General features: G+C 50.3%; 5 protein-coding genes across 7 annotated transcripts; 2 read left to right on the top strand and 3 right to left on the bottom strand.

The window, feature by feature from the left end:
* Positions 1-8,845: 8,845 nt before the first annotated feature.
* Positions 8,846-19,122, top strand: SHISA8 (shisa family member 8). Its single transcript, XM_074901384.1, has 4 exons — positions 8,846-9,497; positions 17,418-17,542; positions 17,642-17,782; positions 18,299-19,122. Exons 1-4 carry the CDS (start codon positions 8,950-8,952, stop codon positions 18,619-18,621), a joined length of 1,137 nt encoding a protein of 378 aa, XP_074757485.1. The 5' UTR covers positions 8,846-8,949; the 3' UTR covers positions 18,622-19,122.
* Positions 19,123-19,734: 612 nt separating this feature from the next.
* SREBF2 (sterol regulatory element binding transcription factor 2) lies at positions 19,735-45,936 on the bottom strand. Of its 2 annotated transcripts, none has more exons than XM_074902587.1 (19): positions 45,719-45,936; positions 40,733-41,119; positions 39,667-39,848; positions 38,308-38,453; positions 36,206-36,428; positions 34,955-35,069; positions 34,570-34,751; positions 33,595-33,787; positions 32,419-32,600; positions 31,463-31,736; positions 30,398-30,567; positions 30,013-30,181; positions 29,322-29,442; positions 27,449-27,558; positions 26,006-26,138; positions 25,281-25,449; positions 23,904-24,089; positions 22,888-22,999; positions 19,735-22,218 (listed from the first exon to the last, which is right to left on the bottom strand). In XM_074902587.1, the coding sequence occupies exons 1-19, from the start codon at positions 45,798-45,800 to the stop codon at positions 21,998-22,000; spliced, it is 3,357 nt and encodes a 1,118-aa protein (XP_074758688.1). In that variant the 5' UTR covers positions 45,801-45,936; the 3' UTR covers positions 19,735-21,997. The 2 variants fall into 2 exon arrangements, with proteins under 2 accessions (XP_074758688.1, XP_074758687.1); XM_074902586.1 differs by having other exon boundaries at positions 36,206-36,427; positions 38,313-38,453.
* A 465-nt stretch (positions 45,937-46,401) lies between these two features.
* Positions 46,402-54,583, bottom strand: CCDC134 (coiled-coil domain containing 134). 2 transcript variants are annotated; one of them, XM_074901382.1, is made up of 7 exons: positions 54,494-54,583; positions 50,221-50,338; positions 49,248-49,369; positions 48,943-49,027; positions 48,482-48,663; positions 48,169-48,240; positions 46,402-47,762 (listed from the first exon to the last, which is right to left on the bottom strand). In XM_074901382.1, the coding sequence occupies exons 2-7, from the start codon at positions 50,321-50,323 to the stop codon at positions 47,637-47,639; spliced, it is 690 nt and encodes a 229-aa protein (XP_074757483.1). In that variant the 5' UTR covers positions 50,324-50,338; positions 54,494-54,583; the 3' UTR covers positions 46,402-47,636. The 2 variants fall into 2 exon arrangements, with proteins under 2 accessions (XP_074757483.1, XP_074757484.1); XM_074901383.1 differs by having other exon boundaries at positions 48,494-48,663.
* A 544-nt stretch (positions 54,584-55,127) lies between these two features.
* Positions 55,128-94,376, bottom strand: MEI1 (meiotic double-stranded break formation protein 1). The gene is made up of 31 exons (XM_074901173.1): positions 94,260-94,376; positions 93,505-93,628; positions 91,027-91,077; positions 89,058-89,131; positions 88,285-88,390; positions 87,526-87,729; positions 86,220-86,350; positions 85,612-85,726; positions 84,689-84,805; positions 84,064-84,163; positions 81,436-81,570; positions 80,803-80,917; positions 79,153-79,271; positions 77,962-78,103; positions 76,441-76,552; positions 75,741-75,801; positions 74,456-74,553; positions 73,510-73,684; positions 73,252-73,399; positions 72,411-72,683; positions 69,136-69,301; positions 66,621-66,725; positions 64,833-64,943; positions 64,067-64,248; positions 61,629-61,710; positions 60,972-61,177; positions 60,159-60,240; positions 58,064-58,170; positions 57,088-57,219; positions 56,621-56,730; positions 55,128-55,310 (listed from the first exon to the last, which is right to left on the bottom strand). The coding sequence occupies exons 1-31, from the start codon at positions 94,374-94,376 to the stop codon at positions 55,265-55,267; spliced, it is 3,846 nt and encodes a 1,281-aa protein (XP_074757274.1). The 3' UTR covers positions 55,128-55,264.
* Positions 94,377-96,440: 2,064 nt separating this feature from the next.
* On the top strand, positions 96,441-100,416 carry SNU13 (small nuclear ribonucleoprotein 13). Its single transcript, XM_074901381.1, has 3 exons — positions 96,441-96,551; positions 97,419-97,539; positions 98,516-100,416. The coding sequence occupies exons 1-3, from the start codon at positions 96,549-96,551 to the stop codon at positions 98,776-98,778; spliced, it is 387 nt and encodes a 128-aa protein (XP_074757482.1). The 5' UTR covers positions 96,441-96,548; the 3' UTR covers positions 98,779-100,416.
* The last annotated feature ends 2,863 nt before the right edge of the window (positions 100,417-103,279 follow it).

Raw genomic sequence — 103,279 nt, 5'->3', positions numbered from 1 at the left:
CTCCATCCCTGCTAGATGCTCCATCCTTAAAAAGGATGGCAGTTGGGAATTTTTACACATATTTCAGACCTGGCCCAAGACTGCTGGTCTCTCCGTGCTCCTGGCAGTAGAGGGGAAACACATTGCTGGTAGATGCCAAGTGCTTATTTTTCTTCTTGCATTTGCAATTACCTCTGCTGGTTGTGACAAAAATTGGCAAGCTTTAAAAATTATCAAGGCAGCCACAACCCTGCATTTAAGCCTATCACCAGACAGGGCACAAGCATCATTACCTCTGCCCGTGAAAGGCTGATGGCGCATCCTGAAACACAGCACAGGAGGCAGAAAACAAAGAGCGAGGCCAACGACAACACCAGTGGGTGACTGCACAGGGTGTCCATGGCATCTCGTCATAAGATTAATGTCCATCGGTGAGAGCCCCATTTGGGGGAACATCAGGGACAGCTCTTTCTTCAGCAACTATTAGACTGCAAACTAGTCCTCCAAGATGATGGGTGAGGATTAACACCCCCCCTGCACAGGGCCTGCGTGGCTCCAATGCAGCTCTCCCTGACAGGTTGCACGCCTTCCCTGCCCGCAGTAGTGAGGCGGCACATGGGAGGCTCCACCGTCCCCTCCACCCGCACCCCATCGGCAGGATCCCACATGTCCAGGCACGTGCCCTGGCTGCCTCAGCTGCTGCTGCACTCAGGTGGTTGCAGAAGTGAGAGCAGATCTGTCACATCCTCCACTCCGAGCCTGCTCTCCTGCTCTGGCACATTTTTAATGATGATCCTATAGCCACATACATCTCGCTGTCTGGATTTTCAGGTTTTCTCCTGTTCTTCTGAACTTAGTCCTATTCCTCCCATTGCACATTTGTCCTCTTACCCTGTCCTTCGTGGAGCTGCAGGTAGTTACTGAGCCCCTTGTCTGGCCTTGGCATTTCGCAAACCTCACTTAGATCTTCAGAAATTATTTGTTGGGAGTCAGTATCTTGCTTTCTTTTCCCCAAGATTTTCTACAGATCCTCCTGCATTTCTGGTCATGGGAGTTTCTGCTGTCATCCATCCCCCAGTCCCTTGCCTCCCCTGCGTGCGTGCACCCGCCTGATGACCTTCTGTTTGCCTCTTCAAAGCCGCTTCCTAATTTGCTCTCCTCTCATCTCTAGACTGCACTGAGCCATGCCAGCCTTCCCCCTTCCTCACATTATTTTATCCCCAGAAATATTTGCTTAAACTGAATCTCACCCTGCCCACTTGCAATAGCCTTATGCTTTATGTAGTGGCTCACACGTGTCAAGGGACAGTCCCTCTCTGCCTGGTGAGACAGGGATGCAGGAGGGTTGTGGGATCTCCAAGATGTGGGGACAACGCAGCCCCAATGCCAAGGCTCTTCTGCTGTCGTTAGAAATGGTGGCAACACTGGCAGCAAGCAAATTGCATTTTAAAATTAGTTTTGGGAAGATACAGTGAATATTTTGCATTTTCCTGGGCTGCAGTAATGAGGAGTATGTCAGAGGGGGTGGCTGAGGCTTGGCAGCAGAGACTTTACACCCCTGGCTATCACAGGTGATGAGTACTTACATGGGTTCAAGGGAAGCCCAGCCAAGCTCAGGAAGAAGAACCCTTTGAGAAGTACCGAAACAAGAAACAACACTTGGGTCAGGAGTCTTCCAGCCCCAGGCTTGCTCTCCTACTATCTCCTTGGCATCTTCCTTTGGTCGCTGTCAAAGACGCTTCCCAGGGCTGGACAACCCCCTTGGTCTGACCCTCTGTGCTATTAATCTTCCTTCTGAGGGACTCAAAGCCACGATGGCTTCAGCTGACATCCCTGGGTGACAAACACAGGACTTGTTTCACCTAGAGAGCTCTGCTGCTGGTGGCATCTGTCCTGTCCCTGAGCTGGGATTCAGGATTCAGAAGGAAAAAGCCGTATCCAGTGGATGCACCAAGGTGACTCCTGATTGTCGCAGCAAGGCTCCTGCCAGTATGGCACAGGGATGATTCCTATGGGAGGAAAGTGGCACACTTGATTTTTGATCTCCCAAAAGACTGAGGTTTACTGCACAGCAAAATGTCATTGGGTTAATGACAGGAGACCTGAGGCATATCCCTGACGCTAATAGGATTGGGCCATCTTCAGCAGGTCTCACTCACAAAGGCGGATCACGCCAAAATGAAGCTGGCTCAAGAGCCTGTAGGCTCCCAGTGGGCAAGGGAGATCTACCCACAGCCAGCCCTCAGATAAAGAAGCTTTTCCCCTCCTCTCTAATCCAGGGAAAAGAAACATCAAAGAGTGAGTGCATCTGCCCTGGGACTGCTCTCAGGAAGCCAAGGGCAAACAGAGCCTTCAGGCTGCCGATGGAGAGAAGAGCTCAGCACATGCTTGGGGAAGGGCAGCCAGAGGAAGGTGATGGTTCCAAAGGTGTCATGCTGCTCCGTGCAGAGCCGATGAGACGGGGAAGTATGTTCGCACCTCCATGTTTTCTTTAGCTTCTTGCTCACCCTCGTCCTCTGCCATGTGAAAAGCAAACCTGATCTGCTGCCCCACCCTCTTCCCTTTCCTGGTATTAGTTAAGGTCCTTTCCTGCACAGTTCTGCTTATGAGCCTTCCGTGATGGCTGCCCAAAGCCCCTCTTTCTCAGGACACATCCCTGATTGCTTTTTCACCCCTTTGCACCTCAAGCAAGGGCAGGAGTGGGGAGTCTGGGGCCAGCCTTTGCTGGAAAAGGATTATTGTAAGAGGAGGGAGGTGCCGAGCCCCTCCACATCACCCCTGGAAGAGCCTGTGCCCTGATACAGGGCAGAGCAGGCAGAGGAGGAGGTAGATGTGTTCCTGCTGCCAATGTCCCACTAACAAGCCTCTGTTTCCATGTTGAAACATTGTGTTTGTAGAAGAAAAGGAGATTTCACACACTTGTTGGGATGTTTGCAGGCACCAGGCAGCCCTGCTCAGATGCCAGGCGGCTGCTCTGGCCAGCCTGCCCTGTGTGCGGGCTGTAGTGGTGGATTGGCTGCTCTGGCTGCTCCAGCCACCTCATTCTCCAGGGCTCCCCTGGTCACGGCATGTCCACCCAACCTCTCCCTGAGATGGCCACCAACACAGGGCCACGCATCACATGCCTGCGCCCCTCCGCCATGCACTGACACACACACATGCACCACTCCACCAGGCACTTATATGTATGCATGTGCCCACATGTGTGCAGCCCCTCACCATGCATTTACACACATACACATGCACATATGTGCACCTTCCCACATGCATGTGCACCCACATCCCTCACCACCCACTCAGATGTGCACCACCCCCCCCCCAACATTTACATGTCTGCATCCCCTCCCATGGCCCCTATTCGGCCCCTATTGCCTGTGCCCGCCCCAGCTCATTGGCGCTTACACCCTGCGACAACCACACACACGGTTACACCCACCTGGCTCAAACCCATCCTGGGCAGGAGTGACGAGTTCCCACACTTCCCCTGGTGCCTGGGGATGAGGAGGGGCAGTTGGTTGGCATGGAGGAGTCCCACTGCGCCGGCTGTGCCGTGACGCCCTGCGGGGTCCAAGCCTCCCATGGCACCTGAGCGTACCTGGCAGCAGGCTGGTGCCTGTGCCAGAGCCTGCGCTTGGCACGGCCACCCTTCCCGAGGAGCGGCTCTGCCTGCTGCTGCCGGTCTGCCGCCGGGACAGCATGCTGCATGCTGCTCCCAGCCATATGGCCTCCTCCTACCAACCCTGCCTCAGCCGCCGGAACAGGGGCCCTAAATCCCCCCTCCCAGCAAATGCCAACAGCTTGCCCTGCCGCCACTGCGTTGGGTCTTAAAGCACAGGGGGAAAGCGTTGGGTCCCTTTTTCTGCCACCGACTGGTTTTTATTGCTTCACAGTTGGCAAAAGAGCCGGGAGCTGGCCCCACTGCCTCCCACCCACTCTGCAAAGGACCCCCCTTCACACACAGCAGTCCCCCTCAGCCCCAGGGGTGCCCCACATGGCAATGTCTGCTCTCATCCCTTCTCCATTTGGGTGTGTTTTGCCCTAAATAATTGCAGTTTGAATGAGCGCCTTGAATAAGGGATGGTCAGGGGTGAGAGCAGCCAGGGGAGGGGGAGCACAGTCAGCGGTGCTGCGGCACTGCCAGGGAAGCTGAGCTGTGCACCACCACCTCCAGGTGTGTTTATATGGCCTTACAATGCTTGAAAAGGCTGGTGGAAACTTCCTTTAAACAAGAAAGCAAAGCGTGCATAGGGTCACCCCCCCTGACAGTGGCAGGGACCAGCCACACAGCCCAGCATGGGAGGGAGCTTTGGGGCTTGGCTGTTCCGGCTCTGCTCACAGGCACTAGCGAGAGGATGGGTTTGGGTCCAATGTCCCACTGGCCTCCCAGAAGCTCAGATGAATGTAAGTGGGTTGCAAAGAACCCACAACAATCCACAGCATGACCTCCAGGCCCAGCCGGCAAAGCCCCTGGGGCCAGCAATTTGCTGGGTACCGAGTGGCTGTGCAGTGGGAGCATTTACTTGTGTGACCCCTGCCACCAGCACAGTCTCCAGGATTAATCCTAAATGCAAAGTCCATAACCAGCCAGCCCCACCAGGACCCTGGAGGCTACAGCCAATAGTTGGGGCCCTCTGTGGCTGTATGTGGGGGCATGGCTGCCCTCTAATAGCAGCAGCTGGGAGAGCTCAGGCTGCCAGCCCAGATCCTGCTTGCCCATACCACAGCATAAATGAAAAATAAGCCCTTGCTTTGAGCTGGTTTTCTCCTGATTCCTCTGGATGTCATTTGGGTTCGAATCCAGCCACCTTGGGAAGCTGGGAGCTTGCAAATCTCAACTTTTGAATGTTTGCAATTACGATCATAATGGTAAAGGCACATATGCTTCTGCATTCTCTATAAGCCGTTACGAGGCACAGTTGCTCTTTTACAGCCATTTTACAGCCAACGCATCAAGCACAGGCAGGGGAATAAAATCCTTATGCATGCTGGTCTGGAAATAGGGTGGCTGGGGGTCACTCTGGGGTCTGCCACCACATCCTTGTGCCCCCCCTCCCGCACATTTAACTTCCCCCTGCTTTAGCTTTCCATCACTGACACCAGAAGTCCAAGATCTCCTTTAAGTTCCCTCATCAACTCAGCCCATGAGAACATGTGGAGGGGAACAGCATCTTACTGCACGTTAGCCCAGCACCTGACACCAGGGATCCTTTATTGCAGTCCTAGACAGCAGGCCCAAGAAAACTCAGGGCTTCCCAACGGGGTGCTGATGGCCAAAGAAATTTCCCCCATAGTGAAAACAAATACAATGACAGCCTCTTCTCCAGCTCTATCCCTGGCTGGAACAGCATCAAAGTTTTGGAGGGGAGGAGAGGTTTCTCCAGGGTGTCCTGGGGGATGACAGGAGGTGTGGGAAAGCCTGCTTGCCCTGGCACAGCCCTTCAGCATGGGGCATCCATGCCACAGCAGAATCCTTTCCTCCATTCACCCCTCAGCCCTGGGGCCAGCTTAGTCCTGCATGGCAAAAGTAACTTTTGGGGGCAAATGTCTGATTCCCTGGCTCTAGGTGGGCTCCCTGGGTAGCTCTGGGGCTCTGACTACCCACCACTGGCTTTCCCTAGAAGCTGATTGCACCCTAAAGGGAGGCTCCCGTGGCTTTGCTTTGCATTGGTGATGGCGCCCTCCTCCTCCTTCTCCTTGGGCAGGGGCCTTGCAGCTCTGCCTGGCTCATACCCCTCTATCAGCGGGGATCTGGGTCTGTCAGGCTCTCTGGCCGCAACAGAGAGGATCTCCTCCAGATCACCATGCCCTGCCAGAAACAATCTGTTTATAGTGTCAGTGCTTGGCGTATCCCTCCCCGCTCAGCGTTGAACCACCCGTATCCTATTTCTGCAGGTGCAGAGACACCCTTCTGTAGTCTGGGTGGTGTTGTCACTGCAGGGGATATTTCTGTGACATCCTCCAAGGCTAGTGGCCAAAGGCTTCTGGAGCTCTTCTCCCAAATCCACATCTACAGAAGTGTCCACAGGTGTTGCAAGCACATCCTTCGCTTTTTCTCCAGACGTCCCTGCTGACCTGAATTTTCCTACAGGTCCTGCCGCTGATTCCAGGGTGTCAGGCTATAGTCTTTCCCTCCTGCCGCTCCCTCCCTTTAGGGATGCAGCTAGTGGCCAGGTCTTTTATTTGACAAAGATGAGCTGATGTCTCCGTGGGGCTGCAGGCTGCATCCCCCAGTGCCAGCGCTCCATGCTGCCAGCCCCTGCTGGGTCTTGCCCTGTGCACCAGGGACATGCCAGGGGGTGGTGGTCCTCTACACCATGCCTTTGGGTTTGGTTTCCTTCTGTATCGACACACACAGCTAACACCTTCGAGCAGCTCTCCCTCCCTCTCTACCTCCCTCTCGCTCCCAGAGACCCTTTAAATCCACTGCTTCGCACTCAGTGAACATCCTCTCCCCTTAAAACCGTTCCCTTTCTCCCAGGTTGCACCAGGCAAACATTTTCAGCGAACTCCCTGATTTTGGACAGTTTTTTGCTTAGCCTGCTAAAGCCTCCAGGCCCCCAGGGCAGCTCTGCTCACACGCATGATATCGGAATGATCGCTCAGTGCCTGAGAAATGATTGCTGGCATTACCTGGGCAGCCAGCAAACTTTGCTTGCATAGCTCCTCTCAAGGCCAACGCTGCTGTTGGCTATTAGCGCTAACAACCCCACAGCTGCAACTTCCAGTCGATGGGGCCTTTCATTAGAGCCCCTGTGAGATTTGGGGAAAGCATGGCTTTTGGAGATGCATGGTTTTCTTCCACCTCACTGGCTTTTTATCTCTTTTGGGAAGCTCTGGAGGCTACAAGCTACCTTACCTAATGGATCTCTATTAGGTTGCGGCACTGGGGGCCGATCGGACGTGTCCCGGCCTCCAGCTGCTCTCCTTATCCATGTTTTCAACATATTTGGCTTTTGTCAGCCTCCAAATGGGAAGCAGCCGGGGGCTGGGTGACCAAGGAGAGGATATTTTATCCCCTAAATCCCTCCTGCAGCAAAACACAGCAGCATTTCACCCTTGCTGGGGTGAAGTTGTTTGTGCAGAGCTCTGGCCCGAAACAGCGCTTTGCTGTGATCCGCAGGGAGGATGATGACAGTGCGTTTCATCCCCCTGTGTGGCATGTGGCACAGCACTCTTCCACCTGAGCAGCTCGCGATGGCCAGCTCTGGCCCTGCATGCCTGCAGGAGGCTGCCCAAGTCCCCAGCCAGGGCAGTTTGTCCCTGCAGGAGCTCCACATCAGTGTGAGACCCACAGCCTAGCTCCCATGGTGGTGCAGATAAGGGGATGGGTCCTGGGGACAGGCTGGTCCACGGGGCTTCAGCACTGGCTCGAAGGAGGCACCTGTTGGAAGGAGCTGAGCCTCATCGACCTCTTCAATCCCACCTCCATCCATCCTTACAATGTCTTTTTGCATCACCGCTTGCTTGCGGACTGGGGTCTCTGGGCACCGTGCAGCCCAGAGGCAGTCCCATCCCCCAAATTAGGATGCTGACAGGGCAAGGCAGGATAAGGCAGTATCCAGCCTCTCCCTCCTGGAGCACAGGGGGAATGGTTTGCCCAAAGAGACAGTGCTTTGCTGCCCTTCCCTAGGGCAGGATGAAGGACTGTCCAGAGAGGCAGAGGCTGCAGCCACAGCTCCCACATATCGCTGCCCCTTGCCCCGTCACCCTTGTCCCGGGCTGCACAATGTGCCAGTGCTGGGCGAGGGGCTTGATGGTGCCTCAGTTTGACCCACCCTGCTCTTGCCACAACAGCCCCAGAGCAGGGAAAGCAAATCCCACTCTTCTGGGTAGAGGACCTGGCAGTGAGGATTCATACCCTCTTTATGGGCAGCACAAGCCAGCGAGCAGAGAGCAGTGTGTGCACATCATCCAGAGAGGTCCAGCCTTTGAAGTTCAGACAAGGGGCCAGCCAGTGGCTTGCTACAAACCATCGTGGAGAGGATGCGTTTCTGGGGGTGTCCCAGTAACCCCCCATTTCACCCATCCTGCAGCCCCGCTGTGCACAGCCCCCCCTTGGGGGATGCTCTGATGTTCACACGGGGTGGGGCTGCTGCTCTCCCTGCTTCCCCGCGTGGCCCCAGCTGTGGGGCTGCAGGAGGGCACCCCACCGCCCCGGGGGCTGCGTGTCCCCCCAGTATACACCCGTCCTCCACCTCAAAGTGCCAGCCTGCCGCCCCGCAGCTTCCGCTCGGGAGCGGGGGTGTCTCGCTGCGGGGCTGCGGGAGTTGTTTAGGGGGCAGGCGGGCGGCGTGGGGCGGGTACCACGCGTGCCCGGCCGCTCGCGGCGGCAACCCGACGGGGAGGGCGGGCGTCCTGCCGCCCGGTGGCGGCGGGGAGCCTGGCAGAGGACTCGGTGAAGGACCTTCTCCGGTTTCCTCGGGAGGCTGTCAGGCGGCGGGGGAGCCAGCCCCACGCGCCTCGCTGGCCGCGCCGGCTCCCTCCCTCCCTGCCTGCCTCCCTCCCTCCCCCCGCCCTCCTCCTCCTCCCGCTCCTCCCGCCCTGGTGCGAAGGGCTTTTGCTGCTTTTCCCTTTCCTTTCCTCCCCTCTCTCCTCCGCGGAGCGCGGTGCCGGGGGGCGCGGGCAGAGGCGCGGGGATGGGGCGGCCGCCGACCCCCAGCCCTCTCGCCCGCTCCCGCCGCCCGCCGCCGCGACCCCTCCCCGGCCGGCGGGAGGCGGCGGCTCTCCCCCGCCGCCCGCCTCGCCTCCCGCTCTGAATTTCTGCCCGTCGGCCCATCTGAGGAGAGGCGGGGAGGGGGTACGTCCCCTCGCATTTCTTTTTCCCCCCACTTCTTGCCCCCCCCCCCCCCCCTTTTTTTGACAGACCCCCATCACCCACCAGACGCCCAGCTCGTTTCTCCTCCACGGGGACTCTTCGCCGGCCATGCGGCGGGTCCCGGGCGAGGGGCTCTAACTCGCCCCTTCGCCCGGATGGCCGCCCGGAGCCGCGGGCGGATGGAGCCGAGCTACGTCGTGGGTATCTGCTGCCTGGTGCTGCTGGAGCCGGGCCGGGTGTGGAGCGGCGAGCCCAGCACCGGGGGTCCCGGCGAGAGCGGGAACGGCAGCCAGGCACCGGCGGCGGAGAGCACGGCCCCCGCGCCCACCGGGGCAGCACCACCGGGGGGGGACCGCTGCCGCGGTTACTACGACGTGATGGGGCAGTGGGACCCGCCGTTCAACTGCAACGCCGGCATCTACCAGTACTGCTGCGGGACCTGCGGATACCGCTTCTGCTGCCAGTTCAAGCCCGGGCGGCTGGACCAGAGCGGCTGCTCCAACTACGACACCCCCAATTGGGTCAACACGGGCCAGCCGCCCGCCCGGGTGGATGAGACCCCTGAGGATCCCACTCGTGACAAGACCAACATGATCGTCTACATCATCTGCGGCGTGGTGGCCATCATGGTGCTAGTGGGCATCTTCACCAAGCTGGGCCTGGAGAAGGCACAGGGTCCCCAGACAGAGATGACCGTCTCCAGGTAAAGGGCTCTGGTCCCCCCACCCACGCCACTTGATCCCACTATGGGTGGTATCCTACGTCCACAGCCCCTTGCATAGGGTGAGCCCTGGCTTCATGCTGAAGCTGCCAAGAGGATGAGGTGATCCCCAAAACCCCTTGTCCTGGCATGCTGAGACACTGGGGAGGTGGCTTGGCTGCAGCCCCCCAACCTGTCCCAGCAGGAACGGCTGCCAGCCAGGACAGCCTCCATGAGAAGGGGTGATTGTACACTTGTCCCCTCTCAAACTGACCTGCTCCATCCCCTGAGGAGGCCTGTCCTTGGCTCAGGAGAGCCATCTCCACTGGCCAGTGGGATGGGTGACGTGAGCTATAGGACATGGCTTCCCCCCCCAACCCAAAGCTGTGGTTCCCAATGTGCAGGGTAGACGAGACTGGGTCCAACTGTGCGTGGGGTGACCTGGGACCGCAGTCCCCTTGGGCTCAGCCTTGCCGGTGGGGGGGGAAGGGGGGGGGTGCAGAGAGGAGATGGCAAAGGTATCTCCGCCATGGTTGTTGCGCCTCCTCGGTGTGCGTGTGCATGCATGTGCACAAGTGTGGGTGTGCATGTGTGTGCACGGGTGCCTGCCTCTGTGCACCAGGGTGGTCACCCAGGGTGACCAGGCTGCACAATCCCTGGGGCTCAGCCTCCAGTGGAAAGTTGGGCAGCCTCCCCCAAGCCCCTGTGCCCTGTAGCTCCAGCCCCCGGCTTTTCAGCCCACTCCTAGGGCTGGGCATGGGGCTGGCGAGCGTGAAGGTCAGGGTGTCAGGCACACTTCGGTATTGGGGACCCCCTCTGTGCCTTCCCCCAGCTCCCATCCGGCTCCTGTGGCCACTGGTGTATCTTTCCTTCTCCTCACAAACCAGTCCTGGCTCCAGATACATGTTTCTTGCCCCATTTCAACACACTTCCCCTGCCCCTTGCCGCACAGCCTCCCCCTTGCTCCCAGCACTGAGGTGCCATGAGTGGTCCAACCTCAGCCCTGCAGGGTGCACCGCCAGCTTTCCTGGGGGCAGTGGGGTCATGTACCTGACACTGGGGCACATGGGGACAGGCAGGAGGAGCAAGTGACCCCCCTGGCCTGGGGTGGGGAGGGCCAGGGCCAGGCAGGGTGGGGCAGGGCAAGGCAGGACATGCAGGCAAAGGCCAGGCGAGGAAGGGCAGGGCTGGTGGCCCCAACACCAGCCATGGCTCTGCTGCCTCACTTTCCCCTTGGTGTCATGTTGTACAGCTCCTCCGCTTAGGTAGGCTTTTCTTCTCCCTCCTTTTTTTTTTTTTTTTTTTTTGTTACCGATCACATTCGATGAGTTTAACACTCCGGAGAGGGTGCCGACAGCTCCAGCCTTCCCAGCGCAGCTCTGCCCCTGCAGCTCTGACTCAGATCTGTCCCCCCCTCAGCCTCCCCCCAGCACACATGCGATGCACTTGTATGCACAAGTGTGCACACACACACAAAGGAGAGGAGCTGGGGCAGGTTCACCAAGGTGGTCGTGCCATGGGTGCCCCAAATCGAAGGGGGAGGTATGGAGAGGGGACCCAGAGAGGGCTGCAGGGGCAGAGAGAGGGGCCAGGGGCTGAGCCGAATCCAGCACCTTGCTGAGCAGTGGGGTGCAGGCTCTACTTTGTGCCTTCCCAGTGAGGACATCAAGCCTGGCGATAAACCCATTTTTATGTGATTTTGTTCAGGGATTTAGCTTTAAAAAGAAAAAAAAAGGCTGAAGGAAATGATTTCACTGGGACAATTAGGGAGCAGCCCAGGTTGCACCCCCCAGTACAGACACCCTCTCTCCTTCCCCTGGGGCACCTCCCTCCACCTGCCTGCTTAAGGCTTGTGCAGCCACTGGGTGCTGTACCCCAACTCCAGACCTGCTGCACCCCAGACCCACCCCACTCCTTGCACCCACCCAGGGGACTAGAGGCTGAACCCGCTTCTTGGAGGAGGGTTATATCTGGGCATGGATGGGGGTCGCAGGGCCCTTCTGAGCCATGCAAGGCAGTGCCGGGGGGATCTGTGCTGCAGCCCCCCCTTGATGAGGAGTCTGGCTGGGTGCTCCTGCAAGCCCGCGCCTTCCCCCCGCATCGCCTGAGGAAGTGCTGGCATCTTGACAGGATCAATACGGCCTCTGCCAGCCTCCCTGCCTCCTGCCTCCTCTTCCACTTGCCTGCCACCGCATCTTTTTTTGGTCTCCCCCCACACCCCCTGAGAAGGAGATACTGTGCGTGGGGAGGGGTTGGCCCCCAGGACAACTGGACCCGGGTCTTTATTCCCTGCCAGCAGGTCTTGCCTTCTCCCATCACCAGCCACCGGCAGGACTGCTGCCACTCACCAGGGGCTGTTTTCTTTGGGTAGCTTCAATTTTGCTGCCGTTGGACCCATGTGTTTCCCCATGTCCCCCCTCCTTCTCGCTCATGCAAGGCCAAACTTTCCAAATGCGTTTGGGGAGATCAGTGCCTTTTCTCCCCAAAGCCACAGATCTTTTGGGCTCTGGCACAAGGACTGGATGAGGCACAAGGTGAGTTTTCCTCGCCTGCCTTTGTGGGACAAAATCAGAAGGTCACCTCCATCACTGCAGTCAGGAGAGGTCTCGCCATCTCCCATACCCCATATCCTTCTGCGTAAGCCACAAGTGGCTCCAGTTCCAGGGGGACAGTGACCAGCAAGCCACGGCAGGGTGAGAGTCAGGTGCAGAGCCCCAGGCACCAGGCAAGGTACCAGGCTGACACAGCCTCCTGGATACTGAGCTGATGAAGACAGTGCCAGGGTACATGGCACAGGCATCCAGAAAGGGACACTGTCGCCTCCATCTTGCTGTACACCTGGTCAGCTTGGGCAATATATTCTGTCTCGACACCTCCGAGAGAGTGGGGCTATTTCTAGCTGCCTTGCCTCCATATCCATGCAGAGCCCAAGGCATGGGCAGTGCCACCTTGTCTCCCTCCTGGTCCCTCAGGTAGGAGCTTCTCATTTGCTCCTCGGGCACCGCATCGTGGCGTCAGGCCAGGTCCCTGTTGCACGGCCGGCTTGGTTTCCATTCCCATCCCTCTCTCCTGCTGGGGTTTTTCCGCTACTGGGAGGTGCTGCCTGTGGCCCAGGACAGCTCCCACCTCCAGTGCTTGCAGGCTTCCCATGTCAGGGGGGAGTTCAACCACATCTGCACCTCCAGATGTTGTTTGTCATGATCCTGGTCCTGGTCCAAGCCCAGGAAGAGCAACCAGATGCAGAAAGCCCACTAGCTTCTCCCGGATGGAGACACCTGAGCCCCTGTACCTTGGCCGCCTCCGACAGCTTCTCCTCCCGGATTTGGCTGCTGGTCCACCCAGGGGAGCAGGCACCCAAGTGGCTGCAGCTACCTGGTGTGTGTCTCCTTCCCCATCCGCCTTCCTCCCGCAGGGCCTTACGGCAGCTCCGCAAACCCTTCTCCTTCCTGCTCAGCTCATGCTTGGCACCCGTCCCCAGCACTCGCTCAGCCTGGCCAAACCGTGCGTTGAGTCAGGAACACCTGCCCGTGTTTTTCTTCAGGCTCTGGGGACACTGGGTCCCTGGGGGGACACTGGGATCTGTCTGTGCCCATTGCACAAAAGCAGGCACACACCCTGGACCTCTCCCCAAAACTTCCTGGGAGGGGATTGAAGGTTATGGCTGGAGTGAACATCCCTATGGGAAGAGCTGGGTGAGGAGCAGCCACCTGGGGGGCAGCAGGGATGTTGAAGAGGGGCAAAACAGCTGGTGGGAGCAGATGCCCTGGCAGCAGCAGTAGCTGAGACACTGATGCTGGCTTTTCATTCTCTGGGTCCCCCTATGCTATTTGGGGTCCCAAAACTTGGCCCCACTGTGCATCTGACTTCCCCGGGTGTTTCTCTGGCAGTGCTCCAGTCTGCAGCCATGCCTGTGGTTGATGCCCACAGTAGCATGTGGTGGTGAAGACTTAGAAAATGTGTTTGCAGGCAGCATGGAGAGTCATCATGTGCTGCCCCAACTCCCCGGGGCACGAGAGAGGAGACCCAGCTCCGGCAGGGAGTGAGACCTGGACCCCCTGTCCCTGTACTGATCACAATGGCCACCCAAGTGGGCTCACTCCCACTGCCCAATGCTTTGTTCAAGCTCCGTTTCTGCCTGCTGCAACTCCAGTTTTGCAAAGGCACCTTGCTACCCTCCAAGCCTTCCTGAGCATCCCTGAGTGTCCCAGCCATGCTGGGCAGGTGTCTTGTCATGCCCACACTGCTCAGTTGTACAGATGGGCACCCTCTGCCCCAAGCAGATGCTCTGTAAGCCATGGGAAATGTCCCTCCTGGGAGGTGAAGGTGATGCTCTTGGTGGACACAGAGGTGGCATGGTTGGCCAGGGTGGCAGCCCACCCACAGCTGCAATGTGCCATGTGTCTCCACCACCATGCCCCTGCTCCAAACCCTCACTAACCTACTCAGCCAGCGACTGTCACCTTCTGCATTCCCTCCAAGAGTTCACTCCAGCTCGGGGCAATGTCACTTCACCCATCACTCTGTCATCTCTCCTCTCCTCTGGAGGCTGCACTCCTGTCTCCTCCCATCTCTGCCTGTCCCTTTGCTCAGGACTTGCAGCAGCTCTCCTGTCGGGCTTGCCATGGATGTGGGGCTTGGGCCTCCCAAAAGTGGGTTGGCCCTTGGGCTGGAGTGCTCTGCCAGGCCCTGGGTCCTGCTCTCATACAGGCATCTCCATTTCATGTGCATGTGGCTCCCCCAGGGATGGCTTGAGAGAACCAAGTGCTGCATGCCAGCTTCTGCTACGGAGCTGTCTTGGCCTCTGTCATCACTGCCCCTGAATATGCCTCCTCCTCTTTGCTTGGTCTCAGGTCTCACACCAGGCTGATGTGGGGGACCTTGACTGGACCTGTTGGCACAGCCATGCTTGCCAAGGAGGTGGCTGCATGACCGCGCGGGTGAGACTACTCAGGCAAGCTGGGTGGCAAGTGACCTTCACACATGGTCTTATGTGCTTGGCATCCGTGGCCACAGGGGTGGCTGGCCTCAGTGGAGCCACTCAGTCTTTTGTTGCAGACAAGCAGTGCAGGTTTAAAGCCACATCTGCCCTGTGTTCCCTTCCCCACCTCCCTCTGCACTCTGGAGCTCTCTTGGTGCCACAGACCGCAGGTGACCTAAGGAGATGTGGCCTGACCTTCACCAAGCCCCCCAGACACATGACCAGGCTAGGACTCATAAAACCCCGCAAAACACATATGGTGAGACAGCAGCTCTTCAGCACGATGTCACCCTCCAGGTCTGCCTCCCCTGCACCACACCACCTGGGGACAGGGACGGGGGGAGTGCAGCCCCTGGGGGCCCATGGCTCATGGTGCAAGGTGGGGGGTGAGTCAGGGTGTTGCTGGTGCTGAGGTCTCATGCTTCTCACCTTAGCAAAATAGCTCGTTAATAGACTGTGCCATTATTGTTAACTGTTATCGTCCACACACCTCAGGTGGCCTGTGGGGAGGGCAGTCTTATGAGAAAGAGCACTGATAGATTTATCTGGAGAGGGAGTCACAGAGAAAGCTCAAGCTTCATAAATAGACCCAAGGAAAAAAAAAATTAAAATAGGTCAAACTGCATTGAACTTCCTGGTGAAACAAGCCTGTTTGAGCACTGGGCCCCAGGGACAGGCAAGTGCAGGCAGCAGCCAGTGGTGAGGGGGCCAGTGAGCAGCGCACCCTGGGGAAGGTGGCAGCTGATGGGCAGGAGCTCCCCAGCTTGACAGCACACAGCCTCAGGGGGACCTGCCTCCGCACTGCCCTGCCTGGGCACAGCCTGCAGCCCACCCGGGCTTGTGCCCAGAGCTTCTCTGGGTGCAGCACCCATGACCAAAGGAGCCTGGCTAGGTCCAGTGCTGGGGTCAGTCAGGTGCAGGAGGGCTCCTGAGGAAGTGCAGGGGTTTGCATAGCTGCAGGATGGAGGTGCCACAGCCTCCCTGGGCAGTCTGATAAAGCATTTGACTACCCTTGCAGGCAAAAAGGTTGTTTCTTCTGTTTAAACAGAATTCCCTGTATTTTCATTTGCACCCATCGCCTCTTGTCAGCCCGATGCTGTCCTTGTTGCAACCTCCTTTCAGATATTCACACACATTAATACATATTATTCCCCTGAGCCTTCTCTTCTCCAGGCTGAATAGTCCCAGCTTTCCCAGCCTCTCCTGACAAGAGAGATGCTTCAGTCCCTCCATCATCTTTGTGGCCCTTTGCTGGACTCTCTCCACTATGTCCATGTCTCTGTGGTGCTGGGGACCCCAGAGCTGGAGCCAGCACTCCAGGTGTGGCCTCACCAGTGCTGAGCAGAGGGGAAGGATAAGGATCACCTCCCTCGGGCCTGCTGGCAACCCTTTGCCTAATGCAGCCTTTGCCCCAAGGACACATTGCTGGCTCATGGTCAGCTTGGTGTTCACCATGATCCCCAGGTCCTTCTCTGCCAAGCTGCCTTCCAGCTGGTAAACCCATAGTATATACTGGTGCCAGGGATTTTTCCTCCCTCATTTCAATTTTGTTTGCTCCATGAGGGTCTGTTGGCCCATTTGGAGGTTAAGTGATCCTAGAGGGGTTGTTACCCAAAGCTCCCCAAGAATTATGTGAATTGAACCCAAAGGACAAGCAACCTTCGCTTGTAGCTTTGCTCTTGCCATTGCCCTGTGATTTGACCGGATCCAAACTGGGAGGGAAAATGTCCCCAGAACAGTGCTCAGGGCCTCCTGAGCATCTGCATCCCCAGGCATAATGCATTGCTTTCCCCGTTGTTCTCTCTGCCTTCCCTGGCAATTCCCTGCACAAGGTTCACTGGGCTTTTGAGCGCTCTGGAGCCATGAGCTGATACATCCATCAAGACAGGATTATTCCCCGCTTCCTCTCCAATTTGCATTTATCCATGTTGAGTTTAATCTGCTGTTTTATCATCCAGCCAGTTACTAACTGTGAGCTCCTGCTGCAGCTCCCAGTGTGTGTCTATGAGCCAGGAAGAGCCTTCGAGGTGCGAGGTGTGCTGACAGTGAGCCAGGGATTAGGGAGCCAAAAAAAGCCCTGAGTGGACATCCCTAAGCCCTTGCAGTCACGCAGGGCCGGTCTCTGTAGGGGGGAATGGTGGGTGTCCTCCTCATGGAGACCAACGCCAGCAGGAACATCCCATCCTGCCCTGGGACTCCCTGCCAAAGGCTGCAACACTGTGTGGGCATACCCTGCTCCAGCACTGCTGTGTGCCCCGCTCCGGCATTGCTGGTGTGTCCTGCTCTGGCACTGCCCGCATGCCCAGCTCCGGCACTGCCAGTGTGCCACAGTGGGACTGCATCATCTCTGTCCATGAATGTTAAACAAAATAGGGCTTCATCTTATGTAATGGTGTTTAATGTTTAATGCTGTTGCTTATAAGGACGGTGTTACGCAGGGACAGCGTGTGCGCTGCTAGTTTATCCTCATCCCCAAAGGGGCACAAGTGGTCTCTCTAATCCCTTCCTCAGGGTCTTCTCAGCTTTGAAGGGACTCGAGTGGAGGTTTCACCCCCTCTCCCCTCTCTCCACCAGGCTTTTGTTCTAAGGGAACATTCCCGAAGTGTCGCTCCAGCCGCCGTCAGTTCGGGTCCCTTCGGCTCAGTTTGTCATACCCTCGCAGCCTGCTCCGAGCCATGCATTTCCTTTGCCGGCCTCAACTGCTGATGCTCCCGGCCCTGGGAGGTCTCAGCTCCAGCCAGACCCTAATTCACTGTTGAGGGGGCTCGGTAGCCCCCCCTGAAAAAGATGGGTTGGAAGCCTGGGTGCACTCCTTGCTCCCAGTGGCCATTTGCTAGCCTCCGCTGCCCAGCTCTGCTTCCAGAGGGCGGGGTTCAGGGCTGGGGTGCATAGGCAGGGCTGGAGGAGTCGGGTATCACCCTAACAGCCCTTCACCTCCTTCCCAGGACACTGACGGACCTGCTGAAGCAGCCGGGCCACGGCCCCTCTGAGCATGTGGATGGCCTCATGGGGGACGTGCAGGTCCCACTGGGTGAGGGGCTGGCCCGGGGGCCCCCCAGGACCGGCACAGGTAAGGTACTGGTGCAGTGGGGAAAAATAAGCTCCCTTGGTGAATAAAGGCAGCAGGAGGGTGCTGCCCATGGCTGAGCGCCTGTCTCTGCTCCTCCAGACAAGCCACCCTTGAACAATGCGGTGGCCATTGCACCCCCGCTGGGGCGGCCCCACGGCCACGGCAAGCGTCTGCCACTGGCCAGCAGCCTGGCCTTGCCGCCCCCCGCCTACGCTGCCTACGCCACGCTCAAGGCTGGAGGTGAGTGCTGCTGTCGCATGGGCCGGGATGGTGGCCGGGTGGGGGGAGTGTGCCCTCTGGACCCTGCAGACGGGTGTGGAGGGGCAGGAGGCTTGCAGAGAGGCACGGGCAGGACAGGCACCCCAGTTCCCCCAGGCTCCCGGGGTGGCTGCACATGGCAGAGGGTCTGCAGCTCCCCCACTGCGCCACTGACCTGCTGCCCCGCCAGTCGGAGCTCGGGGTCCCCCACGGACCCACCGCAGTCCCCGGCCCGTCGGTGCCCAGGGTCCCACGCAGATTGCAGCGCTGCCCACCCAATCAGAGCCCAGGATCCCCCATAGACACACTGCCCAGCCAATCGGTACCCTGGATCTCCCCGGACTCCACAGCGCTCCCCAGCCAATCCACAGCCAAGATCCCCCCCACTCCCCAGCCAATCAGCACCCAGGACCCCTCCCGCAGCGCCCCCCCCCGGTGCCCTTGTGCCAGCAGAGGGGGTGTCCCTGCGGGGGTGACACCGCACCTCTGTCCCCACAGAGAGCGCCCCCGAGGACTTCTACAGGCGGTTCGGGGGGCCGGAGGCATCCCCCACCGGCACCCTGCCCTTCCCGCCCACTGAGGGCCCCACGCTGTCCGAGGGCTGCCCTCCGCTTGCAGCCAAGGCCAAGGGCCCCAAGCTGCTGGGGGGCCCGGCCTTCCCAGGGGGCTGGGAGGGGGCCCCCCCCCGCGGCACCCGCCGGCCTGGCCTGGCTGCCCTGCACCCCGAGGGGCCACCTGAGGCCTTTGGCCCCGCCACCCTGCTGTACGGCCAGCCCCCCCGGCACCTCACCACCAACAGCAAGACCGAGGTCACCGTCTGACGGCCAGTGCCACTGGGGGCTGGTCCTGGGGCTGCTCCCTTGCCTGAGCGTCGCTGACAGCCTCCCCCAGGGGCGGCCTGCTGGAGCAAAGCATCGTAGGTCCTACATAAACCACAACAGTTGGCCATGGCAGGAGATGTGCCGTCCTTCCTCTCCCGCAGCTGGGCTGTGCTTCACCATCAAGGAGGCACCGTGGGCCAGGCTGTCCCTCTCATGTGGGTAACAAGTTCCAGCCATTCTCAGCCCACCCTACGAAGAGGCTGAACTGGGGCCACATTGACAGAGTGGTGTGCAGCTCAGGGGATGGTGGCTGATGCTGGACAGACCACAGCACCCAGGGATGGGGGGACTCATCCTGCTGGTGCCAGGCATCCCCACCTAGCCCCTGTGAGCAGGTGTAGGAAGAGCAACGGACTCAAAGCACAATCCTGTGCTGCCAGCAGAGCCCAAGCGGCCTCTTTTCCTCTCCAGCCTACTCTTCTCCCCTGCCCCAGCCTCCACCTTGTCAATAAATAATACATTAAACTGTATTGCCTTGGTATGGATTGGCTGGGGGACCCCATGCTGCTCCCAAAATGCCAGCCCCTTCCCCACAGGCAGCAGGGTGCAAAGCCCCCTCCCCCAGGGAACCCCCCCAATGAGGGATGTGGTGGGAACAGCTTCCTGGGCCAACTGCAAAATGCTTTGAGCAGCTACGTGAAAAGCAAACAGATCTCTGTCTGAAGTTTAATGGTTCTGACAGTTTTACCAGGGGGAAGCAGAGAAATGAAGAGATGGAGCAAAAGGACATTGTTCCAAGCAAGGTCAGGTAAAAGCTTTCCTCCTATATAGATGCTCCTAAAATTGCAGGCTTCTGGCTCGAGCTCTGCCTCGTTTGGCTCTGCTCAAGCCCTCAGCCTCTTGGGTTGCTTCCAAAGGAGCACAGAGACACCACACTTGCTCCACCAAGGGATCATCTCATTGCAAGCCATACAGCTCCATTTTCCAGACAAAGGAGTGACAGCTTCCCAAGGCACTTGTGCAGTTGGATGTCTCTGTTTCAGGCTCACCTATGCTTACAGGCAACTGCTGGGTGGGATGAAAAAGGCCAAGAGAAAGAGGGCAAGCGGGAGGTGGTGGTAACGTTCGCCTTTATTAAGTAACAGATGCTCAGGAGCCCTGGAACAGGGTTTTCAGACAGCAGATATGTTCCCTGGGGAACCTCCCCACCACCAGTTGCACCTCGTTTCACAAAGCATCCCTACTCCGAACTCCATGTGGATAAATAGACTTTCTTCAAATAATCCATAAAACAATTTCCTCCCACCCGCAAACAAAGTTACAGTATATATACACACATATAAAAAAAGTTGTACGGACAGATGGGCAGCAAATTATGAACAGTATAGAAAAAACAGGGCAAAGATCCCTTGGCCTGGAGGGGAGAGAACTACTAGCAGGTGCTAAGACTCTCCATGGATCATGCCATTAGCTACCAGGGTTTCAGCCCAGCAGCCTCCCATCCCCAGCCCAGCCCAGCCAGTACTCCCTGCAGCCCACCCCCCAGGACTCAGTCCACCTCCACTGACAAAGTGAAGCCACAGCATCTCAGTGTTCCAGAAGTCTCGCTTCCTCTTACTAAAGCACAAAACTTCCCACATGCTGGACGCAAATCTGGGAAAATGTGAAGTAACTCTGAGGTTGCCACAGGTAAGGGGCTTCTGTATTTTAGGAAACACAGTGTGAGAGCCACTTAAGAGAAGAAAAAGTAGGACAAGGTGATCCACCCTCCAAAATAGGATCACTAAATAGGCTAGGAAGCTTCAAACAGGCATCAAAACCCACCCAAACCCGAGTTGTTCTGCACACTTAGGATACCAGCTCAAAGCAGAAATGTCTGCCAGAGAAACCCCTACACTGATTGGAAACACAACCTCCCTGATGCCAGAAGACCCCATGCAAACTGAGACAAGCCCCCATCTTTTTCCCCTCATTCTGGAAGCAGCTCAAGCTCTCATGCCCCTCTGCAGAAGCTGGATACATGTAGAAGCTTCTTGCAAGACAGCTCAAGTTCTGATTTTGCAGGACGAATCGGGCTGTACGGGCCTGACTGGGACAGGATGAGGTTGGGCTGCTGCCCTGTTTAAGTGCCTCCAGCCAGTGACACTGAGCACACACTGGTGCAAACAGTGATGCCCGTCTGTCAATGGCTGGTTTCCACATTTGCACATGTGAGAGGGAAACCACATTGCACTTCTTTGGAGAGATGCAACAAGAAAGGCAGAGAGAAAGAGGGCAAACCGTTCCCTCCCTGTCCCCAGTCCGTCTTCCCCTCCTGAAAAGTGACATGTGATTCAACACCTGCAAGACAAACTGCTCTGAAGAGCAATTGTAACAGAGCTGGGAGACACACCCTGAACCAGTGCCTCCCAGTCCCTGCAGGACTTCAGCAGCTGTTGAGCAGTTTAACAGAAGGAGAAACACCTGAAGTTCTAGGATTGGGAGTTCAGTAAAATTAAAAAAACCTCTGTTTCTAAAAATTGTTTCTGCATCAACAAAAAGGCACCAGAGCAGCATTCACTCTTCACGCCGAATGCAGGGCGCTGCACGTCCAACTCTGCTGCCACCCAGCACCAGAAGACTAGGGATGCCCCAGACTTCTACAAGGCTCTGCCTGTTGCAGACTGCCACAAACCCAGCCTCCTGCCAAAAAACAGAGGCAGCTATCACAGGAAGGAGACACGTGAAGCAGAGAAGGGAAATCTGCTGCATCATTCCCTATGTTTTTGTAAAGCCACAAACACTCCTATAAAAAAAACCTGTATAAAAACTGTAGAGAAATTTGTCAGGCAGTACTGGCCCCAAGTGATACTTCCAGAGCACCTCTGTAAGTTGGGTCTAAGGGGCTTCAGTTTCCTGACACACAGCTCAAGGAAAGTTGGTGCCTTCCCCCTCTCTCTCAGAACAGCCCCAGAAACCAGCAGCCCCGCGGGGTTCCTCTACCCTCCCCAAAGGTTTCTTTCCACTGAAGTGTTCAGGAAGGGAACAAGATGCCCCTGAGGACAGACACAGGATGTGCCACTTCTCTATCCCTTGGGCTTGTGGGCTCCTGCCCTGGGTTGGGGCAGCGCTTCCCAACGGCCCCAGGCATGGTCGTGAAAACCACAACTAGACAGATTCCTGCTGCAGTGCCTGAGAACAAGCAAGGGGGCTAATAAAACTAAACCTGGGGCAAAGTAAAAAACAAACCAAAACAAAACCCTCCCTCCCTTTCCCACCCATCACGATCCCATCGGCACAGCCCTAACCTAGCACTTTTTTATTTTAAGCTCCAGAAAGGAAGTCCACGCTGACAGTCGACCAGGCTGTCTTCGCGCAAGGTGGCCCCATGCCAGCGTTAGGAGGCAGCGATGGCCGTGCCCCCGCTCAGCTTGACGATCATCTGCTGGCAGTCGTTGCAGGAGCGCTTGTCCCCCACCTTCTCCAGGGTGCGGGCGGCCTCAGCCAGCAGGACCGCTCGCTGGCCTGGGGAGGAGAGGAAGGAGAGGGGGAGGTGGCGGCAGGCCAACAGGATGGCTGTGGCTCGCTCCCTCTGGCCTGGCAGCGTGTCCAGTTCACCTACAGGTAAAGAGAAAGAAAGCTCACGATGGAGCTTCCACCTGCGTGACAAAACCCTGCCATGCAGGCTCTTGACTGGCACCAGTGAGCACCGGCATTACTGGCTGGCATCTCACATCTGGGAGGGTGCCCTGTGGGGGACACCCTGTGGACACCGAAGCAGCTGCTTTAGGCTAGCAGAGAACAGTCTGAGCTGGAGTCAGGCAGGGACTGGCAATCCTGTCTTCTACAAAGACAGTCCCTTTCACTTCACTTCCTAGGGCTCATCCCAGCACACACATCTTGCCCAGTTCCTTAAACACCCAAGAGATTTTATAACCAGCACCACATCTCTTGGCACTCCCCTTCAGGATTCCTGGCATTCTTCTGCACCGACCACCCCAAACTCCAGCCTGCCAAGTTTTGTGCACGCGTGGCTGCATCAAGGCAAATGTTTTCCAGCCTGTTTGCCAACACCTCCAGCCCAGGTCTGGCAGCTCACGTTAGCCAGCTTGTAGAGAGCGTGGCAGAAGCATCACTGTGAGCCATAGGCTGACAGGAGCTTGTTATCCTGAGCCTCAGACATGGGGAAGAGGCTGCAGGTTGCTGCTACGCCCCCCCACCTTGCCCAAGCACTGCCCCTCCCCAGCCCCACAGGTAGTGGGTTGCTGCCTGGGCCCCAGGGCTGACCTTGCTTGCTGCTCTGGGGTGTGCGTCGTCTCAAACTGTGCTCTAGCAGCTGGTGGGTGCGGGTAGGGCTGGCACCTGCCATCAGGCGCACGGTGGCCTCATGGAGGAAGACCTGGAAGGGAAGGCAGGATTGTTGGGGGGGAGGATGAGAGGCAGGCTGCCATAGGGGTGATGCTGCAGCTGAACTCACATCATCCCTCAGCCACCACATTTTGAGAGCGGAGTGCTGACACCTTGACAAGAAGAGACCCACTTCCCCACAGCTCCCTGATCTTCCCACCTGTCTCTGGGAAATTCGCAGGTCAGGGCAACCGTGAAGAGAGGGGGAAAAAGCTTTTGACACATAACTGAGTGGCCTGGAAAGGGAGAGGAACAAGAGCAACGAACAGGGTAGAAAATGGGAGAACAAGCCCTAGCACTGTGGCCTAGGCAGGCATCTCACCCCAGGCTGCTAGGGCAGTGCTCTGATAACAGCATCAGACTTTGAAATCGAGAGCTGGACAATACCAAGACAACTCTCTTGTCCAAGTCTAAGACTACATCTCCTCTATAGAGACTTAGAACTAGACAGACTAAACAACAGAATGAGGGGAAAACCCCCAGAGAAGCAGCTGGTGCTCTACAGGTGCAGAAGGCATCTGACACCGCAGCTACCCACAGGGCCAACATGGCCCTCCTTGCACACTACCTGGAGGGACTGATGAGGTCTGAAGCCATGTTAAGGGACAGGATGCCATGGTATTTGCTTGGCAATACCACCGTGCTGATGGTTTTCTAGGTAAGAAACTAAGGTGGACACCTCCCCACATGCACCAGACTCCCATGGGAGGCCCTTTATCACCCACCAAATAAAAGTACGGAGGCTGCTGGTGGCAGACCACCCTACCCCAGGTGTCCAAACTGCTCAAGTCCACACACCCTCCACATTTCCAAGTGCTGCAGCTTTCCCATCATCCCCCCAGGAAAGACTACAGCTAAGCTGGAAGGCAGAGCAGACAGGGAAAGCAAGCCGTCACCTTGCGATAGGCAGGCCTGAAGCCGTGGGCCAGCTTGCGCAGACTGCCGAGGTCACGCTGGAAGCCCGTCAGCTCAGGGGCTGAGGCGTGGTAGGTCTCACCCAGGGCCTGGCTGGCGTTCGCCTGCTTCTGCCACAGGCTGGTGCGGAGAGAGAGCAGCAAGTCACAGGCCAGCAGCTGGATCATCTGCAAGAGCCAGGGTATCCGGGCACACGTGCTTATTAACACAAGCCATCAGATGGGTGCCATTTGCTACACAGTTGCTGATACAGCCCATGGGAAGGTGGCCGCAGCACCTCCTGACCCCTGGGGGAGTTCCCCAGCCCTCCCAGCCAAGTCATCCTACCACAATGCACCAAAGGGAGCAGGACTCTGCCTTCTGCCCAAGTGCCAGGCTGTGCCCAAGGAGCTGCTGTCCCCTCCAGGAGGGCCAACACCTCTGGCAAGGCTGACCCCAACCCCACTTCAGACAAGATGTGCCATGGGGATATTCCACCAGCAATGCCCCAGCCTTCTGCAAAGGCTTTTCTGCCCAAATGGTGATACTAACTAGAGGGAAACAGCAAACACAGCCTTGCTACCTGGAGAGACAACAAAGGCAGTCTTGACACAGCCCACAGTGGCTGCTCAAATCCCTTTTCCCCATCTGCTGCTGCCCCCTAGCATCACTCGCTGTCCCGGTTGCTCTCAGGGGACTCTTATCTGCACTGTCAAAGTGGAGAGTGCCTCTGTACTGCACTGCAGAAACATTGCACAGTTACTGCCACAACATGCAATGCAACTACAATGCACTACAGCTGCCACCCAGGAGCGACAGAAGGGATCAGAACTGTGTCCCATATGCCACGAAGAGAAGATCCAGCTTTAGGTAAACCTGGAAAGAAGAGAAGCAAACCCCACACAAACTAAGGAATAGCATGGCACAGTCCCACTTTTGCGGAGGAGGGTTCAAACACTCGTGAGTGCTGCCTGAAACAGAGTATATTTGACTTAATGAGGTCCTGCTTTACAGGTGTCAGCAACTTCATTTGGAGGAAAGGAGATGGATGCTTCCCACGGGCCAAATCCAAAGCGGTCAAAGCACCAGAAAGGGGTGACATCTACTGGCAGGAGAAGAGCGAGAGCTCGGCTATCTGAGACCATGCCCAGGGAGACAACGTTGTACTTGCAGCTCTGCTCCTCCATAAAGCAGAGGCAAAAAGATGTCAGTGCCCTCTGCAAGGAAAGGGAGGAAGTTTCCCCTCTACTCCCATGAGACACAGGATGGATATAGAGAACGCAGATACAACAGTGTAACACAGAAGTGATACACTTGCAGCAAGACCAACCTTACAACCAAGACAGACCATGTATTATCCAGGGGCTTATAACTCTTACGTTGTTGAGGATGGTGCTAGAGCCGCCACTGCTCATGTTGAGGCTGTTCCATAAATGACTGCTGGCCCTCTCACAGTGACCCAGGGAGCTCTGCTGTCCATCTGCCTTCCCAGACAATGAGGCCTGCATGGCTTTACACACATAGAAGGTGGCTTTCACCAGGGCATTCCTGAAAGAGAAAGAGCACACTGCTTTCAAGTGGTACCATGTCATGCTGTCACAGGGCAGCCCCAGGAGCTGAGCTCAAGCAGCAACCAGCATCAGCTTTCACCCTCCCATCCTTGCGAGCAGAGATATCATCATCTCTTAGACAGAAGATGGAAATTGTTTCTCACCTACACAGACTGCACAGAGAAATGGAAGGAAACTGGCAAAGGTGCTTTAGTGCAAAAGAACCAAGATGGGGACACCAGCCTTTCCATCAGTGTGTGAGTTTTGTTGTTTGACTTTGGCAGGCAGGAAGCTGTGCAATTAGAACAAAGCCAAAAGACAACCCTGAAGAAGTAATTCTGATACCTCCAGTCCACAGTTCTAATACCAGTCTTCAAGCCCTGACCTACACATGAACTGCTGAGCACATTCTCATGTTGTGTTACTGCGTCCCAGAGCACAAGAGGCATGCAACTCCAGAGCACAGGTAGGGGTAGCCCTACAGAACAGCATCAGGGGAAGAGCCACCTTGTTTAGAAGGAGCAGGGTCTGAAAGTTGTGCGAGGTCTACGTACTCTGACATCTCCAGGGATTTTGGCATGCGCTCCACTTCTGCAAAATGAGACCTCACAGCTGCATCGTTCCCTCTGAGCCAACCGATTGCCATAGCCACTGCTGCTGACCACCATCTGCACACCACGTCGGGGCCTGTGAAACAGAATCATAAGCTGCAGCCCAGGAGAGGATACCCGGCTCCTTACCACTTGTGGAGAAGCAGGCAGGGGTCACATGCCCTTGCCAGTGCCTTCCCCCAAGAGAGATGCTAATGAGCCCAAACTGATCCCACTGGAATGCAGCCATCTGGGTAAACACTGAAATGTGCTGCAAGAACATAAAGGAACTTAGTAGCAGGCAAACAGTCTAATCTGATTCCAAGCAGAGTTCTGGATGTAGTTTATATCTCATCAACAAGAATTTACTCCGTCTACCTGTCTAGAAACCTGTTGACTTCCTTCCCAACAAGGATCTCCACTCACCACCCCAAAACAACAACTCCATTCCTATATACCATGCCTTGGCACTAATCACCATCAAGCCAGTAATTCAGGTTCCCTATATAATAACCCCCATTATTTAACATCCCCCCAAAAACTTCCCAAAGCCTACCTAGGACCAAAGGACATATGCTCTGCTACTCTGACCTGCTTTGAAATTTCATGACAATGTTGACCCAAACACTGACTTCCCTTCATACCAGAAAAATTTCCTAGAAAAAGAAATATCTAGTTTTCCTTCTGTGTTTGCTCTACACATTTTAGGTACAGCACAGTTAAATCTGTGTCTAAAGCTCCAGCAGCATCCCAGTGAGCCAGGTGCTAACTGTACCAACAGCAAGACAAATACTCCAGCAGCCTACTACCAGCCAAGCCGATGAGCACACCGCTCGGGGGAGTCTACAGCTCTCATCGTCATACTAAATATACACCAAGGTATCAAACCAAGCACCTCCCAATGCATGCTCAAAGCTTGCCTACAGCAGGGACTGCAGGTCTCTGGAGATTGAGGAATATACATGACAGCTGCTGTGAAAGTGAAGTCAACCTGTATTTGGTCCAATAGGTAATTAAATGGAAAAAAACCCTTCCTGTACCTCAACTGCAACACTGCTATGTTTGTTTATATGTTACACCCTTCCTCTCACTTTGCATTGCCAGGAGAAAGCTTTCAGTGAGGGCACGGGATTCAGCTTGGAACATAGCCAGTAATACAAACATCAGCAGTCCCACCTGGGCACCCAGTGGTACAGCAACACAGCCAAACGTACAAGCCTTCCCAATCACCCTCTTCCAGTCTGAGCTGCCACACCACATTGCAGTGTGCTGCTCCTCAGCAACCAAGTCCCACTCCCAGGACTGCATTTCTCCTTGCCTGGAGTTTGACAGGTAGCGGGGCAGAGGGGGAAGACATGTCAGCAGTAGTTCCTGCAGCTGGGAGAGCTTCAGTTCTGTTGGACTTACCCAGGGCAGACTTGAGCACGGAACTGCTGGCAAAGGGTGGGGCTCCACTTCCCATTGAGTCCAAGAAAGAGTTGAGCAATTTCAGGTACTCCATGGCACCGGAGAACTCGCTGAAACGAGAAGCAAGGCAGACCTTTGCTATGCTGTCAAACAGGAGATACCAAAGCCTGAAGGTGTTTCTCATCAGTCACAAGGCAGTTTTAAACAGTGTTGACCCACTAAGCCTGCAAAAAGTTCAAGCTCTGTAAGTAACACAACACTGAAGAGACCTCCCTAAAGATAGCGAGAAGTAGCCTTACATTTCCCTGTGCAAGGAGAGCAGCGCAGAAGTGGAGTCAACCCCAGGGCTCTCACCTCAGCTACAGAGATGCTGGAACTTACTGTGGACTGTGTGCCATGGACATTTGCTCTTCAGTTAAGGGACAGGGGAGCAGGCTGTACTCAAGTCCTTAAAGGTGGTATCACTCTCATGGAAGGGACTAAGAAGCAGCTTAAAGCATGTAATACATATTTGAAGTGAGAGAGGATCTGTATCAGCAACCCAAATCCTACAAATACTAAACAGAAGCCACCAGCACCCCCTCCAGTGTCCTGAATCTGCTGACAGACATGACATATGTTACGAGTTGATTACAGGCTCCTTTTCAATCACTGCCTCCAAGACAGGCTGAACTACACTTCTGAAAGTGACTGTTTGCATATATGTAAATATGAATGCAAGTGACAACATCTTCATAGCACTGGTCAGAGAAAGTAGCATATGGATCAACAGTCTAATTTCCTGGAACATGCCACAGAGGAAGATCTTGAGCTCCTACCCCTAGAGGGGGACAAAAAGGCTTGCTGATTCAATAAAGCTAGGTCTTCCTAAAAGGAGACAAGACTCCTGCAAGTATACTGACAATCCACCTCACTTATACCAATCCTGCTTCCTTCTTTCATCATCAACAGCAGCCTCTGGTTACAAGCGTTTGTATTGTGCAAGCAGACTGAAATGCTGCTTGTTCTCTGCAACAATGCTAGAAAACAGATATAAGATTGGAAAAAAAAGCTAAATGTGCAATATTTTCCCTACAAAGGTAGGGAAAACCAGGTTATCTTCTCATTTCAGCTTTTACCCACACTTTTTGGGGACAGGATCTTTACCGAGCTTCCCACATATTTACATAGCATTTGCCTGGCACCAGCATTTCTGGAGACCAGCTAGAAACAGTGCAGAATCACTGGCAAAGGCTGAGGCTCCACTTCCCATGGAGCCCAGGAAAGAGCTGGACATGTTCCAGTAGAAAAAGCTGCTCCGATTCTCACCTATTGGTCCCTTTCATTTGGTCAGAGAGCTTAGAAGCAATGACAATTTCAGCCAACATCATCTCTCCCTCTCTGACCACATGTCAGTTTGATTTTTCACTGCTGGTAAATGTGGCACTTCAGTTAGGAGAACACTCATGCATAATGTAGCAGGCTGGTGGGGTCACTGACATGCCAGACTTTCACACTCGTAGAGCCCTGGACATATGTTCTGGTGTATACAAGTGGTAGACGCACACTAATTTTAGTGCTCCTGAACATTAAACTTTGCCACAGCAGAGGAAGTGCCATCCATCCCGTCCAGGAATCAACCAGTACTATGTGAGCCAATACCAGAAATCCTTACCACGCCCGGGTTCACCTTTGATTTCGGAGGTTTTAAGACAAAAGGGCAGAGCTCACCCTTTTAATAAGCTGTGGTGGTCAGACTTACATGGCCATTTCAAGTCTTTAATTAGGACTAACCACTCAATTTTCCCCAGAGTGCTCAATCAACTGCTAATGAGCTCTGCCTCAGAGCCTGCAGCTGCGGTAAGCAGTCCCCAGCATGGCACTCAAAACTTACCATGGCTCCTCCTCCTCTTGTCCTGATATCTCTTTCCTAGTCTGAGGCTTCACAAGTGAATCCACTGCTCGCTCTAGCAGGTTCTCACAAAACGCCTGATGAACTTGTGCAATAGGATCCGCTAGAGAAGAATAAAAAAACCCCAAACTGTTTCACTTGCATATGGTGATAGCCACCTCCTGATACAAAAAGCATCAAAATGTAGGTGCAAAAGGAAGAGCAGTAGAGGGAAACTCTTGAGGAATTCATGCTAAGATTTCTAAAGACTAAGTTTTCAGGGTCTTTTTAAGCCTTTAATCCATTTCCATTTATAAAGCTGCAGCCCTTGGCCAAACATCTCTCTGGCACTTCAGCCACTCAGCAAAAGAGTGATGACACTGCTCTGCAGAGGATAAACCTTGGTCACACCAAAGTCACCCCCCAGGCATTCAGGGCCACATCCAGGTTGTGTGCCAGCACGTGAAGGACACAAGCGGGATGACAGAACACAGTATACAAAGGGAAGAAAGCCAGCTCCTGCAGGTGGAGGAAACATGTCTCAGCTCCACAGCTCCTCTTGCCCATCAAGACCACATGCAGTCATACAAGAGCACATTCTCAAACAAGACACCCACTTTTGTCCCAGAGCTGGAGAGACTCCCATGCTTGAAGCAGTGGGAGGCCATGCACTCAGGACACCAGTGGCTCTCACCAGGATTCCTTTGGGTGCAGTACAGGCTCTCCTTTGCAGCAGACTTCACCGTCCAGCTGCGCTCCACAAAAAACTTCTGTCCTAGGGGATGGCACAGCCAACGCAACGAGTCAGGAATGGCACTCCTCTCTGAGCTGCACAGGCTTTGAGCCTGGCTTAGAAAGTAGCTCTGAGGAAAGAAGAGGCTAAGATTAAGAACAGCATCCAGGGAAAGAGACACACCACCGAGAACAAATGTCATACCATAATTACAGTTCATATCACAATTGCAGGCTATATTTTAATTGTAGTGCTACCAGATGCCCTGAGCTACAGCAATGTCAGCTTGCAGGCCTTCCCAGAGCTCTGCTTGGAGGTGTGAAGGGAGAGGAGACAACGAACTCACCGCTAGGAAGCCAAGTTTTCCTCCACAGCGGGTTTTCAAGCCAACTGCAGCTGTGAGGTGGATTTCTGCCATTGTGCTGGGTGGGATCTTTTCTTCTGCGCACTCGGCCAGATTCACAGCACACAGGGCCATGTGCAAGCCTGAGTAAGCTGAGCTGGAGGGAAGTTTACCTGCAGCAGAAGGGAAAGGAAAAGTGTTAACTTTTAATGCAGTAGTACCAGCTACTAAATACTACCATGACTTGCAGGGCCTACTTTGCCAGGCAACAGTACAACCATAACCAAATCTTTCCTCCACAGACACCAAGGTTGGCATGCACAGTTTTGCTTCTGCAAGAAAGCTGTGAATAGCTAAACAAGTTAGAATAAAATCAGCAGCAAATTTTGTCTCACTCTATTAATCACTATCTTAAACTGAACTCATTTGCAGTCCACACCTGTACCTACACTTATGCCTATCTGCATGTCTGCAATTCACACAGCATGATTAGGCAGAAGGAAGTTCAGCTTGGATTTCTGATGTGCTGGGAGCCTATTAATATTGAAAATCGGTTTGCCAAGGAAATGGCAAAAACAACCATTCACAAGGAACATTCAAGCACTTCCTTAGTACATGCGCACACACCCAGGTTTTGAAAGAATATCAACACCAACTGGCAATCTGCACTCTACACAGCTCTGGAAATTTATATTCTTCCAGCAATTACCCCCAGTCTTGGCTGCCACATCAAGTTCCCAAGTGGCAGAGATGAAACAAGCCCTTAATAGCAGCAAAAAGTGACTGGACTCAATGAACTGCTGCTTGGGAAAGATTCTCAGCCACCTCTGCAGACTCAGGAACATATAACTTGAGATACTGCTGTTGCTTTGGCCATTCTTACAGAGCTCTCCTATTGCATGAGCCTGTGTTTCAGTAAGTGGCTTCTGAAATCTGCTGAGCTGATTTCCAGCAGCAGCCCTCCCAGAGGAAGGAGGCTGTAGTGCTCTCTCTGTGTCCCCCAGGATCAGATCTGAGCCACCTCATTTGGCAAAACAAGCACAGCAGATCTGCCACCTCTGCTCCTACCTGTTATGTGGAGCTGATGGAGCTTGTGATATGCTAGAGCTGCATCCCGAGCACTGGTCTTGGCCTCATCCTCAAAGCCTGCAGTAGCCTCCCTGGCCCGCCACTGATGAGAAGTCCTCTTCAGTAGCCACCGCACCAGCGCCAGTTTCTGCAGGCTATAGCGGATCACGTTCCAGGACAGGCTGCAGGCCAAGTCCAGGCGGGAAGCTGGCAGTGCTCGGCCAAGTACCGACAGGCAAGTCTGCAGGTTTGATGCAGCTGCAGCAAAATCCCCCTGCAAGTAACAGGACAAAAAGTTCAACAACTGGAAGCACCATCAGAGAGACACTTCGGGACCTCCTCGGCATCGAGCAAGACAAACTGATGCGCAAGCTAAGACAAGATCTTTAGCTGAGGGAAGTCAACACAGTCCTAGTAAACACGAAGGCAATTTACACCAGCTTCAAATCTGGCCCTACACATATCTTTCCACACATGGCTCTGATCCAGCACTGCCTGCAAAACACATTGGCACTAGGTGAAAGAAGGTTCCTGCCTTCTAAAACCACATGGAAGTTTCAGGGTCCCCATATCAAAAGTCAAATGCTGCCTCAACAATTCAGAAGAATTCCAAGAGGCTGGAGGACAGTAGACAAACACACACAGCAGAGGACAGATTCTGGACAAAAACCAAGACCTTGCCGCCAAAGATTGCTACAAGATGCAGCAGCAAGGAACAAGAGCAGAAGTTAGGAGCCTCTTTCAATGCTGATGTCTATGTCTTGCTAGTTTAGACTGAGGGAGGATGGCAATCCACCCAAGACAACCTAGCACCAGCTCCTCTGAAACCAGACAGAATAATCCACTCAAGGAACACCATGCTCTTGCAAGTGCCAAGCCACTGCCTCACTAGGCCACATTTACCCACATCCCTTCCTAGAAGATGTGTTTGGCGCAAAACAACAAGTCAACTTTACCCGTGCCAAATCCAGGTCTGCTTGCTTACGATGCCTCCAGAATGTGACCGATGACCTTGAGTGCAGCCGGGTCACTGGCTCTCCATGCACAAGGAGCTTTATGAACACGCTCAGTACAATCACTCCATTCACGAGCCACAGGATCAGCGTGGGCATCATCCAGCCAAACCAACCACCTGCATCTGCAATGGACATCCCAAAAGGAAAGTTAAAAGTTAATCTGGACACTGAAAGCCTAGCAACAGGATGAGCACAGACCCAGAAGGATGTCCTGCTATGCTTGCCACATGTGGTATCAATTTTTGCAGACTGCATTTAATCAGGAAACACCTGTATCAACAGCCCTTCATCCAAACTCCAAGCCACAACATTCCCAACTAAACAAAAATAGTTATTTTTACAAGACTGGTTCATAAAAAAACTGAGTCAGCACTTAGTTTTCCTGGAGTACCTTGTATTCTGATTTTTCTATCAGACACACCCATGGGTACTCAATACTTCAGTGTCATTTTCTAGTTTTAATTAAGTTTACAAAGCGACACCGAGGAAGTGTATTTACCAGTCAGGGAAATGACAGCATGCCAAGAGAATCCTCTGCCCTCCCCTAAGCTGCTGTACTCTAAACTATGAATATTATGGAATAAGCGTATTGAACAAGACAGTTGCAAGACCATACAGCAACAGTGTTTGTGAAGTAATTCTTTGCCTACAACTTTATTATTAAGTTACAAAAATCAGTCCGTTACCTTAAAAACAAATATAAGATGAACATGCCTCAAAGACTGGGGAGGACAGGAGGACGCCCTTTACCCTGAACTACTTTTCAAGGGTCTATCTGGAGAGCCCAGGCTGCTGGGCAACAAACAGGTGCCCCATCTGCCTCACCACACTGAGGAACAGTTGGTTTTGTGCAAGAAGAACACTGGATACAAATGCAAACTGGAACCATGTCCAAGCGCTCTTGGCTGGCTCTCCTCCCATGCCCAGCCCTGCAGTTATCACCCCTCCCCAAGCATTAAACAAAGGTCATACAACTCCCTGAATACACAAAACACCCTACTGAATCACACCGACAGTCCACCTCGTGACCTACAGCCGCCACAGCTGGAGATGGTCTTTAAGGAGACCATGTAAGCCTGGCCACTTTCTGTGATCCAAACTATTCTAGTTTGTTACCTGACTCAATGGTCAGCACATTCCTGCCAGAGCCGTGGCGCACCAGGCTGTCAGACTCTGCAGCTCCTCGGGCGTCCAGGAGGGATGTCAGAGGATTGAAGGAAAGGCAAAGGAATGTGAGAGCACAGAGGAGTATTCGAGAGCGATCCACCATACCAAGGGCTACAGGAGGAGAGTCAGGCTCATCTTTAACCTTCAAAGGAATAGGAGTGGAGAGAAAACTAAGAGAAGGAAAAAACTGCTTTCCATTCTGTGGAACAAAAAATGCTTATTCCAAGGGAGGGGTAGGTAAGAAGGAGAAACAGAACATGTTTTAACACTTGCTTTTAAGATCACGATCAGAAAGAACTCCAGTGAAGGCTCCCCTAGCTTAATAAGATAAGGCTGAAGTATTTGAGTGCCTTCACCTTCCTTCTGCTCCCAGTCATCTCAGTTATCATTAACTGGATCTCTGGTTTAGGCTAGGATTAACCTTTGCTGCCCTTACTCTTTTGGGGATCTCCCAGAAGACCCACCACTTCTGTGATATCCACAAAACAAACCTGTCAGTCAAAGACAGCTAACCACTTTCTGTTACTGTGGTTACTTAGAGTCTCATTAACCACAACTGATGTCATCATCCATTTCCAAGTTCTGCTTTATTCACTGGACATATATATCCCTGGAAAGCCATGGGCTCTTTGGGTCATGCACTGTCAGTCCACAGAGACTCTACAGGGGCTGAAGGCTAAGTACAGTTCTAGCAGCTAAGGTATAGCTCCAATAATACAGCTCAGGGAGTAGTCTCAGTCATTTAAGAAAAGATAAAACACACCCATGCACCTTCCTCATCCTTACAGAGGATCTCTGACCCCTACAGATCTGCTTGCCAGGTGTCTGCTGGTTCCACTCTTGAGAATTAGGAGAATTTAAGTTCTGGCCCTTATACACCCCTTAAGTATGTGCCTTGAATTTGACAGCTGAAGACACAAATACCTTGGCATCATCAAGGAGTGGGCTTCCGGGCTCTGAATCAATGGAATATGGAGAGAAGCCAGCCTGGGATCCTGAGTCAGAGGCTGGAGGAGACATCAGCAGCACATTCTGGTTGAAGTCGTCTATCTTCAGATCCACATCATTGTCAACCAGACTGCTTAGGTCAATGCCCTTCAACAGCTCTGCAAGAATCAGAGTGCATTATGTACACATTTCTGTACCCTGTCAGTGTTGCTCAGATTGGCTCTGTCACCTGGAGTAACACTGGCCACTACCAATGCAACACGCATGTTATCTGACAAGGATAAGAAAACTGCAAGAGGCATCCTACATTCATGCTGACTGTCCCTCACACACACCCCACCCCCACCCCCCCCCAACTTACTGTTTTTTTGGTTAGCCAGCTTCAGAACCATGTTCTCCTGTCTCAACTTATGGTTGGCCTGCTGTAGGTACTTAATGTAATCAATGGCTTTTCTCAAGACTCCAGACTTGTGCATCTGCCAGGAATTAAGACATACAGGAAGCAGTTTAGATGAAGAGTGTCAAAGGGTCACCCTTGCTTGTAGGGATACCACCACACTTGGCATCATGCGGTGACAGAAAGAAAAGGGTGTAAAGGACCACTCAGCAGCTGCAAAGAAACTAATAGCAGGGCACAGTTTGTGGGCAAGGTATCAGACTTTGAAAGACACACAAGGGCTGAGGTGTCTCAAAGATCTTATAAAAATAGTACAATGGAAACAGATTAACATCCAAATCACAATAGACTTCACATCTAGGTTTCAGCCAGAAAAAGTCCTTTGAAAGTACCATAATTTTGAAATGAAGTGGCTCTCTTCTGGGATGAAACAAGCTGCTGTCAACCATTGTTCACTGTTTAATTCTGAGACAAGTGGTTGTCTCCTTGTCTCACTCCCTTGGCCATCCCCATGAAAATACTTGCTTCCAGCAGCAGTGGACAAATTTAGCTTGTAAACACAAGCCCAAAGTACTATGAAGCCATTGCACATTACCAACATTTTAAAACATAAGCTTCCAATTCCACCCAGGAACAGGAGGTGACTTCATTAGCGCACGTATTTGTACAGAGACCACGCAAGGTATCAAGACTACTACTCTGTGCTCTGTCAACATGCAGTAAAGTGAACAGACATTTCTTGCACATGGTGCAAGAAAGCTTCTAATATTTGAGGAATCAGGAGTTTTTACAACTCTATCTGAAGGAAACAAATTCCAAAGCTCTGTAAACTCTCATCCCTGCTGCAGTCACACAGAAAAGCAAGCTTAATTTAAAGCAAGCTCTGGTTTGGCAGAGTTATCAAAACATCTACTTAGATATTCTACCTAGAGGGCCCATTTAAGTTAGACCTAATGTAAGAACAAACACATAAGGTATAGCTTATTTCAAGAAACAGTACCACTAGCATAGTGAAATAAACATTTTACAGGTGACCGTTCCTGAATACAATTATCAACCCTTCCATCGCCAAGTGTTTCTCACCAGTCTTACCCCAATACATGTGTGCGTGCTACTAACAGTCATATGTACCCAACTGCTTCATTTGGTAGAGCAACAAGCATGTGAAGACAAAGTATTTATGACACTAGATTTGCTCTTATTCCACATCTTTACCTTGGCATCTGTCCCCATGACAAGGTCCTTCAGCTCAATGATCTTGTCATTTATGGATGACCGGTACCGCTTTTCAATAATGTTGTGAGTTGTTCTCCTCTCTCCTTCTTTAGGTGGCTCTGGTTGCTTGACACCCCCAGGAACTTGTTTTATAGGCACCTTTTCTTGTCCCACCATCACTGGCATTGTTGTCAAAATGGTCCCATTGCTCCCAACGAGAGTCTAAAAAGACCATGCGTAACAAGTGTCATGAGCAATCGGCCAATTCAGTAATGTTTATAATGGTAAAAGAAAAAGGATTAAAGAAAAGAAGAATCAGGAAAAGTTTGTACAGCTCAGAAAAGAAGAGATACGACAACTTCCTCACATCTTCTGAGCTGGCACGAACATGGGCACAGCAGCACAGGAAAAATCTGCCACTCTGCCTGCAACACTGGTCACTGTGGAGTAAGAACATCTCTTGTTCTCCAAGGGCATCAACGCTGTTCCACCAGTACCATCTCTTGTTCTCCAAGGGCATCAACGCTGTTCCACCAGTACCATGCTCTGTTCATCCACTAAATAGAGAAAGAGACCAAGGCTCCTCCTTGCTTCTGTAATTCTTACACCCCAAATGTCCACATCCATCTTTTATGTGGGCAAATAAAGTCATCAAATCAGCAACAGGCAATGCTACTTCCAAACTGGTAACAGCAGTGGCAGAAAGGACCTGACTTTGAAAAAATAAACCTTGGCTTGAGCAATGAAGTTGATGTGAATTTGATTAAATTGAAAAAAATAGATCCATAAGCTACAAAAAAAGGCCTTAAGATGAGGAACTAAGGCAATGAGTGGCATACACTGGCATGAAAAGCTCAAACTTGGACATCTAGATGTAGTACAGACCATCTACACCAAACAAAAGCAGTATGTACTCTGCAATAAAAGATGATGAATCCCACCAGAACAGTTGCACAGAGGGGCTTCTAGGACAGTTGGAGTAAGGAAAATTTAGGCTGCTTAACCCAGCAAAACAAGACTGAGAAGGGTACATGTGTTCTCTAAAGTACACCAAGGATCGGGGAAGTGGTTATGGAGAGGAAGAGTTATTTCTGTCAAAAGACAGACTAACACAAACGAGAATAATCTAGCCACGAGCAACTTCAGGAACAATTTCAACTCTGAAATACATCTTCTACCTGGGATATTAGAAATGAACCTCGTTTCATTTCAAGCTGGAACTTGACAAATAAGTGAACTTAAGTCCTACATTTTTCCTTGGCTAATTTCCACAAAATTTGAATGTGTTCAAAATGCTTTACAGATTTTTTCTCAGACAGACACAATCATGTAAGCCTCATCTCAGTATGAAAATGTCATCTAAAAGCAATCAGGTTGAAGATTTTAGCTTGGCTGTTAACAAGTATATAAGAAGCTTACTGTCCTGTGCAAAAGAAGTCAAATTAAGTCTAGACTTGCAAGTTTATCTCCCCCAGTAAGTATTTGAACAGAGATCTGTTTGGAACCAAATCTACCACTAAACCATGTCTCTAAGTGCCATGTCTACAGATGTCTGTTCAGAAAGTAAGAGATCATAATAAATGCGTCTTTGGGGGCAAAAGTTTCTCAGAGTTGATAAGAAGTGGAGGCCATGAAGCACAGCTGCCATCTCCAATGATTATACTGAATCCTCACTGCAAATGCCCTCTGAAAAGTAACTTAATTAGTTTTCACATTCAACATACTGCTATTAGACATTACGGGGAGGGAAAAGACAGTTCCACAGGTATTGGGACTGAGTTTGATTTCAGTTTCAAGTATCTTTTAGAGGTTAAAAACTGGTTGGAATTTTTAGGTCATACTCCTCTCCTTGTAACGCCAGAAAAAGGTAAACAGAAACGTGCCCTTGGTCTTTGCTTACTAGCCATGTGGGAGGCTGCCAAAAAAGTAAAATCTGTGTGCTTAGCCTTGGCAGAAGTAGAGTATTACTCACTCTGGACGTGTTTAGGGCAGCCCTCAAAAACCCTCCTGTTTGCACCACTGCAAAATACTAAGGCCCAAATCTCTTCCTTGCATAATGGGGAAAGGACATCAGTGAGGACAGAGAAGGAGAACATCCACATGGTACCTGCAGAGCTGTGGTCTGAATGGGAGCAGTGAGTGCTGTCAGCGCTGGGTTCTGTACTGCAGCCATAACGGGATTACCATCTGCTTTCAGGGTTGTCAAGACAAGGGAGTCCGTTTTTATGATCTGAGGTTGGACCAGAACCTAGGTTGAAAAGAGTTATGGGTGAAGGGAGAGTAGGCACATATTTCTCTGCTGATCTCAGTAGCCAGAAATCAAGCGATGCAGAGTTGTAACTTTTTATCTCAGTGGTTGGCAGAAACAAGGGCAAGTATTTCTTTCACCTTGCACCCTGCATCAGCTGGATGTTTTTTGTTGGCCCCTGATGCAAACTCTGACCATGAGACAGTCTGAACAACTCTGGAGGGAGGGGAGCGAAGGGAACACCAAGACATTGGTTTTCAAACCAGTCACCAGAAGTAAATGAGCATGTAAAAACACAAAAGAGCTGATGGAAAAGCTCCCTTCTGCTCTCCAGCTACATCTATAATTAGCTCTCTACAATAACTGGTTGAGTACTCAGAGTCTAACATGGCTAGGACAGCCTGCTTTGGCAAACACCTGTAGTAGCTTCCCTCCCCTCCAATTTCACTGAAAGAAATATGAATATCCATGAATAATACAAATAACCATGAATATCAAACAGACTAACACCAACTGTAAGTTATTTTGCCATAACACAGCTTGCTCTTATTTTTTCAAATACCTTGTTGACTCTCAAATGCAGAGAACACCATAGATGGCACAGTACAACTGTACCAGAGCAACTCTGTCATATTGAGACAGTCCCCTAGCCATAAACACTTTTATCTAATACAAAGACACAAGATCTTTTCACTCTTGTGTAGGTTTTAAAATCACGTGACTTCGTAGCAGCAAAAAGATCGAAGGAACTATAGCAGAACAGTTGGAAAAAAAAAAATCTGGTATCACACAGCCCTCATAAGACATGGTAGAGGTGGTGGACTTGCAAGGAAGCAGGCAAAAGTCAAAGAATGCTTGTTCAAGTAAGGTTTCCCATCCGGTTTGGCAGCACTAAATTAAAAATAATATTTCAGACCAACTTTAGTTATGCGGGTGTTTTAGTGAAAACGGTTTCTGAACGTTGCCCACTACTTGAAGTCACATCACAGCTCGCAACAGTGACTCTCACTCATGACACGCATAAAGTGATTCTGGAACACAGGCTGGCTAGAAATACCTCTCGCACAAAAGAAGTCTGTGCAAAAGCAACCGTAGCCAGGACCACCAGCCCTACAAGCTTTGCCACCTTTTCCCTAGCAAGCCAGGGGATCAGACCTGCAAAAGCAATTTCTTCTTCTGCTGGATCCCTGCATCACTCTGCATTTTTACTTACTGGAACTTGCTGGACCTGTGGTGCAGCAACCGTCTGGACCGTAGCTGGCGTTAACGTCTGGATGGTGCCGTTGGCAGCCTGCGTTAGCACTCGCTGGGCCTGCACAGTCTGCACTTGCTGCTGGATGGTAACTGGCTGAACCTGGGAGGATGTAACCAGGCTCTGGACTTGAGGCTGGAGAACTGAAAAGCAGAAGAGATGTCAGGAACAGTCCAGAGACACAGATCTCTGTTCTGGAGCCTGCAAATGCTCCTAGCTTCACTCCTCTTCTTTCCAGAGCTCCTTGGTAGGCAGCATTCATTTAACACATCCCACACATTGGGAAGCTTCCAGCTCCTTTGGTGCCTCTTCAAAGAGGACACTGCACCTAGAATAGCAGCTTTCCAGGAGGCACAGAGGATCAGCTAAGAGAAAATAAAATCAAAAACCTTTGGTCTGATAGCACCGGTCATTACTTCAGTAACATTATGCAGTACATCCAACCAGCACTTGCCCACTCCTACTGATCTTGGTGAACCATAGGATACTATTTATCACATAAAGAATCAACGCCTGCTGAAGAGGATCAAGACAACTGGCATCCACAAAGGATGATCCGGTCATTCCTAAATATCCCTACAAGCGTCTCTGCTCAATGCAAGTACTGCACTATAGAGTTTGGTAGTTAAAATGTGCCTTCATTTCAGACTGTCACATGAGGCAGACCTGAGCTTCAGGACTGGATCTGCCTACTGTCCCTAGTAAGTGGGACGACAGGCTTGCCAACAACCATTTTTTAGACATACTTTTCTCAGGCCTCCCAAGAGCCACAGGAGAGAAGTCCATGACAGAGCAGCAAGAAGATAACTATCTCAAGAGTTCGCACAAGGTCTCATTTGTGACAGTTTCTCATGCTCTCCCAACTCCAAAGCCACATAGGCAGGAGAAGGGATGCCCCACAGGCAGCACCGCAAGCAAAAGATCATCAGGCTTGTCATGGCCGAGGATGCTTTTGGAGTCTGAACACTGACACCGCTTACTGTGAGTGCACCAGGCACACCCATAGCCTGAGCACCTCAACCGGTACCTTGGAAACTCGTAGCCGCGTTCTGGTAGATCACCGGCTGCTGGATAATCCTGGTCTGGGGAGCAGAGCTGAACGTCGGTGTAATCATCACGGCCTGCTGCTGGAGCTGAGGCTGGAGTGGGGGGCGGCGCTGTAGGAGAGGGGCCGACCGCGGAGGGGCCGGAGGTGTTGCCTGCGCCGCTTTGACCGGCAGGCTCTGGAGCTGAGGGGAGGCAGGGGGTGGCGGGAAAGGCTGGAGCTGCACCTGGCTGTACGGCCGCTGCAACTGCGGCTCCAGGGTCCCACCACTGCTGCCACTGCTGCCGCTGCCCTGGAAGTTGCCACACAAATGATCTGAAAACAGATCTGGAAAGTCCCCAGCCTGGTTACTGACAAACTGCAGCATCTCTGTAAAACAGAAGAAAATGCGTTAGGGTCAACTTAGCGCTGAGGGATATGGTGTAGTTGGGAACTGTTTAATGTTGGGTTGATGGTTGGACTGGATGATCTTCAAAGTCTTTTCCAACCTAGACGATTCTGTGATCCAGTGCTATTTTATTGCCCATGCACTTTGACATTTGCCATTATGTCAGGATTTGAATGCTGGTGTGCATGCACAGAAGGGAGCTCAGGGTTCTTCAAAACCTCCAGAGAACATATTGCACCAACCTAACATCTCCACAGAGAAACAAAGAGGTGGCCAGCAGCAAGGCACTGCTGCCGCTGTGCAGCGGGAAAGGCAGGACTCTCCTACGACACTTTTCCAGACTACAGGATCCAAGCACAGACTAGAATTTAGTCTAATATATCTAAAATATTATGAGTCTTATTCTGTCACTGCTCCTGTCAAATCCTTGCAAAAGGAAGAAACCAACACCTCCGCAATTCCAGCACACTATCCTACACGCTCTCCCACTTAACTTTTAAGGTGCTTTTAAGGCCCCTATTCCTCATGCCCCACTGAGTATCTGGAAAACGAAGAAATGGAATAAGAAGTCATCTTAACTTTGTTTTACTTTCAATCATGCGAGAAATTGGGAAAAAAAAACACTAAAGGAAACAACACTTTATAGAACTGTAGCAGGAGAAATCAATGCATGTGTTTAAACCACCAGAATAACTTCTTCTGTTTTGTTTTGGGGTTTTTTTTCCTAGTTTTCCCCTGCCTGCAATCACTGCACAGCAATTTCTCTCCATCCCACCTTCTCCAGGATTTTATCAGCCCACATCAAGAGGCTCCTACTGCAATGCTATAGCTCTCCCCCACAGAGGAAAAAAATTTCACAACCAAGAGATCACTGTTCTTAAGTAAAGCTCCCTCTTCACTCCGTCTAATACCATTTAATTCAATTACACACCTTAAGCTACCTGAATGCTTCCCCCGATCTGTGTGTGGGTGGTGGCGTGAGGAGTCACATATCCTTCCCCACCCCAGGATCTGCCCATGCTGCACTGGCTCTTCCACAACTTTCTGAAAGTCGGGGGTTTTTTTTTTTTTTGGAAGTAGGAAAAAAGGGAGGGGACCCACAAACATAACAGAGGTTTTATAACTAAATAATACATTCAGGTTAGAAAGTAGAAAATAGATTTCTGATTCATAGGAAAAAATATGACAAAGGGGTCCTTACACCAGGAGCTTTCTCATCCACAAATCCAAAGGACATTGCTGCTCTGGTTTATGAAGGGGGTTCGAAGAAGCCACCTTTTCACAAAATGTTTCCGTGGAAGTTGTCCCAGCAGTAAGAGGGCTATTAATTTCCTTCTCTGAAATGCCACCCACATGTTATCCAATTAATTTGTCTGACACTCCTGGGACAGAGCAAAGGGATCATCCTCCAAGCTTCTTGCTTCCTCAAAAAACATATTTGGTCATATTTCTAAGATACTACTCTTCTTCCCTTCTGACAGCAATCTCTCCACACCCTCACACACATTTAAGCATTCATCACGACCATTGCTCTTAAGAATTCAAGTCTGTTGAATGTAGGAGCTTGGGAGATGTATCCTCCTGACCTATTTATAACCTGACGTGAAGTGTGGATGCATGGTTCCCCCCAGCATGGAGCAGTGGCCACCGTCAGAGACCAGCCGGACCAAACCTTTGTCTCTGCTTTTAACTAGATGAATGAAAGATATTTTTTTTAATGCAATGCCTCAGTAAACTTTCACAAAACATTACCAGAGCAAGGAGAGCTGTTTAAAGATTAACACTTCTGCATAACATCTAGATGGATATTAATCAGCTTTTCACCCTCCAACTGACTGCAGCTAATACCATCCCAAATAACCACCAACACTATAAACTTGATAATCCCAACTACATGCTCCTCTAGCTCTTCATTTGATGGCACTGCTATTTCACTATCAGACAGCACTAATGCAAATGGGGAATAAACATAAATCTGACAAGATTTGCTCTGGAAGAGCCATATTTCACATACTGTATTTTAAAGAACACAGATTTAATATCTTATTAAAAAAATACTCTTGCTCTCACAAGTTAAATCACATCTTTATCATAGACTTAACTTTCAATAAATGCAGAAAGTCTAATGATTGATTTTTCAAAATTAGACTGCCAGGAGATCAAACCCGTCTCTTCTAAAGTGCCTAAAAGCTTTCCTAACAGCCACATGAGGAAAATAAAAAAAGCAGTAGAAACAGCAACATCCAAAATCCAAATCCCTCCCTTTTAAAACACCTTCGCCTACACAGAGAACAGAGTGAGTGTCTACACTGACTGTTAGAAGGCTTGGGTGCTTTTGGAGGACAGCTTGCAGTGATAAACCCATCGTCACCAGATCACCCAGTGCCGAAGAGGTCTGTCTCTAACACAAGGTGAGATGTTTTTGCAGAAAACTATCTCAGCCCAGCCCAAGGCTAAAAAAAGTCAACAAGTTATTATGAAACCAAGCCCACTGAGGACTTCTGCTGCTTGTATTAGCCCAGCGCCTGAGTCCCTGGCAGAAAGGCAAGGGCTGGTCTCTAGCTGCCTCTCCCTGGTGACGGCTCAGAGCCTGCAAAGGGGCTGCTCTCCCTCACACTCCTGGAGATGCTGTGGTTTGAGAAACAGAAAGTGGCGGAGATCCCACCTCGACAGAAACACCCCCTCTGCCCCAAACCCAGGCATGGTTCACACCCACGACCAGCTCAGACCTCGCTCTCCTGCGTTACCTGGTGCTGCCATGCCAGCAAGGGAGGTGTCTGCGGCTGGCAGAGGAGCTCACGCTGGGGCAGGAGGTAGAGCCACATGCTTTTAGCTCAGCACCGGGAACCCCCAACCTGGAGCAAGACCCCGGTGAGCACTGGCATCCCAGAGCAATCAGTGCATCTGCCTGACGGACCAGTGTCCTTCCTTCTCTACTACAGAAAATCCAAAGCCATGCAGCAGGCCATGGGGGTCCCTCAGCCTAAAGAGGAGAGAACCACCGAGATCCGCTGACAAGGAGCCTTACAGACCAAATCAAAACCCTTGCAGAATTTCAAATCCCAAGATGAATCCATGTCAGAGCACAAAAAAGCAGGATTGTTATATACCTCCCCCCATTCTACCCTGGAAAATCCACCCTGGGAGCCGGGGAGGAAGCTGAAGCTCTTTCTCCTAAGTTACTCATCGCTCTGAATCACACCTACCCAGGCACACCACAGTTCAGAGCTGGCTCTGGGTTCATTGGAATTAGTCCCTGTTTCCATATGGATTCCGAGAAATCACTACTTAATGGTTTCTTAATGGTGCTTAAACAAGAGCAAACACCACCTTCCATTTGCACCATCAACTTTTCAAGTGATAACTAAGCCCCTTATATCCTCATAAGGTACGTTCTTCTTTTACATATAATAAAGAAAAAAAGAGGGGTATATATTTTGCCCCTACCTACACTGCAAATCAATCACAATTATAAAATTATACAAGTGCTTTTAAGTTTATGTCCTAACCGCTAAACAAGGACGCTTTAGACATCATCCCCCCCAAAACCGAGCTCTGTTTGGGATTACAGCTGAACAGAGCAAGGAAGCTGAGCCAGGGCCCTATCTCCAGCCTACAGCAGAGAGCTCATCGAGAAATTACATTTTAAATATATTTTTAATTGGTGTTCAGGAGCTGTTTGACTAAATAAGGTATTGATACGCAGACGCTTCATTTTGCTGCACTTCGGTGGAAAATGGGGATTGATTTTCTCGTGGGTCTGAGTTCTGCCGCTGATGCGGTGAAGTTTTAAGATGACACGGGGGGGAAAAAAGGGGGATTTAAGCAGTTACACCTGTTTCAGTGAAAGAGGGTGAGGAGGCACAGCCCTCTCCCACAGGCACTCATGGCGGCACAGCTCTGGCAGTCACTCAGCACAGACTTTAAGAGAGCTGCGAACAAACACGAGGGGAACCCCGGGCAGCACCGTTTACCCCGTGGGTCTCAGGCAGGAGGGGGGCGGCAAGGTGATTTCTCCAACCCTCTCCCGTGCCGGCAGCGGCCACAGGTGGGAGGAAAGGCGCGGGGGCTCGGACCCCCACACTTCCCCACTACTTTTTGCGATTACTTCCTCGAGGCCCTCCGGCGTGGGTCAACCCCATGAAAGTGGCTCAAAAGCGCTCGCCAGGCGGAGCTGGCCATCGGCTGCCCGCGCCTCGCGAGGGGACACGCGTGGCCGCTCGCCAGGCGAGCGCTGCCCGGTGGACGCGCCCCGCACCCCCGCCTCTACCCACCTGGCACGGGGGATTCCCCGCTCGCACACACATGCGTCCCGCTGGAAGCCCACACCGCGTGGGAAGCGCACCCCACGCAGCTAAGCCAAGCCGGGGCGGCCGCCCCGCGCTTCCACTTTCCACTCGGGGTGTGTGGCTGGGGGGGGGGCGCAACACCCCACGCAGCGAGATCCAAGATCCCCCCCCATCCCCTTGGGCGGCACCAGCAACCCCGGACCGCCGCGGAGGTACGAGAGCTCCCCCCACCCCGCGTGGGAGAGCCCACGCGCGCCGCCTCCCCACACCTTCCCTTCCCGCGGCGCCCACCGTCGATGTCGCCTAGGGTGAGCTCGTCGCCCAGCTCGGTCAGGCTCTCCATGTTCTCCACGCCCAGCTCGCCGCCCTCCATCGCGCAGGGGCCCGCCGTGGCCGGGCGCACCGGCGCATGAACCCCCGCCGCCACCGCCCCGGGCGCTCAAGCGGAGGGTGCCGGCGAGCGCCGCCGACCCCGCGCCATCTTGGGCCGCCCCGGACCGGCCGGTGGCCCCGCCCCCACCTGCCCGCCGCCCCGGCAGAGGAGCGCGCGCCCCCCGCGGTTTGTTGTCAATGAGACCAGGTCGCCGCCGGCCAATCGGCGGCCGCGGCGGCGCGTGGTGTGATGGCGCGTCAGCGATCAGCAGCTGCGATTAGCATAGGCCGCCCCGCCCTCCTCAATAGAGTATTCATGAGGGGGGCGGGGCGGGCGGGGCGCGAGCTGCGCAGCGCCGAGCGCGGCGGCCGACCGACCCGCGTGGGACTGACTGCGGCGATCGCTGCCCACAGAAGACACGGCAGAGGCAGAGCTGGCACCGCCGGGCCCCCCCGCCCGGCTGAGGCGGGGGGAAGGCCGGGTGGGAGGCGGCGGTGGAGGTCAGAGGAAGGTGTTTGTCCTCCCCCCGTTTCGCATCTCCACCCCTCCGCAGCTCCCCACGGACCTTCACCTACTGAGGGGGTCAGACTCGATGCCTGCTCCCACTAGGAACCGGAGCAACAGCCAGGCTTTTTTTACTTAAAAAAAAAAAAAAAAAAAAGTAAATTTTATTCAAGAAAAACAAAAGACACACCACCCTCCCCACCGGATGGACCTGGCTCCACAGTTAAAAATTCAGGGCCTTTTCCTTCACAGGTCACAGTGCCCCCAGCCCAGCACAGAGCACCCGTGTCTCAGGGACAGTCCCCCTGCAAGCGCTTCCTCTGGTGCAAGTTCATCAACGACCATGGGAAAATGCGGAGTTGCTGTGCTGGGTCCCAGGGCCAGCCCCTCAGCCCTGCTCCCGCTGCAGCCCCGATAACCCTGTGGACAGTCGCAGCCTCCTGGCTGGCTCCCTCCCTGCATCAGCCCTGCTGTCTCCACATGCCTGTAGCTGGTTGTCCTCAGAGGGATGGTGGCAGGACAAGCATACAGGGGTTCAGGGTGCACCTTCAGCATCAGCTGTGCTTGCACTAGGGGCACGCATCAGCTGCAAAGAGGGCCAAGAGCTGAAATCCCTCCTTCCCAAAGATTCACTGCATGTTTGCCTCCCTGGAGGGATGCCCTGCAGTAGCAGCCCAGGAGAGTGGGATGCCATCGAGCTGGGAAACAGTGCCACGGGCCTTTTCAACCATGGCTGGCCCATGAAACACATGTTGCTTGCTTAAACAGCTGCTGGAAAGAGGGGAGAGCTGATCCCGCAGAGGTAGCAGCCAGGCAGAGACCAGGTATAACTGGGTGGGTGGGGTGCCAATGAGATCACCGTCTTAAAAAAAAAAAAAAAAACAAAACAAAAACCCCAAAACTGAGAGAAGCAGCATTGCTCATGAGGCTGTTTGGCATGATGCGCTCCCCAGCCCACCCATGGTGGAGGAGGCACGTTCAGCAGCACAGCGGGGAGGGCTCCCTGGGCTCAGCTGCAGCATGTCCCCCTCACCCTACCCCACCACAGGTGGCAGCACCCTGACCAGCCCAGGGAATGGCCCCGCTGCCTTCCTGTCTGTGCTTTGGTTCTGGAGAAGGGGTACCCCACTTCAGCTCCTCCCAGCCCCACTGGGGCAACCTACCAGCACCACCACCCAACCCTGCCGAACGAAAGGGAAAGGCAACAAAACAAAACCCACAGCACAAATGGAAAGGGGACCACCGGGCACCAGCCCAAGGCCACCAAGAGCAAGGGAGCTGCTCCACATCCTGGCAGCATTGCCCCTGCCACGAGGAGCAATCCCCCCCATGCTACAGCTCCGACTGCGAGCGGGAGATGCGCGGGCCCTTGCGAATCTCCTTCCGCTTCTCTTCCTTCTTCCTCCGTTTCTCCTCCTCCCGCAGTGCCTTCTGGAAGGTGTCGGCACTGGGGAAAAACTGCGGGGTGACAGCAGGGGGTCAGTATAGGGGGCCCCTGCAGCCTCCCAGAAGCACAACCCCCTCAAACCCACCAAGAGTGACACAAAAGCCCTGCAGTTTCAGGGGTCTCGAGGTCAGTTGCAGCACAAGGCGAAGGGGCCCCAACATTCCCATGGGGCAGGTGGACACAGGAAGGGGTGGGGGAGATGGCACTGGGTGCCCAAAGCCAACCGCAGCTCATCTGGGGAATTCAACATGCGTGTTTCAGCCATGCTTCCTCTGTGCTGGGGTTTTTTTGCCCGTTCCCCACCAAGCCACCCACTCCCTTCCCCAGCTGGCCACCTGGAGCTGTGACAGAAAGAGGGAGAGAGGGAGGGAGGGAGGGAGGGGGAACCAGGGCAAGCTGCTGGCTTTGCCATCTTACCTCAGAGTGGTCCGTTTTAAAGGGATTGCGGTAATCGGGCGATTTCTCGCTGATTCCCAGCTCCTGAGCCATCTGCAGAGCAAAGCAGAGACCGCGTCGGAGAGCGGTGCCTCCCACCCACATCCCCCCTGCAACCAGGGTCCCATCCTCCCCACCAGCCCCCTCTACACTCTTCCCCTATCCCTCAGCCCAAGGATAACACAGACATGGGGTATGCCCCCCCTTCCCCCCTTTTACCCCAAAAACCTCACCCCAAGCCCCAGCAGCAGAGAAAGGATGGGGTGAGGGGGACAGGGGGAACCAGGAGCCGTACCAGCCCCAGGACCTGGGAGTGGGGTCCCTGCTCAAACACGCCCGTCAGGTTGCAGAAGCCAATGCCCCAGCGGATGAGGCTGTTCCAGTTGGAGTTGCGGTCGAAGTAGTGGTGCACGATCTTGGGGAAGCGCAGGACGACATCTCCGAAGAAGGCAGTGTTCTCCACCACATGGGAGTACGCTGTGGGGACAGCCATCAGCCCCATCGGCACACACGTCCCATTCCACTAGCACCTACATCCCCACCAGGAGGTGGGGAGGCTGAAGGCAAACTGGAAGGCTCTCCAGTATGAACTGGTCAGAGGCAGCAATAGGGTCTCTGACAGACAAGGCACCAGTCCACGTCTGGTCTGGGTACAGAGGGGTTTTGTACCTACCCTGGCACCAAGCCCAGGAGAAATGTTGGTGATGCACCAGAGTACTAGAAAAGGGAGGGGGATAAGGACCGGATAGGACCTACCATCCTTTATCTTCTCGTCCTGAGGGAAAGGCCCGTCAGGAGGCACATCAGCAGCGATGAGCACAGCCCGGGAGTCCTCCAGCACCTGCCAGAGCCCTTGGTTACTGCCCCATCCTGCTGGCCCTTCCCTGTACCCCAGGGGTGATGTCCCACCCGCTCTGCTTTGCCGCTCCACAGCATCCTCCCTTCAGGTCCTACAACCCACCTGCCCACCCAGCTCTTCTCTTTGACCTCTTGGCCCTCCCTGCTTCTGCCCACCCTCCCCAGACCCATGGCACACCGAGCTGGCCCATGCTATGGCTCACTTTGAAGAGTCCCTTAAGCATGATGTCAATGATTTTGTACTGCTGGTTGACATCATTGAGCTCGATCAGGTTCTTCAGTGCGTTCATCTGGTCCTTGCGCTTCACCTCAAACAGCTTCTTATCTGCACTGCCATCAAGGGTACCACCAGCATGCTCCTACCATGCTCCCACTTTCTCCCTCCACCAGCCATCCCACACTATCCCTGTCCCCTCAGTTCTCCACAGGGTGCCTGAGGGCTGGGTAGGAGTGTCTAAGCCAGGATGAAATGTGGGTTTCCAACCCAGACTTTGCCAGACACCCCAGCAGGGCACTTAACAATGCTGAGCACTCATGGAGAGCTTTCTACTTGCCAGCCCCTGCTCCGGCTGACGGGCTGGAGGATGAAAGTGAACTCCCACCTTCCTCATACAAGTCTCCACGAGCACATGTATTAAATATCTTTTCATAATTTGCCTGTTTGCCAGGGGATGCTGCTGTGTGCTGGGAAGGGCCTGCATTAGCCCTTCCTAGCACACAATACACACCCATGATGCAGAGTGAGTGCTGCAAGCCCAGGAGCCCTCTCCCATCATCCCAGCTGGTGACCCCAAAGCACCAAGACCCACAGGCATGCTCTGCCATCTGGCTGGCTATGCCACTCCTGAGAGTGGACCTGATACATGCTTGGCACCCAGCATGCTGGAGCAGAAAGGAAAAGCACCATGCTTGGGAGAACACTAGACACCGCCAGAAAACCCACCTCTGCTCCTGCACCGAGCCGGGCACTTGGTTAGCAAACCCACGAGCTCGGCTAAAGCCCTTCTACAAGAGACCAAAGAGATAACTGCCCAGTGGTTCTGGGTCTTCTCTCTTCAACCCCCCTGTGACCCTTTCTGTGGTCTCTGACCCTTTCCCTGCATGTGAGCTCCCTCCAGCCTCAGCAGGTGTGAGGGTGAACTCAGGGCATGAGAGGCAGGCCACAAAGAAGGATACAGATTTCCAAGCCAGAGTCCACCCTCTGTTTTTCCAGGTCTGCAAAGCTACCCGGGGACAGCAGCAGAGCCAGCAGAAAGTGGCAGATGAAGAGAAAATCCATGTCAGCCACCGCAGCCTGGAACAAAATGGACCAACAAAACCAATGACAATGGCTTACCAAAGACAGAAGTCACGTGAGCCTCTCAAGACTGAAGGCACATCACCCTCGGCACCAGGGTTCTTGCCCATCTCTCCCTTGTCCCCACAAGGGGTTTGAAGGAGACAGTGGTCAGAGCAGGGCCATGGGGTGATGTTGCAGCCAGCCTGCTCTCCCCTGTGAGGAAAACCCTGCTCTCCCCCTCCCCTCTACCTGCCTCCACTGCTGGCTGGGCACCAGCTAGGCCCTGGCTGGGCCCCCAGGGATCTGTCTGAGCACTGACCCAGCAAAAAAATTAAGTCCTACCCCTTTTCCCGAAAATAACAGCCAGCATTTTGCTGGATTTGCATGTTAGAGCAGCCCAGCAACCTAAGCAGCAGGGCCGAAGGGAGAAGAAGGTGGATTGCTGAAGGGCTGAAGTATACCTCTCCTTCAAGCACCAGGCTTGACCATCTCACTTCACCTCTTGGGATGCTGGTACCTGGGCACTTCCCTTCTTTACAAGCTGGGTACCAGCTGTGAGCCACATATCAAAAAGAAGCAGTTGAGTGACCTGGTGGTAACTCCCCCCTTGCCCCAAGCACATCCCTCCCCAGGTGGAGCCTGAGACTCTGCAGGGACGTGGTTGAGCAGAGCTGCTTCAGGCCACGAGGATCCCTCAGACAGAGTCAAGGTGCAGAGGAGAGGCTAGAACCAAGGACCCTGGTCCCTGAGCAGCCTAGACCTCAAAAAGGAGAGCATTACCTCAGACTCAAGACAGCAGGATACAAGGCAGCCTGTCCACAGGGAGGAGGTGTCTGCAGAGCCAAGCAGCAGCCACCCGAAATTACAGAAGCAGCAGCAGCTCCTTCAAAGACATTCCCTGAGCCACCTCTTGCTCCCAAACTGTCCTTGCGCTGCCACCCCGCTCCCCTCCTGAGCCTGAACTCACCTGCCTGGCTGAGCCTCTCTATGATGTCCTAGCACTGGAACAGAAACAAATCCCTTCTTCACACCAAAGCTAGGGGGTTTTTTCTTGGATTTTTTTTTTTTTTTTTTTTTTTTTTTTTTACAAATACAATTTGTTCAACCTCAGGTCCATGAACAAGACAGAGCAGGCAGCACCAGCAGCTCTCCCAGCCCTGTGAGGAGGAGGAGCAGCAGCTCCCGCTCCCACCATGCACCTCCTGCCACCAAGGCTGAGCCCAGCACCCTCACACCCCCAGCATGGGCAGGGAAACAGCGTCAGGCAAACACAAGAAACCTTCTGCATTATCTTGCTGTTGTGCTTTGCAGAAGGCAGTGCCCCTGGAAGGGAACGAATGAGAGTAATGACAATCAACATTACAGAGGAAGACATGGCTGCCCCCAGTGCTCAGCATCAGGTTTCGGACACAATGCAAAGCCAGGACAGCAGTACAAGCCTCCCACACCAGGTCCAGGGTCTGCCCCCTCTGTCCACTGAGGTGTGAGGCTTAAGGCATATTCCAGTCACCCTGAAAGCTGCAAAGCACACTGACATGCTGAGGATGTAAGGAGAAATTCTCCAGCTCGGGCAAGCAGATGCTCTGCTGGACCCACCAGCCTGACCAGCTTCCAAGAGACTTCACCCTGCCAAAAACCATGACCCAAAGACCTGAGGCCTGGCTCAGCAAATGGGTGCATTTGCTGCAGAGCCTGCCACAGCTGCTCGCTCCCTCCCCAACTCTTGGGGAGGAGGAAGGACAGCAACTCAAAAGCAAACTGTGACTGCCCTGGGACCCAGGCTCCTGTTTGCCACTCGGATGGGACACACGGCTGTAAGGACCAGGCTACCTATTTGCCATGCTCATGGAGAATCAGAGAGAGACCTTGGAGGCAGTTGGTGGCCTCCAGACCAGGCTGAAAGGCAAACAGTAGAAATGCTGCCCACAACAGCTCCACCATGCTGCCCACAGCAGTCCCAGCATGCCCCGTCAGGGCAGGGGCTCCCACATCCCCCACTTCCGAGACAGGACCCGGGTGGCTGGGGCATGCCCTGTGGCTGCTCTGAGGAAGACGTTGAGCTGCAAAAAAACCTGCTCAGGTGGCAGCAGAGCAAAACATGGCTCTCAGCAAAAGCAGTTGCCGGCCAGCTGGTTGCTGCAGCAGAAAGCTCACCAGCCTGCCTGGCTGCCCCCAAGTCTCAGAATAAAGATGGGCTTTTCCAGAGACACAACAGCAGATGCTGTGGTAGAGATGGTTAGTGTTTTCAATGAAAATGGTTTTAATGACTTCACAAATACTCCTGCAGCAGCCCTACAGATTGTGCCATACGACAAGGTCATAAAAAGAGGACTGGAGAACCATGCCATACCAGAAGCCCATCACCTTTTCATCTGACCCCTTCCTTGCTGACACTCATTCCCACATCGAAGCTACTGACCACTGTTGTCCATCAGGGCTGAAACACCCCAGTGCAAATGAAAAAGGAGCTAGTTGTTGCCCTTGCCCATAGGGAAAGTGAGGCTGCTGGTGCCACATGGGACCAGCTTGCACTTATTTCCCTTTACTGCCCTGGCCTTTTCACCCCATCTTAATAGCAGAGGACATTTCCTCCTCTCCAGGCTGGACTGTGTAAGCGCAGGGATGCCAAAGCTTCTTGCAGATGTTCCTCCATGCTTTCCCCATGAAACCTCCCTTGTGTCTTCACACCCGCTGAGGAACGAGATGAGACAGAAACACCGCAGAGCTGCTCCTCTCTTTGCTCCCTGCTCCGCAGTGCTCCCAGAGCAGTCTGGGGAGCCAGGGCCTGGCCTGATGCTGCAGACGGGAAGGAGTTTCCACCAATATTCCCTCGCAGCCCTGGCCAGCTGGTCGCTTCAGCAGAAAACCCACCAGTCTGTCTGGCTGTCTCCCATCCTCTTAATTTAGACGTTTTTCCAAAGGCATGACAACAGATGCTATGTTATTGATGGTTAGTACTTCCCATTAAAACATTTTTAATGACTTTATAAATTTTCCTGCAGGAGCCCCATCTGAACTGAGCTTCCCCAGGATTTATTCACTTAATGAGCTGGCAAGGCAGAGCCATGCTACCACACTTCAGTTCTCAGGAGGGACTTTCACAGGACTTCCTTCCCCTCCACAGGGCACTGAAACACAGAGGGGAGAGCTTGCCCCAGGAGCACACCGTGGCAAAACAAGGAATGAAAACTCTGTCCCATGAATACATCCCCAGCCACTCCTCCAACAACCAGATGAGGATTAATCTCTTGTCACAGCTGAACCAAAAGCTTCAGAAGTGAAACCCGGGCTGCTCAGACTTCTGCTAGGACATTTCTATAAAGGGCTCAGAGGATCAGCTGCTTCAATCAAACAACAACGGCCGTTGACATCTGCTTGCCTCCAAAGTCCCTTAACCACCAGAACCAGAGTTCCCGGACCATGGCGACAGCCACCAGGCGGGGTTAGGCAGCCCTGACCAAAACCAGCGAGCTGCTGTGATTCCCACCAGGGACGGGTCCGTCGGAGCCCCCCTCCGTCCCTCTCGTCCTGCTGGGGGGGTCGGCGGCACCCCGAGGGGCTGGGGCGGCCGCGGGCACGGGGATTCTCTTTCAAGCACTACTGAAAGGAAAGGCAATCGCACGGGGACAGAGGCGTGGAAAGCGGATTAGTCGAGACTACCCCGCTGGGAAACCCACCCAGAGCCGTGTCAAGTGGACGCCGCAGGCAGCACGCGAGGGGACGAAAACCCACGGGCGGGAGGGCTGTCTCCCGTGCCGCCGGCGGGCTGCTCCTCACCCAGCTCCGACACGGGGCTCCGGCAAGGGCGAGAAGGAGGAGGAGGAGGAGGAGGAGGAGGAAGGAAAGCCGGCGGCGATGGCAGAGCCCTTCGGAGAAGGGTAAAGCCGTTTAGCCAAAGGTCCAGCGAGGCACCCGCGGGGCCGCACTGCCCCCCCCGCTCACCGGCCACCCCGGCTCCACGGGCGGGCTTCCTTCCCTCCCGGGTCTCACTCCGGCAGCGGCCGGCGGGAAGGAGGCAGCGGCCACCCCCGTCCTGCCCCCGTCTCCACCCTCCCCTCCTGCCCCGCCACGGCCGGGCGGTCGCCGCCGGCCCCGCTGAGACCCCCGGGAAGGGGAGGGCGCCCGGCTGCCCCCCGCAGGCTGCCTCGCCGGGGCCGGGCCCCCCCTCACCTGCGGGCCGGGTACCGGGGCCGGGATCGGCGCTCACGCCCGCCGCGCTGCCATGCCGCCGCCGCCGCCGCTTCCCCGCCCCGCCTCGCCGTGTCACTTCCTGAGCTCCCGCCCCGCCCCGGCCCCGGCCCCGGCCCCGGCGGGGCTCCCGCGGGCGGTGCGGGGTCAGGAGAATCCGGCAGCCGGGCTCCGCTCCCTCGCCCGGCGGGGCCGCTCCCGCCGCTCTACCCCGTGGCGGGAGGGTTCGCCCGGGCTCTGCAGGGAAGTGGCCTCGTTAGTAACAGCCCCGACGGGAAGGCGGGCGGGGGCTGGAGCCTAAGGGATCGCCCGTGACCTGGAAGAAGTCTCCTCTTCCCCGCGGGACAGGCAGCACGTCTCCTTCCCCAGGGATGCTGGCTGAGCCCCCCAACACCCCGCTAGCCCTGAGGAAAGGGGCCATTCCGCATCACCGCCAGCCGAGGCAGGAGAGCCCAGCGCCTCTTGCAGAGCACCTGCCACCCGCACACGACATGCTTTTCACCAGGCAGTTCTGTATTTTGATAACTGACGAGCATTAATCAAGCTTCAGCCCACACAGAAAAGGAAAGCAGGCCATTTCAGTAACCAGGCTTTATAAACGGTCTTCAACAGATCTTTTTTTCTGAAAACGGGCTACAGATTATTTCCTTCATCCATCTTCTCTCTATTGCTCACTGGGAATAAAAGGCAGGATGGAGTCTCCTGTTCCATTCTTGCCTTGCTCCTCTGCTGCGTGCACCGTATCTTCTCATTTCAGTCTCCAATGTGCGACAGGGACACTGCCACACTGCCCAGAAATCTGTCATTGACAGCATGAGTGGAAACTGAACAGAAGGCACGGCTGAAACTCCAGCATGCTATGGGAATTCCCCTATTTGACACATCGCTGACAGGAGGTTTTCATTTCTAAACCAACCCTCCACCAGGCCATGGACATCCCCCCCCAACACATGTGAGAAACACCACTGGAGATGAACCAGAAGAAAGTTCTTTCTCAAAAACTGATGTCAAAGCTTATGTCCTCTGAGGACATCATGTCTTCCATGTTCGTGACTATCTTACTCAGGTAGCCACCGCTGCTGCACCTCCCTAACAACCAAGATTTGAACGCTTCTTTGTATGTGGGAAAAGCCAGAAGTGAGAAGCAACTTTAGCAATGTAACAAGACCTCCTGTCCACCTTCCCTCACCCCTGTGCAGACAAGCAAAGGCAGCAAAGAGGAACTTCACAGGGCTGGATGGTCTCTTCCTGGACAACTTGCGCTCTGAGCGTCCCACCACAGAGCAGTAGTATCACATTGGGGGTAACCTCAAGGACAAGGTACTCCTCACAGGTAACAAACACCTCATATACCCTGCACATGGCTGATGTCAGTGTCCCACAATGAAGGAAGTCCCCACCCCAACAGGAAATCACTGCTGGGGCCACTTCCATCACTGCTACCTGTCTGAAGCAATGTAGCACGATGAAAACAGGAAGGCAAAAGCAGACAGTTTGAGAAATAAACAGCTACTACATCAGATGCCCTCTTTCTCCACACCTAATCTAGGAGTGGCCCCTGTCTCCATCCCCAGAGGAGGATTCATCTCTCAGCAGGGGACTCTAAGGCCAAGCAGAACAAAATTTAGTAACTCCACTCAGCAATTCCAAATGCTTACTGTACTTTGAAAGTGCTTGAGTCATCTCTGGGTTTTCACGACTTCATGGGCATACTGGTGCTAGTTAGCACACAGACAGAGGTTAAGGGATTGTTCATCCTCCAGGGAAATCAATAGAAGGATCGATACTGCTTTGAAGTTACAGACTCCCCAGCCTGCTCCCCTTTCATCAGATCACCTCTGCCATATAGATGAATGCAATCCCAGCACAGAGACCCATCCTTCATCCCAAATGTCTCCTCATTTTCCCAAATGTCTTCTCAAATTTGAGGATGATGAAGTCTTTCATCCCAAAGTTAGGCAAGTGTAGCAACCATTCAGAGTTTTTTCCAATTCTGTTTGCCTTCAGCTGGAACAAGGGAAGAAGCAGCAGATTAAGTATCCCTCCCACCTCTGTTACACCTACTACTCTCACATCACCTATCAAAGGCATCTGCCCAGCAAAGGATACACAATGTCCTGATGTTTTACACTTGTGGTCCTCTGTCCCAGGAGGCGCTCCAGCAAGGTCTGAATGGTCCCTGACTGCTCTGGCTCCACCTGGCAATGGCTGCTCTGAACCTGAGCAGTCAGAAGAAAGAATGATTTCCAGACCAACAGGAAACTGTTGGGCTTGTTCCTTCACACCTCCTCCCCTCATCTCCACACAGAGCAATGAGACCTTCAAACTTTGAACCAGGGGAGGGGGGAATCAGGGGGTCACCCAATATGATGACACAGTTTAGGTAGCCACTGGCATCACTCCGTTTCCGATTTCACTGTATGCCCCTCATGGCAGTAGGCCAAGATAGCAGCCGCAGGATTCCTCTTCATCTTGCTACAACCTCCTCAAAGGAAGTTTATGGCTCCCCTACAAAGGCTAAAGCAAACCCCCAGGGATTCCCTTCTCCTTTTTCTAGACAGTCACTGCCCTCTTACCTGACAAAGGAAGAGGTGAAGAGCATGAGACGTGGCCTCAGGCAGCTCTGCTAAATTGGCTTCTGCTGCCTCCTGGAGAATCTGACTAATTTCTTTTTGAGAAATAATATTGATGCTCTGATATCTCAGAAACTTGAGCAAAGAGAAAAATAGAGGCATTAAATAGCGAAAGACCCACAGACTCCAACAGTGACCCATGTCCTGGAAAGACCTCTTCTATAATGGGATGCTGCAGCACCTTAACCACAGACCTGATTTTTACACCACTTCTGACAGAATCAGTGCAAATATTTGTGTTGATGGTGCGCTGATTGATAACCAGACTTATTTTGGTTTAGGCCAGGAAGGAACTAAAACCAACCAGGTAACCTTTTAAAAGTGAAATAAGAATAGCAAGTATTCACAGACCCATCTTGTATTTGGAGGGGGAAGGTTCACATTAATAACCCCTTCCTCTCATCCACTGCCATGAGGGCTTTATCTTCAGTATTTCTGCTGGGTAGGACCACATTCCTTCTCTTGCTTGCGGGCCCCACATACAGCAGGGTAGTAGATAACGGTAACTCCCTGCCCTGAAAACTCAGGTCTGTAAGGTCAAAGACAGGGAGACCAGCTGTGAGGCCAAGCAGAGCTCTGCTCTCCAGAGAGCCCCAGCATGCTCCCTCACTGGTAACAGCAGTTGCATGTTCTCTGTAGGTTTCCTCTCTCCTCCCAGGGGTCCTAGATGATATAAATAAATGCTACCAAGACCAGAAGAACAGGACGTGCTCACTAACAGCGGTCAGTTTCTACAGGGTGTGGAAGGGAAGTTCACTTGAAAGTATTATTATTATAGGGCACAAATATAGTGCCAGACAAAGCCACAGCAATCTCTGAGATTGCATGTGTACAGGGGGTAAGTTCTAACAACCAACCCACACACACTGTACCAACATACTGGAAAAAATGGAGAACAGCCTGCCCTTCCCCTGCTCACCAAAGTCATCAGCCTGAGAACTTCCGGCTGCAGAAAGGACTTCTGGCCCCCGCTGAGTAGTGTGAAGAGCAGGAATCGGTGCCAGGGCTGCGAAGCAACATGCAGAGCTGGGAGAGAAGGAGACGCCAATCAAAGACAGCTTTAAAATCGGCCAAGTGACACTCATAAGGACAGTCTTCAATACTGACCCCACATTTTCTCTTCTAGACCCCACGCTGTGAAACACTAAGGGGATATTTTGCTCTGTCCTTACTTGCTTTCTAATCTGGGCAAGAGTTTAGTCATAAGGACAAAAGCTTAATAGCTTCTTAAAACAGGAAATACCTTTTGCCCATCTTTGTACTGGTACAGAAAGAGAAACCTTCTCCTGGGGTGCATGTCATAAAATAGTAAGGGGATATCTTTAGCCCAGGGTTTTAAATACCCTCTGGTTTCAATATGAGGACAAGCTTCCTGACCATGGGTTTTATTTAGCTGCAGAATACCCTTTGGGGAATAAAGAAAGCCGTATAACATAAGCTGCACAAACTGAGTTTGGGTCTGCATCAGAGAGCATCCTATAAGGACCAGCCAGGCTGATAGCAGCAATGCAAACAATCAGTAGAGAAAATATTCTTAATAAGGAACATATATGACAAACAGCAGTAAGGCTCAAGGTCACCATCTGTGACAGCATAAAGTCTCTCACCGAATGCTAAAGTGTTATTACCTTGTATTTACTGCAGGTTGGGAGCATGGGATGTACAACTACAACAGGTCAGCTGATGTGAGTTGTCATACCATGGCAATTCACCAGTGTTTTAGAAAGGTCCCTCTTCCACTGGCAGTCATGTAACCTCCCTATTGCTACTACAATAATATTTTCTATAGGAAAACAACACTCAAAAATCATGTAAAAATGTTTGGAGGGTATATTTTTGCTCGTAGAAATGAGAAGGTACCAGCACTGTGTACTGAGCCTGCTCTGCACATCTGGAAAAAACTGGACCAAGAGATGATTTTTAGGAAGCTTCAAATGAGGCAACTCCTAGAGGCAAAGTCCAAGCAACATTCTTTGCAGTGTTCTCACATCTTTCAGTCAAACATAGCCATGACCCTCATTCTGCTTGGAACAAGGAGACTCCCGTTATCACTGTTGTGAACTTCTGCACCACAGCAAGAATTTAGGCAGCCAAAGTGACAGGTTCAGCTGTTGCTGAAGCAGCATTTCATTAGCTTAATCCCAAATCAGCAGAACCTCCTCATAACATGCCACCTTTATTTTTTTTTTTTAACCCAGCCTTTTAATAGCCTCTCTTCAGCTAATGGCTGCCATTCACCTGCAGTATTACATCTTCATTCAACCTCTTCCTCTCTCCCACCAGAGTCCCTTTTGTCTGGTGTTCATTCACTCCATCCCCTTCTCTCTTAGTGCTTAAATGACTGAAGAGGTCAGGGTACAGAGAACTTTGTTTTAAGATCAGAGCCAGTACCTGGACTTTGTGCCAGGAGGCTGACAACAAGTAGAAGAGTCAGTTCTTCCCCTCCACTGTACAATGCTGTCATCTGACGTTATATTGCCGACATGGTATACATTAGGTCTGACATGGACTCTGAAAACCAAGGTCTGCATATGCCCCTGGATATCTAGAATTTCCAGCTTCCATTCCCTAAGGCTGCCTAGTACCCTGTTCTCCCTTCCCCTCCCTCAGGGCCAAACTGTGACCAACGCCGTCCGTGTGGAAGACACATCATATTCAGATCTTGCCTCCCCTATATTTATGGTCTAAAGGTTTGCTACAATTGGCCTGGAAGTGAAAGACTATTCCTATACTTCTTCCATTCCTAAACCTTTCACTTTACCATATTGGGGGGTGGGGAGTGATTTTTTCCATCCTGAAAAGCATCTTGGTGTCAAAGAGCCAAAGTGAGGGCTCATGCCTCCAGGAGAGCCAGGCACTGTGATTTCATCCCACAAAGCACATAATTAACTTTAGGCATACAAATAATTTTTCTTATTGGGCATAAACTCATTAAGCATATGCATGGAGACCAAAGAGCTCAAAAATCACTGCACAAGGGAAACTCAAGAGGAGAAAGAATAGGAAGACTTTACCAACATCCTGGTTCTTCACATACAGGTATTCCACTAAAGTTTCCAGACAGGCAACCACAGCTTGAGAGAGTACAAAGTCTTTCTGGAACACCAAGAGGGGGAAAAAAAGAAGAAAAACCCCCCACCAGTCAACAGATATTGCAAGATGAAAATTCATAAAGTGGCAGGATCTGAAGAGCATGCAGCACAGGAAAAAACCACACTTCATCTCCTTCATGGGATGCAACATGCTGCAAATTATCTGTCACATCAAAGAGTCAGACAAAGGCATGACTACTTATTCTAAGACTAAAAAAAAATTAAGAAACAGCCTCCAAATAATGAAGATGGGAGCCCAACATCGCTTGAGAGCATTAAATGTAAACCAATGTACTACTCCTGGAACCCAACATCACTTGAGCAAGTTAAATGTACAGTGATGTACTACTCCCCAAAAGCACCTTACCAGGGACATGGGAAAGGGGCTGGGATTTGTTACACTCTTCCCACCTCTGTCCCTATGGGTATGGTGTCCCTGAAGAGCAGGAGATGGAAAAACAGATCGTCATCAGTACACAGAATTTCAGCTATCCAGTTCAGCAGCAGGGAGTCCTGCATAGCTGATTTACCTTCTTTCTCACTGCACCATGCTGCAGCATGAGCATTCTCCCTCCTCATCATCACATGTCTGTAAGGGGTGGAAAATGCAGCCAAAAAAAAAAAAAAAAAAAAAGGCAGCTCCTTGGGTTTTGCAACAGGGTAGTTTCTCCTCAGGTTAGTGCACCTGCTTGAAGCCCAACACTAGTGTTGTTCCAAAAGTTGTATTTTCTATACCTGTAACTGGACATGCACCAAAAGGTTCTGCAGACTGACAACAAGCGAGAAGACCTGATGCATGGCAAGGGGGTGCAAGGCAGCATCCTGCAGTGAAGGCAGCTGTGGTTGCGTAGCATCTTCGGCTGTGTTTTCACCAACAATCACCAGCAGAGAGGAGGAAAAGTTCTGTTGCAGGACAGCTCTCAGGAACTGCATGATGCTCACTAGACAGGAAGCTTCTTATTAGTGTGTGTCAGTGTTTTCCTCCCCCTGTCCTGTGTGTTGGTGCCTGTGCAACAGCGCGGGAGAGGGTGAGGAGAGAAAATTTGGGCTTAAGGGCCCACTGGCACTGCCCAGCAGCTGCTGACAGCTGCACACAGGAATGACACCAAGAGTCCCCTTATTTGTCTCCTCCCTGTTAGACACTATCTCAGTTCATGCTTAGTTCCAGATGTTACCACCAACCTCCAAGACAGATTTGACCAAACACAGCAGAACTCCAGAGAGTTCCCTTTTGCCCTTTCTCACCACCAGTTACATACTCCCATAGCCAAATGGACCAAAGCTTCCAGATTCCCACCAGCACCTCCACCATCCCATTCCATAGTCACCAGTTCTCCCTTGCTGCCTGTAATATGGTACTAGCAGCTGCTTCCAGTCACAGATGCGAAATACCTAACAGCAGGATTGGCTTCTTCTTTCTGAAGATGACTGCATTCAGGACTTCTCTTACATCTAGAGAGAGTGTCTGGTGAACCTAGAGGAGAATGAAATAGAAAAGAAAAAACAGTGCTTGTTTGGACTAGGTAAAAAGCTCCCTTACATACGTTCAGTCCTTAGACACTACCCCACAATGACCACTGCAAAACAAGGGAACAGCAACAGGGGTCTACCAGTCTGACCCAGAAGGGAGAGTCACATCACTGGATCTTCAAGTTTCACTCACCACCAGTTGCCAGTCCTGCACAGCTTCCAAACTACAGTGCAACTTGTTTACCTGTCTGAGTTTCACTACTCCCTGCAGGCCCTCTGGCACATGGCTGCCAAGCAGATGGAGCAGCAGGAACAGCCACCACCAAACATGGCTCTACCTTAGCCACACAGCCAGGCAGCAAGACTGAGGAGCCAGGCAGCCAAAAGCCAGCAGTGACGAGAATCTCTCCTTGCTTGCTCGAGCTGGGAAGCCTGGAGAGAGCCCAGGGCTAGGAAGTACATTATGGGTGAAGGAGGCAGAGGAGGTTAAGGACTTGGGAACTAAAGGAAACAGGAAAGATAGGCTTGAGAGGGCAGTCTGGAATACACTGTTTCCCTCACAGAGCAGCCATCCATCAGTGATGGCATGAAGCCTCACAGAGCCCCAGAAGGGTTCAAGCTCTTCAGTGAGGCAGAGCTGGCATGGGAGGGCAGGCATAAGGACCACAGGGCTGATTCCTTCAAACTGTCTTCTGAAGAGAGAAACATTCAACAGGAGAGCTAGAGGTACCTCCAGCAACAGAGTGGCAGTGGTTACTTGTGTAAGAACTGACAAGCCAAAGCCTTTAACAGCCTACCATCCACGACCCATGTTTATCCACTGGCTTCTGCTAAAGCCAGTAGCAGTAACACAGTTAAGACACAAGCTTGCTATGGCCAGACAAGTCCTCACTATTAACATCAGCCTGAGATGAATGTGGCCATTTCTCAGAGACATTGTTCCCCTCTAAAAAACTGCAGGCTTGGGGAGACAACCTGGCATCAGCTCAGATTCACAGCCACAAAGGACAAAGGCTCTCTTACATGGACCTCCAGGATGCTTTGTGCAGCTTCAGCTATACTGAGCAGCAGCAAGCAGCATGAGAAGTGAGTCTTCCTCTCCTTCCACGTCAGCAGAAGATTAGGAACACTGAAGCAGCCCTGAACCGCTTCCATTTGCCACCTGTATCTGTAGTTGCTTTCCCCATCTCTCATACAAGGAGGATTCTGGACTGCACAATCATAGCACATCAAGCCAGTAAGGTATTGAAGAAGCCAGACAACAAGTTTATAAGCCACTATATGATTGCACTTCAAGGATTAATATGAGCTGAGAGTCACACCCAGAAGATGCAGCTCAACACTAGCCACTAGAATTGAATCCCTTTTGGGGATTTTGGGATTCCAGACGCAACCCTGATTTGGAACCTGAGAAGATAAATTGTGCTTAGCAGTTAATAAAACAGGGACAGGCAGGTCTTGCTATGTGTTCACACAGCTGACAGTCCATACAAGTGCCATGCTGTAAGACCTAAGCAGAGGCAGCACATCCGTGAAGTAACAGGTGCAGACTTGGTCTGGGTTGGCCTTTTGGAAAAACCTTCCCTCAGCATTAGAAAACAAACTCTTGCCCCTCCGTGCAGAGGCATGCGTGTCCTTCATGTGATTTCATCATCTGTGAATAGGTGCACACAACATACTCTGCTGGGCAGAACTGCAAGAGCAGAGCTCCAACTCATGACATGCTGTTTAACCATATCAAGAGAGGGAGAGGCGCCTTGGTAAATACTTCTAAAGGAAACATTATCCCCTTGTGTTGGCATTAGAAAGCGCTTCCCTCAAAGTTGTAATTCCAATATCAGCTGACAACTCCAGCTTAGCTCTCTTGTCAGACTGCAAAGCATCAAATACAATGACAGCTGCCCACATTCAAAAGAGCTTGCTAATACTGAACACTTACTTGCCAATAATAGGTTTGGATTGTGACTGTTCCACTATTGATCATTTTAATAGCAAAAAAAAGCAGTTTATAATATGTGAGCTGTGTCTCCCACTCCCAGTCTTCCCTTGAGAAAGGCCTTAAAATGTAGTTTGCTCTGTCCTGAAGAGGAAAGTGACTTGGATCAGTAGGGCTGGGTATGCACTTTTTCCCCCAGGATTTCTGCCCCTAACTCTCCAGTGATTTAGGTCTCAGCCTTCCGCAACATTCTAGCTTCCAGTCCTGCTGGAGAAGTGCAGCAGGGAATAACCTACAGACAATAACAAAAGAGCAACGAAGGCAAGCAGATTCCAGGCCAAAGCAAATCACTTTCCTCTGCTAATGAAGAGGGTTTTTTGAAGTTTAGCCATTCCCTAGATCTGAACACTAGGGTGGTTCTAACCTCAGTATTGTAGCGATGCTGATACAGTAAGAGGGATGCAACCAACAGCCATCCAGAGCACAGCAAGGCATCCTCAGATGACAGGTAAACAGGTTCAGAGTGAAGAGACCGAAACCAGGTGTGTTCCAAAACCTTCTGCAGGATCTGTAGCAAGGACACGTTGGAGAGCAGCACAGCCACTGCTGTGTGGGAGAAACATAATCAGAGAGGCTGATGGGATGGCGCAGATTAAACCAGCTTGACAAGCAATAGAGAGGTGCAGAGCACACCCCTGCTGCAGTGAGGCAGCCCCAGCTGCCATGGCTCATCAGACTAAAGCTGTCCATCTACACTGGTATTCATCTCCCACAGCACAAGCGACCACTTGGCCAGCTAATAAAATAACCAGCCTTCAGCTAACTCAGCTAGAAGGCTGGTTAGAGCTGTTCTCTATTACTGTTCAATTTTTTGAAACATGTCAATGCCAAGACATTTCAAACAAGGCACCAAAGCCCCACTGCTGTGTTTTATGAGCAAGAAAAATACAGTGGCTCTCTCAGCAGCCAATTCCTGAATCAACAGAAGGCAGCAAAACCAAACCAAACAAAACCTTCAACCTAAAAAACCTCATCCCAAATACAAAATGGTCTTTGTTAACTGTAATGATGCATCTGAAAGGGGAAAAATCCATCTTACCTGCTGAGACAGTTAGCATACAGTCTCTGATGGCCAAGCTACAACCTCACTGAGATTAACTTGATTGCTAATCAATACAATCTTGCCTCACCTCTCTGTTGACTACAAGGTGTTGTCTGATGAAGGCTCCAGTACAGAAAATTCAAGGATGGCTGCAGGAGGTCAGTGTCCATTGGCCTGCATCTCCCACAGAGATTACTGACTGGAAACAAAAGAATGTACATAACACAGACACATAACACATAACAGAGCACCTCAGCACAAGGAAGAAGTCACTCAGTGGGGAGAGAATTCCAAAAAGAGAGACACAACCTGAAGTGAAAATAAACAGAGCATGATACAGACAAAGCAACAGGCACCTGCCCTAGAGTGTTTACCTTAGGCCGGACAGTGCAGTGGACTATGATAACAGGCAGAGGGGAATAGAAAAGGGTGTACTGAAGGGCATATATCACATTGGGCCATAATGAATCCAAAAGCAAAAGACTGTAAGTTACCTGTTTTCACAGAGTGAGTTTGACCCCAATATTAGGTCAACCATAAACAGCCACATGCCTGTCTCACATGGTACCAGACTGGGGAATGGGATGGAGAGCTGTGCTCCTCCACTCTCACCAACTCTGCTCAGACTAGGAATAAATGTGCCATGTTTGTTGTAAGCACCAAACACTTAAGAACAATGTTTAGCAAGAGTTTGGGAGGGAAATCCAGGACTGCAGGGCTCAGCAAAACTGTCATAGGAGATCTTTTGAAGAGCTTCATCAGAATAAGCAATTCTCAAAAAAGACACTTCCCCACACTCCTTCCATCTATGAGCTAATTTCACATAGGCCTCATCAGAGGAGAGTGCCCTGCACACCCGCCCCTAAAGAATATAGCCTGGGGAGCCAAGCAGGGAATGAAGGGGTGGCTGGGTCAGGGAAAGAGTTGTGCTGAAAAATACAGAGCAGAAAGCAAGAGCAAAAGGATCTTGTGACTCCTGGGAGCAGCTGAGCTGTGCTCTGAAACCACAGCAGCTAAAAAGCCTGGTATAAAGAGGACATGCTTCTTCCACACCCCCAGTTCCCTTGGCTAATGAATGTCTGAGAAACACTGCTTCTTTACAAGGGCAACACAGGCAGCCCTGAGACATAGAACATTACAAATTGAAGGGGATAGTCCTTCAAAGTCTGCTGGAGAGATCAATTTTTCAGAGCAGGGAAGAGATGAGAGCATGCATCAGCTGAACGTCCTCCTAGTATCTATTCTTTTTTCACAGCCTGCATGAACCTCCAATAGCCAAGTTAGAAGGGAGAAGTCACCAACTAAGGATCATCAGACAAGAGAGCAGGTGTGGTATGATGAGTAAACAAACATAGCCTTATGTCTCTGGGGTGGAGTGGGCAAGTCCTGCAGCAGTTGGGACCCATATACTCTGGATTCACACTCCAGGGAAAGCCCAGGTTCACTAGGCTGCTGCTGCTTGACAGCTGGTTCAAAGGACACCCCTGTGGCCTGAACTGCACAGAAGTGTGTTAGCAAGTGTGGACAGAGGATGGCTCAGGAAGTATAGCAGCAATACTGTCATGTGCCAAGTCAACAACAGTCACAGACCCTGAAATCATGTCATGGCCAGGGGAATACTTTGGCCACCTTGTGAGGTTTCAGACAACAAATGCATTGTAAAAGCAAAAGGAAAAGAGCCTTGGTTTTGTTGACTGAACTGGTAAGCAGGGTTCTTTACAATACTGTGGCTATGAAAGTATCTCAAAGCAACCGTAACTGTAATGCAAAGTACACCTTCTCTCAAAGGACAAAGAGCCAGCCCCTGACCATCTTATGGAACAATTAAAAAACACAGATCAAAAACCCCTCAGAGAAGATGGACTCACAGACTCACCCTGGTGAAGCAGCTTGAAGTCTGTGCTGTCCAGCTCCCGCACACCCTTGCTCCGCAACTGCACCAGGAAAAGGAGGCTCAGCAAAACAGGCAGGTTTCTGTTAGCTAAGAAGGGCACAGACAGCTTAGATTATCAGTGAATTCTAAACTGTTGTACCTTAAAGCATGTCAAGAATTAATTTGCTGTCTCAAGAATAAGGGTGGGTTAAGGGAGGAAGTATTTCCGCTTTACACACACACTGACACACCCACACAGATACACAGTCCCCTCTGGATCAGGCCACCTTTCTGCCATTGTGGGTTGGCCTGAGTTGCACACTGGATTCTGCCAACACCATTCTAGGAAAAACTAGAAAAGGGGGGGGGGGGCGGGAAGGAGGGTAGAGTCATCTAGACCCTTAGTGAACCATGTAAGGGGCATGGTCACAACACACTCAGATTGATAGCTCTAATAAGCTAGAAGTGATTAGCCCTTCCTAGACTGCCCTTGTCTCCTCTACTTGACCATCGCTGGCAGCCTGTGCTTTGACAGCAGCCCAGCACCTCAGAGCGCTCAGCTGCACAGCATTTGTTCTCCTCCACCTTGTGAGGCTAGAAAATGCTGTCCATCCTACGCCACAAGGCAGAGCAAACACAGTAGAGGTGAGAGCCCTGCACGGCAGGTCTGTATATGGGGACAATGGAGCTGCTCAGACCACCAACTCCCCAGGGTAAACCCCTCCCTAGTATATTCACTCTTCTTCAGCGCTGTAAACAGGTAGTATTGTATATAGCCATACCTACAGCAAGCACCTATCTCCTCCAGAAAATGTCTTCAAAAAAGCTCACGAATTTTCAGTTTTGAGTAGAAAACATCTACAGGTGTCTTTATTGTTAGCATCTTCTTGATGGAGTCCCACTGTTGGGCCTTCTTGTTGCCTAAGAGCAGGGTACTGTTTGAAGAGGGATGCAGATCCCCTGGACTTATCTGCCCCAGACCTCACAGAGAGCTGCCTGTGTGCTTGCAGACAAGGAAGCTGTGTCTCCAGAGTTCATCTGGTGTTTGAATTTCTGGACATGGCTGCCAGGAAATCAGCTAACGAGCTCAAGATGCAGTATGAAGAGGAACTGGGGATATTAGTGGTAGCAGAAGTGCCTGAATCTTGCAAAAGCCCTTCTAATCCAGTGCTCTATCTCCATCACCAGCAATATGGAGGAATAGGTCTGACTCCCACAACAGGAAACAGACAATCTGCCTCCGTGCAGCCCCTGGCACCCCTAGATCAGTGACTGAGGTCCACAAGTCCCAAATGTGCACAATTCCAAACAAGATCAGATCTGGCAGATGCCAACATTGCCTTCTTTATCCATAACCTTGTAGCCTCATGCTCCACCATGTTTCCGCTTTCAACCCTCCTTCTTCTCCAGCCTACTGATGTTGTTGGAGGTAAGGCAAAAACACTTCCCCCCTTGTTGTTTCCATCTCAGCTGCTGCACAGCAACACACCCCAAACAGAGCAGGGCTGTTACAAGTGTCAGTGACCCCCTCAGGAACAAGTAAAAACTGTGCTGGGCCCCTATCCCAGGGAAGTCAAGGACACCCTAGCACTGCTCCCTTTTTCAGTTCAAGCTCACAGACTGCTTTGCACAGCACCATTCACAATGGGACAACAGTCCCAACTCCACAGACAGGGTTAGTAAGGAAAACAGAGGGATTTCCCCCAGTCACAACCCTGCTAAATCTTTGACAGATCTAACAGAACTATGAGATCTGGTGATACCACAGAGTCTGTTTGGAGATCAATATCATGAATGATTCAAACAATCTCTGCTCCCAGTCCCTGTGCCCTGGGAACCGAGCATACTCAGGCACGTCAAGCTGTTTTGCACAGAGAAGAGGCAAAAAAAGAGGATGTCTTTCAATCACTGGTTGAGCCCCTGTTTAAGCTGGGAGATTTACCAGCTCAGCTCCCCACTTGAACACTTAACAACAGTATAAGAAAACCTTGCCTTGGTTTAACAATCACAGTTTGAAGCCAGAATAACCTAAATCAGAAAAAGACTCTCACTTCAAAACAAGAATCTCTGAAGAAGGAAACTAAATCAGCACAGTTCTGTCTGTAAATTTTCTCATGCAGACAAGTACTGAAGCTACATCGGGAGTTTAAAACCACTTTATCCCAGACTTCATCCCTTCAGCCATCTACCCTGATAGTTGGTCTTACAGCAAGACCAAGTCACAGAGGAAAGTCACCTTCACAGAATCAATCAACTAGGTTGGAAAGGACCTTGAAGATCATCTAGTTTAACTGTTAACCTAGCACTGACAGTTCCCAACTACACCAGATCCCTCAGTGCTTAGTTGACCCTACTCTTAAACACCTCCAGGGATGGGACTCCACCACCCCGCTGGGCAGCCCATTCCAACGCCCAACAACCCGTTCTGGAAAGAAATGCTTCCTGACATCTAGTCTAAACTTTCCCTGGTGCAACTTGAGGCCATTCCCTCTTGTCCTGTCACTTACTACTTGGTTACCTTGTAAGGAGGCTGAGCTGCTCTCTACCAGCAACTGCTGCAGAATCTGTAGGAACTGACTCCGGAGGAGGTCACAGACAAGGACATCCTCATTTGTTTCCAGGAAGGTCCTTAGAGTCATTAACACCTTCCAAGCCACCTCCACAGAGCTTGAGCAGACGAGGTCCTACAAGGGAAGAAGCATACGTATTACCTTTCTGCCCTGATTAGGCAGAAGTCACTGCTATTTAATACCATTATGCTAATCTGGTGCCTTGGGAAACAGCCTAATAAAGCACCATTCAGATTAAGTACGTCCTGATTAAACAGAGAACTGGAAAAAAGCAGATGGACTCTTTTTTGATAGCCACCTCTGAATAATATCCAGTTTAAAGAATGCATTTGGCTATGTAACTCCCATCCAGCACACAAGGGTAGGGGTAACATACGTTTAAGATCAAGGTTTTAGACAAGTGAGATCCTAGAGACAGGGCCCTGTTTCCAAGAGCACAGAGTCTCTGGCACTTCTGCTCTCCTTGCTGCTTTGGAAAATCAGGTTGCATATTAAAGATGCTTACCTAAAATCAAGCTTATGAGTCAGTCCATAGTTACTCATTTTCAAAAAGCTGACAGCCTGGTATCTGCAGTAGCAACATAACAGCTAAACTGCATGAAACGTACATAAACCAGACAAGCAATCAGTCATGGAAAATAGAAGAGTCGTGTACACAGCATTCAGCCCACAAACCTGCTTCCTGACTAGAGAGCTCTGTCTGGAGTCTCTGATCTGAATCCCACAGCCAGTAGCCTTAATTTGGGTATACTTTTGTCGTTAAGGTGTTTAACATTAAATTCATCTGCACAGCATGTACAGATGCAGTTCCATAAAGATCAGGCAGAAAATGCCTGGTAGTGCTGACATAATATGATCATCTCAACATTTATTATGTCAGCACTACCTCTTCTCTCCTCCCCCAGTAGTCCTGGCTACTGCATTGCAAATTGTACAGCTGAAAGAGGTAAACAGAAAACTGGTCTCAGCAACCAAGCCTACAGCCTGCCAGGACAGCCTACTGCCTTTTCCAGCTGCCTTGCCCTATCACACAGTAGTCATGCAGCCAGATGGGGATGATGGAGAGGAAATGGCTGTGGGACCCCATACCCAAGGAAAGCAGTTAAGGTAAGAACAGGTTGCCTGTGCCAGAAAAACCTCTGTAGTTCTGAGACTGATTCCTGCCTGTATCCAAAACCTTCAGGAATAAGGGGCAGGGAGCTGCCTGCACAATCAGCTCCGCCGACATGTATGTGTGCCATATGACATTCAGAAATGTAATCTAACGTCAGTCAGCCTATCTCTGTTCTCTGAGAGAGCAGCTCAGATCTGGAGCGTAGAGAAGACAAGTGAGACAGTGTATGATCACGACCACATTCACCCCCAGATGAACACACACAGCACAAAATGGCGCTAACCAAGGGCCACAGCCTTCCTGGTCCTGTTCAATGCATCACTGTGTTAACATCTTCCTTCCTACTCAGGAGCTCAAGGTCTCAGATGAAGCCACTAACCATCTGTTCTATCTAATCCAGACAATTATTAAAAGCAGATAAACAAATAAATCATCCTTGGAAGAACATTAATATTTGTTTCACTGTACCATGCAGAGGCCTTTCCATTTTACTAGTGCATTCTTAGGCTGAGGTTATTCACCTCATAAGTTTTGTTTACATCTGACAGTATATTTATCCCAGGATATTGCACTGTTTTATTAGCCCATCTAAATTCAGATTGATTATGCTCTTTCCCAACTGAAAGGTGAATTGTCAAAGCCTATGATTTATTACAACCCACTGTAAGGACTGGGACAGAGCTAAATTAATTTATTTCTGCAAGATCACATAGCAAGACAGAAAAGAGAGCAGGAATTCTGTTCCATTCAGAGGAGGAGCCACTGTTCTCTTTTGCTTACTGATAGACCTGTGACATATACATGTGTTTTAGTTTATGGACTGATAGGTTCCAGAACTACTGCCACAGGTAACACCACAGGTTAAGTCTCATGGGAAACTTCTCCTCCTTAATTTGTAGTGATATGTCAACTCATTGATCACTTTCACTAATGCTCTGCAATGGTATCATACACCTGGATGTTGCTACCTACCCTGCAGTATCACCCTAACTGTGAAAGAACTGCCCTATGCAAAAGCCCTCCTGTCAGTCATTTCAGTAACCCGGGATATTAAAATTTACTTCACAGCCTCTTTGATCTCAAATACATGCCAGTCTGTAATGCCTGATGGGTGACCACTCAGAATCAAACTTTGCTTTTTCATTGTCTGCTGATGTGGGGTTTTATTCTCAATGATACATAGTTTTAATTCCTCTAACAGGCTCGACAAGAAACATCGCAGCTCTTAGCTTTTGCACTTACACACAAGTCTCATGTTCTTGTGTGGAAATGTTAGCAAGTGTTTACTATCTGACTGGCTGATCAGTCATGGGACAAGTGGCTGCTGATGGGGAGGGGTGACAGGGCAGGTGGGAGAGGTAGAATTGAGAGAACACCTCTGAGCAGCCATCAGAACCTGGATTCTGTCATGATTACGTATGTTAACAGAGTTCATTACACCAGCTAAAGGCAAATACACTAGTGCTGCTACTTCCAGGGCCCCTTTCTCCCCTGCACTGATTAATTTTCTTCGTCCCGAGATTTTTATTTTCTCTTTTAAGAGCAATAAAATGTGCTATTTGCAGTCCTGAAAACTCAAGAGCACTGCAAAAATCTCTGAAAAGACTCTTCAGTTAAAAACAAACAAAATTAAAACCCCAAGCAAACAGAAAGTTGTGCCCTCACGACCTGTGTCTGCATGCTGCTTTTTCAAAGTTCTTTGTTCCTTATACCAGTCTCATCTATCAGTAGTAAATCACTGCTTCCAAATTAGCAAAACAGCTTCTTGAAAGGCTGCCACGGAAGAATCTGGAGTACCCAGCTGTGTATCTGGACAGAAAAAGGAATGGGGTTTTTCATGGCACACATCAGCAGCGCCCTTCAGATCCCTTCCTAGCCAAGTCTCAAAAGATCCGTTTCTATCACAGTGGATCGATGACAGAGAAAGAGCTAACATACATAAGCAGTCCCATTTTCCGTATCAGGCTTCCCTGGGAGGTGGAAGTCTGTGTATACTTGGGCTCTTCTAGCAGAATCCTTGGCCTTATAACAGCACTGAGAGCTTTAAGAACCAAAAAGCCCCCTAAATCAGGGCCAGGGTAGCAGCCTGTCTTCGTGAAAGTCACGTACCAGTAAAATAAGTAAAATGCTGGAATTGCTCTTCAGAATGAGAAGTAATGGGTTAGCACTGTTCGGCTGATCAGACACACCAAAACCAGCTTCTTCAATCTCAGTATTCTTGCAGTCTCCCCAGGAAAACCAGAGTTGGAGGACTTGGTGTCCAAATCTTCCCATAAGTTCAGGGTAGTGCAGGAAAAATTTCAGCAGGAGAGGACAATGGATGTAGACCAAGCTCAGATCTGGAAGACTATCCAGGATCCTCTTTATGGTACACAACGATCTCTGGTAAGTGTGTGGGAGGGAAAGGGGGAGGGGGAGAGAGAACAAAATAATCACTAGATACTGAATATCAAAAAGCTAAGTGATGAGAGTTTACTGTGAGAAACAGTCACACTGTCTTTTAAGTAGACAATCAAATATATCAGTTAAACATCATTTTGTGAAGCCCATTTGCATCACAAAGGCAAAGAAACTTGTAGGCTTTATACAGTACTCAAAGCTGTGCAGCAGCAAAGAGCCATATGGGAACACTAGAAAGCCTGCTGCAGAGGCTGTAGATGTGTTCAGGAGACTGAAGCTATGAAATTTATTATATTCCATACGTGAATTCACAGCCTATCCAATGCATTTACACTTCCCACACATACACAAGTTTATTCAGTCAAATCTACATCCCCTGGTGGCTTTTCACAGTTAACTTCCCAGAGTGCAGATGCACTGCACACTCTTCACTCATTCACCACTCACCACCTATGTCAAAATACTTTCTGCAAGAGGGTTGATGGGAGTGGGGAGAAACCTCAGTTTCAACAAAAAGGGTCCAAGAGGTAGGAAAGAAATCTTCTTTTACCAAGTCCAGGGTTTTGCCTTTGTCCTGACAGACAGCAAGGAGGTAAAGTGCAGCTCTGAGTACGTATGCAGGGGGACAGTCTCCATGGTCCTGTGCTGATAGGAGGAAATTTCTTATAGCTAAAAATAATTCTGCTTCTGGAACAAACCTACATTCAAGGAAATTGGAGTGGAAACAATAACATTAGACATCCCTTACCCACCAATACACGGTATGTAATGGCCACAAAACCAATTACCTTGTATACTCCTGGCTCACCTGTCCCCATGGGTGTAGGCAAAGTATAAGAGTAGTATGAAGCAGTGTTGGTGGCTGCAAAGAGACTGATCCAAAGAGAAAGGCTCGGGGGTTTCAGCCAGGAGGAGAAGGCTTTCAGCAATGGTGTAGTTTAATTGAGGCAGACCCTTCTGCAAGAGCTCAGACATCTCTTGCTCTAGAAATAAAACTAATATGAGCAGGCAGGCAGTGATGAGGAATGTCTATGACAAAGCAGAGTGGAACAGGGGGGATGAAAGCATCTGCCTGCCCTAACTCAAGCACATTAGATTAGGGAAGCTCCCAAGGTAAGAAATATCAAGGCCAACATACCACCCCCCAGTCTGCATACAGCAAGCACACCTCTATGATTTGGCATGAATAAAGGTGTGAGACCTGATTTAATGGAGCTGGCTTTGAGGATGAAAAGACACTTCTCTTTTGAGGTTCCTAGCTCTTTGTTGATGCTGCCTGTATGGTGACCAACCACCGCCAGTGGGAAAAGTGGCTTTTGTGATGTGGAAACTTTCATCTCATTTATTTGTGACTTTCCTGTTATGGAAAGTTACAGTAGAGACAGAAAAGATTTAGAGAGTATGCCAGAGGGAAGAATTACCTCAATCTGCAGATATGGGTGACTATGTGGCAAGTAAAATTGTTTCAATCAAGCCAGGTACAGTTGTGCTAATAAATGCCACCATGTAAACAAAACCATAGGCAGATGAAACACATTCTTTCAGGTAGTATTCCTAACTCTTCAAAATGAGTGTCATCTCCTTGCTGGACCAACTTAAAAAAAAAGCTGAGGAAAAGAAATCTCTAAATAGAGTTCCCTTCCCTTCTGCTTTGTCTTTTTCTTTTTAATCATTATTTTTTCATGTATTGCCTAAATAGAGGGTGGCAGGGCCTCAAACTAAACAAAGCAACTTGTCTCTTTCCCCCAACTTGCCCTCCTGAGAAGAAGTTCTCTCCTTCTCTGTGGCAGAGTAAAGGCTCAGGCACAAGCTGCAGAGGAAGCTGGAACAGGCCTGATTCAAGGCAGGATTACTGTGGAGAAGAGCAGAAAGATACAGTGAGGAAGGCTAGAAACATCCTCTTCATACTTCTAATATCCATGCTGTCTACCAGAACCTCAGTTTACTGAATGATTACATACAAGCACCTGCCCTGTCACAAGAAGACTCCAGGAGCCAACCTGGGCTTCCAGGAAAACTGGGAGTTCCCAAAGGAGTCAGCTCACAGATGTGGCAGGTGTGTGCAGTGACATCAGTGAACGTGTTCACATACCTTGGGACAATATGAATACAGTGCGGTATTCTCACAATCATCATACCTGGTATACAAAGGGAGTCCTGTAAGGGCAGGTCCTCTAACACTGCAGAGAATGGGAGGTGTTTGAGGGTGGTTCCTGATACCTGATTCCATTTTGTAGCAATGGCATTTCCAGGGATGGACAATGAAGAATGCCAAAATGTTAACTAAAAGGGTGAGAACAGCTCTATTTCCAGGTACTTCTCTCTCCAATTACTTCCTTGCAGAATAGGACATAACCAAACATCTCTGCACTATAACATACCATCCTTGGTGCCCCACACTACTGTATTCAGAGGCCTAGATCACCCCCCACACACACCACTCACATGCACAAACATCCCCACTCTAAGTTCCACAGCAGTAACCTGGACTAGGGGTGCTGTGTATTTTGTTTACTATTTTAATGAAAGGCAGTCACAGGGAAGAGGAGGTAAAACATCTCTGCAGACCCACAGAGAGTCTCCCCAAGTGCTCCTCAACCTAGAAATCATAACCTCTGCTACAGAAGACCCTTGGCAATGTCTGCTGTTGAAGTCTTTCTCCTTCCTCCTATTTCTTATACATTATCACACCACAAGGAAGCCAGAGCTGAGATGGAACTGATGCTACTGTTACTTCTTTTCAGAACACCCACTGATTTGACTACTCCAAAGTCAGGCTGCTTTATCTCTATCTGTGCAGCTCACGACAGAGCACAGAATTCTCACACGCTGTGTAAATCCATCCACCCCCTACTCGACTGCTTCTCCTTTCTTCCACATCCAGCTTTCCCATTGTCAGTAACCATTTATATTTTGCGATACAACCACTCTTGAGTCTTTCAGCCTCCCATCTTGCCTAATCAGGTGCATTAGATAAGGCTCGATCTGCTTTCCCATCTGGCAATTTTTGACTTGCTTGCAATACACACATCACAATACCTTTGTACAGAGCAAAATCTGGCCTTCAGCTCCAGTGTCAGTTGGATGAAGGAGGAGGATGCTAGACAGAAAGCAAGACAAAAATGTTGAAGCAGCACAGAACTTGTGCAATAAGGGAAAAGAGTAGGCAGATTTCATAACCATCCCCACACATCTCCATGCAAACCCGGTGAACAGGGCAGGCCATCTCAGTAAGAACACATTTGTTAGGTTTTCTCACCCAAAGTAAACTACTCTGAGTTTGGTTTGGGGGAGAGTATCCAAGATTCATTTGTTTTCTCAGGAGGAGAAGGGAAGATTTGCCAGCTTCACATGTTTAGAATAGAGGAATTCTCTACATCACCTCTCTGATGTGCAAGAGTAAGGAACACAGGATTTCTACATAGTAAAATCCCACCAACAATTCCAGCATAATCCCTGTCTACAGGAATAGCCAATTCTGAATATTCCAGAGGAAAGGGTAAAGCTGACACAACTTACTTATCTAAAATAAAATCTGTCCCATCATCATTGCTAGACCAAATAACTTTTTCATTCTGCTGAACATGACTGCGCACTCTATTCTTACTCATATAAACATGTAATATAATCCTCCACATAATGTCTCATTAAGCTCATTGCCTCAATAATATGCAGTAGCAGCAAGTTCCATCAGTTAAGTTAAAAGCACAGAGAACATGATCCCACACTACCCCCATACCCAGCTTTTTGGAGAACTTATTCCGCATGTTTGGCACCACTGTAAAGAGGGTATTAAGCGTTGAGATGAAAACTTCCATCACTGATGGGCTGACAGACCTTTCCAGGTAGTTCTGTGGAAAGAAGAAAAGATCAGGTGCATGACACCCAATAAACACTGAAAGCAGAAGCTTTCTTCCAGCCTTCTGCCTGCCCAGAAAGTTAGATTTCTAAATCCAAACAAATGAAGTAACAGTTTTTCTACCAAAATGTCTGGCAGCAAGTACACAGGCTTACAGAGCACTTTGAAAACAACTAACACTCCCCTCTGCCAACATTATGAGCTGTGCTGCTAACTCTGCAAGACATTACACCAGACAAGAAACTTCTTCCTGATTCCAGCTGCCAATCAGTCCAGCCTTAATGCACAGCGACTAACATTACTGCCCATGTTGCCCTGGAAGTAACTGCTCTTACAGGTCAGATGGCTAATTCTCCAGTCCGGCATACAACACATGATACAGGCTTACATGCAGCTAACATGAGTCACACTTAACACCTGTGCTTCAGTGTTTTATTGAGTAGTGGCAAACACAGGCATTTAAACTCTCTACAGAGTCCAGCCCTAAACTGTTTAGAACAGAACAACTCAACTCACTCTTCTGGAAGGTCACTGGACAATTTAGTCACAGTCCATTAATTTTTACTCAAGTTCAATGGGCAAGAAACAGTACACTGACTCCAGCTTTGCCAAACTGGACACACACTACACCCTCCCTTCAGGGAGAACAGCAATGCCACTGCAGCTGCCTACCAAGAGATTGGTTAAAAAAAAAAATACAAACCAAAACATCTCCAAGCTCCCAACTGAAAGAATCCATACAGCTGAACCTGTACAAAGTACAAGCAAAATTTACTCAACATCTGAAACCACAACCAGAGTCCCATCGTTTTGACAATTCTGCTCAAAGTGTCTTAGTGACAGGTCCAATATGGAACACTACAGCACACGTGACTCTCCACAGCTGCTTTTAAAACCATGTCCCTGGCCTTGCTGAGGCACAATGCTTAGTACTGCCCTTGCTGTGTAGACTGGCCAGCTGCCTCAACACCTTCTCGAAAGAAGCGTGAAAATGAAATTGCAGACACAAAATACAGCTACTTTTCAGGACACAGACAAGTTTTGAAACAGTGGCAGAAGGGGAAACAACAGTTCAGGTACTCTTCATTTTCTGCAACATCCAGAGCTGCCATGGATTAGACAGCATGACATAGGTTATAGGGACTGCACAGTCTGAAGAAAGACACTGCCACCTACATGGAAGCTTTATGAATTTCTCCACCCTCTGAGACCATACACTCCCATTTCGGATGAACTGTATAATGCCACATTTGGCTCTGGAGAGGTGGCAAATGCCACAGCTCTTCTTGGTTTATTCTACATGCTCTCTTCCCAAAACAACACATATGCAACCCACTCAGTGCTTGAAAGCACCTTTCCAGAGGTACCCAAGGAATAGACGAAGTTCAAAAGAAACCTTACCATGACCATGGGGATGCAGAGACTGTCACAAATCCTCAACAGGAACTTAGAGAAGTTGTTCAGCGTGTCCTTGCTCTCAGAGTTGGGAGCAGTGAAAGGATTTTCCTGGGCCATGGGGTCACTCTGGAATTCCACTGCTAACCTACAAACACACAGCAGATACCAGAGAAGAGAGGAATCCTCCTCACTCTGTAAAGGAAGTCAGGAAATATGACATTTCCATCACAACTTTCATGATTAAGGACCCCACAAATACCAAATACAGGAATCTGGCAATCACAGAGTTACCTCTTGAGCGAAGCTATTCAAAGTCAGCAACATTGCACGACAGTACAAGTTGGGAAAGGAAGACCCAGCTTCTGTGAAGAAAGTATCTGCTGTGGGAATCCCTACTGTGGCAAGACTAAAGTTCTCAGCTAGGCCAGAGAGCCTGGAGCACAGTACAGAAAAACTTGTGAAAATCAGCAGGAAACCATTCAGCTGATTTAAAAACCATGACAGAACCCAAGCCCTCTAACACCACCCCAAGACACTGGGTCAGTGCAGACAGGAACATCTGCTTCTGACTGAATTATCTCAGCCAAGCCAAAAGCAAGTGATGCAAAGCAAAATAACTAAGTTGGCCAGAATTTTCTAACAACAGATCTGGATTGACGCACAAACTTATCTACAACTGTCTGCTGTGCAGCTAAGGATGACAGATAGCTCTCGTCCAGCAAAACAGGAAAAGCTGGTGCTTATAAACCCACTTTCATTAATGGGTTTACAGACATGAGCAAATCCAAGGCAGCATCTGGAGCAGATACACATTTGTTAAATGGTTAATCCCCTCTGGCAGTGAGACCACATACCCCAGGGCACAGGAATATGGTTTCACCCATACCTTCCAATAGTTCTTACACTGTCAGTAGTTTTGGCTAATTTTCAAGTAGTTCTTCAAAGGCCAAAGACATGAAATAAACTGGTAGATGCCAGTCAAATTTCTTGGGAGACACATAGAGGTGTCACAAAATTTTCATTATCAGTACATATCGCTCCTTCTGTTGTTTCACTGACAAGTGCCATGCACTGAACCGACCTGTGATATTTCAGTGGTGGGGCTGGGTAGAGGAACTCAGTTACAAGGACAGAAGGATGGATGGACATGGACACACACGCCACCCACCCACACATGCCCTGACTTTTTCTCACCTGCAAGCATTTCTGAAACTTTCCAGGGTGTTAAGCAAGAACTGGGCCTGTCTCTGAGGAACTCTGTTAAGATTTCTGTTTGCTTGGTGACTCTGAGACACTGAGAATAGGACATCATCCTGTTAAAGGACAGAAGTCTTCAAAATCTCCTGTTCACTGTCAGAAAAAATAACTTTCTTATCTGATACCAGCAGCAGGAGGAACAACAGATTTCCCTTCACTCATTTATTTCACACAGCTGTTTTTTTACTATTGTGCTTTCCACAGGAGGAGCAGAGTTAGACAGGTTCTGTGCTCTTCTAGGGAAGGCAGAGTTACAGAGCTACTAGTTCTGCACTGCCCTGTCTTTACAGTCTGCATTGCCATGATTTGGTCTAATTTGAGTTTTAAACAGTTCAGGTAATGAAGCTTCAAACCCTTCTGGGAAAATTTGATATTTTTAAAAAATTTTGTTTCTTCCCATTACTTTCCAGACAATACTGAACAGTTCCTCTCCCTGCTCAGCACCGAAATCTTAGTTCTCTACTCTGGCTCAGATTTGTAAGCAACTATCCATGTGCTAGCTCTTGTTCCCACACAGCATTCTACTGAGTTCAGCCAGGAGCCAACTGCAGCATCAGAGCTAATCATTTGCCCAAAATGGGAACCACCTGGAACTCTAAATCTACTTTTAAGCCTTAACCCATTGTGGTGGTCTTCATATACTACCAGAGGAGGGCATGGTGACACATTGGTGCCTGGCAGTTCAGAACTCCTCCTTCTCCATTTGATGCTGAGATACCTTAGTACAGGTACAATCATTTCGCCTTTCCTCCCTTTAAAGACAGCCTGGATGCCCTCACTATCTGCCTAATTTCCTTCTGGTAAAGCTCCTTATTCTGAATGGAACACCAGGCTCTGTATGTGTGTAAACAGACTGATCAACTGCCTGTTGGACAAAGAGCAGTTCTGCCTTCTCCAGGCAGAGAAGACAAACATCTGGTACCACAGAACTTGGGCCTAAAGATAGTTCATCAGGCATCTGGGACTCTGGTACTCCAGCATGATGCTCTTGCCACTACAGACGTGTGATTTAAACCTACATGTCTCTAAGCCTAGAGCACGAAGGCTCAGCCCTTGTCTTTTCACTAGTCATCTGTAATGCTCTCCTCGGAAGTGCAAAGGTCCCAGCAGCACATTACACTAACTACATATTCCAGGAACAGGAAAGAATTTGCAAGTTCAAAGAGTGGCTAACAAACAGCTCTCTTGCTAAGGGATCACAGCGCATATATGATGGTCTGAAGGCAAGCAAGACATGTTCATTGCCAAAAAAACAGACTGACCAATGCAGCTTACAAGGTGGGGGCCTGAAGAAGGGGAAGTTCAAATTACTTTGGAAGACTGGACACATAAAGAGAGCAGTGTGCTCAAGTGGTGCCCCACAAATCTTCACGAATTTAGAAAGACAACATTCACCAGCATTCATCTTCTGCTACTTCAGAGACAAAGTTTGGTAGCATCTCAAGGCATGAGGATCAAAAGAAACACCAGAGAACCCAACAACCATAGGGCAAGAGAATGAGCATATATACAACATCCACATAGTGTGCTAGAAGGGTCGTTCCTATCCTGGTTGGTCCTATCAACAAGCAACAACTTTTGACTTACTGCGTGCCTCTTACTACTCTGTGGTGGAGAAACGTCAGCACATCGCTTCAGCACTGCCTCCACCAGCTTCTGCAGCTCTTCATATGGGACTGGAGGGGAGCTCAGATGGTCCTTCCTAAACAAGTGGAGAGAAAGACAGCATGGACACTCCCTGCTGGGGACATTCCACCTGGGAAGGCAACACCAGCAGAAATAACTGCTATTCTGACAGCAATATGCCATTGCCACTTCTCTCCAGTACAGCATACAATATCTGAACGGTGCCTTCATCTGCATGTGCGCCCAAACACACCCTCACTGCATTCACTGTCTGCTCTCACTACAGTCAGAAGGCATATGACTGTCTCATGCCTGCTCTTATCTATCCAGATGGGGCACGGAGTGACAAAGCCACAGTAACCACAGTATAAGGCTGCCTGGGACACTAGGTCCTTGCTGCAGCAACTTGCTGCCTATCACAGCTTCATTGCCCTGGCAGCCTTTTGAGGTAGGTGGGAAGCTAACTCTGCTGCACCCACACCTGTCTCCGCCAGAAGTCCCACTGCAGAGCACTCATCCACATAGCCACAGGGGAGCCACAGAGACCAACATGGTATCAACTGAGGAAAAGCCTGCAAATATCTTCCTGCCTACCTCAGAAAAGCTGCCACAGCTCTCACAGCCTCCAATACCACCTCCAACACTGGGCAGTTCACTGTCTCCATCAAAAGATCAATGGCTTCTACACATACACCTCGGTTTGTGAATAATTTGATTTCCACTGGTTGCCTGCGAATAGGAAACAGAGTAAGCAAGGAGAATATTGTCAGAGTTAAGTAACTGTAGGGCTCTCTCCTCATTTCACCAAATGGACAGTTGAGCCGTGTGGTTCCAGCCATGCTTTTCAGTATTCAGAACCAGCTGCTCTCAAGGAGATAGTCTCAGACTTGAGTAGGTGGAGTGTTTGCTACAAAGAGTGAACTTCAGGAGGTCTGGAGCCCTACTATGATGAAAAAAGCCCACAGCCTGGATAACTGTGTGACTGCACCAGTGAACACTGACATGAAACACAAGAAAAACAGGCTTTGCAAAAATACATTGATCTCTCTGCCTAGGACTTTATGCTGAGGCCACCTGCTCTGGCATTTGCAGATTCATCTGGCAATTCATATTTCTGAGTAAACAAGCAAAAACCACCATCCTAGAACAAGGACAATGCCATGAGAATAGCTTCTCTCACAGTCCTATAGCACTTCTAATGCCAGATGCTGCCAGAAGGACAGGGACTTTCATGAACTTGAAAAGTAATTAGGAAAATAAACACAATCCAACTGTTTTGACAATTCTTCTTGATAGCAAGCATTTCAGTCATCTGATCACCTTGTGGCCCAACACCTCTGAGCATTCAGCATGAGAGCATGGAGGGATGACAAGCCATTATTCTCATCATTGGACAGAGCTGTGTAAATGGCAGACTGTGTTCATTTGGCTCCTGGCAAGTCAGGTACTGTCAGGAAGGCGGAGGGAAGACAGGCAGCTACATGCAGACAAGAGGCATTAACAACTGCCAGAGGACCTTGCCGAAGTAAAGCAAGAAAAGCAGCACAGCACAACAGGAGCCAGACTTGGGAGCCAAAAGTATTCCCTGTTATTCAGTTTTCACAGATATGCCTGACTAAAGCAAGCCAGGAGCACATGCTCACACGGGAGAGGAGCATGAATTTCAGTATAAATTACACTAGTAGCCCAGCTACAGGGCAAAAATTGAGCAGAGGTAGAACCACTCTTTTCAGTCACTCAGTGGGATGAAACCCAGCTTGGCAGTCACCTCACATTCGGCTGTGAGAAAAAGCTGAGGTGGACAAGGCAAGGAAAACACCTTGTGGAACTCAGGTACCAGGAGCAGCCTCTGGCCCAAGTCATGAGTGATGTGCTGAACTTCCAAATTGTTTCTACCTATACTGTAACTCTATTAATCCTCTGTATTTCCTTCCTTCAATCGCTGACCTTCTGAAGTAAAACACATCAGGAAAAAAAAAAAGTCTTCACTGACTCATGCAGGGAGGAAGGGATGGAGGAGTATTGCTGACTCATACCAGAGGTACAAACCCACTTGCAATATGGTGCACTATGATGTCTTCAGGGCCTGAGAGAAAAGTGTGAAGGACAACACTCTTGCAGTTTCCTGAAGCCTCTTGTCTTTGGGCCCCAGACTGTGCCTGACACTCTGGCTGTGCCAGGAGCGACAAGGCTCTCCAGGGATTGCTACCCACCATTCCTGACATACTGCCAAGGGGACCAGTATGTCCTGCTTGGACAACTCCACACTGTGGGTCTCACTTACACAAGAGACTCCAGCTGCAAGCAAAAACCAAGAGGAGAGGTTCCAGGATAAGACCCCTTTCTGCACTATGAGGTAGCTTTAAATAAAACATCATTTCTGAGGCAAAGCTCAGAGAAACAGAATGCGTGTGCTAGAAAATGGGAGTAATTGCACAGAGCGTACTCTTTGTTTTACAAGCACAAACGCTGTAATTAGTGTTTCCCGCATCCTGGTTTCTCTTTTTGACAGATCCCACACTGGCATCATCACACTGTTCTAGCACTGCTGCTTTTCATTCTCCTTTTTATCCTGCCACTTGCTACAAAAATGACTATGACATTTCCAAAATTCAGCTCAAGGGCTCTCTTGGGGGAACTAAGTGGCAAAAACAAGACTGTCACTCGCATGACAGGACGGGAACAAGATCATAGAGGCAAGAACAGGAAGCACAGAAGAAAAACAGGCCAGGGTATGTTATTCCTTAGTCGAAAACAAGACAAAAAGAGTGACAGAAGACATTAATATTTCAGCCTTGATTTTGGTTTTGCTGTTTGAATTTAGCTCAGATGATGATACAAGACTAGAAGCTATGGAACTTGCATGCTCTGTTTTGTCACAGAGGCACAGCTAGCAGGAGTTAGCCTGCTCACATACACCTGGACCCAGGACTCCTAAGCTTCCCTCCTGCTCTATCTACAGCTGAAAGGAGATTTCACCTCCCAGATTGACAAGGAAGCAGGAAGAGACCAATACAATGGTGGATGCGTGTGCAAAGACAACTAGCTGGGAGGTTCAGAAATAACCATCAGACCCTTCTTCACAAGGGAGATGCATTTGTTCAGCAACATCTTTCAAACATAGACTCTAGGTGTGTAGATATTTGGTCTCAGACAAAAACTTTAAAAAGCAAAAGCACCACAGCCTCCATTTTGGGGCCCCAAACTCTTACTGAAACTTACCGTTTCAGTATTTCAGTGAAGAGCAGGAGCCCTTGTTTGTGCAGCTCCACGTTGCTCAGCTGCAGGACACCATGGAGACTCCTCACCAGAGATTCAATGCCTGCACATGTTCAAGAGAAGTCACAGAGAGGGCTTTTAACACCACAAACTCCAGGATGGAAACGAAAATAATTTTAGGAAGGAAGATTTGAACAATTATTTTTCTGAGTCATTGACAGAAACAACTACCCAAAACTGCTGAGTGTTCATTCAAGCTCCCTGATAATAAGCCCCAACCTCCGCTGCTAGAGGTAAGTTCAGAAGAACAGAAACAATTTAGCCTTTCTTCCTAAATCCGCTCTTTACATGTCCACAGAAACATCTAATACTAACTTAGGTAGTGTCAGTCACAATAACTGGTTATTATAATGAATGCATGCTCACCAGGAACTCATTAGGACAGTGGCACTATAAATTCAGGCTATGTTGGATATCACAAACATGTCTGGTAGGTATTCATTTGCAGTCCTTTATCCACCCTGACTGGAAATTGTGACTGTGTGTAAAGTGTTGAAATTCAGCCAGAGGCACAAAAAATGCCCACAGTATTACTGCAGTCACTCTGTCAGAAAGGTTGATGACTCACCGTAGACCATGTGACACTTGGAGAAGAAAAGGCGCTCTTCGGTTAGGAGGAGCAGGCAGCAGTACACTGACCAGATGAGAATTTCACTGTTGCACGAGAGACATTCAAACAGGAATTCTGCAAACACACAAAAATAAGGTCACCCTGATAAAAGGCAGCCTGCTCACAGCATGGCACAGCTGCCCCTAGAACAGAGCAGAGGAAGGAGGAGGAAACACGGAAGCATAGCAACAGCCACGGGGAGAACGGTTGTTATAATGAAATGGCAGGAATGGAGAATGGCATGGATGCTTGCGGGTATGCTAGTCTTCAAAACAAGGTGACTGGAGAGCAGAGTCCTGCAGGCAGGCATCTTCCCAGCAGAAACTCAGCTGGCAGGAGCTGAATTGTGGCTCTAGCCTTTGGCACAAATGAAAAGCCACAAAGCAAGATTTACCACGGATGCAGTGATCTTTTTTTCCCCTCAGAACTTTTACATTTCCCAAAGAATTTGTAAAATGAAACCATTTCTGTCTTTTGGGATTCAAGAAAAATAATAAACCATCTCCCACAGCCACATTCTAAAGCTAAATACTAAACCAAATCCTGTGCAAACTTACAATATTTAGTGGGATAAGGTGGAACCCCAGTCAGTTTAAGCTTTTATCTAAGGTCCTGCAAGAAGGACCTGGACCTCCAGGACTTGTCCAAATTCTTGCTGTGAAAACTCCATTCTGCCTCTTGACAGCTGCTTTTATACTTTCAGTTGAAAACTTATTCTCCCATTCTATTCCTAAAATCACAGTAGCCATTTTTACTGGTATAAAATGGTTACTGCACACATTATGCCATCAGTGGATTTCATGGAGCCAGACTAAAACAAACCTCCAGAGAGTACTCTGATATTGGGAGATAAACAGTAAGATGCTACTGCATTTCTTCACCTGGAACATCCGCATGGATAAAAGCAGGAGCATATCTGCTGGGGGAGTGAACTAACACTGCAGCCAAACAGTGAGAACTTGCTGCCTGTAACATCTCATCTCTGGTCAACAAAAGCTGTTGGGCAACAAAAGTCAAAATGAGAGAGGAATTCAACTACACAGATATGAGCAGGGAACAGTTTACATTTTTAAATTTAAAACATAAATGAAGATGTCTCTTTTGGCATGTATTTCACAGATTAAACTTGCTAAGATAAGATAAAACACTGGACCAAATACACTAAAAAAATGCAAAATGAGAATCACAACAGAGAAGATTATGAGTACAAATAGCTCTGCCCCCATGCTTAGTCATGCTGGCACTACAAGTGCTGTATCAGACCTCAAGTGTGAGTGAGTAGAATCAGCTGAGGCCAGGAGTAAAATTTCCCCCCCTCCAGGATGCAGGAATGAACAATGAGGTAATCTGTGGGGGTGACCCCATTTCCCACTGCAGCGTCTATTGCTGGTGATGGCAGCAGTATACTGAAGTGCACCAGGTAAAGATTCAACACAGGCCAGCAAATTTTTTACATCTGCTGACAATTCACTACTACTTCAGCAATCACCTTTTTGAGAACAAGTGGCAGTGGGTTTTCCCCTTCTAAAAAGTCAGCCTTCTCAAACTCCTCCTCTGGCTTTGAATTATTCATAAGAATGGATACAAAATGGTCAGATTTCAGCAGCTCCTTTAGCAAGCCTGCAAAAAGGGGAGCAAGAGTGAGCACCATATTGGGCATAGCAATGATTATATTAATATAGGAGTATTTACAGCCTAAGACTTGTTGTCAAATTCCTCCCCTCTCTTGAATTCCCAACAATAGCCCTCACCTCCAGTCTAGGGAGCTTCTTCTCTGTGTCCCCAGGTACTGCCACGATCCCCATATCTTGCAAGCCCTTGTTGCTGATGCTTTCTGCTGGGTCTGATCTGCTCTCTGTTCCTTCTCAGAAATGTGCATAAGCACTGGTACGTGATCTCAGGAGCACTCTATTCTCATTGTCTTCTGTGCCCCAGTACCCATCCCTTAAAGTATTTCTTGGGAGAGCTCTTGACCTGAATGTTTCTCCAAGCTACAGTCACTGACCCAACAATAAATAGACATTTTCCCTGGAATACTTCCTAGAGAACTGGCATTTATCTTCCCCTTCTACTTTCACAGGCACTTATAGAAACAGCTGTGTTCAGGTAAAGGATATCCATACACACAAAAAAGCCCTCAGTATAAAAGTACAGAGCACTGATACATATATTGATGCAAATTAAATATCAGTGCATGTCAGTACAAATGCACCAGGGGTATTGTCTGAGCTACAAAATTCTACTTTCAAAGGAATCATCATCATCCATTTCTAGTAGCTGAGTAGATGATCTGAGGAGCAATCCAGTTCCTGCTTATCTCCTATCAGAAAAAGGAATTTCGTGGATGGTTTGCAAAGAAGCAATGTCAGAAAGGCTGAAACTGTGCTCCCCAGCAACAGTTGATATGTGCAGTTGGAAGCACAGATGCAAGAAAACGCCACTTTCACATGAGCTTTCTAACCTAAATAGCATGATGCCCCACATGTGAAGACTGTATTTGTTAGACTCCATCCCACTGTTCTACAAAACCCACCTGGCCACGCGCAGTGTTTGCATTTGGACACTTTAGGATGAATCATTAAACTGAGACAGGCCAGGCCACAGCGCAAGCTCTGAAGAAACTCTGAAGATTAGTCAGTGCTTGAGGGATTAATGAGGCTCGAGGGACAATGGAGGGCTGGAGGAGCTCAGCATCAGGTCTGGGCCATCCGATTGCCAAAGAGTAACAGAAAGGATCGGCTGCCTCATTCTAAGTCTTCCGTTGCACCTTGCAGTTTCTCCCAGCAATGCCTTACCCAAACAATTAATCTGCAGCTCCTTTGTCTGCGCATGCCCCAAGGTATTCAGGAAGATACCACAGAGCCTTTCTTCGAAGTGTGCTGAGAGCCGTTCTGTGCCAACAGGAGAGGAGTACAGTTTGCCATACAAGTAGCACACAGCAGCCTTTATAGCTTCATTTGGATACATCAAGCCCATCAGCAGATGATCCACTAAACTACCTAGTGTAAGGAACAAAAATGGCAAACATTCACACCAATGAACTGACGTTTTAAAAGCACCAACCTACTTCCCTTGAAACTTGCAAAAGCCCACTGGACAGACCAGTGTATGGGGATTAATGAATGTCGCATCGCAGTTAGGTGATGCGTTCACCACCCTCAGTTCCTCTGAGCAGAGGGACAGCAATAAAGGGCTAGAGGAGCTTGCTGTTCACCGTATGAAGATCCATCATCCCAGCTCCCACAAACAGCTAAGCTTGCTCGCCAGACCTCCAAAGGCTGGACCAAGGAAAGAAAAACTAAATCTATGTTGCCTGTGAAGCAGACCCACAAACCCCAGTTCACGGAGGCTGGTTTTGCCAGGCTGGCTAAGAGCACAACAGCAAGCCTGCTATGAAGGTACTGACCTGCAACCCAGGAGGCCTGAATGCTACCCCAGCTTCTGGACAGGCTTCTTGTGTGACCTTCATGAATTCACAGAGGGGAGTGCATGCATGCATATGTGTACTGGGCCTGTGAACACTACCCTTCAGTGGGCCACGACATGCTACTCACTGTGCTCTACCACCAGTAGATCAGCAAAGCCTGGGATGGCATCTGCCAGCTTGCCCAAGAGAGTGAATGTGGGCAGGCTGCTTCTCATGGTAGTTGCTCTGCACAGCTGTAAAGGAGACAGAGAAGAAAACGTTTCACTGGTGAGGCCACAGTCCAAAGGCAGAAATGCACCCAAACCAACAAGTTCTCGGTAATGCACAGTCCTTCAGAATAGGATCTTTTCCTAAACTGGGTCCTCTTCACCATTTAGGATAAACCACAGGAAAACCCTGAACACACCACTAAGTTTCCAAAACGTCTTTTAATTAATTGAAGAAATCTCTTGCTTGTAATTCCTTTTCCTGTCTCTCCCCTCCAGCTGTTACATGAGCAGATGAACCAGCTGAATTTCTCCCCACTTTCACTACTTCCCAATTTTTTGTACCCCATCACAAACTTAGGAATGAAGAAAGAAGAGTCCATGGCATGGGTTTGGAAAGCTCCTCATATCACTGAAACAGTAAGGTAGGAAAAGAAGAATCTGAGGAAGCCACACAGCTTCACAAGAGCATCATGAAGCCGTATAGCTGCAAGGCATCATAGGAACAACAGGAAAACTCCAGGGTAGACACCAACACTGCCAAAATCACAGCAGGGGAGCTGGCACTAGGACATCCCACTGCAGCAGAGGCTGCATCCCAGTGCACTAGCTGCAGTTGTGCAGGGCCACTCATTCCCACCTCCTCAACATCTGAAAGATTGAAAGGAAAGGCAGAGAATACATCTTCACTGACCTCTTTTTGGCTTTCATCCAAAATGCAGAGTAAGTACTGCTCTGACTTGAGCTCCACTACAAGCCGCACCAGAACTAGGCACAAGAAACAGGATCAGTAATTCACACCCAAGAGCACTCACAATCCATCTTCCACAGGCCTTTAGCAGACCAGTGAGCAAAGAGTTTAGAAATTAAATGAGCACAGAAGTGCTGAGAGAGCAGAGTAACAGCATTCCCAGCACTATTACTTCTGATAGCCCAGCCAAGCTCTGTGCAGCAACATTAGCGCAGTCCTGTTCTAGCTGCACTACAAACCATGCATGGAAATGAATTGCAAGCAAACTGAGCATCAGGACACCAGTAAACATAAGGAACCAGGAAGGGAAGGAAACAAAGCCCTATCTTAAAAGCATAAAAATTTCTGATAATTAAATAGAGCAGCTTTCTAGAGTCGGAAAATTGGCCTTTAAAAACTTATCTTTCCAGAGATGATATCAGAATGGAAATTGCTGAGTATCCTTAGATGCAGACTGAGAGCTTCTCCTCCAACTGCTACTGTGTGTGAGCTAACAGTGTAGTCTATCAGCCAGTCCTTCCCACTGCAGTTATCCCATATAACTTGACAGAAATCAAGGTCCCCACCACCTTTGTGGCACTATTCACCTCCTCGGACCCAAGCAAGGGCTGTTATGCTTGGTTCAGTGCAACTTTATGAACTCTGTCTGCTCTGTCCTAATAAGAGCAATCAATGAGAAACCATGTTTAGCAGGCACTGGCTACACACCACCTGGTGCTTCCCTAACAATATCTCAAGGGAGTTGCCTGATGCTGGCAGCCTGTCGTTGCCTCCATACACATACCAGTGGACCAGTTTCAGAAAGAACAGTTCCTCTTTCTGTATTTTTAGAACCTGTGCACCTGAATGTTCAGCAGATAAAATTTTGACAATAGCCCCCTTACTGAGACACTGTGCTGAACATTGTTCCATAGGATTTGGTAAGGCTGTCTTGGATGTATCTTGCTGTCATGGCATGACTCATTTGAAAAACACACTCTTTTGATTTGTATTGTAGGAAAGCATCATAAAAAAAATACCAGAGACTTTTAGGTTCATCATCTCTTGGTGTATCCAGGGCAACACTGGAGGTTTATCTAGCAGACCTACTTTAGCTACAGAGCTATGCATCTCAGCAGAGGTATATCTTGGGACAGGTGATTTGTAGATGGTTTAATGGCCCTTTCTTGCCCGGCACTCTCAGAATCTCTAAAAACTTTCAAGAGTTAAGTAACACTAAGTTAAAATTCATCTGTTTGAGAGCATCCACTCCTCAACAGACTGGTAACATGACAGAAAGAATTCTTCACCTTTTCGACACCATTTCAAGCAAGTGCCTGAAAACTGAACCCCCTCTGAAAGAAAGTGGTCATACCTCCTTTCATCTTTCATAGCTGTACAGGAGGAAATCATTGCATTGCTAATATCAATAGACTCAGCAGAGATGCCCAAGGTTAACTGGACTGCAGAGATTCCTTTGTCAGACCTGCAGGTGTTCCTTCAGATTTCAAATTAAGGACTGCTCCTAAAGAGGAACCTGCAGCCTGTGCAGGTAAATCCCAAATACTCTCTGTCCGGAGGAGAAAGCAGTAGATCCCAGAGCTCATTGAGCCTACAGGAAGATTTCCACTTGCTTTGAGACTTCAGTCAGGTCCAAAGATGCCAAAAATGAGACACTGTTTACAACTGTTCTGCATCTGACACTAAATTCATGGCACACACAGAACCTGTGAGAAAAATGCTAAATACTTAAATCTGCACACACTCTCCTGCCCCCAAATATTGGAACAGCCTGCTCACCACTCTTCCATTGATAGAAAATAGATGCTCTTCCCAATTCAAGCTGTGCAGAAGCTGAGCATCTCACTGTAGTTATCAGAAAAGTCAGAGCCTTCCCTCACTGTCAGTAATTGAGACGTGGCATCTGCCTCACCTTCCACAAGTAGGTCCAGGGCATTGCTGTCTTCCACAGTATGCAACATCCCTAAAAGATAAACCACAATCAGTCATGGAACTCATTCCTGTTTATGATCATCAGTGCTGTAATGCCTTCTTGTAAAAGGAGCTGCAAATTTTTTTCAGAACTGGTTTCTTTTCCCCACTTCACATGACACCTGTCTAACTTTGTCAGAGGAACGTGTATACTCTCAGGGAGTATCACAAAAGGCACCTCCATAAGCAGGACACAGAGACATGAAGGCATTCTGTTCTCTTGCAAATTTTTTTATGTACTTTACAGTTGAAGTCAATGGCTCCACCTATGTAAATAAATATGTAACTGCTACCATCACTGCATGTAGCCTGTAGTATCCATCTGAAACAACATTCCAGATTGACAGCCCAGCTGTCAGTTATCCTTTCTATCTTCCATTCGTATCAATTACCATGAACAGTCTTCTCCCTCCACAATCCCCTGAAAATCCCAAATGTGAATATCAGGTTTAAAGCATATGGAAACTATTCCAATGTTAAATTGAACCTGAAGGCACCACTTCACAAGTCATTTGTACAACAAGAGCATAAGATTGTATATATTAAAATAAGCCACCGTCTCACACTACTACATCACAGTGAGAAACTATCTCCCAGTTCCTTCCAACTTCAGGTACCTACAGCAACAGGCATCTGGTTCAAACCCCCACTTTTGCCACACCAAACGACTTGTTTCAACATATCCAATCAAATTATCTCCCCTCCAGAGACTCCGTGACCTCTCAGAAATTTGACCAACTAAAGCAATGTTATGACATTGTAGGTGAAGAAATTACTTATTTCCTGCCTCATCTGCTCAACCCTCAGTAACTTCCTTACCCTTTGGAAAATACTTGCATACAGCATTAGTGAACATTGCAATATTAGCTATAAGAAATTCAGACTTACCTGAAATTCACCATCTTCTCATATGTAACACTTCACACTACACCTTTGTTCTCTTAACCCTCTTTCTTCTGCCTGTGCTTATCCCAATATTCTCTCTCCAAAAAATGAATGTATTTTCTTCAATTTACTATTAATACTTCCTCCACAGCATTGCTCAGATCTTTGGGGTTCCCTCTTACACTCTTTCACCATATGATCCTTGGTTCATTCAAGATCTATCCAAAATGTGCATGTCATTGTAGACCCAAGTTTAGACTGGGGTTGCAACTGCTCTAGGAGCTACATCAAGTACAGTAAAATCCCAAAGCTGGCCCCAAACCATCCAATTGTAAAGCTTCTCAAAGAGAGAGAGAATTACTATTTAAAAGCAGACAAGAGCATTGAAATCCAAGCACAGCTTCCCTGTCTTCTCAGGTATTTGGTGTTATGGTCATAAACTGTAGGACTGAACTGGCCATAAGCACCACTCCCTCCACATCTGTATAGGATTATGTGGGCAGGCAGTGAACCATAAAAATTTGCGCAATTAAGCGAACTAAACCTGCACAAGCATGTGTTTCTAACAAAACTGCTTCCAAAACATGCACAATGCTCTTCGTGCTGGGAAATCAACTGGGAAAACACTGTTCGAATTATTCAGTGTATTAAGGCAGGGGAAGGGGCTTGTAAGTCACTTTTCCCCCAAAGAATGAGAATTGTCTGTGATGTGCAAATGAGATCATGGAATTAAAGGAATCCAGTATATTTGCTCTTTGAAGGCAGTCATATTCATACCCCCCATCTTTCTCCTCCTGCCTTACTGTTCCCTCATTTAGACCATTATTTCTTCTCCATCAAGATTTTAGACCTTGCAAAAACCTTTCCCACAGCACCGCTATGCAAACAGAAACCAGTAAGAGATGTTCACGATTGCAGAGACTGTTACTGGAGAGGCACTTTCTGACATCCTGCTGAACACTATTCTCCTGTGAGGCTGACCCACCAGAAAAAAAACAGGTATTATGGCTACAAGGATTTCTACAAATGTAAATTGATTATGTGAAAAAAACACTACGTAGATTTGTATTTTGCACATTTGATATTAAATCCTGTAACACCTTTTTAAGCTCACACTTTCATTTCTGTGTGTAACTTCACATAATGCTGCAGTTCAATAAGATGAGAAAGCACCAAGGCACACCACCACAATGGAAGGCATTCAGGGAAGAGACATATGGCAGGCACTCCCCGTTCTCCAGACAGACTTTACAGGATACATCCGGAAAACTCTAAGAGCTTTATGAACATGACAGTCCTGTTCCTTGGGTAATAAGGAACTTAATTAACCTATTCTAAATCAGATGACAGGCAGTCTTGCACAGGAAGAATTACATACCTAACAGAATTGTGGAAGTATGAAATTAGGTACCTCGGTATTTTTTTGTAGGTTTTTTTTTTCTTCAAATGTGGAGAAGCTCCCACATACACACTTATTCAAAAAAGGTAACTGCCTTCTCCCTGCTGCTGCACTAGGCCGCAGCAGAGCCCTTACCCAAGAGAGTTCCTATCAAATGCATGCAGACCCTCTCGTCCGGTGCCAGCAGCTGGACAACTGGCAGCGCCTGCCAGGCCAGGGCATCGTGGAGGCGGGAGAGGACATGCTTCTTGCGCACCAGCTACAGAGCAGAAACAACAACCCGTCAGCCCTTAGGGCCCTGTCACCCCAGCGCTCCCACCGCCCCGGGGGGGAAAGAGTGAAACCCGGCCCAAAAGCCGAGCGCCAGGGCGGCACACCGGGCCAAGCGCCGTGCTGCACCTGGCCAACCCCCAGCCCCAAATTCCGCGCAGGACAGGGGGCAGCCGGGGTGCTGGCTGCTGAGGGGTGCCGGCGGCAGAAGCCAGCTCTCTCTGGGAAGGGGAGGGGGCGGCAGAAGCCAGCTCTCTCTGGGAAGGGGAGGGGGCGGCAGAAGCCAGCTCTCTCTGGGAAGGGGAGGGGGCGGCAGAAGCCAGCTCTCTCTGGGAAGGGGAGAGGGCGGCAGAAGCCAGCTCTCTCTGGGAAGGGGAGAGGGCGGCAGAAGCCAGCTCTCTCTGGGAAGGGGAGAGGGCGGCAGAAGCCAGCTCTCTCTGGGAAGGGCAGGGGGCGGCAGAAGCCAGCTCTCTCTGGGAAGGGCAGGGGGCGGCAGAAGCCAGCTCTCTCTGGGAAGGGGAGGGGGCGGCAGAAGCCAGCTCTCTCTGGGAAGGGCAGGGGGCGGCAGAAGCCAGCTCTCTCTGGGAAGGGCAGGGGGCGGCGGGGCCAGCGCTGCCCACCGAGGCGCTGCCGTCACCCAGGGTCTCTACAGCGCAGGCGAGGCAGAGCGGCGGGCGGAGCGGCAGGTCCCAGCGCAGCCCGTGCGCTGCACAGGCCTCCGCGCACTCCGCCGCCATCACGCCGCCGCGCCCTGCGCATGCGCGGGGCCTCGCTCCTACGTGCCTGCCCCCCACCGCGGGAGCCGCCGCCGCCGCCGGCGACTGCTGTCCCCCCGCAGGGCTCCGCGCTCTTACAGGGCCCTTTTGGGGGTCACCCGCATCGCCCGGCCGTGCCGGAACGATGCTCCTCCTGAAGTGCAGCGCCGCGTGAGCGCCCCGGGGGCGGCTCGGCGGGGGCAAGATAAACAAGGAGGAGGGATTCCTCATTGTGGGTTTCAGCGTGCACTGCTGCAGGGCCCGTGCTCAGCTGGCGCTTTATGAAGCCCCGCTGTGCGCTGGAGAAAGGCCTGTGCTGCCACCCTCACTACTGCAGATGAGGAACAGAGGCACAGCGATGATACAGTATACTTCATATTTACTAAATTTCATGGTTAGTGATTATAGGCTGGTCACGAGTGGTGTCCCCCAGGTCTGGGGTTTGGGGCCACTCCTGTTTAACATCTTTATTGATGATCTGGACGAGGGGATCAAGTGCACCCTCAGTCAGTTTGCAGATGACACCCAGTTGGGTGGGAGTGTTGATCTGCTCGAGGGTAGAGAGGCTCTGCAGAGAGACCTGGACAGGCTGGAGCCATGGGCTGAGGCCAACTGGAGGAGTTTCAATAAGGCCAAATGCCGGGGGCCGCCCTTGGGCCACAACAACCCCCAGCAGCGCTACAGGCTTGGGGAGGAGTGGCTGGAGAGCTGCCAGTCAGAGAGGGACCTGGGTGTGTTGACTGACAGCTGGCTGAACAGGAGCCAGCAGTGTGCCCAGGTGGCCAAGAAGGCCAATGGCATCCTGGCTTGTATCAGGATTAGTGTGGCCAGCAGGGACAGGGAAGGGATCTTGCCCCTGTACTTGGCACTGGTGAGGCCGCACCTCGATGACTGTGTTGTTTTGGGCCCCTCACTACAAAAAGGACATCGAATTGAACTCAAGCGTGTCCAGAGAAGGGCTACAAAGCTGGTCAGGGGTCTGGAACACATGTCCTATGAGGATCGGCTGAGGGAACTGGGGGTGTTTAGTCTGGAGAAGAGGAGGCTGAGGGGAGGCCTTATCACCCTCTACAACTACCTGAAAGGAAGCTGCAGAGAGCTGGGGATGAGCCTCTTTAGCCTAGTAGAAAGTGACAGGACAAGAGGGAATGGCCTCAAGTTGCGCCAGGGAAAGTTTAGGCTGGATATTAGGAAGTATTTCTTTACAGAACAGGTTGTTAGGCGTTGGAATGGGCTGCCAAGGGAGGTGGTGGAGTCCCCATTCCTGGAGGTGTTCCAAGAGTAGGGTCGATTTGGAGCTTAAGGGTATGCTGTAGGTGGGAACTGTGCTAGGTGAACGGTTGGACTAGATGATCTCCAGGGTCCTTTCCAACCTAGATGATTCTGTGTGATTCTGTGTATGCTAGTCAATAGTTACTACTCACCTGGGATAATTGTAGTATTGGCCAGGTGAGACATTAAAATTTCTGAAGAATAGGCTTTGTTCTCCATACCTTAGGAAATCACTAGAACATCCTGGACCACAAAGACTGTATAGAATTGTGTTGAGAATGCGTTGACAGCCTGACAAAGTGATTAATCGATCAGTTACCTTAGCAATGAAACTAACTTTTGAGTGTCGTGAAAGTGAACTACCTTTATTATACCACTAAAAAACACACTCACAGGTCAAAAAGATCCCTGCCCAGGGTAAGACCCTTCCCCTGAGAACGTATTATTAGAAGCATTAGGTAAGCCGTATTATAATTGCACGTTAATTACTAACCAATCAGTACCTAATAGGCATATTATGGAAAAGTACTAACTTCTGATTTCTGTGTACAAAAGGAGCATGAAAACCTGCTGTTGGTGTGCTTGATTTGCGGAAAAGCCCACCGAGCACCGAGGCCTGCCTGAATAAATACCGTATCTCTCCTGGGCGTGTAAGATCGGGTTATTGCACGCCGGGCACGAAACCGCCCTCTGGGCGACAGCCGCCGCGCCGCCCACCCGCGGGCTCTGCCACGCCGCGCCGGCCCCGCGCCGGCCCCGCCCCGCCCCCTCACTTCCGGCGGCGACGCAGCGCGCCGGCGCGCGCCCGCCTCCTCCCCCTCCGCGCTGTCGGGCCGAGAGGAGCCGCCGGGCCGCGCCGCGCCGCCAGCCCAGGCCGCGGACATGGTGAGTGGGGCTGGGCCCCGGCCCCCCCCCGCCTCCTCCGCAGGGGGGGCCGCGCCGGGGCAGCCCTGGGGCGAGGGGCCGCTGCCTCCCCGGCGGCTGCGGGGCGAGGAGTACGTGGATACCGGGTGGGATTGCGGGTGTGCTGCCCGGCGCGCCGCCCCGGAGGGAGGGCTCCCGGGGGGCTGGCGGTCCCGGGGGCGCCTCGTGGCGGGGGGACTCGGCATTCGGGTCCGGCACTTTGTCCCCGGCCCCGCTGTGCGCCCCTCTCCCAGCCCGGCGGGCGGGAGCATGCGCTCGGCTGGCGGGAGAGCGGCCGGGGCCGGGCCGTAGCGGCGTGTGGGGACGGGCGGCGGAGCATCGCGGCGTGGGGTCACCCCTGGTCGGCGCTGGGAGCGCCTGCCTTGGCTGCAGCGAGGGGAGCTGAAGGAGTTGCAGTTGTGCCGATGCCGGGCGTTAATGCCGCTTGTTGCTTCGTTGCTCTTCCACTACGCCATTGATGTTAACATCTGATACGTGTTCTTCTCGGGATTTCTTTAAAATTCGTGTTTGAGCTTGTCAATTTGTGCACTGAAATGCTTCATTTTATGTAGCAAGTACCTGAAGGCTGCCCTGTAAGTTCACTGCTGCTAGTTTATGGGATGTAAATTTGCCGCCTGCGTGAGTAGGAGCTGCTCTACTTTGAATACGAGAAGAAACCCTCTTTAAAAATAAAATGCAGTGGGATTTCTAGTGTATGTGCAGAGCGGATGAGAATGGGGAGGTGACTCCAGCAGTCAATATATGTGAATGTGATGCCTACATAGTGTTGTTGAGAACAAAACCCCCTTTGCTCCTGTTGTAATGCTATTTACTTTTACCTTTCTTTAGAGTGAGGCAGAAGTGAATCCCAAAGCTTACCCCCTGGCTGATGCACAGCTCACCAAAACGCTATTGGACCTAGTGCAGCAATCCTGCAACTATAAGCAGCTACGCAAGGGAGCCAATGAAGGTGAGACCTGTCTGTTGCAAAGTATGCTAGAAATCACAGCAAAGATTTTGTGAGAAGCTGTGGGTCTCCAGCTGTGGACTTATAACTTTATGTAGATCTGGCTATTGCAGGTGTCTGCTTCCTTCTCCTCTTAGCTTGTTTAAGCAATATTCAGGGGCAGAAATAACCTGTAATATTTTCAGCCTTTATATGCAGTTCTGGTAGATGCCCAGACTGTGTTCCTGGTGCATGTCCTGTCATCATGTGTATTTTAATGGTGTGGCACTGGGATTACAACATGCCTAGCCAGTCATAAAAAGATTTGGGTTTGACTGACCTCTGGAAGTCTCTAGTGCAGACTGCTCAGAGAGTGGCTCCCTTCACAGTTGGATCAGGTTGCCTGGGGCTTTGCCTAGTCAAACTTGTAAAAAACCCAGTTCATTAGGATAGAAACTCCATAATCTCTCAGGACCCATGTCCCTCTCATAAAGGGGGGGGGGGGGCGTGTGTGGAATATAATTCCAGCATGTCCCCAGAATCTCCTTGAGGCAACAGTCGCAGTCTGCAACTTGTCCTTTTTCCTGTGCACTCACGAGGACAGTCTGGCTCCGTTTTCTTTGCATTCCCCTTGAAGTAGTAGAAGACAGCAGCTGCATCCCCCCTCACTCTCCTCTTCAGCCCTCTCTTCTCTAGGCCAAACAAAACCAGTCTCCCCTCATCCGTGGTGTGCCTGCCCCAGCCCCCTACCCGCCAGCAGCCCTGGGCAGGCCTTGCTCCCTTGTGTCCCCCTCTGCTGTGCTCAAGGGCAAAGCTGGGCACAGTATCCCAGCTGCAACTCTGTGAATAAACCCCTCCCTGGCCCTATACCTGTGATTTTTCCATTGGCCTGTCCTTGTGCCACCACTAGATCTCCCTTCTTGTTCATGCCGATTTTAACATCTCCTAAAGTTGTCATTCACTAGAAAGACCTAGACTTACTCCTGAGTTTATTTTACAGCCACCAAAACACTGAACCGAGGGATAGCAGAGTTCATTGTGATGGCAGCAGATGCGGAGCCCTTGGAGATCATCCTGCACCTCCCTCTTCTCTGCGAGGACAAGAATGTACCGTATGTGTTTGTGCGCTCCAAGCAAGCCCTGGGCCGGGCTTGTGGTGTTTCCCGGCCTGTCATCGCCTGCTCCATCACCATCAAGGAGGGATCACAGCTAAAGCCTCAGATCCAGTCTGTCCAGCAAGCTATAGAAAGACTGTTGGTCTAAATGCCCATGAGTTCAAGTGTGCATGGAATAGGAAAGTTGAAGTTGGGGGAATTAATACCTAGGTTCAGTTGAGATTATAGTTTTTTATATCAGTGTTTCATTTCAAAACACCACATTTCTGTTTAATAATGGCTTAATTCTTGGTGTTTCTGCCTCTCCTCCCCCTTCTTTTCTATTACTCCACTCCCAACACATTCATTCTCACTGTATTACTTCTTGAAATGTGATTGTACAACTGTGTTTCTTGTTTGATGCTTAAAAGAAAGAAAACAAAAATCCCCCCCTTATCTCCATATTTGCCTGCTCAGGCTTTTTTTAACCCACTCAGGAGCTTCCTCTGCATTGTAGTACTTCTGCTGAGCTTCAGCCTCTAACAGGTGTCAGTAACTGTGTTTATGAATGGTTTAGTCTACTGAAGACAAGGCGTGTCGTTTCTCCGCACAGTGTGTGCATGCTGACTGCTGGAATTACTGCTTTAAGTGATGAAGCAGCGTAGACCATGCATAAGGCAGGCAACAGCTACTGTGTGGAAGTGAAGTCAAGATCAGTACACATAGAACAACGCTTTCCTTGAAACCAGACAAGACTAAGAGGTGTACAGGGAGCACAAATCTTATGGTAGTGCACAAGGGGAAATCTCTTACCTCTCTTACTTTTAAATACTGACTTTGTAAGAAAAATAAAATTGCTGACAAAGCTAAACATAATTGTCATTCCCTTGGGGAAGCATTTGCAACTAACAGAAGTGTTCCTACTTGCAAAGCTAAACTGCTCAGAGATTGCCTAAAGGCTGTGGCAGTGTAGTAAGTAGTTCATACTCCTGTGTTCTTTGTGTGGACTATTAATGAGCTTGGGCTTCCTGTGGTATTTAACTCCAAAACAGGGTAGAGAACAGCCTGCTGTGGCTGACAAGAACCCTACATATCTCATGCTTTTAGGGAAGCTGCTGTACTGTAGTCATCTGATTGAAGATGAACTTTTTACGTCATAGCCAAGACAACAGAGAGCAAGTAATTTTTTCATATAAATCAACCTGTGTCTCAAGAAGAGAATGCTAGATGATCTCATGTTCTGGAAAAGTGTGATGCACCACCAGCATTCTGGATTAGTGGTGGTTTTGTGGAGCTAGCTTCAGTTAAATGCATATTCTTTAACAACTCCACTTACTGCTCTGAGCAGAGGAGTCTAAACCACTGTATTGGAATGAGTCATGTCAAACCTGTCTTATGTTGCAGGATGCCAAAGCAAAGCTACTGTGGAAAGACCAACAGGTACAATACCAGAAGGGAAAATAAGTTCTGTAATGTTTTCACATAGGCACTAACTTCATACATTTATTAAGTACATCCCAAGCAGATGAAATCAGTTCATGAAAGACTGAAGACAAATTATGTCTATATTTTTGTAAATGGCTGATAACAGTAGTATCCTTGCTGAGGTGAACTTAATACAAAAACTTGAGAGTCATTTGCATGAGGTTTAGAAAGGCTGCTGTTCCCTTCTACTGATGCTGACTGTTGAGCTAGTTGTGTTTAAAACCACAGCTTTGTAAAAGATTTGCCCTGTTCCATGCCAAGACAGCTAATGTAAGACAAAGCACATAAGGAGCAGAAATAAAGGATTCTTGAGCAAGCAAAACTGTCTAATTTTCTGCTCTGAAGCCTTTCATCACCACTTTAAACTTCTGCCTGATGTGATAGCCTGTTATAAAAACAAAGCCAGGAGGAAGATCTAATAACCTAAACCAAACATGCCACAATCATCGAAAGTCTGGAATATGTTGTGCCTAGGGGTTTGCAAGCCAAACAAAAAGCTAACAAAGTCAAAGGGAAGGGGTGTGAAAGAGCCAATCGAATCTGACAAATCAACAGTTACAGGACTGATACCACAGCCAGGGGTTTGGTTACTTAGACCATGGGACTCACTTCAAGAAACCTGGTCTACTGGGGGCTGATGGGGTTCATCTGTCAGAGAACGGGAGAAGTGTCTTCAGCCACAGGCTTGCCAGGCTGGTGGGGAGGGGAGGCTCAATGTACCCCACTCCTACCAGCTTGATGCCAGTGCCAGCAATAGATGGTCCAGAGCCTGGAAGGGATCACAGGTCAGCAGGAGAGCACCTGAAGAGCAGTGCAAAAGAATTCCAGCCAGTAAGTCAGCTTCATCCCAGCCCAACTTATACAAACAAACATAGCATGGAGAATAAACAAAAGGAGCTAGAGATATGCACTCCAGCAGGGCTAAAATCTTCTTAGCATCACAGAGATGTGGTGGGATGGCTCCTATGACTGGAGTGTTGGAATGGAAGGATACAGGCTCTTCAGGAAGAATAAGCAGGGGAGACAAGGAGGGGGTGTCACCCTCCATGTCAGTGACCAGCTGGAATGCATGGAGCTCTGCCTGGGGATGGACGAGGAGCCGACCAAGAGTTTATGGGTCAGGATTAAAGGGAGGGTAGGGACAGGTGACATTATATTGGGGGTCTTCTACAGGCCACCTTATCAGGAAGACTGAGTGGATGAGGCACTCTATAGATAGAGAGGAGCAGCCTCATGTTCACAAGCCCAAATCCTCATGGGGAACTTCAACCACCCCAATATCTGTTGGAGGGACAACACAGCAGGGCATAAGCAATCCAGGAAGTTCCTGGAATGTGTTATCAATAACTTCCTTCAAGTGATAGAGGAGCCAATAAGGAGAGATGCTATGCTGGACCTTGTCCTCACCAACAAGGAAGGGCTGATGGGGTGCATGAAGCTCAAGGGCAGCCTTAGCTGCAGTAACCATGAAATGGTAGAGTTCAAGATCCTTGGGGCAGCAAGGAAGGTGCACAGCAAACTTGCCACCCTGGACTTTAGGAAAGCAGACTGGCCTCTTCAGGGATCTGCTTGGTAAAGTACCATGGGATGAAGCCCTGGAGGGAAGAGGGGCCCAAAAAAGTTGGTTAATATACAAGGATCACCTTGTCCAAGCTCAGGAGTGATGCATTCTGACAAGAAGTCAGGCAGAAATGCCAGGAGGCCTGCATGGATGAACAGGAGCTCCTGGACAAGCTCAAACACAAAAAGGAAGTCTGCAAAGGGTGGAAGCAAGGACAAGCAGCCTGGGAGGAATACAAAGAAATTGTCTGAGCAGCCAGAGATCAGGTTAGGAAGGCCAAAGCCCTGGTAGAATTAAAACTGGCCAGGGGTGTCATGGGCAAGAAGAAAAGCTGCTATAGGTATGTTGGTGATAAAAGGAAGATTAGGGAAATGTGGGCCCTCTCCAGAAAGAAACAGACCTGGTTACCTGGGACATGGAGAAGGCTGAGGTACTCAACTTTCTTTGCCTCAGTCTTCATGGGCTCAAGCCACACTGCCCAAGTTGCAGAAGGCAAAGGTAGGAACTGGGAGAATGAAGAACCACCCACTGTAGGAGATCAGGTCTGAGACCGTCTGAGGAAACTGAAGGTGCACAAGTCTATGGGACCTGATGAGATGCATCTGCGGGTTCTGAGGGAAATGGAGGATGAAGTGGCTAAGCCACTACCCATCATATTTGAGAAGCTGTGTCAGCCCACTGAAGTTCCCGCTGACTGGAAAAGGGGAAACAACCCCCATTTTTAAAAAGGAAAAAAAGGAAGATGCAGGAACTACAGGCCAATCAGTCACATCTCTGTGCCCAACAAGACCATGGAGTGGATCCTCCTAGAAACTATGCTAGGGCACCTGGAAAATAAGGAGGTGATTGGTGACAGCCAACATGGCTTCACTAAGGGCAAATCATGCCTGACAGATTTGGTGGCCTTGTACAATGGGGTTACAGTGCTGGTAGATAAGGGAAGAGTAACTGACATCACCTACCTGGACTTGTGCAAAGCATCTGATACTGTCCCACACAACATCCTTGTCTCTAAATTGGAGAGTCATGGATTTGATGGACAGACCACTTGGTGGGTAAGGAATTGGCTGGATGGTTGCACTCAGAGTTGCAGGCAATGGCTCAATGTCCAATGGGAAAGCACTGACAAGTGGTATTTCTCAGGAGTCGGTGTTGGGACCAGTGCTGTTTAACATCTTTCTTGGTGACACAGACAGAGGCATTGAGTCCACCCTCAGCAAGTTGGCTGACACCACCAAGCTGTGTGGTGTGGTCAACACACCAGAGAGAAGGGATGTGCCACCCAGAGGGACCTCATAAAGTTCAACAAGGCCAAATGCAAGGTCCTGCACATGGGTTGGGGCAATCCTTGGTATCAATACTGGCTGGGGGATGAGTGGATTGAGAGCAGCCCTGAGGAGGACTTGGGGGTGTTGGCTGATGAGAAGCTCAACATGCCCCAGCACTGTGTGCTCGCAGCCAATAAAGCCCATCGCATCCTGGGCTGCATCAAGAGCAGTGTGCCCAGCAGGTCAAGGGAGGTGATTCTTCCCCCCTGCTCTGCTCTCATGAGACCCCACCTGGTGTACTGTGTCCAGCTCTAGGGCCCCCAACATAAGGACATGAATCTGTCAGAACGAGTCCA

The sequence above is a fragment of the Athene noctua genome, chromosome 3 (genome assembly GCF_965140245.1).
Source record: "Athene noctua chromosome 3, bAthNoc1.hap1.1, whole genome shotgun sequence".
Classification (NCBI taxonomy): Eukaryota; Metazoa; Chordata; class Aves; order Strigiformes; family Strigidae; genus Athene; species Athene noctua.
This window is presented reverse-complemented; position numbering and strand designations above follow the sequence as displayed.

Excerpts from the sequence above, each read along its gene's own strand:
- SHISA8 (XM_074901384.1), top strand. The coding sequence starts at position 8,950 with ATGGCCGCCCGGAGCCGCGGGCGGATGGAGCCGAGCTACGTCGTGGGT. Across the intron at positions 17,543-17,641 it reads GCCCCCCAGGACCGGCACAG|ACAAGCCACCCTTGAACAAT; the intron begins GTAAGGTACTGG and ends CTGCTCCTCCAG. Across the intron at positions 17,783-18,298 it reads CGCCACGCTCAAGGCTGGAG|AGAGCGCCCCCGAGGACTTC; the intron begins GTGAGTGCTGCT and ends CTGTCCCCACAG.
- CCDC134 (XM_074901382.1), bottom strand. The coding sequence starts at position 50,323 with ATGGATTTTCTCTTCATCTGCCACTTTCTGCTGGCTCTGCTGCTGTCC. Across the intron at positions 49,370-50,220 it reads GGACTCTGGCTTGGAAATCT|ATAAGAAGCTGTTTGAGGTG; the intron begins GTATCCTTCTTT and ends ATGGCAGTGCAG. Across the intron at positions 48,664-48,942 it reads GGACGAGAAGATAAAGGATG|CGTACTCCCATGTGGTGGAG; the intron begins GTAGGTCCTATC and ends CTGTCCCCACAG.
- SREBF2 (XM_074902587.1), bottom strand. The coding sequence starts at position 45,800 with ATGGAGGGCGGCGAGCTGGGCGTGGAGAACATGGAGAGCCTGACCGAG. Across the intron at positions 39,849-40,732 it reads CGCGGCTACGAGTTTCCAAG|TTCTCCAGCCTCAAGTCCAG; the intron begins GTACCGGTTGAG and ends TCTGCTTTTCAG. Across the intron at positions 30,182-30,397 it reads GAAAACTTGGCTTCCTAGCG|AGCTACTTTCTAAGCCAGGC; the intron begins GTGAGTTCGTTG and ends TTCTTTCCTCAG.
- MEI1 (XM_074901173.1), bottom strand. The coding sequence starts at position 94,376 with ATGGCGGCGGAGTGCGCGGAGGCCTGTGCAGCGCACGGGCTGCGCTGG. Across the intron at positions 80,918-81,435 it reads GCTGTGGCAGCTTTTCTGAG|GAAGGACCATCTGAGCTCCC; the intron begins GTAGGCAGGAAG and ends CCACTTGTTTAG. Across the intron at positions 73,400-73,509 it reads GCCTACACCCATGGGGACAG|GTTTGTTCCAGAAGCAGAAT; the intron begins GTGAGCCAGGAG and ends CCTTGAATGTAG.
- SNU13 (XM_074901381.1), top strand. Across the intron at positions 97,540-98,515 it reads ACGCAAGGGAGCCAATGAAG|CCACCAAAACACTGAACCGA; the intron begins GTGAGACCTGTC and ends TTTATTTTACAG.